This window comes from Pieris brassicae, chromosome 10 (assembly GCF_905147105.1).
Source record: "Pieris brassicae chromosome 10, ilPieBrab1.1, whole genome shotgun sequence".
Lineage (NCBI taxonomy): Eukaryota > Metazoa > Arthropoda > Insecta > Lepidoptera > Pieridae > Pieris > Pieris brassicae.
This window is the reverse complement of record NC_059674.1, coordinates 16,694,298-16,820,795: the sequence shown is the minus strand read 5'-3', so window position 1 is coordinate 16,820,795 and position 126,498 is coordinate 16,694,298. Positions and strand designations below refer to the sequence as shown.

General features: G+C 33.6%; 13 protein-coding genes, 1 long non-coding RNA gene and 2 other non-coding genes across 24 annotated transcripts; 8 read left to right on the top strand and 8 right to left on the bottom strand.

The window, feature by feature from the left end:
- The first annotated feature begins 4,817 nt into the window (after positions 1 to 4,817).
- Positions 4,818 to 17,143, top strand: LOC123715221 (nose resistant to fluoxetine protein 6-like). Its single transcript, XM_045670150.1, has 13 exons — positions 4,818 to 4,921; positions 9,948 to 10,084; positions 10,315 to 10,467; positions 10,774 to 10,918; positions 11,056 to 11,173; positions 12,191 to 12,278; positions 12,664 to 12,830; positions 13,228 to 13,413; positions 13,699 to 13,878; positions 14,545 to 14,692; positions 15,188 to 15,371; positions 15,981 to 16,123; positions 16,469 to 17,143. The coding sequence occupies exons 1-13, from the start codon at positions 4,852 to 4,854 to the stop codon at positions 16,649 to 16,651; spliced, it is 1,902 nt and encodes a 633-aa protein (XP_045526106.1). The 5' UTR covers positions 4,818 to 4,851; the 3' UTR covers positions 16,652 to 17,143.
- Positions 17,144 to 19,896: 2,753 nt separating this feature from the next.
- LOC123715515 lies at positions 19,897 to 20,178 on the top strand. The gene is made up of 2 exons (XR_006754437.1): positions 19,897 to 19,979; positions 20,071 to 20,178. It is a non-coding gene; the product is annotated as an uncharacterized LOC123715515 (long non-coding RNA).
- A 1,972-nt stretch (positions 20,179 to 22,150) lies between these two features.
- LOC123715222 (nose resistant to fluoxetine protein 6-like) lies at positions 22,151 to 33,845 on the bottom strand. The gene is made up of 13 exons (XM_045670151.1): positions 33,759 to 33,845; positions 29,989 to 30,125; positions 29,082 to 29,228; positions 28,462 to 28,606; positions 27,933 to 28,050; positions 27,509 to 27,596; positions 26,157 to 26,323; positions 25,439 to 25,624; positions 25,089 to 25,268; positions 24,426 to 24,576; positions 23,787 to 23,970; positions 22,872 to 23,014; positions 22,151 to 22,553 (listed from the first exon to the last, which is right to left on the bottom strand). The coding sequence occupies exons 1-13, from the start codon at positions 33,823 to 33,825 to the stop codon at positions 22,371 to 22,373; spliced, it is 1,896 nt and encodes a 631-aa protein (XP_045526107.1). The 5' UTR covers positions 33,826 to 33,845; the 3' UTR covers positions 22,151 to 22,370.
- Positions 33,846 to 34,607: 762 nt separating this feature from the next.
- On the bottom strand, positions 34,608 to 63,051 carry LOC123715708 (E3 ubiquitin-protein ligase Nedd-4). Of its 7 annotated transcripts, none has more exons than XM_045670944.1 (21): positions 62,783 to 63,051; positions 60,210 to 60,289; positions 59,038 to 59,119; positions 57,932 to 57,970; positions 57,126 to 57,295; positions 54,045 to 54,186; positions 53,299 to 53,373; positions 52,455 to 52,570; positions 51,597 to 51,714; positions 49,490 to 50,179; positions 48,267 to 48,348; positions 47,123 to 47,221; positions 46,571 to 46,699; positions 45,068 to 45,192; positions 43,951 to 44,092; positions 43,266 to 43,475; positions 42,554 to 42,660; positions 41,642 to 41,775; positions 41,098 to 41,326; positions 40,295 to 40,464; positions 34,608 to 38,937 (listed from the first exon to the last, which is right to left on the bottom strand). In XM_045670944.1, the coding sequence occupies exons 1-21, from the start codon at positions 62,921 to 62,923 to the stop codon at positions 38,835 to 38,837; spliced, it is 3,183 nt and encodes a 1,060-aa protein (XP_045526900.1). In that variant the 5' UTR covers positions 62,924 to 63,051; the 3' UTR covers positions 34,608 to 38,834. The 7 variants fall into 7 exon arrangements, with proteins under 7 accessions (XP_045526900.1, XP_045526901.1, XP_045526903.1 ...); XM_045670945.1 differs by having other exon boundaries at positions 57,132 to 57,295; XM_045670947.1 differs by having other exon boundaries at positions 60,210 to 60,305; positions 62,783 to 62,956.
- Positions 63,052 to 64,182: 1,131 nt separating this feature from the next.
- Positions 64,183 to 68,041, top strand: LOC123715471 (CCR4-NOT transcription complex subunit 11). Its single transcript, XM_045670486.1, has 10 exons — positions 64,183 to 64,317; positions 64,390 to 64,481; positions 64,586 to 64,809; positions 65,090 to 65,250; positions 65,485 to 65,635; positions 65,811 to 65,936; positions 66,340 to 66,531; positions 66,735 to 66,874; positions 66,943 to 67,108; positions 67,695 to 68,041. The coding sequence occupies exons 1-10, from the start codon at positions 64,274 to 64,276 to the stop codon at positions 67,809 to 67,811; spliced, it is 1,413 nt and encodes a 470-aa protein (XP_045526442.1). The 5' UTR covers positions 64,183 to 64,273; the 3' UTR covers positions 67,812 to 68,041.
- A 581-nt stretch (positions 68,042 to 68,622) lies between these two features.
- LOC123715464 (acyl-CoA-binding domain-containing protein 6) lies at positions 68,623 to 69,444 on the bottom strand. The gene has a single exon (XM_045670476.1). It carries the CDS (start codon positions 69,442 to 69,444, stop codon positions 68,692 to 68,694), a length of 753 nt encoding a protein of 250 aa, XP_045526432.1. The 3' UTR covers positions 68,623 to 68,691.
- Positions 69,444 to 69,701, bottom strand: LOC123715466 (SRA stem-loop-interacting RNA-binding protein, mitochondrial-like). Its single transcript, XM_045670478.1, has one exon. It carries the CDS (start codon positions 69,699 to 69,701, stop codon positions 69,444 to 69,446), a length of 258 nt encoding a protein of 85 aa, XP_045526434.1.
- Positions 69,702 to 69,704: 3 nt separating this feature from the next.
- Positions 69,705 to 70,400, bottom strand: LOC123715465 (probable methyltransferase-like protein 23). The gene has a single exon (XM_045670477.1). The coding sequence runs from the start codon at positions 70,398 to 70,400 to the stop codon at positions 69,705 to 69,707; it is 696 nt and encodes a 231-aa protein (XP_045526433.1).
- Positions 70,401 to 70,767: 367 nt separating this feature from the next.
- Positions 70,768 to 77,695, top strand: LOC123714933 (3-ketoacyl-CoA thiolase, mitochondrial-like). Its single transcript, XM_045669624.1, has 8 exons — positions 70,768 to 70,915; positions 71,183 to 71,349; positions 71,629 to 71,760; positions 72,714 to 72,978; positions 73,758 to 73,933; positions 74,353 to 74,547; positions 76,064 to 76,218; positions 77,252 to 77,695. Exons 1-8 carry the CDS (start codon positions 70,897 to 70,899, stop codon positions 77,331 to 77,333), a joined length of 1,191 nt encoding a protein of 396 aa, XP_045525580.1. The 5' UTR covers positions 70,768 to 70,896; the 3' UTR covers positions 77,334 to 77,695.
- Positions 77,696 to 78,168: 473 nt separating this feature from the next.
- Positions 78,169 to 83,319, top strand: LOC123714932 (3-ketoacyl-CoA thiolase, mitochondrial-like). The gene is made up of 8 exons (XM_045669623.1): positions 78,169 to 78,256; positions 79,176 to 79,342; positions 79,706 to 79,840; positions 80,507 to 80,771; positions 81,015 to 81,190; positions 81,617 to 81,817; positions 82,627 to 82,781; positions 82,867 to 83,319. Exons 1-8 carry the CDS (start codon positions 78,238 to 78,240, stop codon positions 82,946 to 82,948), a joined length of 1,200 nt encoding a protein of 399 aa, XP_045525579.1. The 5' UTR covers positions 78,169 to 78,237; the 3' UTR covers positions 82,949 to 83,319.
- A 289-nt stretch (positions 83,320 to 83,608) lies between these two features.
- LOC123715610 (3-ketoacyl-CoA thiolase, mitochondrial-like) lies at positions 83,609 to 90,421 on the top strand. Of its 3 annotated transcripts, XM_045670782.1 has the most exons (8): positions 83,609 to 83,797; positions 84,107 to 84,273; positions 84,534 to 84,665; positions 85,998 to 86,262; positions 87,253 to 87,410; positions 88,381 to 88,578; positions 88,973 to 89,127; positions 90,176 to 90,421. In XM_045670782.1, the coding sequence occupies exons 1-8, from the start codon at positions 83,779 to 83,781 to the stop codon at positions 90,255 to 90,257; spliced, it is 1,176 nt and encodes a 391-aa protein (XP_045526738.1). In that variant the 5' UTR covers positions 83,609 to 83,778; the 3' UTR covers positions 90,258 to 90,421. The 3 variants fall into 3 exon arrangements, with proteins under 3 accessions (XP_045526738.1, XP_045526740.1, XP_045526739.1); XM_045670784.1 differs by lacking the exons at positions 83,609 to 83,797; positions 84,107 to 84,273 and adding an exon at positions 85,791 to 85,824 and having other exon boundaries at positions 84,592 to 84,665; positions 90,176 to 90,417; XM_045670783.1 differs by lacking the exons at positions 83,609 to 83,797; positions 84,107 to 84,273; positions 84,534 to 84,665 and adding an exon at positions 85,476 to 85,824 and having other exon boundaries at positions 90,176 to 90,417.
- LOC123715611 (probable protein BRICK1-B) lies at positions 90,358 to 91,998 on the bottom strand. Its single transcript, XM_045670785.1, has 3 exons — positions 91,688 to 91,998; positions 91,291 to 91,373; positions 90,358 to 91,118 (listed from the first exon to the last, which is right to left on the bottom strand). Exons 1-3 carry the CDS (start codon positions 91,806 to 91,808, stop codon positions 91,092 to 91,094), a joined length of 231 nt encoding a protein of 76 aa, XP_045526741.1. The 5' UTR covers positions 91,809 to 91,998; the 3' UTR covers positions 90,358 to 91,091.
- Positions 91,999 to 92,465: 467 nt separating this feature from the next.
- LOC123715477 (focadhesin) lies at positions 92,466 to 116,819 on the top strand. Its single transcript, XM_045670498.1, has 19 exons — positions 92,466 to 92,819; positions 92,999 to 93,202; positions 93,533 to 93,695; positions 94,125 to 94,267; positions 95,395 to 95,546; positions 96,702 to 97,249; positions 97,581 to 97,685; positions 98,230 to 98,348; positions 99,435 to 99,638; positions 101,113 to 101,302; positions 105,575 to 105,668; positions 108,553 to 108,749; positions 109,574 to 109,816; positions 111,307 to 111,552; positions 111,874 to 112,079; positions 112,698 to 112,817; positions 114,390 to 114,582; positions 115,753 to 115,880; positions 116,676 to 116,819. The coding sequence occupies exons 1-19, from the start codon at positions 92,539 to 92,541 to the stop codon at positions 116,716 to 116,718; spliced, it is 3,579 nt and encodes a 1,192-aa protein (XP_045526454.1). The 5' UTR covers positions 92,466 to 92,538; the 3' UTR covers positions 116,719 to 116,819.
- Positions 99,991 to 100,106, bottom strand: LOC123715857. Its single transcript, XR_006754492.1, has one exon. It is a non-coding gene; the product is annotated as a U5 spliceosomal RNA (small nuclear RNA).
- LOC123715856 lies at positions 107,984 to 108,099 on the top strand. The gene has a single exon (XR_006754491.1). It is a non-coding gene; the product is annotated as a U5 spliceosomal RNA (small nuclear RNA).
- A 284-nt stretch (positions 116,820 to 117,103) lies between the features above and the next one.
- On the bottom strand, positions 117,104 to 119,209 carry LOC123715181 (protein C1orf43 homolog). Its single transcript, XM_045670078.1, has 5 exons — positions 118,894 to 119,209; positions 118,641 to 118,794; positions 118,084 to 118,303; positions 117,675 to 117,807; positions 117,104 to 117,530 (listed from the first exon to the last, which is right to left on the bottom strand). Exons 1-5 carry the CDS (start codon positions 119,050 to 119,052, stop codon positions 117,426 to 117,428), a joined length of 771 nt encoding a protein of 256 aa, XP_045526034.1. The 5' UTR covers positions 119,053 to 119,209; the 3' UTR covers positions 117,104 to 117,425.
- Positions 119,210 to 126,498: the final 7,289 nt, after the last annotated feature.

Here is a 126,498-nt window from a genome sequence, read left to right as displayed (position 1 = left end):
ATGTATGTATGAATAAAAAAGCTATTATGTTATTCGAATTAAACGTTTTTGCGCCAAGTACAAAAATATGAAATCTAGTATTAATAATGTACATTACATGGTATTTAAATTATGATTAGATTACAAGAAATATTAATATTAACTAGTTGAGCGGTGTTGGCCTAGTGGCTTCAGCGTGAGTGGGGGTTCCGGTGGCGTCCAAGGTACTTCATGTACCTTGGTCTCGTCTTGGGTGGCCGCTGGAACTTCGAGGCCCACTTTGAAGCTCTCGGAGGGAAGGTTGTCGGGGCGGCGGGGGCGCTTGCAAGGGTACTGCCGAATATTGGGGGCCCTAAGCAGAGTGTGCGGAGGCTGTACTGCGGAATCATACGCAGTATGGCATTGTATGGGGCCCCTGTATGGGACGATAGGCTGGGGGCGAGGAACCGCACCCTACTCAGGAGGCCGCAGCGAGTGATGGCGGTTCGGGCGGCTCGATGCTACCGAACCGTCTCGTTCGAGGCGGCATGCCTGTTGGCGGGGACTCCCCCCTGGGAGTTAGAGGCGTTGGCCCTAGGCGACCTGTATCGTCTCAAGTGTGAGACTTGGGCAGGTGGCCGATGGACTGAACTGGTCGGACCGGCACAGAGGCAAGCCAGGGAGGCCACCTTTAATAGATGGGCCCATGATCTGGCTATGCCTATGGCAGGAGTACGCACCGTGGAGGCGATTCGCCCATGCCTACGGGAATGGGTGAATCGCCCGAGTGGAGCCGTGTCCTTTCGGATGGCGCAGATACTGTCTGGGCATGGGTGCTTTGGGCGGTATGTGCACATGGTGGCGAGGCGGGAAACCCTTCCCATCTGCCACCATTGTGGTGCCCCATAGGACACGGCGGGGCACACCCTGGCCGATTGTGCCACTTGGTCGAGGCAACGCCATGACCTAGTGTCGGTCGTCGGGACGGACCTCTCGCTACCGAGCGTTGTTGCAGCAATGTTTGGTAACCAAGAGGCATGGCATGCGGTAGCCTTCTTCTGTGAGCGTGTTCTGCTGCAGAAGAAGGCTGCCGAGCGTCAGCGGGAGATGCGTGGCGATGGCCGGAGGAGTTGTGCTCGGCGGCGGCGAGGCGGGGGCGCGGGGGCATGACGCGAGTAGCGTTTGCCCAACAGCGTTCCGCTGCGCCGTCGCTGAGCCCGTATGCAGACATAATCGCCTGAGCTCCCTGTGTGTGAGAATGTGTCCGGCATAGCAGGCGATATGGAGGGCTCAGGAGGAAATTTTAGTGGGTCGGGTTTCTCCCCTCTGATTAGCAGAGGGATAAGAGTTAACCATCCCCATAGTCCCCGCGATAGCGACTGCTTGCGCTCGCGGGCCTGCAGTTGTGCATTTTTACCTCCTTCATAAAAAAGTGGCTTCAGCGTGCGACTCTCATCCGTCCTGGGTTCGATCTCCGGCTGTGCAACAATTAAAAATTCAAAGAAGGAAAACATCCTGAGGAACCTACCTTAGACCCAAAAAGTCGACGGCGTGCGCCAGACACAGGAAGCTGATCTCTTACGTGCCTATTAGATTAACAAATGATCATGAAACATACAGAAATCTGAGGAGATCGGACTTAAAAAGGTTCTAGCGCCTCTCTTTTTTTAGTAATATTAACTTCCTAATGTAACATTATTATAACCACGATTGATGAATATTATGAAACAGTCGAATTCGTTAGGAAAATCAATTCAAAAAATGATTATTTACAATATAAATAGTATATATTCAATAAATAACAATTTATATAGGTTTATATATATCATACCTAAAGAGTATAAAATCTGTACATAGCTACATAAATTATTTATTTATTTACAATATAAAAATTGAACATAATTAAATGCAAAGGAGGGCAACTGGCGGCCTTATCGCTTTTGAGCGATCTCTTCCAGGCAACAAACTATTCTATACAAAATTGCAGCGCTAGCAAAGACAATTGTGTTTGGCCATTCAATATTAAGTTTTCATATCGCATAACTACAAACATTATTTTTTTACTGATTGATGATTATAATTATCCAATTTATCTAGAAAATTTTATTTGTTGTTTATAATTTATTTTGAACACTGAAGAGTTTCGTAGTTCAGTATTTCTTCTCCTTCGCGAGTTAATTGTATGTCGCCCTCCTCCTCTTAGGTTACCGTTATCTTCTACGTATCGTATCCTCACGAACTGGTACCCTGGGGTATTTGGCTCCACTTTTCTTCCGTTGATCGATTGTAGTTTTATTTATTTTACCTTTTATCTCAGAAATATTTGCCTTACTAATCTTTTGATTTAATAAGATCATTAATTATTGATATTTGGTTTAGTTTTATACAGTAAGAAGATGAGTTTGTGAACTACCAACCAACCACGTTAGGCATAATTCTAATTTTATTTATCTATTCTGGTTTTGACGAAATAAACACGCTTCGAGCTTTTCAACTGTCAAAGCATAGTAATCAACTAGTATAATAAAAAGCCATTCTTGGTTAACGAAGAGAATATTATGTGATAATGTACGTTATCAGTCACGGTTGGACACAATTTAATTTTATTATCGTAATAAGTAAATTAATAACCTGACGTACAATGCGTTGTTGTGCGATGGCTTCAAGCCATAATTTCTTTACTAAAGGGATAAACATGTTTTTACTAAAAGGCGTCTATTGATTTATCTACTGAAATAATTGAGCAGTGTGATCCTAGTGGCTTCAGCATGCGACTCCCTGAGGTTTAAACCCCAGCTATGTACCATTATATGATATTTCTGTGTATGTGCGTATATTTTCGGAAGGTCCATTGGAGTCTTCAAACTTTGTTGACCCTTGATATTGAGATGAAATAATGTATATATTGATTTATGAAGAAACATAAAATTAACTAACATAAAACATTAATTACAATAAATGCGGAGCAACTTGTAAACCTTGTCCGTCTGGTTTATGAAGTCGATTTAAATTTACCTAATTAGTTGTTACGCTTCCATTCTTTAATATACTGAAACTTTTTTCAAATTTTATAGATAGATTTAGATATTACGATTTAAGTAAATTAATTATTAATATTGATAAGACAATTTAAGTAAATTAATTTTCTTTGATCAGTTTGAAGTGCATCAGTGAAAGTTGGTACCTCTGTACTGGACAATAACAACGTTCTTATATGTTATTAATTAGGAATTGCATTCGTTAATAAATTATCATGAATTTGCATATGTATATATATTTAAGTAAAATAAATATAAAGGAAATTATAAAATTCAGTGGCGGATTTACCAGCAGGCTAAGTAGGCTAGGGCGGCACCTTTTTAGGGCAGCAAATGTGAGAACAATTTTTTTTGTTACCTAATAGAAATCAAAAATATTAATACATTACGGTTTTTTGATGTTTTACACATAGAAGTCAGCAACAAATTTTGCCCAACCCTTCAACCAGTAATCGACCTCTGCGCCTATAGCTCACACTTGTGTTGTATGAGTTAAAATAGCAAAATTGCAGAAAGTGTATTTCCACTGCCCCCTGTCAACCTATACATGTCAGTCCTACTACTGGTTGGACGCTGCGAACTGGATAGTTTGTATATATAACTTAATAAATATTTTACGTGAAAAACGATATTGTTGAATTCTAAAAATAATCTAGGAAATGCCAATTGTAGAGGCAAGGGCGGCAAAAACTTCACAGCATTGTAAATCCGTCACTGATGAAATTCTATGAGTAAGATTGGAGACTTCAAATAATCGAAAAGCCATAGACTAGATATACTAAACTCCGGATACGCCGGAAGTGTTTCTATAATTAAATGTGCAAAACAGCAATGAATTTCAATAATCATAAGTGGACTTTGAAAAAAGATGGAATTTTAAAACAAAAAATTAAACAAAATAAAATTGCATCGGTAATATAATTTTGTATTTGTTTTATATGTGAGCCGTTTCAACAATTATTTTATAAAATGTGAATTTTTTAAAATTTCTTTTAAAATTTTTATATGTTTGGCATAGTCTGTAAAAACATTCAGTAATATTCAGTATCAAACTATTTTAGCTCGGAGGTTTAAAAATTATTATACTTTCTTCTTTTTAAACATTGGTTTAGGCCGTAATCGATAAGTGTGTGTCCCGGCACTTTGGTTAGAGAAAGAAAAAATAAATTTAAAATTTGTCTCGAAATTTGTTTCTTTTTCTTTGGAGAACCCCGAGCCATGGAGTACAAGTGAGCCGCCGGTTTTATTTGGCGACTACACAGTACAGGTCAGAACTAGTACTTTCCTCTCTAAAGGTACAGGTATTGCAATATAGCGAAATGTTACCAGCACTAAAGTTACAGTGCTACAAGGACAAACTTTTTAAATTGATTTAAGTAATTTTTACTTACGTTGATATTCATTTATAAACAAGTAAATATAATATAAATCACTAAATTGTGTTTATAAAATTAATTATTTGCCTCCCGCCTTAATGAAAAATAATATTTTTTTTTATGTTTCATTATCGGGAAGGAAACTCTGCCTACATCCAACTTAAGCTAAAACAATAAATAAATAGTAAAATTAATTGTTTTGAATCATTGACTATAATGATTTGTACGAAAGGAATACAACAATTTTACCTATAATATAATAATAACTTTAAATAATTATCTACAATATTAGGAGGGACTCTGTACCTTTCGAAAAATTCAATTGTAGGAAATATTTTTTTCGATAACTCATGATTTCGTATTAAATATTATGGTCATGAGATTTTAAAAAAAATGAATGGAATGAATGATGTTGAAATAATTGAGCATTTGTGTGCCGGTGGACGAGTTTTGTAGACGTCTTGTGAAGTGAGGATAAAATGCAGTGTAGTTTATTTTTTATTTTGGCTGTGTGCGTTGGAAGTTTTGCTAGCAAAACTGAATTGAATGGTAATCTAATTTTTGTATATTAGAATACATTTATAAATAGCTTCCTTGCATCTAGATTGCTATCTATAACACATACGAAACTTATTAATATATACATTGATGCATATATATCTTACTAATAATTGTAATACATATTATTTCTTTAGAACTATTTAATACATAGTAGACGCTAGTTTTTAAAACTGATAAAAGTAAGTTTGTTAAATTCTACGTGCGTACTTAATATAACAGTTATAATACATAAATTGTGTAACTTCATCTTTTTATTTAAAACAGAACATTAACATGTGTGTGACAATTCAATCTGAAAATTTTCTTAATTCATAGAAACAGTTTAAAGACTAACAGTTAACACATAGCAAGCGAGCTTTACCTTAAGCTTTAGTATAACAAGCATTATATGTTAGTTTAAAAAACGTAGGCATATGAATTATTCATCCTATTATGTCAAGTTATTAAAGATTAATAAAAAATAGAAGTAATGGTTCTCTCGTGCCTCAGAGATATCTTGGTTACTATGGTTTTCTGACGATTAATAAAATGTGTGCTATTAATATAAAAAATCTTAAAATTACGATGAAGAATAACAAAAAGTCAAATTCATTATCAAACTTAAATGGACGATTGACATTATTTTGATTTATATCCGATATTCAAATATAAAGCATTTACAATATTCTTAACCAACATAGTAATAATAATAATTAATAATAAAAATAAAACTAATTTAAAAGTTTGGTTCCTGTGGCAGTGTGCCTTCAATTCTGGCGTTTCGTCGTTGTATTGCGATATTTTTGATCTAATAATTTATTACATTGTGTAGAATTATTTTCAATTTAAAATAAAAAAATATCTATCTAGAGGCTTTTCGCTTTTCGAGGCATGCATACACATGTGATAGACTCAAAAACTAAGTTTATAGATATATTCAAAGGTGCGTTGCGACATTTTCTAAACATGTTCCTACTAATATGTCCCAAACCCCACAAAGGTTAAGACTACTATAAAAATATTAAGTCAATAACTTAATGTAATCGTGTTGAAATGACCACTTGGTGTTGTGTAGTGATGCAACTTGACCCACACTTGTGCCCTTGGACGTTCAAAAATGTAATTAAGTAATACAGATTTTAGTAAATATGTAAATTATAAAATTATATTTGTTTTACTGAGCATCCTTGTGTGCAATTTAAGAATATAGAAGATAGATAGAAATCTATCTCTGAAGAAAGTACAAAAAAAATATGTGTAGTAGTAGTATAGAACCTACAAAATTTAAACTGGCATAAAGTTTAAACTATTGCCATTATAGAAAAAAAAACTACAAAACCTTCCAAAGGTGAATGACATTTTGATATCATTTATACTATTATTTGAGAATTTTATCCATGGTCGGTAAATTGAATTTGCAAATCACGGCTGTAATTAAATTTAATATATATAAATATATATAGTTATATGTTAGTAACACTCAACATACCTTCTAAAAGAGTCCGGTTTGTTTGTTAAATAACCTCCAGAATATTAGAATGGCATAAATATAAACAAATTAAAAGATACAAGACAGATAAATTGTACGTTATAATATAATGATGCCTTGTAAATGTAATTCTTGATAAATTAAACACCTCTAGAAATGAATTATACTAATTGACAAAAAATACATTCATTTATTTAGAATACAGCTATACGACGACAGTGTAAAACTTTTGTAAGAATTGTATTGGTCTAAAGGCAGCAATCGCATTTTGGTTCATCCAAAAAGGAATTCAGACACGAGACTTCTGACTTATGTCAAGATCAATGCATTTTTGACGTAAGTCAGTTTTCGCGCCAAGTCTCGTATCTAAATCATACCCTTAGACTCCTTATGTATTTTGACTAGAATTCAGACAATATGAATTAAACTTATAAGTAGTATTAAAAGTAAAATCTCTATCAATTTTTATACTATGTCAATTAAACTTAAAATCATCGCTTTGAAATCTATTTATGTTGTATATATTATGAAGAAATTATTAGTTAATAATTATAATTATGGCTTAAAGGATAGGAACAAATATTACGTTTTTGTTTTCCTTAAATTATCTTTAAATATTATCAAATGTAGGCGTAAGAAAGTTTTTTGGTTAAAATTTTACACATTATTTATTTATTTCCGTAATTTTACGACATTTCTAAATTTCATGTAAAAAAAATAGTAAATGCATAATAAACATTAAATTATATTTTTTAATATTCCTATAATTTGCTATTTGTATCATTTCAGCTATAAAAAACTAGTGTTACGTGGTCCATAATTTTTTTTTCTCGTAAGCTCGCAGCCGGTTATAACGTTTGACAACTTTTACCAAGCTATACAAATATCTATTTATGAGTACGAATATAAAATAACCATATTTGTTGAAACAAAAACATTTTATTACACTCGTACGGTGAAGGAAAATATCGTGAGGAAACCGGCAAGTCTCAAATCCAAAAATCGACGTCATGAGTTAGACAGAAGGCTGATCACCTACACGTCTATGAAATAAAAATGATCAAAGACAAGGATGTTGTGTGAAAAATTTCGTCGAAATACTTACATATATAAGATCAAGTCACAACATATAATTACACAATATAACAAATATTCATGGTTAAGACATAAACTTGTTAGAATTATATTGCCATTACTATCAATATCGATAAGCACTACATTAATTTATGGCAAATATATAGGCTATAACTATAATGTATGTTAATATCAAGACTAATTTACATAGTATTTTTAAATATATTAAAGGTATGTAACGAATGAGTACTAATCAAAACTCATTCATTATTCGTGATTATTATTTAATTCTTAATATAGAAAAAACGCACTAAGCCGGTCTTAAATAATCTTGAAACCTATTATTTGCATATAAAAGTGTTTTTAAACTAGAAACGTTTGCATCAGACCCGGAATAAATATAAAAAAAATTGACAACTTTTTCGGATTGTATGGTATAGGTACAATTTGATGATTTGTATTTGTATTATTGGTTTTGCTAGTATTATAATTAGTTAAATAAAATGTGCGAACACACGAAAGAAGTGAAGAAACTTATTTATGACCTTATTTTTAGAAAAATTGATCTTCTATTAACATTACAGAAATTGGTTAAATAAAAGTTAATTAGGTTTAAAAAAAAGGCTTTTATAATCATAGACATGAATACAAAAATTCATTTGACCTTATTACTACTAAGATTATTACAGAAATTCATTAATTGTAATACAATAATTACTATCATTGTTATCGTTAGTATATATTTTTGTTATGAATGGCTACGAATCTCTTCGAATCAACCGTGGTAGGGAGAGGAAAAATATGGCGCGTAACGGAAAAATGTAACGCTTAACCGAAGAATCTGACAGTAAATTTTTTTCTAACGCCGGTAAAGAAGTATCACTTGAATAATTTAATAAAATACATATTATACATTATAACTACATTTAACTGTGTTATTATCAAATCAACTTTTGGAATAAAATTATAATCTTGAAAGGTGTGGAGTAAAGAAATACATAGTTTTAACAAGAAACACGTTATATGGACTAGTCGTTAGTTTATAGCAAATTAATACACTATTTTAAATTTTAATAGAGACCTTGGAAAAGGCTTACATCAAGCGGAAATTTTAGATATTCTCGTAAAGAGATGCGAGCAGACCTTCGAAAGATTGCTAAACCTAACTATTCATTAAATGTCTTTTCAACATTCTATATTTTACCGGTTTTAATCTGTTCTAAAAACCGGTCTTTTTGCGAAATAGCATGCTCAACTTTTGACCTTCCATAGTCTCTATGTTAAGTGAAATGAGCATTACAAAAAAGATTGAGTCATTCAAGTCAATATTTTTATTAAATAAAGAGGTTAGATTGTATATTTAAACCGAATAAAAATGCTACAAGCTTTTTTTCAAAATAATTTAATAATAAAAAAACTCTGAAGTCATAGGTTCAAGCCCAGGCTGTAAACCAATGGACTTTCTGACCATGTTCGCCTTCAACACTTGAATAAAAACTACAAAATTCTTTAAACCATTGCCTAAGCCTGAAGATACTAATTAATCAATATGGTCAATCATTTTTTTTCTATCTTTGTCTATCTATTTTTTTTTGTCACCGTAACATGAACGTATACCCTATAATCCCATATAAAGTACTATTTCGTATTCGCGACATATTTATGAAACTAATACTCCGCGAATAAAGAGCTTTTACTGTAGTTTAACACCAAATCACACTTATTTCTGTACTAATGTATAAATTGTACAAACAAAAGTGGCTTAGCTGTTCTACTAATTCAGCTAACAGCAAAATAATAATTCGAAAGGGATAATTGCGTCCTCGCCTATTTTGTCACATTAATTAAAAGCTCAAACATGTTACGGCCCTGCAAAACCGTCATCTACCTAAGTTGAACATTAATTTATACAACTATTCGATTATCATTTGAATAAACCTTCACAGACTGGTACTCTGGCCTTTAAAACCTTTTGAAACCAAAAAGTGTTTATAAATTTAATTTGAAATTAGAACTTTTGAACTTTCTATACGCTACGTCAGTATATTCTATCAATAGCGCTGTGAATACAAATACGTTTTATGGCAAATCTGGATCAATTGAACCTCAAACATCTAGATCTTACCGCAGATTAGTGTAGCTTATGAACATATAAAAACAATATCTTGAATTGTATTGTTACTATTCTAATACGTAACACATAAACGAAGAGTTATACGTTGGTTCGTTCTAAGGCTATTTAACCTAAATATTAACCATGAAAGGGTGATAGTGTAGCAACAAATCTGAGGTTTCCTCTTCCTTTATAAGGGAGATCTACACTTTAGTTTACATACATTTGTTACCACCTTATTCTGTGCCTCTTGTTTGTTTGTAATTCATTTATTAAAGCTAAGATTTTGTATGGCAAAGCAAGATGTGTTTTCCTATTTTGTTCATTTAAAGTTAAATAATCATTTGTTTTAATTCCAGCGACACTATTAGAATGGTTTCCACCTTTCTTCAGTTTAGACGACTGGGGGTCATGTCAGCGGCCTATGGACAAATACTGCATTGTCGACGCCGTACTTCACTCTAGCAAACCTTCACCACTTCTTGATGTTTTAGAAGTAATTTTTTCATAATTTTTCATAATCATAATCTTAAAACAAAAGTATACATTCTAAACGAATGACTAAATACTTTACGTTAGTTTGTATAGCAAATGAAAAAGAAAATACTAAAATAAAAAAAAATTGAAAAAGTTGTGCTTTTTATATATGTTAAGCCGTTCTTCTTCAATTATTTTTTGATAATCATTACAACTTTTGTGAATATTAATTTAATGTTTATATTACAGCTATACTCGTCAGAGATGTATAAGCACTATAATAGAACACAAATCCATCGTGGTGTATGCGTATCAAGATGTCCCGGGAAAAATAATACAGAGAATTTAGTTGAAGCTGCCCAGGGCTGCATCGACGAGAATATCAAAGCTTACGATCTCGAGGTATTAGACATTTAACATCTTAACAAATGTTTGTGACAGTGCGAGTCAATTGAGTCAATAATCGAGATTGTTTTCTCCAGTCACACTGTATCCCAATTTTGTCCCACCAACGCTCCGAAAACTTATTTTCTAGATCTACATCTCAGCCTTTGGCCGGCACAATTGATACATAAAAGTTGAAAGAAATATTTGCTAACATTAATGTGAATATACTAAATTTACGAGTAATATGACTAAATATTTAAATAGAATAATTGAATTTATAATTTATTTCTTAATTACTAAAATATTTTATGATGTTTTCAGGCAGAAGTCGTATCGGCGAAATGGTGCAATACGGCCGGCGTTTCGCGTGTGTCGAAGTCAGCTCGGGTCATGGCGGTCATAATGATTACACTTTTGGTAATAATTGTTGCTGCCACCGTGGTCAGTTTTGTGGATCCAAAAATGGGTAGGCGTAATAACATTCTAGTTTAAATTAAATCCATCCAGTAATAGGCCGCGTGAAGCCAAATCACGCCATAAAAGTACTCAAGACAATTACCACATTTTGTTTATCGTGCCGTAATAATAGATCACTAATTTCAGGTAACAGATATTTAATGGCATTTTCTCTCAAGAAGAACTGGGAAATTTTGACACGCTCTAGATCCGATCCAAAAAGCGAATCTCGTCTCAATTGTTTCGCTGGTTTCGACGGAATAAAGTAGGTTTTTTCTTTAATTTTCGACACGTTTAAACTAATAACTTTAATTGTAAATTCAAGGTCCAATCAAGTCTTAGAACAAGTCATACGACCTTTCAATATAACATAGACAACATACAAATTGATAATTTAATCGTTTATTAACACCAATTACTTTATATTCGGAATATATTTAAAACATTGGGTTTTCTTTTGAAATAAAATTATGTTTAAAATAATAATAAAGTTTAATAAAAAGGTTATGTTTATTGAGGATGTCTGCCACTATTTGTGGCTACGGCTATCCATTTATCTTTGCAAGTCTCTATGAGATATAATGTTTAGTCATATGTATTCAATTTCAAACAGAAAACATAACAATTTTAGTCTTAAATAAGGAGTTACGTGCATGAGGCGGCGTCCATGCGTCGGGTTGTTTCTCTCCCTAAAATATGGCGAGGGGGCCAGCTGGCCATGCGTGATACTCGTAAACGGGTGCTACGGGTGACTGATCGAACTTGAATTCGTGTATGCGATGATATTAGTTATTTTTGACTATGTATTTGCGTGTTGTTCCCACGAGAATGTAAGTGCGTGCTCCTATTTCACCATGCCTCCTGCTGATTTCATGTGGAACGTGGTGTGATGGTTGCAGATACTTACAAACGTTGTGTTGTACAAAAAAAAGAGTTAAACGATTAAAAATCGTGGCGGAGAGTTTGTTGCCAGTTCTTCTCTTCCGTTCTACGTACTTGATTTGAGAACTGGCATTAAACATAAAATTAGAAGCATTTAATACATATTTCTTTTTTATTGACGTTCATAAGTGTACATTTTTTTACCTATATGAATAAATGATTTTTGACTTTGAGCTTAGCTGTATACTGTATATCACCGCACCTATATAAATATATAACATCGTAATAGTACCGACCCAAAGTGGGCTATGGCGTCTGAAAATAGAGAGCGGCACCTTCCCGTATCGGCCACTTGGAGCTCACAAAGGTCTCCACGACTTATATATATTATTTATTTCAGAGTATTGGGTATACAGAGTGTGTTTTTCACACATATTATATTGATACACGCGTATGCGTACACCGACAATCCGGAGTTCATAGAAAGGGTTAGTAATTTTATATGTATATTTTCAGCGTCAGCTTATTGAGTATGGCTGGCAACGCACTTGCGAGCCTTCTGGCAATGTGAGTGTCTATGGGCGGCGGTATCACTTAACATCAAGCGAGCCTCTTGACGTTTGTCGTCTATTACATAAAAAAATATTAACACTTCGAGAAGACTAGTATATTTATCTCAAATATCGTTGACAAAGTCAATGGCACAGAAGGCTTATCTGAAAAAAAAATATAAATTCTTAAATATTAACTTTTTAAGATTTTACTAATTATGAACATAATTTTTACAAAACTGAATACCAAGAAAAATAAAAGTAGTTATAAAATCTTCCTCTTTTGTCGTATCGTAAAACCGTTATAATTATTATATTTCAGTTCTACGACCAGTTTGTGTGGAAGGTCCTGATGAATTCGCCTCTCCTCCTCCAAGCTTTCTTCGTGATGACAGGCTTCATGACAGCTTACATGACGTTAATAGTATCTGAAAAACGAAAAATTACTATATTTGGATGCTTTTATTCAATAGCTAACCGTTGGTTCAGGTTAGTACCAAAATCTATTATAGAAATACAAAAGGTAAAATTACCATTCGAATTGAGAACCTTCGGGGCCGGATTCGGTTCGGGTTTAAGTTTTAAGTCCTTTAGAATAAATTGTTATGAAAACTTTGGTAGTAAGAATCTAGAAGGATATGATAGCGCATTTAATTTGCTTATTATTAGTCAAAAGACAAAGTTGGTGGAAGACGCGTCACGCTTCGGAATTGGGATCAGATATCTCTTTTAAGTTTGCAGATGTTAGCGCCTTAATTTTTAAACATAAAAGAACCAAAAACGTAAGGCGCTTGAATTTAACTTTAACAGTAATCAAGACCATCGCATCGCAGAGCATTTTTTTATTTTTTATTCAGTCATATTGTTCAACTGACGTTCGTTCCAGGTTAGCCCCAGTGGTGATATTTGTATTATGGTTCACAATGGCATGGTTCCCATTGATGGGATCGGGACCCCACTGGTCTTGGGTCGTGGAGAAGGAGGCACAAGAGTGCTCAGAAATCTGGTGGTACTATTTGTTCTTCGCACAAAACCTCATCGGAACAGAGCGGTTTTGCTTGAGTCATTTATGGTATGTAATAAAATAAATTATGTAATGTAAATAAATATAGTATTAGATTTAGTAGGACAGATAAGTTTTTAAGCTTGTATGTATGTTTTGAAGTGAAAAGTATCTCTTATAACTAATAAGTAAAACGAAAAAAACATTTTATCTTTACATAACCAAGTAGAAAGTTTGTCAAGGATTAGGTGTTTTCACAATGTATCGCTCTTGCTTTAGTTATGTTTCTTTTCATTTGATTTTGATATAAATAAAATAAATTTGAATTAATCGAGTTTTTTTGTTTAATTTTAGGTATGTAGGTGCTGACATGCAGTTCCACATCGTCGGTATGCTGTTGCTACTCGTTCTGGTTCGCTACCGAAAGATGGCATTACCTATACTACTTCCCTTGTTCATTGCTCCTGGTATAGCATCAGCCGCTACCAATTGGGTCTATGAATATCCTCCCATCATTGTTGGACAGCCTCCAGAGTAAGTGGCAACGACTCTTTGCTCATTATTGTTATTTTTTCTACAGCATGCGTATTAGACACGCTTCTATAGAAATAATGAGTGATATTGTATGAAAAATATATAGAACCTTAGTCACGCTCTTCATGAATTCTGCATCTGTCTTAGCCTACGACTTAGTTATTATGTTCATAATGTGTACAAGTTGAAAATGTAAAAATTTATAGCAATTTCTTAATAAGATATATTTAATCTTAATACTATCTTTGGTAGATAGATTCTTTTGGATATTCGGCCTATTTAAGTGTAGGAGTTAGCGGATAAGAACTCTATTCCTCGTCACCGCTTTAATTCTTATTTACGTGTTTATTTATATTGATCATATGATTGTTTCGTGATCACTTATTAATCTAATAGGCAAGTAGGTGGTCGACTTTCTGGGTTTAAGGCAAGCCGGTTTCGTTACGATGTTTTCCTTCACCGTTCGAGCGAATGTTAAATGCGCACATAGAAAGTCCATTGCTGCACAGCTGGGAATAGAACCTACGACTTCATGGATGACCGAAATGGCCAACACTGCTCATAATTTGATAAACCATACTAACATAAAATCGTAATACTCTAGAAAAAAATTAACCCAACTGAAGTCTAGAAAATATATAAACGAACTTAAAACTTTTTTTTTAGAGTACTTCGGAGACTATTTACAGGATGGCCCCGTATGACAATTATATATTTGGCACCCTGGATGAACCCTGGATTCTTCGCTGGTCTCGCCACAGGTTTTATCCACTACTCCAATGAAGAAAAAGGAATCAAACTGAATGAAAAGAAGGTAAAATATATGTTTGGATAAATATATGTATGTAATATATACAAATAAAACTCTAGTAAGCCACCTCCCGTCCAGGTTTAGAGAAAATCCAGTCAAAATTGCACCGCATCTTTAGGGCCGATTTACATTCTGTAGGATGTAGTTGTCGTGAAGGTTGAATAAAATTTCCACTTCTCTAACGCACAGATTAACAGAGCGATATTTTATAAAATGTTTATATGATCTAATCACATTTAATCACAAATTATTGTTCTTATTGTAATTTTCGTGTGTACCTGTGTGATTTTACTATCATGCCCATTGACAAAATAAATAAATATAGATAAAATTTAATAGTATAAAGCTAGGACAAGGCTTACATCAAATTTTAGCTCATTTTAAAAAAACATCGTACAATTAAAATAAATAAATTCTGATACACTTTACGTGAATTCGAAAGAGTATAAGTATCAAAAACAAAAGTTAATGTATAGTGTTATATCTTTTAATTTTCAGTGGTTCTGCACCCTCAGTCACATTTCCTTACATCTCTGTCTGGTTGTCTCAGTAATAGGAGTCATCTTTATGGGTGATGACTTACCACCATGGTGGGCTACGGCTGTGTACTCCGCCTTGGATAGAAACCTGATTGCTTTATTTATGAGCTTCATGATTTTGGGCTTCGCGAATAACTGTCAATGTAAGTATTAAATATAAGAATCATACAGAATAAATTAAAATTTAAAACAATATAATACATATGGTAAGCTTTTATCAACTTCTTGAAGGAACGCGAATTATTCTATTATTTACGAATATATTTTAAAGAAATAATAAATCAATCAATAGTTTTTTGCATAGAAACTACCACTTCCTAATAGAGTATAAGGATTTTTCATTATCAATCCTTCAGATTGAGTAATCATAAAAATTCGCACGATAGGCCATATAAAAATAAGCATGCAAATGTCATATCAATCATAACAATAAGTTAAGTTATTTATAATTGTCGTCAAACTTATGGTATACTCTCCCACGCTATAATTGTTCCTTGTCTTTAAAAAATCAATCACCTTTCTTTAGATGGTGATTAAATGGTTTGAATGGTGTATAGCTTTCATATTCAGCTACAGACCGCCACGACTCCTATCAACCTAATGGCTCTCATACGTTCCACTTTCGCTGCTCCCCAAGAAGCCTAGAAGCGAAGAAATTTATTTTAACACTTAACACACGCTTGAATGTCTACGTAATCTAACCACTTATCGACATATCACAAACAAGTGTTTTTTATTAACTTATTTTTCAGCTCCACTCTTAAAGATATGCTCGTGGCGAGGTTTTCGAGTACTGGGAAAACTGTCATACTGCGCGTATACTATACACTTTATCGTACTGCGTTTAATTATGGGAAGCAACACAAATCTTGTACACATCTCTATATTTTCCATGGTAAGTTTGTTTCCTGTCTGGTTATTTAGTAATGTGATGGTGTTACGTGCGCAATTATGACGCTCCTGAAGGAACCTCATGATGAAAACAATCCAATCGTTTCGGGCACAGAAAGCTGATCTGTCTAACAATAACCAATAAAACAGTATTGGAAATTTTGGCGTCCTTAGAGACGTCATACACGCACACTATTTTTAATTTTAATTCAGTTCTGTTTATATTAAAAAAGTAACTTCTTAAATAAGTATAGTCACGAATGAGTCGAGAGGTTTGTAAGTCCAAAAATGTTTTTTTACTCCTTTAAATGTGAATTTTTTTTACACATTCCAACTTGTTTTTTTTCAGATCTGTTTCGTCATCCTAACAACGATCCTTACATACTTGGCGTGTGTCCCTGTGTACTTGATCATTGAGTTACCTATGGTCCAATTGTGGAAGGCTATATTTGAGGCCCCAATGCCTTCTCCTCCGGTAGAACCAAGCACAGTGAAAATGGAACCGTCGAACAACGGCAACGCAGAAGTGTAGTTGCAAGCAAAACTGAGTAGAATAATTTATTTATGTAGAATTGTTAAACCAAATAAATGGAGCCCTAAGCCTACTATTTTAATTGTCCGAAAGAATGTTTTGTAACTGCCGATTAGATTACTAGTATTACGGCAAGAGATAATATTACGCAGGCATTGACATTTGAAAATAGAAGACTAGAAGTCAGGCTAGATTAAGAATGACGAGGCCAAAGCGAGAAACATGTAATGTTGTAATGTTTCACAATAGCACTTAAATTCCCAATAAGCTTTATAACTCGAACGAACCTTCGATTGCGGTAAACCTAAGTTTCATATTTGTGCCAATTTTTCTCTTACATTCGTTATACAGGTTATAAAAAAGACAACAGAGTATTTTTAACTAAAATCAAATTATTCATAAAAATGTTTTTATATTTAGTCCTATTTTATTAGTTATGGAAATATTGTATTTTATGCATAATGGTGTTTTGTAAAGATGTCTTGGCCATCTCGTTCAAACATTTTATTTTCAATCTTTTGTATTAAAATAAAAAAATATATATTTTATTTATACTCGCTTAGTATATAATATTAGTAAACTTATATATTTATTAGCTTATTTAGGAGTCAGATATTTTTTAAGTCGCCGTTCATCATTCAAAACAAGTTGCTTCACTTTTGGTAGGAGTATAAATAAAAATGAGCGTTATTTAAATATATTGTAAGCAAGTATCTGTAAGATTACATGTGTTTTTATGGCCTCCTTGAAAAGCCAAAAGCTAAAAGGCGACCTATAACTCCAAGCTGTAGTAGCAATGGGCAGGGTACATTGCCCGAACCATTGCCGCTGGTTGTAATGTGTTCTTAAATAGAGAGTTGTGAAGGACTTGAATAAAGGCTATCATTATATTATTATTTTTTATTTAACTAGATAAAATAAATAAATTATGAGCTGATCCAGTTTTTATTATCTCGACTTGAGGGTGTTCAAATGTTGCAACAATTTTTGAGTGATTTTCATTAACATAAAAAATATAATTAATATACGTCTTATCTAGTTCCATACCCTTGATATTTATTATTTTCTACTACAATAGTTTTTTCAATAAAATAAATAATAAATCTCCTTAAATATGATTAAAAACGTAATTCGTATTCATGTAACTAAACAAAACAATTAAATATAAAGTATTTACAACTTGAACTATATTATAGTAATAATAAATATAATAAAAAGAAACATTAAAACAAATTTAAAGTTTGGTCCGTGTGGCAGTATACCATTAACGCTGGTAGTATACAAAATAAATAATTTATGAATATATATTGAATTTGTGGATTTTCGTCTAACCTCATGTGGCCATTAATATATATAAATGGGGGCACATTTTCACGGTTAATATGGAATACGATTTTAATTCATATAATATAGTCAAACATTTTTGATTGTACCAAAATGTATATCATAGTGTCGGCGGAGGCTGTATAAGCAGTGTTTTCTGGAGCGGTGATGGCCAAAATAAAAAGGACATCATATATTAAAAAATATAAAGCTAATTTTTTATGTATTTGAATATAACTATACTATTTGACATTTCAACGGCATAAGCACAGACTATTGTATGTAATATTAATTTATGGCAATACTTTATATCCACGCATATCGTTCTAGGCTAACGTACTTCGGTACGTCACTTAACTTAATAATATTCAGTATATTTTGAAACATATAAATAAGTTATTACTGAACTTTTATATTAGCACAAAGCAGCTATTGTGTAATTAGTAGTAGTAGTTTTATAGATTCAATTCTTGAAGATATAAAACTAGTAATTAATCCAATCCATGGTACACAGCCACAGCCAATACCTGAATACTTGGCATTGACATATCGAACTACTATCGATGGAGATTTTTCAGAAGAGTTGTTAAAACTATTGACAAGCAACTCGATGCTAGCAATATCTTCTCGGTGGGATATGTGGATGACATAGCTATCGTAGTATCGGGGAACTTTGAAAGCACCTTATGTGATTTTATGAGAAAAGCCTTGGTGATGGTGATGAGCCAGAGAGATGGTGCAATGAGTACGACCAGTCTGTCATCCCATCAAAATCAAACTAATACTAGTTACAAACCGAAAAGTTCCTGAACCTTACAGAGTTCCTGAACTTTTCAACACCGAACTTCAAGGACTAAACTAAAATTCAAGGAGAAAATCAAGTACGTAGGTGTAGGTCTAGACAGAAAACTGCTCTGGAACAAACATGTTGACAACGCAACGATCACCTTCTATTAATGCAAAAGGATGAGGTTTCTATTTGACGCCTAGCATCTTCTTCATCGCCTAAAATAACTTTATGGCATTACACGACCGTAATTAGGCCAATGCTTGCTTATGTAGCAATGATTTGGTGGCCGAGATCGGAACTCCGAACGGCAATCACGAAACTTGGAGGCTCGCCTTTTCCGCAACTAGCGGTTGCATTAACACGCTAGTAACAAAGCGACTTCTAAGCCTGAAGAGAACTAATCTCGAAACAATTACGGGCCACTGTCTCCTTAATAAACATCTTTTTGTCCTAGGCGCGACGGACAGCCCCTTATGCAGAGGCTGTTATCGCGCAGAGGAATCAGTCAGTACTGGAATACGTTGTTGTGTGTGTATGTGTGGCCCAATGTACAGAAATCCTCGTAGCAGTGCGGTCATTCCATAAAGCCTACGAAGGTTCTGTGCTTCTGACAGGAGCTAAGCTCCTTAAGCTAGTACATTACGCACAACTTACCTAATGAGCGTCTAACGCCCAAAATTAATAATGTATCCTCAATCTAAGTCTAAATCTAATCTTGGATTGATTCATATCTAAATATCGATCTCCAATCTGCATGCCAATATAACACATTTGCTACCCGATTGTTTATTCGACAATAGATTGCACGTCATCTTTTGCGTGATCCTTCCCTCTCGACCGCGTTTCGTTAAATGCAATGTTTGTTCAAGCATACTAAAAGGTTGCTGTTTTTGGAATAAAATAAAATAAGTACGACTATGTATCTATAGTAACAAATATTTTTGGTTATAGCTATTGATATAAACGTTTAAGGTCTCTATTTATATTATTAAATATGATAATTTATGTTTTTTGTGGTAATATGATTTTAGTAAGGAGTAACGTTTGTTACGTTTAATTTTTGTGACAACTGACAAATGTCAACCCATGGCTTCGTGAATCTTTGTGCCCGCTATTTTCTAAAATCTAAATATAAGTGCGGTTTGCTTAAGTACAAATTAACATAATATTATTAATTATACAACTATAATCTCTGTCGTAATGGATGTTGAAACCGTAAGTATTTGGTTTATTTTATTTGCATGACGCTGATTTCCCGCCTTTGAGTGTTTTGTCATATTAATGTTATATAAATGTGTTTTATTAGGTAAAAGGTCGACCTCTGTCTCAGGAGCAATGCACGTTTTAACTTAACCTAATACAAGAAAGTAAAACAATTAATAAGAAAGCCACCAACGCCACTAGCTATAAATGAGTGGATTCGCTTGGCGCAGCGACTAAACGCTACCACTTGTCCCAGGATATTGCCGCAGCAACTTCGTCTAAAATGAAAGAATTTAAAGAAGAATGCTCGTAAGAGAAGTAGCAAAGGAAAAAATAATGAAATATAGCAATAGCAGAATATTATATGCCTAAACAAAAATTATAGACTAATTTAATAAATGTAAATTTTAAAAACAAACATTTAATATTAAGAAATAAAGAACTTCGAACTAATGAAAAACTAGTCTTAGAAATGTTTTAATTAAAAATAGAAAAGTTAAGGAAGTAATTGGTTGTAGAGAATATTATTAATTAGCATAGTATTGTTTACTATTTTATAGGTTTTGGTTTACATATTAGTAATATATAAAAATATAATGAAATAAATTTTATATTGTTATGTTTTTATTTATTTTTTACTAATATTTCATTACATTACATGGTTATAATAAATAATAATTTAATTTTATAGGTAGATTAACTACATAACTTATTAAAATTTTAACTGAGTTTCTTCTCTTATTTTATATGTACAAAAGGACATTTAAATACAACATGTTTGTTTCTGCTAGAATTATATTAATTTTCCCAAAATAATAATGAATAAGGCTTGTTCTTTCAGTTATGTCTTTATTTCCTTCATTAACTTCTTGACTTGAAATTGTATCAAATGCTGGAACTAAAACTTCTGCCGGTATATCTACAAATTATAATCCTTACAAATATTTTGCGTAACAGCTGTGGCAATAATAATAGCTTGAACTTTAGCTAGTGGTAAATACAATGTTAAAGCGACATTTCCATGCTCCAAATATTCTGAAAAAGACAAATATTTTAACCTTAAATCATGTTTCATTTGGGTCACATATCTTGCAACTTTTTGACATAGTATAATTATTAATACTCTAAATTATACTTTATATTTCCCTCTCTATAGTATTCCTATTCTTAATGTGTACTTCATCATATCTCTGGTCAGCCAGAGAAATGGTAATAATAAATATGGTATATTTGAGTAAGCACTATTAACAACCATCCAGTGATTTCTCAGTAGACCTGTATGATATTAAGCTATAAACAAATATACCTGTTAATTTAGTTGGCACATTAATCAAGTTCTACCTTCTTATCAATCAATTTGAATTAACTTGTAGAACTGAGTTTACAAAAGTTGTTGCATCATGAGCGGCACCAGGCCATGGGGCACAACATTAATAAATTTTATTTCTGCATCACACACAGCCTGTACATTTAAAGAGATCAATTCTTTTCAATTACGATATTATTCACTAATTTTCATACAGAGGGCAATCTTCAATCTCTGATCGGTCCTCTGAAGGATTGGTTGAAAAAATAGTTTGGTAACTCAATCTATGATATGAATATTGGCATGCTTTTCTGTAGAAATGTATTGAATTGTCGATCTAAGTAGGCTAAAATTGGATTGAGATTGAATATTAGTTTTGGCCGTAAGTGCAGAAACTGAATCCACAAACCATACCATTCTATACAGCTGAGTTTCATCGTCATTCGTCAAAGCAGAATGCGAAATTCCTCCCGTATCACCTCGACATCCGTTGTTCCACAACTCAGCGTTTTTTAAGGCAGTTTATGCCGCGCACCACCAGCATGTGAAACCAGCTGCCCACCATTTTTTTATAAAACAGGGGGATACGGGCCGGAGGTTCGCCTGATGTTAAGTGACACCAATACCAAAAGGCTTTTATATATTAATAAGAAGTTTGTATCAATACTACAAAATTGAAAACCGTTTTATTTTATTTAATGCATATTAAAAATATCCTTATATTTAAGTGTTATTTTTATTTGTTTATTTTAGTATTTTTCTTCTGTTACATTATGTTTCATTTTAGAAAATCTGTCCACTCTTATTTTTTAAACTTCTTATCTCTTAAATAATATACAATATTTTATATTTAGAAAAACTTACGAAAAAACAGGCTTTTTACTAAAAACTTAAATGCATGCAATTTGCTAATAGGGTCAATTTTGAATTATACCGACGACGTCGTACTGAATTTCTTTTAAACATATCAATCATTATGAAATGATTGCGTGATTTTAACTGAAGTGCCTGACCGTTTCGTCAGAGTATTCTATATAGAAGACATGAAGAAACGAATACAATAATTAAAACAGCTTTTTTAAAGTCGATATTCAGTCCTAATCTTCATTCTGACTTTTGACGCCGGATAAATTCCTCTGGTTAGGTGTTTCCTGGATTGATGAGCTCACTATGTTTGACAGTAACGCCTTCCACAACTGCATGATTGGTAATTCGATGAGTAGGCTTACTGGAATACTCACAATGTATGTGAGGACCGTACCCAATATAAGAAGAGATATCTGTGAAAATATAAAATGTGATAGATGAAATCCAAATGGCTATTTTGAATCAAAAAGGTTGGAGATAATTTTGGCTTCTTTTAGTTTAGATGACGCGTTTTTGAACAAAGTATGTATAAAAATTTTGCTGGTATCATTAAGGAATATTAGAAGATAACATTTCTTAGACAAATATAACAAATGTTTAGTACTTCTTAATTTATTTATTCGAAACAATTTTTCAGCTTAGATATCGTTACGATAAATTTATGCCCAAAAAATACATTCGTTTAAGTTCCTTTCTACGTGTGAAAAATTTAGTAATATTATGAAACTTACCATTCCAAATATGGATGTATGTCCGAGTTGAGTGTTATATGCGATGGCCAAACGTAGGATGGTGAAATGTAAAATGTAGGCGCAGTAGGTCAACCTCGCGAGGAAACGGTATCCTCGCCAAGAACATATAGTAAGGAATGGACCTAAAAATATTTACGTTTATAATATAAAATAGGTATTTGTCAATCGATCAACAAACTTATGATTTGCCAATACGCAATGGAAAGGAGTATGAAAAGATGACTAGGTACGACCTCTAAGAAGTGGACTGGGTATGTTACATGTCAGAAAAGAGAAATGGTCCAGTCTGACTCTCTCTCTTTAATCGGCAGCTCATGTCTAAGCGTCCTGGTGAGCAACGAAGCACCCGGAGCGGACTATCTGTTTTCTAACCAGCGTCTCTCTTAGGAGTGTACAGTTTTCAGGACGATGAGTCACTTGATCAGCCACCTGGTTGGTGAATGGCCACGTGATCTTTTGCCTTCTGTGTGACCAACCACGACCAGATTCTCCAAGTTGTCATCGCCTCTGCGCATTGTATGGTAATAAGATACAATTCGCTGTAAGCATCGTCGACAGTCGAGTCCGTATGCGGAGTTGGATCAGGATCGATATATTGATTCGCTCTGCTTTCCACGGTGCTTCAGGCTGACATAAGGTATCAAAAATGTATTCGATTTTGACATACGGGAGTCATAGTGCACACAACACCAAGAATCTACGAATTTTTGGACCTCATACTTATATGCACTATTAATCACTTATTGAATACCATCCTATGAGCGTTGAATCGAACCATGTTATAGTTTTTGTTTGTAATGGATACACTCTAAAATCGATAGGCGCGGTCCACACAACAGAGATTTATATAGAAATAACTTAATGAATAAATGTACAATAACTTCAAATACTCACTTTTGCATTTACTAATAATCCCCAAGAGGAATGTAGAGAACAGTAACGAGAAAATTGTTCGGTCGAACGCAGCGTAGATCACTGAAGCCCACAATGGGGGAGTCTTGTCACCCAGGAATGGGATGCCGACGAAAATCACCACGTTCACCAGGTTCAATGAAACCTGACTGAGGATGCTGAACCACTACAACCAAATAATCCTTTGTACAAATGAACGCAAGGCGCTTTTTCTGTGAAAAGTTTCATTCCGATTTACGTTTTAAAATACAGATAAATTTTCTGTTCATCTTGTCTTATTATTATTTTTTACTTATTTTTATGACTATACCACTATACATTTGGTTATATATCTATATTTATAGTTTAATCAAATCAATTATTATAAATGAAGCTATCATTCCACGCTTGCTCTCACAGCATAATACATAGTTTTCTAGACTCTTCCCCGGAGAGTACGAGGATAATAAAGTATTAATAGGAATGGCATCGTTTATTAAAACCTAAACATTACAATCAAATATACAATATTTACAATTTTCTTAACCTACATAGTAATAATTAAAATATTTAAAAATGAATAAAAAGAAAACTAAAACAAATTTTAAAATTTTTAGTCACTATTAATTAAAATGATCATACCTTCTTTTCATTGAGTTTTACACCGTTTTGCTGATTGTTATAATGAATGAACCCTACCGCGATGCCACATGCGTATCCCGCTAAGTTCATCCACATTGGCAGATATATAAGTTGATGTAACTTCGAATCCTTATATATTGTGCGGAGTACTCTGAGGAATATTTTAGATATTAAAGGAAAATTGTTTCATTGATGCTTGAAACTAATGAGTAATAATAATTAATATTATCTTTAGATCATGCCCCTTTGCATTTAAACTATATTTTATTCAGTAATATTAACAGTAGCTGGACTGTTGATAATCCAACTTTTGCCCAAAGTCTAATTACAACAAATCTAAGAAGATTAAACAAACTCTTTATGATTATCTGTGTAGATATCATTTGATAAAATAGGATAACTTTGCTTGTAACTACTAAAAAGGGTGGTTTTAAGAAATCAAATTAGCTTTATTATTAATAACTATGTAGGTTGTATGTATATTATAGTGTTCGTAAAGTGAAACGAAGTATAAATGAACAATTGCAATTTTCAGAAAATAACGTGATAAAAATGCAATTTAAAAAGTATATAAAATAAAAAAAATAATGTTGAAACATGTATCCATGCTAAAAATGAATAATAGTTCCTTATTATATTTATTTATATGTTAGTTATACTCACTCAGGACTTTGAGCGGCAATTATAGGGAGAAGATTGTAGTAGTAAACGTCGAAAGCAGTCCAGGCCGCTGAAACCACCAATATCGTGGTCAATACTGGGAATACAAGTCGGCGGAATCGAAGGAGCACGAACATAAGCATAATTCCAAAGACATGCAGCTGAAAGTCCGTTGCGATATACCTGCGTGCATGAAAAATAAAATAATTCCATATGAATTATTTATTTTCATTACAATTATAAATTATTTCATTAAACTGTCGTATACAGAATATTCCTTTTAGATAAATCTTCAATTTTTATTATTCCTATGTAAGTGTGTCGACAAAGAAATTGTAAAACACTCCACTTACCAGGTTTGTGCACTACAGAACTTTCCAAGGGGCAAATAATTTTGTATATGGATCAAATGGTACGACCAACGCTCCAAGCAATCTTGGGATTCTCTGTCGACGACCCAGGTCCAATGAGGCCCCGATCCCATGAGCGGGTACCAAGCAATTGAGAACCATATTACAAACATCGATGTCGGTGTCAATCTGCGAAATTAAAACACAAATATTTCGTCAAAAAATAATGATACGCGTCGAAAATCATTTTTTTTTTATTTTATATAAGGAAAAGAGAAGAAGAATCTTTATTATACATATTAAAAAAGGATGTTCAGTTTAAATGAAACTGCATTAGTCCCCACACTATGATTCCCTATGTCGTGGGCTAGTCTCTTCCATTTGACGTATTAACGCTTTTGTTGTGTTAGTATAAGTTGTAAAAATTTAAGTTAGGTTTTTTGCCATCTATTGTATGGCCCCTTTTAGGGCAAAAGCCTCCTCCATATCTTTCCCTTTCTTTTTCTTTTTTCCCCTGATTTTTCTCAATGATTATTCAGATTTAATTGTCTAGTTTTGATGATCTTAGATTCATAGTGCATAATTTTAACTATTGCGACGTGGAGCGCCTTTTTTTTATTTTTATTACTGTCATGTGCTTCGTTTTTTATGGAGGTTCATGGTCGCTTTCCCTACAGGGACCAGACGAATTGGGGATAGTCTAATACAGTCTATATATTACCTCATCCACCTATGTGCAATAGCTAAAATGCAGGTCCAGATTGATAGCTCCCGTTTTTCTGTATAAATGAGTAACGAATACGCCGTGATAAAACCAGTCATCGCGAAAAATGCTTGTAGCCACAGGGGTGAGTTAAATACTAACTTCCAACCAATATTATCGTACATCTGAAAGCATAAAAATTTCATAAAAAATGTATCTGACAAAGATCTTTTGTAGCACTTACAAAAGAATCTGATGAATATAGAAAACTAAATCTTTAAACTTTTTATTAAAGGATATTCTCAGTATTTTATTTTAGGATTATTTTACCTGGGGCACGAGTTTCATTTTCTTGAGAAACAAAATGGCCGATGTTTATGTGAAGCTGTATTAGTTTATTGTATTTATTTAAAAAAATGATTTGTATGATGAATTGTATGAAGCAAACAATGTAAAATTAAGTCTATACAAGTTTTATATATGAAGAAAAAAAAATCATATGAATATGATGTTTTGACCTTAAAATAAAAAGGATGTTTAGATCACTAGCCCCCATAATAAGATTCCCTTTGTCGTGGGCAGCTAGTCTTTCATTTGACATATTAACGCTACGCTTTGTACGTGTGAGAGAGAGTTGTGTCTTAGTTTTATGTATATGTTTTATGTCCTGTTTAAAATAAAATTACATAATATAAGATTATCCCAACCCACCATAATCTCTCGCAAGGGTTATGTGCAACGGAAGTTCAGAGATACTAGTAGGCTTTTAATACCGTTGAAGAGTTTGTGTCGCGAAAGCTTGATACTCTCCGAGTCAATTTTTCCGGAGATTATATAATAGAGAAAGGGGTCTCTGAAGGAGAAGAATCGTTGTCCGTTGGCCGGAATAAAATAATATTTAGTTTGTTCAGTGAGTGGTACACGCTATTATTTTATATGTAATGAAAATGATGTAGTTAAGAGTTAATAAAATAAAAAATTAAGTTATGTCATTTGTTCATAATATAAATTGCACACTTATGAACGTCAATAAAAAATAAATATACATTAAATGCTTCTAATTTTATATTTACTGCCAGTTCTCAAATTAAGGGCGTAGAACGGAAGAGAAGAACTGGCAATAAACTCTCCGCCACTCTTTTTAATCGCCAAGTTTTTTTGTTTACACAATGTTTGTAAGGAGCTGCAACCATTACACCATGTTCCACATGACATCTTAGATTTAATATAATTTATATTTAATTAATAGTTAATTCATGAAAAACTAAGATTTTTCCTCTAGAAGCAGCATGCATGATGAAATAGGAGCACGCACTTACATTCTCGTGGGAACAACACGCAAATACATAGTCGTAATAAATTATTCTTACTCGTTCCACATATTCAGGATTGTCGGTGTAAGTGTAAACGAAACACAGTAGAACATGTGCAAAGATAACACCTTCGACTGCGAGAACTCTGAAATAGGTAAAGAATTATAAAATTTCTCGGATCTATCACATTTTTGATTTGGTTTTACAGGCACGCTACACGTTACTAGTAGATACAGAATACTTTAATAATTGAATATTTAACCTCGGCGGAAGAAAAGCCCGCACCAACTAGATGGACTGACGACATGTTCAAAGAGGTAGGTGTCCAGTGAATGCGTCCAGAGGCTGATGATAACAAAGTTAATGCAAATATAAATTCATCAAATCACTATTATTAAATTTGACAATACGCTAAGACCTGCGTATATGATAACTAAACGAATTTTGTTTCTGGAGAAGGTGTATTCTATGAATCACTCACCTTATCCCGACCAAGCTGTTTAAATCTTTCATACGCTCTTCATTATTTGCCTTAGATCTGTCACCGGTCAAGATCTTCCAATTGTTGATTAAAGAAAATGCCGTCAAATATTTATTGCCTAGAAAAAAAAACACTCTTAGAGTAAAAAGTTGTAAGGCCACAATTAGAGAACAATATATACAAATATATCGTATCAAACTTGGTTTCACACAAATGCAAATACAATCTATTCATGTATATATGTATTGTATGCGTGTGAGTTGTGTCCCGCGATTTCACAAACCAGTCGTAGCGAGATTTTGTTTCCATAAATATACAAAAAGGTTTTTAATTCGAACCAGAATTTTATACATATACTCTCTAGTCCTTATTAAACTGCATCATAATATTTTGTTTAATTTAATTATAAAGTTAAATTTAAAGAGCCGAAAGAGTACTTTAGTTAATGAAATAAAACTAATATAGTTTTTATGAATAAGGGGGTATATATTAATAAATGGGAAGTGTGTGCACTACACTTGAAACTTACCAATTTTAAACTTATAGAATTCCACTACTGTAGCGGCGATTGTAAGTATTATAATCGAGGCCATGACGACGCCCAGCGCACGCGCAGAGCCTGACGCTCGCTTGGAACCTGGCGTAGAACATCTTTGCGGTGAAAGTACTTCAGCCTGAAATGATATAAGCTCAATATACTCATAATAATGAAATTCTATAAAACCTATACTTGGTGGCATTTGATAACGCAAAGAATGTTAATATAACAAAAAACCGAAAAATTATGGCCGAAATCAACAATCAATCAACAGCTGTACATGATATAACTGTTTCCCGCCTCCGTTATTCTTGTCGTAACTATTATTATCACTGGCATAATATTAAATACCTGCATAAAAAACTATAAGCATCCTTTTTAGGTGGTAGCAAAAAAATAAGGGTATTTTGTTTAATTACAGCCGATTCCCGACTTGAAAAATAGGTTAGATCCGCGCTACTTGGAAGTGGAGAGTCACGATCCAGACCCTTTAAGCAAGAATAACTGAGAATTCCACAGGAGGCTGTCGACCCCCCAGACCTCACCCTTCCTGGATCCACCCTTGATTATTAGAAAATATTCTATTCCTCGTCTTCTTCTTTAAAACAAACCTGAAGCTCATATTTTTGAACTTCGTTGTTGATGCAGGCCTGCGCCGCCTCCAGCACATCGGTAGTGTTCACCCCACATCGCGTTATGCAGAGGCCTCTGTGAATTTGGGTTCTATTGAAGTGTTTCAAAGTTTGAGAAGAATACTCCTAGAAAAAAAAGAGATCGAATACACTTCTATTTAGAGTTGTGGTTCATCTTTGTTGTATTGTATTATACGATTTACACTTTACACAATTTTACGCTCATTTTAAGGAAAATATAAAGGTAGCCTGCAGGAGTAATTTTGCCGCCCATGCCAATTTTCCTTTAGTTCGAAGACAATTTAAGCGAGGTAAAAAGAGTAAAGTAACTTTAATTGTCTTTGATAACACGTAACCTAGAAGAGCCGACAATAACAATGCTACAATCAAACTAATAGAGGTGATTGCATGAACATAGAATGCAGTGGCGGATTTAATAATTTTCAAGGTAAGCTGGGCTGTAAAATTTTTGCCTGCACAATTCTCATGTCCTAGATTAGTTTGAGAATCCAAGAATTTCATTGCACGTAAAATAATTTTTGAGCACAAAATTATACCATCCAGTTCGCAGCCTCCCATCGGTAACAAGACTGACATGTATAGGTTGATAGAAGGAAGAGGTAAATACACTTTCTGCAATTTCGCTCTTTTCACTCATACGAAGTGTGAGCTGTGGGCGCAGAGATCGATTACTGGTTGAGAGGTTGGGCAAAATTTGTTGCTGACTTCTATCTGTAAAACATCAGAAAACCGTGATGCAGAATTCTTTTGAGGTGGCAAAAATTGGTTCTCAAAATTGCCGCCCTAAAATTCTACTGCCCTAGGCTCCAGCCAACCTGCTGGTAAATCCACCACTAATAGTATGAATAGGATACATTATACTAACCTTTAAAACATCAAGAAGTGATGAAGGCTTGCTAGAATACAGGGCAGCGTCAACAATGCAATACTTGTCCGTGGGCTTCTGACATAACGCCCAATTATCTAAGCCGTAAAGTGGCGGAAACCATTCCAAAAGCGTTGCTGACAAATAACGTACTTTTTAGTAAATTGTCAAAAGCCTGTACAATATTTATTTGTAAATAAATATTCGTTGTATTATACAAGAACATACATATAAACAAGTAGGTTACATAAGTTATTTCTCAATATTTGTCAATCTAATAGGCAAGTAGGAGATCTGCCTCCTGTACCTGACACACGTCAGCATGTTGTGTCGAGCAGTTTTCACGATGTTTTCCTTCACTATTCGAGGGAATGTTAAATACGCATATAGGAAGAAAGTCCGTTGGTGCACTGCCGGGGATTGAACCTATGACCTATGCGATGAGAATCGCACGCTTAACCCACTACACCAACACAACTCAACATCAAGATAAAAACATAATAAGGGGAACTACGAAATACTTGTGACACAAAAAGCTTTTTGTGACTTCGTACACAGCATTCAAATTCTAGCAATATTAATATAATTACCGATAACGATAGTTTCTACTCATATAATATATGATGATAGATAATGTAAAAAAAGCTTTTTGTGACTTCGTACACAGCATTCAAATTCTAGCAATATTAATATAATTACCGATAACGATAGTTTCTACTCATATAATATATGATGATAGATAATGTAAAAAAAGCTTTTTGTGACTTCGTACACAGCATTCAAATTCTAGCAATATTAATTTAATTACCGATAACGATAGTTTCTACTCATATAATATATGATGATAGATAATGTAAAAAATGCTAGTTTTGACTTCGACGTTAGGTCGACTCTTTCGTGCGCATAATACCTACTTGTTCAAATTATCATAGGTAAGGCAGAGAGCTTTTTACTCAACTATAGCATTATTGTACAATTTATGTAAACCATGAATACTGTAGAACATGAATTTGTCTACGTACTCAACGCTTCGAGACAAACTTTAACCAAAGTAGAACCCGGCTTCTATTCCAAGTTTTTAGGAGGTCTTATAAAAGGAGTAAAAGGACGACTGGTTATGTTTAAAGTTAGATTGTTATAAAACGGGCACCTAAAGAAATTTACCTTCTAGGGTCGATTTCACTTATAAAAATGAAATGCAATTGTCTTATAAATAAAATAAATAAAAATGTGTTTATTCATTTTAAGTACATATGCATTACAGTGTGTAAGATTTGGGAAACCTTTTAAGTAAAAAAATACCTGCGTCAGGGTTCCCAGCTCTTTCTTAACAAACTTAATTATACATTCCTTAAAATATATTTATATATGATTTAATTACATCTTTTATTTTATTTATTTTTGTTTTTGATTTTTCAATTGTTATCAACACGTTTGCTTGCATGAGTGAGTGTGTGAGTGCAAATGTGTGAATGAGTGAGTGAATGAATAAAGTGTGTAACTACATACTAGGTCTCAGAAGAAGCTCTAACACTGCCTAGGGTGTTGTCATAAGCCAGTCCTTTAGTCGTATTTTTAGATTGTAGACAGTGAGATCTACCCGAGATGTTAAGTTGTCTTATGTAGTCTGTACACTTATAATCGTGTAAATTAATGGGAAATGATTTCTGGCAATGGTTTTATTAATTCTTTAAAACCGATGAACATGGCCAAACATAATTAAATAATGTTACAAATTTAAAAACCTATTAACGATTGTGACCTTTTCTTGCTAAAATCACAGAAGCAACCTTCTGTTGAATTGATGATTTTTTTAATAACGTTATGAGGAATACGATCCCACTATTCTGCAATTACCCTTTTTAGCTCCCCCGACGTTTTGTGGAGCAGGTTACGTGGGTGACTGATTCCTTTGCGCTGAAACAGCGATTGCAAGAGGGACTGTCACACGCTAAGGACAATGAGACGTTTATTTAGAAGACAGTGGCCAATGGAGAAATTGTCCCTACCAATACAACTAGATTAGTACTACTCATGATAGAAACGAGAAAACATATAACTTTATAATGAAAGTCCTGCCCGCTCTTGGTTGTTCTACCCTCACGACGTGACAAATTTGATATAAGAGATTACACTTTCGCACCATCACACAGCACAACCGAATTAGGTATTACGTATTAAAGCATTTTTATTGGCTTTTTCTTTTCTTAAATGTCTGTACCTTTTTATATAATTTGGTCCTTACCTTAGGTATCTACTAAAAGGTCTATACTTTTTTTCTTTGATACTCTATTTAAAATGGTAAACATGAAATATCGCGTTATTTACGAGTACGAGTTCCACCGTGGCACTAGTGCTGCAGAAACGGATGGAAGGATTCATGATATGTAAGGCGATGTTAAAGTGTGTTATTGGTTCCAACGTTATCGTTCTAGAAATTTCAACCTACAGGACAAGCCCTCTAGGCCACTGATGCTTCACGACAACGCTAGACCACTGCACAACAGACTTCTTCCATATTAGAGGAGCTTCAATTGAAATGTCTAAGACATCCACCGTACTCCCCAGGCTTTGGTCCAAAAGATTATTTTTTTTTTCGAAGTTTTGATAACATCTTGATAGGTAAGAAATTCAACTCTATTGGGCGGACCAAAAAGGCCTTCAAAGATTTTATTGATTCCCGTCCGCATGGTTTTTTTAGTAAAAGGGATCCATGAACTAACTATAAGATGGCACTAGTGCTTAGATAATAGTGTTACGTATTTTGATTAAACAGATATTAGATATTTTTTTTAATCTACATTTTGTTCCTCCCATACAAAACGCCAATTTCATATTTTTTTAATGAGGTGAAAATGTGCTTACGCAGACCCGCGCCATGGATGTCGAGCTTGACGAAGGGACCGTGGGGCTATACTCAAATCCTGCTATTCAGAGGGGTAGCGAGACTCCACCCACTAAAAACACGCCCTTAGGATGGGCCCTCGGGGTTCGTCAGGCATTCTACCCAATCTAAGAATCTCATATTAGGTTTACCATCTTTGGCTATAACTTTAGTAAATAGCTGTAGGAAGACGATAAAGATGAATAAACTTCCATGTTGTGTAAATTTACTTATAAAGCCAAATTAAACAGTTCGCGGAAATTATACGATTCCTATACTTGCACGATAAGAATCGTTCATAAACATAATTTGCACGATTAAGACATTACACGACATTAAGTGAATTACATAAAATATTTCAAATACGGTATATGTAACATAATATTACAGTTTTTAATAAGATCACTGTCCTTTCATGACAGCATAAATACAATTCGACGGTAATCGATTTTAGAGAAGTTCAGCCAAAACAATGCAACAACACTAATTGAGATTTATAATTAAGGACCTAACTTTTTGGATTTAAGAACCCTTTTGGATCTAAAACAAAACTCAGAGTTACTCTTAGTCTTTTTGATCTTTATGTGAAGAGAAACGTAAGAATTTGGATCAGTTGATTTAGTAAGTTATTTATATAGAACTATAAATTAGAATTATGAGTTCACACTGAGTCGGAACTCACGTGTGACGTAGGCTAAGCCTGAATTAGGATATCTCTATAAGTTTAAAATGACATCAATTTACCAGAACAATTACAAAATAAAAATTCGTTCATTAAATTTAATTTAATACTTTGTATACTTCGTTATAGTACAAATAATTATCCCATTACCGCCAAAACTGAATATATAAAACCTTTTTACGTATGTAAATTAAAAATATTTACCATTCAGTTCCATATTACTACCTATAACACCTCCAACACTCACAAAGAAGAGAAAATAATACAACATTTAATACGAGTTTACCCTGTCCAGCCAATTCTGAATACTATAAAATTATTAATGTATTGTGTTTATATATAAAAAACATGTAGTGGTATGTTATAGTCATAGTCATACTACAAAGCTGTCAAATTTCGACTTGTCAAGTTAAATCTTAACTTCGTTACATTAAATGAAAGACAAATAATTTTTTTATTGCACAATTATGTGAGCACATTGGTAAATTCTTGGCGCAAATTCATTATTTTTATAATTAGTTTTTCGCCTAAAGAGAACGAAACCTTTTGAATTAATAAACCTAGTGTAGTGAATAAAAGTGCAAGTGCGGTATTTCAGACACATGAACAGAGTGTCTAAACATTATAGGACAGAACCTTAGTGTTAACTAACGTTATGTTAACTAACGAACCCTTGAATGGCGTAGGAATGTTAATAAAGCATATTTTTAAGTCAACGGGAATAAACATCTGTCGAAGTAGACATAGGGAGAAATTGGCTATGCTAAAAATGTTTCGAAAAATCTGGAACTGTTTAGGAAAAATATATTTTTTATATGGCAATCAAGGTTTACAATAATTTACCAAAATCATTAAAAGATCTTTCGACTATATTTTTTACAAATCGGCTTAAGATACTACTTTTGAAAAAAAATTATTACTCACTAAATGATTATATAAATAATTTAAGAATTGGCTGATACTCATAATATGAAGTGAAAAATACTACTATATTATTTTGTACCAAATTCTTGCAATAAATAAAAAACAAGATTGTATAATCGATAACTTTTATTTTCGTGAATCTTTCAACATCAATGTTATATTTACACAATTTATATATCTTAGAATTTATAATTGAAAACTCATCTAGCAGTAATTGATTGTTGTTCTAACTTAAAATAATATACAAAATATTCACTCGTATCGCTATACAACGTTTTATCCGTTAAAAATCTATACAGTAACCGTTTCTACAAAGGACAGTACGGATGTCTTTGGACTTGCAAAACTAGGAAATTATTAATCCTGACGTTTAAGGAACTTGGATAATGGACGGATTATTGAGGAATGGAATTAATTATGTGATAAAATCATTACGGTACCAAGACATTGGACAATGGACAATTTATTTATTAGCTCGATTCTATTATGTAATAGTTTTCAATTCAAAATTGTAATTTATGTTAAAAAAACTTATAGTATTTTATCATTATTTCGATTTCTGTATATTTTTCATCATTTTAAACAAGGAAAATAACGTATGTTGACCAAACTACAATTTATTACTTCCATTGCAAAACAATTATTTATCTAAAAGTTTTGGATATATGAACCCGAATTCATAAAAAAAATCATATTTAGATTTTAAAATACCTTTAAGGTTACTGCAATGTCACAGTCCGTTTGTGTACCAAATATTGCTTAAAAGGGCTCCTAGACGGGCCATATTTTCACGAAATGTATAGCTACAAGCGTGTGGCTAGTAGCAACTATGCAATATTTCTAGTATGGCCGAGATATATTTCAAATATTTTTTGTATGTCCTATGAATGTTTAGAGTCCCAGCCGTATGACAATATTTTGCAATCGAAAATACTGCAATATTTCTCAGCCATATTATTGCCACCTCGCTTTACGGTCTAATTGCGTCCCTTTTTCATGCTACGTGATAATAGAAATAGCTTTTCTCAAGTTAGTATCTTTTCTTTGTAGCATTGGTCCAATCTGAATGCGTTCAAAGTCACTCTATGACATTCGTGTTAAGTTTTGAAATAATTGTTCATCGAGTCTTATTTCCAGACTAAAAATATCGAATTTGAAATCGCCTATTGAAATAAGGTCGGATCCACATGTTTCTTAGTTTTTGCGTATGAGTTCTGCTGCAACGCGTATGAGTGTGCCCGCCATTGCAGTCATAGGTACTAGCCAAGCCATATATGTCGACTGTGTAAGGACAAAATAATGCCACATGTGTTTTTTGTAATTTCGGGATATACTCGGCAATTATATAGCCAAATATTTCATTAAAAGTGTAGACCGTATAGAGGCCCCTCTAGAAAGCCAATATTAATACAGATTACGCGTTCCAATATACAATCAAACACTGCAGTACCAAAATTCAGCGATGTTTTTCTATATGAATAATCATAAAATAAAACGTTATATAACAATACGAGTGTAATCGACGTCCATCAATAGTTTCGGTTGGAAAATGTGAAAATTGGATTTTGACATCCTGACGTGGCACTCAATAAGCAATGGTTACATTTGATTCGTCCATTTCATGGTTAACTAGCAATTTTACTTACAACTATATTTATATACAAAAGTATGGAGCCCACTGTAACACTTTCATTACTATTACGTCAAATCTAGAAACTTCTGTCAAGGGCTTCAGACTATAATTTTAAAGCAATTTTGCTATCGAACATTTATTATGACATCAGGTATTTAAAACATCATATTTCACCTTCCAATCATGTCCCCAATCAGGGGCTTAATAGAAACCCGCATGCCTTACGGGTTTGTATGGGATTCTACAGCCGTCTTACAATTGTAGATGAGACGAATTGAGCCGGAAAGACTTGGGGCAAGGTGAAATATGAGGCTCAAGACGGAACACGATGGAGACGCACTGTGGACGCTCTCTGTCCCATCTAGGTTTTAGGACATTGGGTCATATTTCACTTTATTACTCGAAGTTTCATCCATGGGCGGATCTAGCAGCAGAGCGAAAATCGTGAATTATTTTAGCTTAGTTCTAGCTTTGATTGTGACGCAAACGTTAGATCCGCTCTTAGATAGACCAAAGTACTACAAATACGACAAAAAAAAAACCTCGCCACACGTACGTCATTAAAAATTCTGCTCATAATACCTACCTTTTCTCTCATCTATCGATGTCGATAACAAAGATATTTCAAAACAATTATTTAATTCGACGTAAAAAGCAGTCCTTACAACACAAATGTTCGACGGATTTGTAACGATACAATATGTTACGAGTGAGTGTTATTGACGGGACCGGTTCCAGCTGAAAGCCTAGTCAGTTTAAAGCTTTGGAAATGCCTTGACAAGAGACTTAATCACGTGTTCGTACAGATTCAATAGGCGATAATGAAAAACGAAAAAAATCGTGTCGTGTGAAAATACTTCCATCCACCGTCTGATCCCATCACAAATTGTTTTCACACCTGTGTGCCCCTGTGCCTGTCACAGTATTTAAGTCTAGGTATATGCAAAGGCGGTCTAAATTTAGAAGTCTTAGGCACTTATATTGCAAATCTATTCGACAATTTCAGAGAATTTAATTGACGATCACGATAAGTTTTACTAAAGAAAAGCAAAATTTAACCGTATTCTTGAAAGTTAAAGTTCATATTCCTAGCGACTAAAGTGCGTCAAATACGTACATATCACGTCCACGGACTCGTTTCGCATATGGGCGGTATGGAACCTATTAATATTTTATAAATTGTAATAACGCTGATAAGATTCAAGAATCACGCCACTGGGCTATTAGAAAGAACTATATAAACGTGAAAAGGACTAACGTTATTCTTTACGAGAAATTTAGGGTCGGTTCACACATAACGGGGGACGGAAAAACCCTCGACCGATCCTCCGTGATATGTGAACCGACCCTTATAACAAGAAACCTGAACCAGTGGGCTTGCGAAACCATTTCTATAAGACAAAGTAAAAAGGCTATTCTAGATCTCTCTATATTTTGCTTTTGCAGAAAGGCCACTTAAATATAATTAAAGGCTACAGCAAACAAAGCTACTTTGAGTAGCTCCTACATTTCTGACATTCGTATATAAGGTTGTCAAACGGTTATAATACATAACTTAAAAATAATTTAGTCTAACAGTACCACGTACGTACCAAAAATATAATATGAACTTTATGATTTTCTTAGTTTAACTTAAAGTTATGCAGATTAAGTTTAAGCCGAAATTGACTAGAAAATTTGGACGAGTGAGCAGGATTCGAACCTTGTAACACCACTGCGCATACGTCGAAATTTTTCTTTACAATGGACCCATGAAGCACCAGTAAAATATGCCGCAAAACAATTAAAATGAGCAATACTTAACACACGGTACATTACGACTAATGTATCGCGTATACGGCGTAACTTAAGTTTAAAATACCTAGTCTGCATGTAATTAAAATGCTTAAGTTTAATGTGAATGTATTTAAGGAAAATAGAATAACACTACAGAGGTGTGAACAAACTAGGACCACCCAAAAGTATATCTATCTCTTTCGGTATACTCATGTGAGAGCAGGACGACAATAGTTAAAATTTTAGAATCGTATAAAAAATCGACTTTATGTGTGTATCAAATCTTTAACGGATAATTTTCTTTTGCAATTAGGCATAAATTGGCAAATCAATGAATTTTCTTGTTTGCAATTCATATAATTGCGTATATTTAGAACTTATGCGCGAGAACATACAGCCGTCCTTTTCTCATTAGTACCATAGGAACAGGATGGAAACATTTTTGGTGTAGACGAAGTTTGTAAACAAATTGCGTCGCGAGCGAGTTTCTGACACTATTATAATGTATGGCATTAAGAATTAAGATAATTTATTATTGGTTTAAAATATAAATTATATAAGTATATAGTTCCTGAAAACATTACTGAGGGTCTAAATAAATATATTTTTTCTGCATGTATAACAAAAGTCTATTAACGCGATTATTTTTCGGCTTGTATACGAAAACGTAATATTTTCATAAGCATCAGACCTTCGCTCACGAACTTATAAATATTGCAAATCGACTTTAAGAAAGAGACTAGCGCTATCTCTGTCACGCACAAAATTTTGCAGTAAATTATTTTATTTAAAAGCGTATTAATTAAAAAATTAGTTTGAATAATACCTTCAAACATTCTGTCATAACTAAGCCACTTCGAAAGACCAATGTGCAATATTTATCGTATTCCTATCTACATAAGGCGTATAATGTAATATCACCGAATATACGAAATTGAAAAGAGCCATCAGTCGACTCCCGCAAACCCTTGCGAGCCTTCAATTGCCTTGATCAGCTTCTCCCGTAACTGCTGATAGGTCTCATATGGCGGCAGATCGATTCTGTTAAAACTGAAAAAAAAAATCTAGTTAGAAAAACAAAAACATACTGTAGAATAGCGTTGATCCTACGACTTTTTTTTCGTGCTTAACAAAAAATTTTAGTATATTTATTGTGTTTTTATCAAACTTATCATATATTTTAGAAAAGTTGTTACAACCTAACATATACCGTAGATATAGTATGATGTGGTAAATAAATAAACTTAAATAAATAAACGTTCAAAAGAGGCTTAGCGATGAGTGACTGCCGTATGTAAAAAAATGGGTATATCTGTATCACGTACGCGACCGTGTACGTAATACGTGTACGTATTTTTCCAACAGACGATAATTAAAACTTCAACAAACGTAGTAGGTTTTCCGAGACAAAAGTTATATTAATTGTTCATCTCGATACGCAGCAAAATAACTTCAAAATGGTGGAGCTGCCCCGTCAACTGCGCGTGATGCGTCACTGTTTCCGCCTATCATAATGACTTTTTTGAACCTTTAGCTATCCAATGGTTAAAATTTGGATGTAGAGGACAGATTCGAAACTAACTCCCAGCTGTATCGCCCGATTTTGATATTATTAGGTTTTTTACATTGCCCCCTACTGTAGCAAATGTAGGAGTCGATTAATAGTTCGTGTTACTCTTAAACAGTTTTTAAATACCATCAAATTATCAGACCTCCTCGGAACTCAGCACCAACAGAACTTAGTGTGACAGAGAATTATAAAACATACAATTGTAGATATGTAGTTAGGTATAGAAAACTTAAGAAGCACCCCTTGGGCGTATTTTAAACTATACGTTAGCGGGATCGTACATAGTTTGAAACTAATTGTATAGACAATACTCGTGAACCGGTGTTAATTGTGGTGACTGGTCGGATTTGAATTCGTATATGCGATGATTAGTTTTTTCGACTATATATTTGCGTGTTATTCCCATGAGAAGGTAAGTGTGTGCTCCTATTTCACCATGCCAGCTGCTGATTGAGGATAAATCTTTGGTTTTTTAATATTTTTTATTATTAATTTAAGATCCGATACACATGAGATTGCAGCACCTTACAAACATTTTGTAAAACAAAAAACTTGGCGATTAAAAAGAGTGGCGGAGACTATATTCTTCTCTTCCGTTCTACGCCCTTGATTTGAGAACTGGCAGTAAATGTAAGCATTTAGTATTTATTATGTATTTCTTTATTGACGTACATTGTGTTACCTAAATGAAGAATTGATCTAGAATTTGAATACTTTCGAGATGTCAAAAAACTGTAATTACGTATACGCTCTAGTACGTATAATCGCCATTTTCTGTTATCTATTACCTATGTTATTTTCGTTATCTATGTCAGTGTGTGTGTGTATTTCACTTACCACGTATGTGCTCGGGGATAATTCTCGGGCGAGCCCCATTTCTCAATAGTAAATAATTGGGGGCCATTGGAGCCATACAACTCCTTGAATCCGTTCATTGGCACACGAGACGTGCCCGTAACGAATTGGAGGAGGCGCGAGCGCATCTCATTGGAGAATGATAGGACCACCTGCAATATTTTGTAGTTTTAAATGAATGATTTTAAGAATAATTCCAATGCCGTGTTCAACCTATTAGGGAGCGTTCAAGTATTACGTAACGAATTTGGCATTTTTGCACTTTCCAGGACCCTCCACCACATAATGGTAAGTTTTAGGTATAAGGAGTCACTGGGGGTGGTCACGAAACGTTTTACTATTGAATACAGAAAACGTTACGACACGTTTCATGGGGGGGGGGGCAGGAATCTTCAAAAATTGCGTGACGTATTTCAAAAGATGATTATATGTGTTAGAATTTCACGAGGTTTGCATGTTTCTGGGTTATTAATTAAAATATGTCATTTTTTAAAGTGCAATCAGTACAGGTTCCAACTTAGCAGTTTTATCAAGCTCGATTCAGTAGTTCTTGAGTTATATGAATCCACGTCAACGCATTTCTAGAGGACAAAACATTTTACTCGTATTCTTCTGAAATAATTAAACCGATTCATCTTACTTTACCTTAATGTTTACGATCTTTCTGCTTAGACTTGAAAATCATCGTTATATAGCAACCAAAAAAAGAAATCTACAAAACATATTTTTAATTTTAAACAATACAAACGCCAAAATCTCGGGGGTAGAATCTAAAAAAAACTTACCCTCCAAAACCACTGCACGACCAGATGGTTCGCATGATAATCTCCCTTATACAGGGTGTTAGCACGCCAATCCCTCACATCTATGCGCTGTATACCACAGAGTAACAACTCAAGCTCGTTCTCATCGAAGATCTTGAGTAAAGCCGGTGGCACCAGAGCGCCGAAGCCTTCAAGGAACGCGTTCATTTGCTCCTGAACACGACGCACGAAACGCCATTCGATCACAGATCTATACACAAAAAAATAGGTTCATTCCTTCGTATTATTCATACATTATTCATACACTCACATTTCTAGGAAACTTTCAAAAAAGCTATAAAGCTTTTATAAGTTTAAGGCAGTGTTTGCCGCGCACCACCACTATGTGGAACCAGCTGCACAACATTGTATTTCCGAAGAAATTTCATTTGGGGTCTCCCACAAAAAGGGCCTATCAATTCATCAAAAGCCGGCAACGCACTAGCGATCTCTCTAGTTTTATCCATGCTCGGCGGATTTACCTGCTGCCCGTTTGCCTCCTGCTCTACAAAAAAATCGCACTCACTTGATATATTCATCTTTATTGTCGTTCTCAACTGAAATATTGGCACCGTTTGTCTTCAGCTCTCTCTGGTACGTCTTTCCAAATTGCTCTTCATCCACCGCGAACGTTAAATATAATTCCGAGGGATCGTTATCCTGAAATTGTCATTTTTTTTCAATATTACTCTATATTTTTTTTATTGTAATAAAGTTCACAAAAAGTGCGGATTTACTTTACTTTTTAATTATGGCTAATATAACTGTTGACTTAATTTTCTACAATACTAATGAATTAAACTAAGGTAATATTCATTAACACGTCTTAGTGTTCGGTAATGTTTTGACACTATGTTCGTGTGTCCCAGAGACTATACAACGACGCTAAAGCGAAGACACATATTGTGCAGAAGCTTTACATTGTAAAGATAAGACAAACAATTAAAGTGGAATTTCAACGTTTTAGGGAATTAGACGTTAAATCGAGTGACCTTATAACGACTGTACGCTGTATTAACTATAAAAAAATAACAATATAGAATGCGGTTTATGTATTACATTTAGGTAATTTGTTCATTTCATTTGGGAATTATGAAGCGTGGTAAAGTGAAACAAAAGACGATCGCACTCTTCGCTTTATTGTTATTGGTCGACTGTAACTGTATCGCGTACCAGCGTACACGCGTACCAGCGTACACGCGTACACGCGTACACGCGTGCGAAACCCCTATTCAATTATGTTTTTTTAATAGGAAAATAAAGCAGCCGTCCGAGCTTGACACATGTCGATTTTTGTGTCACACATGGGATTATCACGCAGATAAAAAAATTGCGTTAAGGTGAATGTACGACCCTATTGCTGAGAGACACACACACAAGCCAATACTGCTGGTCTAATAAATGATAAAGCATGTGAAAAAGTAGAATGTCTTTTTACCCGTATCCACATAAGCGAGTTATAGTACTCCAAGTCAACAGACTCCATGTCTTGAAGATCAATGGGTTTGCTCAGCATCATCTTGTAGAATGGACGGATAAAGAACGCTGTAAATATTTCATTGAAAAATTAATACACTTAAAACGTAATTACAAATTGGTTTAAAATTTTACGGTTGATACGATATCTCTGTTTCTTCCTGTCTCTCTTCTTTCTTTCTTTCGCTTTTCTTTCGAATGTATTAGAGGATTATCAAAACCGTTTTTCATAACCAGTGGCTCCAATTAGTTTAAAAAAACTCTTATATAGTATTGTCTTTTGTTAACATAGCTTTTACACATTAAGAAAACACTTTTTAAACAATCCGCGAAAATAGAGGACACCGTGAGTCATTTCTGCAAAAACCCGTCATCTTTTAGTCGATACCAACTCCGGGGAAATAAATACAGATAACACAACTTTCTCCACAGCTGTGATACTTTTGACATTCAACACCTTTTGTCTTCAGTCACCGTGACCACGCACGCTGTGAAGCACGCGAAACGTCGCAAATTTTTAAATGTATGTAAATAATTATAAGTTAATAATAGTAACACATATTACATAGCTTAAATCCGTTTAAAAAGTGTTTTCTTAAAACTTTTATATTTTAAATTTTACCATAAATGATACCGCCCCTATAAAATGTATTACTGTTAAAAAAAAAAGTTACCATCGAGTAGTTTCCCATGGTACACAGCCATACCAGCGACACGACCGATAAATTTAAAATAATTGAGATGCTCCTCATTGCAAACTCCACTGTTGGGGTTTATTTGGAGGGTATAGTTATCCATAGCGGAGTACTCAAATAGACCATAATACGGATTGAACATTTCCTTTGACAACAGGAAGAACCATTCACGAGCCAGACCGCCATAATCTGTGGAATACATGAGTGTTTTTTTATAGTCTTTGAGGAGGTTCTATACCTAACAGTTACGCAAACCTTCTTAATTCTTATTTGCTTATTTTATTTACTTTAAAAAAATATATTTGTATTCATATAAAGAAGATTACTGTGGGACGTAAGTGTTGCCAACATAAGAAAAGCCCTAATATAATAAAAAATATACGACGGTTATTTCTGTGCAATCTATGAAGAGGAATGCCTATAGCAGCTACTATGCAAGTTCTATAGATTTAAAAAAACCTTAGTAACTTGTTGAGTGTTTTTAAATTATCCTCAATACATGTCAATAACAAAATTAATTATTACTAAATCAATTTTTTTCCCCTTACTTAATATAATTTATGTGTATTTGCATGTGTATAAAAATTTGTGATGTCATATTTTCTTGTATAATTTTATACAAACACGTTGTTTTAAAAATATTTTAAATAAATAAATCACTCACCCAAGCCGACTTCAGATTCGAACTCGACCCATAGCTTTGTCTTCAGAAGATCGACTCGACTGACAGAACTAATGATGCGATAGGAGTCCTCCAGAATCGAGTTTCGACGGACTTTTATTTCAAACTTGTTTGGTACGTTACTCTGGAAAAACTAATAAATTACTAATACACAGATACTAGCAACCACGAAACCTTAAAAAATATTCTAGATATTGGTGAAAACCGAACAGAGACCCATTTAGTTCCACGACTGAGCGTTTTTCAAGGCAATTTTTGCCGCGCACCACCGCTATGTGGAACCAGCTGCCCACTGAAGTATTTCCGAACCAATTCGACTTAGGGTCAAGAAAAGAGCGTACAAATTTTTAAAAGGCCGGCAACGAACTCGCGAGCGCCCTCTGGCATTGAGAGTGTCCATGGGCGGCGGTATCACTTAACAGCAGGTGAGCCTCCTGCCCGTTCGGCCCCTATTTTATAAAATATAATAAAAAAAACACCAACCTTGTTTTCATCTACACCAATGTTATAAGGAGATAATATTGTAAGGTTAAACGGAATGAACTGATTTTGAAAATTCTTTTACCAATAAAAGGCCACCTTATTTGTCTATGTTATTGACTATATATTTACCCAAAAATATATAAAGACTTAATAGCACCTGTCCGTCAAAGTGAGTGTGAATGCTGCCTTAAGGATATTTAATTTAGTACAGAAAATTGCTAAAGCTTGCTAAGGCCAACAAAATTCAGCGAAAACATACGTTTAATTTTTATAAAATAAATTTAGTTTCATTAAATTACTGCTAAAGTAACTTGGGCGTGAACCCATCACAAGCATAGATTATGCTGAAAGGATCGAACTACTATTTTATTTATTTATCCGTAAAATACAAGTTAATATCTTAAACGAAACTAGCTAATAAGATTTATAATACACATATTTGATTAGATACTAAAAAATATGAAAAACATTGTAGGTAGTAAAAAAATTAGTATCCGTCTTTCACGTTCCACGTACGTTATACGTGCGTTCCACGTACGTTATACGTGCGTTCTATGTACGTTATATTGTTAAAGCGTGTATTTGTATTCATAGTTAAACGTTAAACAAAACTCACCGGCTTACGCAACTGACTCTTGAGGTATTCGTACTTGCGCTTATAGTCACGAGAGTAAGGCACAGCTGGACCAGCAATGTGGGGATTGGAGAGGCGAGGGTCCTCCCATTGCGTGATGCGGGTGTCTATAATTATTTACCAGATCATATTTAAATGTAGACGATAAATCCTTTGCGGTCAACATAAGATTATTTTTATTGCGTAAATTGTAATGTCTTCCACTACATCAGAAAATTGTTGACAGTGAAATGTTTCAGAAAATCTACCACATATTTATTATTCGTAGGTTTTGTTATTTTTTATGCTAAAACAATGAATAATATTGTTACGAAGACGGGTTGACTAAAATGTTTCTCAACTTATCCACAAGTTAGAGACGTTTTCAGTAGGCTGATATTGTGATCCGATTCAGGAGAGGATATCACATTAGAATATTGTAATTTGCAGTCCTGGTTTTCAGGAGGCGACAGACATGTTCTGAAACTGTCTGACAGGTCTGTTTCAGTAAATGTGTTTTGAGGATTAGTTATACCCTTTGATGAAGGAATATTCTCGAACGAATTTTCTAGATGTTAGACAAGAACGGAATGATACACGAGAGAGAGGGAAGATCGGAACTTTTTGAAGCCAGACTGAACACTAGAACGCCGTACGATAAGGACGGAGCAATGTGCGAAAGAGTACGTACGATCTAAAATTGTGCAATCGCTACTCACTGCCAATACTAGATTATTCCCAGAGATATATAAGCAAGCCGAAACGCAAAGAATAAATTCATTTATAGTATAACACCGAAGTGATAAAGTTGCGAATAGTGAAGACAAGTGATAAGTACTGTGTGAAGTGTCCAAGTGACAATATTTTGTGTGCAATAATTAGTGGAAATCACCGTATGATTTGCGGCTTTTTAGTGTAAACAAGTTCCTCCGTGATTTCTTGCTGTGGTCTCTGGCAGAATGACCAGCGCTGTGGAACAACTCTGCTCCTCAGCATAATGCTGAGCCAGGGCCAATTACAACCACAGCACACACGTATTACACAATTAAACCTTTTTCTTTAAAAAAAATTGTTATCTCTCTATTATTATTATTTATTTATTTATTTTTCTTTTAGAGTATTGTTATTTTGGAGACGATAAAGTCTATTTAGCAATTCCTCGTTAAGATCGGAGGAGCAAGAATCGGCGTAGTCCAGTAAAGGCAGGAGGAGAGATTGCGCCAGTGAGGTTTTGGTACTAAAGGGAAGAAAATTACTAAGACGTCGAAGGATACTGGAGGCACCGTATAATTTTCGGCTAACTTCTTTAACATGCTGCTCCCAGGATAAATTTTGATCAAATAATTTTTAAGTAATAACAAATCAAGATGTTATCTTTATCATTGCTGTTTTGTATCATTCTAGCAATTGTAAGTAACAAGAAAGTAAAAAAAAAAAACCAAATAAAAGTCCCGGCGCCAAAATAAAATTTAACGGTTAGTAGGGGCACAAAAATATTCAACTCACTGTGATCAATAAAGAAGATCCGCCCATCTGTATGTACGCGTTCCTCCCATCCCTCAGGCAGCGGACCTAACTCATCCGCTTCCGCTCCCGCGCTCGCTAACGCTGCGCTTGGCAAATTCGATGCACAACCTGTAAAATATTACGCATTCATTATTTAATATAATCAATTTCGATCGGTTATACTTAAATATAAAAAATAAACCAATGGCGCTAAAACCTTTTTTAGGTCTGGGCCTCAGATTTCTGTATATGTGTCATGATCATTTTTTAATCGAATAAATAGGCAAGTAGGTGATCAGCCGCCTGTGCCTGACGCACGCCGGTGACTTTTTGGGTCTGAGGCAAGCCGGTTTGCTCACGATGTTTTCCTTCATCGTTCGAGCTAATGTTAAATGCGCACATAGAAAGAAAATCCATTGGTGCACACCCGGGGATCGAACCTACGACCTCAGGGATGAGAATCGTACGCTGAAGCCACTAGGCCAACACTGCTCCATACTTAAATACATCTGCAAAAAATTAATTAATTTTTGCTAATATTTTATTAGTTACCTGTCCTAGGATCGACCCAAGTAGTTGTCTTATTATTGTGGTCGATGAAGAACACTCTACCATTTGGAGCACGCTGCATACTCCAGCCTGGAGGGAGACCTGCAATAGAATTTAAAATAAAATAAATCAATCAATCAATCGCGCCACAACCTTTGTAGGTCTGGGCCTTAGGATTTCTGTACCTAAAGATAATATATTAAAAATCAAATAAATCTTTCAAATTCTTCGCGATTTCAACGGATGAAACAGTACTTAACCGGAGCTGGATTTATTCGGTAGTGGGCTGATCAATTTTAAAGTAAGCATTTTTAAGCGCCTACTCATACTTAATCCGCTGTTTTAAAAAAATTTCCCCTTGATAAAAATTTGTAGTATTTTTTTTGATTTTTTGTTAAATTTATATTTACCAAAATTGTCATATATTTTAGATAAAATAACTTTTAACATATACCGTAGATATAGTATGTATGATATGGTATACTTCACTACTACATTGTCGAGTTTTAACGAGACAAACGAACGGCAATTCATTTTTATGTATAAAGATAGATGGGTATCAAATGTCTCACTTAGTTTCAAAAACCGATAAACATCTTAAGTTACAGTTTTTCATCGCAATCGTAAACCCACTATTCCCAATTTTATTTTAGACAAACTCTTGTTCTGAAGCCTTAAAGACAGTTGAGTAGAGCTTTCAAAGCAAAGTGTTTCATTTATTTGAACATCCATCCAACAACTCCCGAACTCACTACAATAATTTTGTATACATACTTTTTTGTACGTGTTAAATGTATTTTTTTTTTTGAAGCTAGTTATTTCAATAGCAATCCCAACGATTGTATACAATTTCTCTAGATCTTTTAATATACATAGCGCTGATCGGGCGCTACACAAACATTAAAGACAATAGTTATCGCTATCGGGAGCTTACTATTACCTCAATAAGTTAAAACAACGCGTATACAAACGGTAGTTATAACCATAAAGTTTATTATATATTTCTGAATAAGTATCATTAATTATGTCCGATGAGACGAATTTTAATCCGAGGGCAAAATTTAGAAGAGGTTTTGTCATACGGGAGTGAAAGTTTTCGGACCGTAAATTTATTTATTATATCTATAAATATTTTAACAATACAAACCATCGCTGTTAGGTAAGTTCTGACTCTGGGTGCTGCTGGCACTGCTGCTTCGTGTACTCTCTGAGGAACCGTCCGACTCGTCCTAATAACATTATATTTTTAGCGTCCAATCATTATTAATAAATAAATAATAATATTATTAACTAATAACCAACTATTTATTTGAAATGAACTCCCTTTTTGAATTTAAAATAGAAAAAATTGCGTTTTTGTTGACCACTCAATTAAAGAAAATCATTAACACACAAATATCCAAATCTAGTTGTATTAAAAATTCCATACCTTACTAAATCCATGCAGTACTGTAACTATGCGAAATATTTAAACATGCCATGCGCATGCGATACAAGCTTAGCGAAAGCAAACCTATAGAAAAAGCTTGAATTCTATGAAATTAAACCGGTGCAGAAACCTTACCAAATTAATAATTTTGACCTTGACATGATATATACATCATTAATTTTATTCATGCCAAAATCTCCCTTTACTTTAAAGCTGTTCCTGTGTTCGCGAAAGATTTTAGTACGAGAATTTTATTTACAATGTGCGTGTTAGGACTTCGTGATGTCCAATGTCCTCCATATGAGCGTTTGTTATCGCACTGTGTTAGTTGCAAGCGCAGCCGTGACGTCTTAGGCACATCAACGAGTTGACCAGCTCGGTATTTAGACTCGATGATGTAACCGCGACAACGCCCACAATGTCCTCAACATTGACATATAGAATCACGCCATCATTAAAATAACGTTCAAAGGCAACGAATTCTATACATCGCTGATTATCATAGACAATTGCCCAAGCATAATATAGAGATCGAGCCTTGAGCCGCAAAGTATTCTAGCCGATTCATTCCATTGTGTACTAGAGCTAGCGTTGCACTCGGGTGCTATTAGCGGGACGTAATAAAACCCACAAATGTACATTTACACTCGTAAGCCGAGAACTCACTAATGAGACATGAGAAATAGCAATAAAATCTAATAAACAAGATATAAAACATTAGAAAAAAATATTTCTTGTATATAACGCGCCCCTAAACAACCTCGCCAAGTAGTTATGAAGTATCACCGTGTTACATGTGAAAAATATATGCAAAAAATATTTTCTAACACTTCGTCATACATTTGAAACATCTAGGAGTAGAAAATGTATCAAAAACTAAGGTACTGGTAACAGCTCGCTAGTGAGTACCCGTTCAAAACGTCACTCCCGCACTTTCTTACCTCTGAGCTCATTGAACTGGCCGTTGTTCGTCGTCTACGTCTGTCAGTTGAGGAGCGCCTACCCGTTGCGGAGCGCCGTTCTGGACTAACGCCTCCAGTCGGCGTACTGAAGTGGTTCTCGTCAAACGTCAAAGACTCCGCTGACTCGTCACCCGTTTCTTCATTACGTTCGACGTCCCTTCTTTCCACCTCTTCGTTTTGAACACCGTTAACCCTGTCTATCTCCTCTTGAGTCTCTTCAGGACTAGTTATTATTATCTCTTCAACCGTCGGCCTCAATTCAATCTCTATAGTATCCGTTTCGGACGTATCTTGACTACTTGTTGGTGATAATTTATTTGTAGGCGTTACAGATTCATCGTCATTAACTATGTCGATACTACTAGATGCTTCGGCATTAACGGCTTCAATGATTTCGTTGTGTTCTTGTTCAGTTTGTTCTGTTGTATTTTCAGTCGTTTCATTAGCACATACTACGTCATTTTCTTCGTTTCGTTCGTTAACATTAGTATCACAGTCGTTAGGGTTAGGCGCTGTTTCGGTAGTGTGTTCGATTACAGGCGAAAGGGCAGGCGTAGAGAACGGTGTAGGTTCGTTTGGGTTTTCAGATAATTCATTAGATTCGACTTCATTTTCAGTTCTTGATTCAGTCGAGTCAGCGGAGCTTTCGGCTGGCATATTTGGTTCCTCCTGTTAGAGATTTAGAATTGACACTAACTGTTTGTTACATTTTGTTATGGGGACATTATACAAAGCTTTACAATTACCTTCATACATATAATAGACTTGGAAAAGTTAACTTGATATTTCTATTGTGCCGAAGTATTGTCTATGACATGTGAGGACATCACAGTGAATGTATCGAGATCCAATGATACCAATTCTTTTACACAATGTCTGCATACATTATGATAGTTAAATACCAAATTTGTTTGTTCTGCTGCTAGAGTTTTTTTACAAGGATGAAAGTTGTACTATGCAATTCTTAATTATTTACATTTATAACGTATGAATATATAAAGAATTACATAGTTTTGTATGAGTTAATGAAAAAACAAATAATGAAACACAATTTCAACTTCCCATCTACATTTGCTAAAGCCATGCTGCAGACAGTAACTTAAATCGTAAAAAGATACTTGAAAATGAATGTCTAGTCCAGCTTAGACTTTGCGTACGCGTGCGCATGCAATTCCCCACTTTTTGGCGTAAAGCAACTAAGACCAGTACACTTAATATAAAATTTGTTGAGTGAAGGCTTTTAAGACAGCAAAATAATCCAAAATCCATAAACGTAAAAGCAGGTCATCTAGAATCTTTTGTCACTTTCACTCTCGTATCAGTTTGCAAATAAATGAACGTGACAGAACATTCTGGAACTTGTGGCACACTTACGAATAAGGCCACAAATATTAAACAGGTTTATAAGACACTATTTATCTTTATGCAAGTTGTAAGAGTATACGCAACATGTGTATTTTTAAAATTACGAAACCCGCGATTTCGTGTACATAGAATGCGTTATGTCATCCACATATACGAAATCATTAAAATCTTTTTTGAATAGTGGTAAATTAAAAAAAACTCACTTTAGCAGGAATAGATAGTATTTTACACCCTTATTAACAAAATATTAGTAGTAATTTGCATTTGTATGCAAGCGATTATAAGCGGATTGATTGTTTTGCTAGTTAAAAAGTTAATTTAACTTTGAAATCTGTGACTGATAATAACATTAATTTGACATCTAATACATACGAGAAACAGAACCTAAGCAGACAGTAAGACTTCTAATTATATCAACATTTTTTTAATAACATTCTGTACACAAATTGCGCCCTACTCGTGATTTATCATTACAAACCCCGACGCTTTTAACTTGAAAAACCACAATTTCAATTATTCTCACTATTAAAAAAACCTTAGTCTTAGGCAATCGTTTCAGGCAACGTTTAGTGCTTTAAAACTACAGTATAAATTAAAAGTCTTTAATCAAGAAATCTACCCTCTTTTCCTAACAAAATTTTAACCTCTACCCTCTTAATTAGAAATCTATCTGTGCTTAGATTCTGTTAAGTTTAACCCACACAAATAAAAGAAAACATACATGCGGCTGCGCGTTAGCCTGATTGTGTTCATCATCCGCGGAGATGTGGAATCTGCGTTGGAACTCCGTCGCTGCCGTCTCCATACGCTCCGCTTGAGACTCCGTACTCATATTACGGCTGGTGAAAATCATATACATAAAAAAACCTTTAGGTCTTAGAGGTTTCTGTATCTGATTCGTAATTATTTTCTCAACTGGGAAATAAATTGGCCGTCTGTGCCTAACACATAGATTGCGTCTAAGGCATGCCCGTTTCCGGACGATGTTTTCTTTCACCGTACGAGATAGTATTAAATGCGTACATGCGTACACGTACGCATACACAAAAAGTTCTTTATCGTACAGCCATGACTCGATTCCATGAATTTAGGATTGAGGGTCGACGACGCTGGGCCAACCCGTCTTAAAATTGAAGGTGTATATAATTTTTTATCTTCAGGGAGATAATATAAATAAATAATATAAAAAGAATAAAAAAAATCGCTTTAATTGGTATTAGTTTGTTACTTATGGCTAATTTTTTTTATACAATTCCTAATCGAGAGTTTTTAATTCAATAGAAAACTGAAGATTTTAGGTTGGCTGGAGAAATTATTATTGTTTCGCAAGGCTATGAGTCTATAGAAAAAAAAATCAATGGAAAAGAAACGAACGCTGGCATTACCGAGTTTGGCTCAAACGATAAGGGCAAGAAAATAAATGACATACTTTTTCAAATTTCTCATAGAGTAGTAGACCATCTAAACCCGTATTCAAGAATAAAACTTAAATCTAGTTTCAAGCTCATCATATTCCTATATCAATTCTTAAAACGAGATCTGGCCTTGAAACAATTGGTATACATATTAAAATAATTACGTGAAAGTAGGCCGCTCCCATTGTGTGGACCGAGCCGCGTGATTCACGTAATATGTTCTTCCATTCGCGTCTTGCCTTTCCTCCCAACCAGCGGGGAGTGGATCTCCTCCTATCGCCTGTAAGAACAAAAATACATATTATATGAAATATTCCATACCAGTATAGAAAGCATGACAGAATTTAAATGTTTTTATTCCCATAAATTAAGGAATGTTAGATATTTGAACAGTCGTTTGAGGTTAATGGAATAACATAGCGATAGTGAGTGTCTTGGGTGCATTACATATTTGTCTTTGAATACATGCTTATATTTGCCTTAATATACGTCTTTTCAGAACTTTACCAAATTTTCTACGAGTAACATTCAAAAACGGGATGTAACTCAAACTGTCCCGTATGTCAAAATCGTTTTTGACATTCTGAAGTAACACTATAGTCAGCTACAAGCTACAGCTATAAGTCACGTTTCTGTCACCCCAAGACCAATTTGATTTCAAAGCGTGGACAAATTTGCACGCGTACGCGTAGTATACGCGAACAGAATCATATCTGTCTATATTATCCTATCTACAAAAGAATTATTTATTTAGTAGCGAATTTAAAAAAAAAAGTATATTATACGTTCCTCACGACGTCTGAACGTCGTTTTTATGAGGGGAAATGTCAAATGCCATCCATCTTTAACTGTCAAACGGCGCAACACCAAAACAACACCGGCGGAAGTATCGCCACAAATTAACGTGCATATTTTGCTTTTTTATATGTGCTGTCATGCTTGTGCACCAGCGATTTCCTGGCAAAAGCTTCCTTCACCAAATTCGCCTGATAATTAAAATTAACGTACAAGGGGCAAGGGTGCTGTGTCGATCAGTTCCCAGTCATCTTCCCCGATCAACGTCGGCACTGAACCCGCGAACACCTACACGAAAATTCTACTTTACTTTACTCCTAACCAATAAACCTAGACAGCTCTAACATTATTTGCTATGTAATATAGGCATGTACTTATTGATATGACTGTTTTGAACATAAATTTTCCCTTAAATTTGAGTTATCAAATATTGTCTAGCAAAAGCTGAAGGAGGCCATTACTCGTGAAGGGTACACGTTCCGAACAATTCTAAAGGAAGTTAGGATATTAGAATAACAAGAGAAAATGGATATAACACATCCACTGTATATTCGGAAATGAACTTTATTATTATTTTACATTATTAAGAAAATATTCCGGGCTCTTCTGAAATCTCTGGTAAATCTCAGACATACGTAAAATCTGACCATTAATTATCTTTAATCATTCCATCAGTTCTGGTTTGTAACTTTACAATGTTTATCGTAAATACGCAATACGGGTGAACAGCACAAATTTCTCGATAGTGGACTCTAAGCAGACATTCAAGGAAATAAAATAATGAATAAAAATATATGAAAATGTCTTATTTCTGACGAAAACTTTCGATCAGTCTTATATGCAAATAAGTGAAAATATCATACAATAAACTGTCATAACAGCGCACACGATTGTGCAAAATACTTCCACAAAATGGTCTATCATCCAATAAGAAGACGCATGCCATTGATGAAACTTACCGGCTGAACATTCCCCACTTGCGGTGCAGGTTCCACCATCTCCCAGTCATCTGGTGGACTCGTGGATTCGCCTTCTTCCTGTCCCACGCGGCCCACCAGAGCGTGGTATATCTCGATGTAACCACGGATGCGAGATCTGGCGCTGTTGGTTTTAAAATAATATATATTATCCTGCCAGTATTCTTTGTTTCATGTCCAATCCAAGCTCAGATCTTATTTACTCAGCATATATGTAATCTAATTATTTAATATCCCTTCTTCATATAAAGAAGGCAACTACTTCAAATATCTCGAATACATTATTTACGTATTATTTACTTATGTACCTTTATTATAACGAATTCTTTTAACAGAGGTTTATATAATTTAATAAGAAGATGCCAAAAAAAATACTTTCTGTGTAAACTATCTTAATTTTTCTAAATAATATTGTGTCAGCAAAATTGTTATAAGTTTAACTGTAAGAAAATTGAATAAATCTATAAATAAATATGAATGCGATATAAATTTCAGCCTAAAAGTTACGGTATATGCCAGACTTAAGCCTTACTTATGCCAGACACGAACTAATTAAGTATTGCAAAACCAAATAAACTTTTAACATACGGAAAGCATACATTGGTAATAGGCTTTTTAATAGTATAAAAAATAAAGTGTCATTGAAACTAATCTGCATAGCATGGCTTTAAAACGAGGTAAATTAATGATTATTTAAAATAACTTGTAAATAATCATTAATTTATCAAAAAACCGATAATTTAAAAATTCTATTTTTATCCACCAGTCACGTGACACAAAACAATCACAGATAACTCGATATTGACGATATCGTACTATGTACAATATTACATTACGTAGAGTAATGTTAGTAATGTCTAAGCCTATACTGTGGTGTATGTTATGGCCGTTGGAGACATTTTTTCACGAAAAATAATATGTATGTGTATGTACGAGCCAAGTTTATACACTTTACTCAATCAGGTTCTCTTAGTTATACAAGCGTGGGTATTTCCTCAATTGTCAAATTATAAGCACTACGTTTCATAGCATCTTCTGTTATACGCTAGTGATAATAAATAAATAATGTATACTAAACTTCTAAAACATACTCGGTCGACCCAGTGTCAATTAAGAATGATAATTTATTTATTTAGGAAACAAAACAGAAACATCTCTAAAACTAAAAAACTAAATAAAAAAACATAAAATTAACACATTGAATATATGCACAAAAAGTTTCAGTGATAAAAAAAATAACTTAATACTTAAATACTCCTTGGTAATTGTTTACGAGTAAACACGGTTCATTCTAGTCTGGTTCGAAGCCATCTTGCCTAGGATACGCGTTTTGAAAGTTTCTTGAAATTATCAAGGTTTATTTTGGTTCTATAGTAGTACAAATACATAATCTAAAATGCTATTTTAAAATATTGTCAAATAGCATCATATAGCTTCATACATAGGTATGTATTGAACGCACTTTACATGTATTAAATTAGTTTTGAATAATGGTTCAGTTCAGTTCAATCTGGTTTAGATTACTCTAGATCAGTGTTGTTCCCACGAGAATGTAAGTGCGTGCTCCTATTTCACCATGCCTCCTGCTGATGTCATGTGTAACAGGTGTGATGGTTGCAGCTCCTTACAACCGTTGTGTAATACAAAAAAAAACTTGGCGATTAAAAAGAGTGGCGGAGAGTTTATTGCCAGTTCTTCTCTCCTGTAAAACAGGCAGTGAATGTCCAATTACAATCATTTAATGTATATTTATGTTTTTATTGACGTATAAGTGTATATTGTGTTACCTATATGGATAAATGATTTTTGATATATACCCCATACCCCAATTGGGCAATTTCATTGTTAATTGGCAAACGCAATTTGCTGGACATTATTATGTCAAACGTTGTATTCAACGTGGAGACTTGACACTGAATCTCTGTATAGCAATCAAAAAGTGCAAGGATCTCACAAAATAATTATGGCAATTAAATTCGAACAATGTTCAAGTTTTGCATATTTGACTGATCGAGTTTATTATGTCTACCCACATTTTTGTTACTGTTTTGTTTTGTTATTTTAACACCTACATCTTACATATTGTTTCTCAGTAAGTGAATTATGTATGCAATTCTTATGAGAAATAAAGTAATTTCAACTTATCATTATTTTTCGTTAATAATTTCCTAGTGATTTATTCCTCAAACTTATCATTTACGATTTAAAGTTACCAATTTAATTTTTGATATTAAAAATTATGTATTCAATTACGAGTTTTAGAAAGGCCAGGGGGGGTTTGGTATTGCACAAAAAGGTTAGACAACACTGATCTAGATTATAATTACTCAAATATTGTAACAAAACCAACCGTGAAGATAGTGTAACTAATACATGAAAAAACAAAACAAGCATGTGTCCTACAATTGTACGAAAACATTGACGACAAACAATTTTAACGACATCGCTGGCAAAAGAAACGAATACTGGATTTCGTAATGTGGGAAAATACTGGAGTGCATTTGTAAAGCTTCTATAATACAGAGCCTACGAAAACCTACATAAAATTGAATTGAAAAATTGTTATTATTTGAACTAACACGAACTTAATTATATCATTAACAGAACTCAACGTTACATTTACTTTACGGCAGACTATCAAAGAAATGCCATTAAATTCGAGTTAAAGAAGCTTTACTAAAAAGTATTGGCGTAAACCACAGACTAGAGTATGTTCTATATTCAAACTTATTTTGTCAGACATATTGTTTTAGGAATGGTTTTTAATAAGGAAAATTGTTACTATACCAACAGTTATGGATTGATTTCTAAACTTATCCTGTACTAAGCATTGTATTTGCACCACAAATACAAATTACGATTTCGTATGTGGATAGAAATCACAATCTTTTATCTAGAATGACTAGTCATTATGAATTACCTCAGAAAATAATCAATCCCTTAGGCCATTCAATTCTGAACTGATTTATATTTGTGTTATCCGTATTAAAAGTGCAACCAAAAATCCCGGTAATAACACGGGCTATGCTGAAATAATATAGCCGACAGCATGCATCTACTTACACGGACCTGCGCGGGCGCAGGGGGTACTTAGTGATGGCCGGACGGGCGTTGGCCGCAGATTCGAAGGGCGTGTTCGTGAGTGGCACTTCAGCCATGCCCAAGAAGTCATCCCGAGTAAGACGATTTTCGTCAAACACTTGAATTAGCAGTTTCTGCTCTTGAGGTTTTACCTGAAGGTGAAGGACATAATTTTAATCATTCACATAAAGTGTGAAATAAAAATACTCTCAGGTAAAATCTATATTAAGCAGCAACCGTAATGAAATTCTAAAATATCAGGGGACAGAGAACCATCGTGGGATTTGAGGTGGCAGCAGTGCTAAATTACAGATACCGGCAAACATATTGTACAAATGTCCTTGTCTGCGCAGAAGCAATTTTTAGGTATCACTGGGTGGGGGGGGCGGCGGCGGGAGAGTGACGTGTCGAACGCGTGATTGGTAAATCAGTTGACGTTTGTGTCCCGCGCTGTGTACTATGCGCAAACTTTCCCCCTTGTTTAATACTCAAGAAGTTTGCCGGTATCTGTACTGTTACGTCATCATATTGATACTTAATGTGAAAAAAAATGAATTAACAAAATGATGCGTAGCAAATAACAATTATATTAGTTTCAATAACCGCAACGCTGATTCTCTTTTCCCAGTTAATTCCATAGTCACGAGGAAAAAATACTTGTGAGGGCTTCGCTTAACATAGTTAAACAATTGAAGTTTAATATTTTCAATTTTTTGTTCTATACATTAAAATAAAGCATCTTTAAAGAAGAATAAAAAGCTTAAGCTAGAAATAAACACAGGCCTTACCCGAAATACAAACTCCTGATTCCATATTGGATTGAGGGTCTGAAATTTACAATTATGATTATTAAACTCTCATCGGTATTTGCTAGACCACTCTTCCTGTTAGTTTCTGCATTCACCGCCATAGTGAACATAGGTTATAATATTTTTTTCATGTTAGTAGGCACGGGCTCCAATTTGCCTTAAATATTATCCACGAGAGAGATCAAACTAATGGGCCAAATTCACTTTTGTTTGTGTGCCAGTGTTTACTTTGGCAAAACTTTTGAACGTGTTTGTTGTTCCCGCAACGTAAGTGTATGATGCTGTTTCACCGAGTCTTGCTGAGAGAAATGTTTGGTTTTCTTCTTTATTTATTCATTTAATCACAACAATTAACTACTTTATTATGTAATGAGGAGGACAATGCTGTGGGTGCTTAGTTTACAGACGTTTAAAAAAACTTAAGTGAGTTAAAAGATGTGTAAAGTGTCGAAGAGTTTAATGCAAATTCTTCTTGTCCATTCTACGCCCTTGATTTAAGAACTGACAGTAAATTGTAAATTTAGAACCTCACATTTTTACTGCCTAAACATTAAAACATACATGAACAAATGATATTTTAATTTTATTTCTGATTCCAGTAAGGCAAAGAACTAATTTATGTTCAGTGTTCGAAACTTTGAAATTTATTTAAAACTTCTAACCCAGGTATTAAAATCTCCCTTTAAGTTTACGAAAAATATCAAGTTGAAACAAAAGGCTCTTTCTTAGTCTAATGGAGCATGTATTTATATAACCTAATTTACTTACTTGAGAAATAATCTTTCATAGAGGCCACTTAAGTAGATATTTATTAAACTGTTGTAAACAAATAAAGAAGAACTTACGACAACATTATCGGAGGGACAGGCATTGTTTCATTAAAATCTAATGTCAACGTTTAAACAAAGTAAACAGATTCTTCAAATTGTCATAATGTTGCGTGATAATAAAGAATTTAGACTTTAACAGGGCTGTCCCGCGAAGACTGCGACTATGTTTAATAGTGAGAGATAACAAACTACCGGCTACACGACAACAAACATATAAGTAAATATCTTTTCATATATGGATATAATAAAAATTACCCTTTTCTTTGTTTTAGTCAGGAAAGTCTCAAGTGTGACGTCACAGTCAACCTTTTGCAACTCCACACGAACATACGGGTCACTGAAATGTAGAAACATTATTGAGAGCATTTCAATGATAATCAATTCGTTAAAAAAAAAATGGCGCCACAACCTTTTTAGGTCTGGGCCTCAGATTTCTGTATCTGTTTCATGATCATTTGTTTATCTAATAGTCAAGTCGGTGACCTTCTGTGCCTGACGCACCCGTTGGCTCCTTGGGTATAAGGCAAGCCAGTGTCACAACGATGTTTTCTTTCACCGTTCCAGCGAATGTTAAATGCGCACAGAGAATGAACATTGGTACATGGGGATTGAACATGCGACCTCTGGGATGCTGAAGCCACTAGGCCAACACTGCTAATTTATTTTTAATGCGAATAGATAAAGTACATTAGTTATTGTTCAGAATATAAAAGTTAAAGTTTCTAGAATAAAACCCTAAACAAAATATCTTTATTAAGCATTAGGCATCCTTGATTTCCGATTTACTTTGATTCTACTACTCTTTAGCTTAAAACTGTAAAGTCAAGTGTTCAACCGAATAAAAGGAAATGATTAAATATTTGGAAACATGAATTTGTTACATTGTAAGGGTCAAACTGATTTAACAATCTCTAATTATATAGCAGACGAGACCCAAAGTTGTAAAAGTGGCCCTACTAATGATGTAACTTTAAATTTTATAAGGAACTTATATACATTCACATAGTAAGTAAACAAAATCTTTGAAAAGTTTTTGTTTTGTATAGACCATTACTATCCAACACTTTAATTTACTATATAGTAGAACATTAAAGGCTATATTTGTTGTATAGTATAACAGATAGATTAAAGATCTGTTTATATTCTAATGTAAAACCTTTGCATGGAAAAAATCATTTCAAGCTTTGTTCCATAGATAATTTTTCCTTAATAGTCAAGGTAATCATCTTTTGGATCCTCCAATCTAAAGCAATTATAGTTTCACAAGGGAACCTGTGGGATGTTCATATTATGAATTAGTCACTAACTCATGAAAGCAGTTACAGGTACTGACAATAATAAATACACATAAATAGACAATTATAAGTATTTATCCTTCAAACCTAATCTACTAGTACTGCATACTTTTAGAATTAGTCACAACTTACCTAGCACCAAAAATATCTTTCTTAGCCAAAGAATATGCTCCTATTATCTTCAACCGAAGCAGGAAGCTATTCTCTTCGGTCTGAAAAAATATTGTACTAAAAAATTATTATTACAATAAAATTATAGTAGCCCGTACTATATACATTTGTTTTTAATTAAACATTTAATCTAACTCTAACTCAAGCATCTTTCATTCTAAAAACAATCTGATAACCAAATTTGGAAGTATAATCAACAAATTCAAGGATATTTTTCTCATTAAGTTTTTTTTATAATTTACAGAATAACTAAAATATGTTTAAAGTACTAACAACTGAAAAGTTAAGCTGTTGATATAGTAAAATGAGTCATAGAGAATAGTCAATATATTTGTATAAGTTTCTGATAAGAATATTTTCTGATAAAAAATGCATTGTGTGATAACCACATACAGAATAAAAATTCAATCACACTAATTTACAATTCTTATATAAAAGCCTTAAATAAAAGCCCTTGAAACACAAACACAATATTCAAAGACTCAACTACTTATAAAAGAAATAAGTAATTCCTTCCAATAAGTCTTTACAAATTATAGTATTCAATCAAACACAACACACAGAAATTTTAGTAAAAAATACAAATAATATTAAATAATATGCGCTTATGTAAACAAATTAGTTATACCTATAATACATTTCAAATCAGCATTTCTCATGTTTCAATGATGCATACATTAAAGTGAACAGTATAGTAAATATACAATAAATTACTGAATAACAACTTAACCTTGTAAGAAGATTTAATGTTGTATTAAGTGTCTCATATTCATAAGCAGCTCAAGAATTTAGAACTAAATTATAAGACATACCTTGAGACGCGTTTCTAGCAAAACAGTGACCATTTAAATAGCAAAATCAATGACAAGGACATATTTATGTTAGCATATCAATTGACTAGATATCCTGTTAGAATCACCTAATGTGGAAACTTACACGATTGTCCGACTGCCAAGCCATCACCCATGAGAACCTGTACTTTTGCTATCGAAACGCTAACCAAATCGTTTTCCTTTTTATATAAAACATCGGTTGTATTAACTTAAAAAGTGATGACACGTTTGCTACACAATCGTATTGGCTACTTTTTGAAGACTTGCTCCACTTGTCCATACCACGAGCCACATATATAATGTTATGGAACTATTAATTTAAACACCAGACAATTGTATTCTCTAGAAACATATGAGGACACACAAACTTTAAAAAATATAACAAGGAAAATCTCTTTTACTCGGTAATCGGTAGTGTACACCATCGATGACAACCAGATGACACCTTCTGCCATCTGTGATTGACAATAGTCTGACATACTGTCATTTTTGATTTACCGCATTATAATCAATATACGCAGTACTGTATACTTGTGTGTTGGAAATAAACTTGTTTTTGTAATTTACGCAGTTTAGTTTCATTAAAACCTTTAGAACGTAATATGTTTATTTATTGATTGCTTATTATATTGGGAGTGTTTATTATTAATAATGATATAAATATGAATATTTTGGTATTTGCAATGCTTCTTGAATTAGATTAAAATTCTGCCTGTCAGATTTAGAATGAAATACACGTTTAAAACTTGTTAAACTGAATTTTACCGAAACATAACAATACTATCTGTTTGGTAATACCAACAATTTTAAATTGGTATCCCGCATCCATTTACAAAGAAAATTTAACCAAAATGTTATAACCAATAGTCTAAAGTAGATCACATAGGTACATAAACACATGAATTAATGTTCATTTATGTGTATTTCATGATTGTTGATTGGATCGCAAAAAAATGTAAATGTATTGAAGAACTTATTCTACAAGAAAGCTACTAGAATATTTTTTTTACCAACTTTGTAGTATTTTACGCTTACGCTGTTAAATATAACTTGAGTAATATATATTTACTATTTAATTATTGGATATAATATACCATCTATTTGTCTAATCATCTACAACACAGGAATGACCTTGTGTGGAGACTAGCGTCTATAAAATAATGCAACATTAAAACGAGGTTTAGCTAATAAAGTATATTTATTATTATTATAGGTAAACTGTTATCAACTTGATTTATTACTAAAAGTTCTTGTTACATCTCAAAAGGTAAATAAACTTTTAAAGTAATTAAAAAATATTAGCAAATTAATAAATAAGGATTAAATGTGGCTTCTGGCTAATCTATGGAAAACAAACAAACACTCTTTCGAATTTGTTTCAAATGAGTTCCGCCTTTTTGACGAAAAGAAGTAACAGACATATTTTGTATACTCAATATTTATCAGAAAATGGTACATTTTATCTTAAGATAAATAAATACAATGCGTATCTATTATTTACACAATACGTTTCCGTGATTTGCATATCTTAAATGTTGGCCGCAATAATTTACAGTTAAAATTTTCGGCACAAAAACTCGCTTACTCATTAATATATATCTACTTAAAATTTAATTTTATTGATCCGATCTTGAACTTATTATGGTTTATCTATTGTAAATGTTTACATAAATATGGTAATCCAAGGTTTCATATAATCACCTGATATTGCAAGGAGTATCGCGGTTCCGGTCGTAAATTGGCATATCTCCGCCACGACGACCAAGAAGACGAGCGGCTCCTGTGCGGCGGCGTTATTTCCAAAGGCCTCACGTTATGCATTATTGATGTTCGATCTCTCATAGTTAAACAAAACACTGCACACCATCACGGTCAAACATTAGCTTTTTCGGTCCCAGAAAATGGCGGTCACCATATGATTTTATAATCTTATCTCAAAATGAGCGCGATACGTAGCCGTACAATTAGCGTTCGAGTGATAACTACTAGTAATATTGGACAGTGAGCTTCGAGCGCAAATTAAAGATAACGGTGCTGCCATTGTAGATAGCTGTACAATCTTGGTACATATGAACGAACAGGTAAATCCCTTTTAGAAGCAATTTGGTAATTATGGAGCCGTTTTAAAAATATATATTTTCAACATACAGGTATGATATACTCGCTGGTAACATTGGTGTTATTTACGTATAGGACAAAACTATTTTATAACAACTTAAAATGTAAAGCTCATCAAAATCGATTCAGCGGTTCAAACGTAAAATATTTGCAATCGCACTCATAATCAATAAGATGGTGCAGTAGGACTTCGTAGAAATATTTTTCTGGTAAGCTTAACTTTATCTCATGTTTTAAGTAGTAAGTTAATAACTTATTTATGGGTTTTAAACAATAGAGTAAACACGTTGATTGATCGAAGTTTATATTTTCCATTAGAATAATTGGCCTTCTTCATTAGAAACATGCAAAACTTTCCAAAAAATTGCAATAACAATAAGTATTCGCAGGATGGAAACTCGAAAAGTAATTACACGTAACAATTATTCTTTGAAAAATGTAGATCAAGGAGATCATTACAACGAAATAAGTAGGTTAAACAAATAAAACATTACTGACAATGACGATTGTTCATCTGTAGTACAAATTTTATATAGCTAGAAAATTTCTGAAACTTGATTTAGCTTAAAACAACAATTTTTGCTAAGCTCAAATTCAACCATTTATGCTTGAAGTCCTATAAAAGGTAGAGCTCTCTACGTTTTTGTTACTGCCATCTTTATTTGTCTAATATTAATTTTTTCTGTGTAGATCATCATCATCGTGCAAACAATAATTGTAAATAATCATAATCGATTTAGTTTAAAGAATTAGTCTAGAGTTATATTCCACGTCCTCTATTATGTATCATATGTACATATGAAATATAAGCTGCTTTGCGCCGTTTTATACCATAGCTTATCTGTTGAGTATTGACGCAATGTCAGTTTTTCCAATGTGAAAATCATTTTGAATGTTAACTGTCAGTTGTCACCGTAACCTAAGGATACAAAAAAAATACAAATTGCATCTTGTAAATTTGCATGTTATTTATTTTCTTTACAGTTTTAGTTATTGTTACATATTTTCTAGGATACTAGTCTTTTTTGATAGTTAATCGATTAATTCGTTTAAATTCGTAATTTTCCTTTCACTATGACCCAACAACTAATTAATGAAAATAGTAAATACATATTAGAGTAAGTTTGCTGTCATGGTGTTTTTAAGTAAATTAGTATAAAGTATGAGTTAGTTGTATATTTCTGTTTCAGTCTTTTTTCTGAGCAAACGATTGACTCGCAAAGTTTGGAAGCAATATGCGCGCAGGTTCAAAAAAGGTTCCCAAGAGGGGAATACTTTAACTGTGAGTACAAGGATATTTTATATTTGATATTTTGGTATTAAATAGACTTAGCTTACATATTATGCATGCATATTATAATGCATTACATTATTTTATATTTTCAGTGTCACTTCTGCTATCATCTCTTACAACTGGTGGAGATCTCTCGCTTCCAGGTCAGCGTGTTGTTGCACTGGCACTGATATTTGACTTTTTCAAAGTAGATAATCCATTTAGTTCCTTATTTTTACATTTATTGGAAGGCAAGCCAGGTCTGCTTCCATTGGCACCACAGGAGAGGTTATTTATCGCTCAGCTACATTCATTTGTTCCTTGTAATATTAAAGATGTAAGTAAAATTTTATGTATTCTTTACTTTGGCTACATGGTATTTAATGTTGTTTTATGGACCCTTCAATTGAAAAAAAAAGTTAACACTATTTATACCAAAAGTATGTTTACATGTGAATTATAAAACTTAATGTTTGGAATTAATAAATATAAAGAAAACTTGTCTGTTATATAATAAGAGCAAATATAATAAAATATTTCTACACTATGCCCTATTGTCTAGATTTACCTATAGTTTAGATTAAAACTAGTTTATAAAAACCTGTTATTAATTACAGGTGTTTAAGAAGACTGCAAAACAAGTGATGCTGACAGAAGTGGTGAGCAAAGACCTAGAATTTGACTTTTCATCTCTTCAGTCATTAGTTAATGATAGAATAACTGAAATGAGTGCAATAGCTAAAGTCACAACCTCGGCCCTTGTGCCCCTTGGAGATGGGTAAGAACATATTCATAAGTAAAATAGTTTTGATTTGTTCTTCTAGGGTGTATTGTTCCTAAAAAATGCCCATATATTTTGATTATAAATTGTTCTTTTTTTAATAAACATTATATTATGAGAAATACATAAATTTTTGAAAAATTAAAACATGATTATATTCAGTACTACTTGGTTTTGGCTTTGATCCTGCAACTTAACAGGTATAATAAATTAACTTGAACTATTCAACAGGTCTCCACCCAATCGAATGGCAATGAAGGAGCTCTTAGAAGCCTTAATGTCTAATGACTATATTCCATTACACAAAACATTGAAGCCAATTGGTCCAATACCACCTCCACCTTTCCTGATTGAACCAAATGAAATCCCCTTTGCCAATGAAGTAAGTAATAAAATAATAATGCTATGATCAGGGTGTTCTCTTGTACAGACATTTTTTTATCATGTCTCAGGGTACCTAGGAGCAGAAGACCAAATATAAATCACAACCAAAAAGGAAATGTTTTTTACATTATAACACCTCTTGTATATTATAGTGATACCTAGATATTTTGTAGGGTGTGTGGAAGAATTTACCAAACCGTGGTACATATGTGCCATTATATGATACGGATTTAGATGGACTGTTGGGCCTTAGACCTGAAAAGGTTGAGAAGAAAGTTTCCCAGTCACCTAAGACTAAAGTAAGATAAGAAATATATAATTTTATTCTTATGTTGTTGAAATATTAATTTATTCTAATTGAATTTTTTTTATCAGCCTTCTATTTGAATCTATTATTTTTCACTATGACACATACTTTAGAAGAAAGAAGAAAATTTATTCATAATACTTTCACATAATTCTAAATAAAGGCTTCAAAGTGTAGCAGTAGACATTGATAGCAGTCTTAGCAAATAGTAGCCTTAGTTGGGCTAGTCCTTTTTTACAAAAAAAAGAGAGCTGTTAATTATCATTTTTTATATGCATAAATCTTTTTATATTAAATCACAAAAGATATTGATTTGAATAAATCATATCAACAACAATCTACAATCTATTTATGCAAGTACTACACTCCTACTTTTTAATTCTTTTATACCTCAGGATGAAAAGAAAGAAAAGCAAGAAGAGAAGAAGATAGAAGAAAAAGACCCTGCTAATGTATCGGCAGAAGCAAAAGAGTTAACTCAATTAGCATTAAAGGGGGTACTGAGTGTGCCACACCAACAGAGGCTGTTAGCTATACTAGACCAGAACCCTGACATTGTCTATGAAATCGGTATCACACCTTATCAGGTATTATAAGTTAAATAATAATAAAAATGTTGTTAAAGGCCCATACCTTTCTGTATCTGTACTACTAATGAAAGTTGATCAGCTTCCTATGACTACTAACTCAAAATATTATTTTACCAAACTCCACAAACAATACCTTAACAACTTAGTTCTCTACTTTAAGCAATCAGGTTGCCATGGACATAATATTTTTTATATTTCAGTTACCAGAGTTAGTAGAGAATAATCCAATGGTGGCGATATCTGTACTTCTAAAACTTATCCACTCTCAACATATCACAGAATATTTCTCTGTTCTCGTTAATATGGAGATGTCGCTGCATTCAATGGAAGTTGTTAATAGGTAATATAGTGAAAAATATTTGAGATTTTTTATCTATATAAAATGCTTAATATTGTTTTTTTCCACAGATTAACAACATCAGTAGATCTGCCAGTTGAGTTTGTTCACCTTTATATTAGCAACTGTATATCGACGTGTGAAACTATACGAGACAGATATATGCAAAACCGGCTCGTGAGACTAGTATGCGTTTTCTTACAGTCACTGATTAGGAACAAGATTATAAATGTTAAGGTAAAATCTATTAATAACACTGCGATGATTTTATATAATTTAGTGTTGTTATAATGATGATTATAACAACACTATGCAATATGTAAACTTTTGCGTTGTGTAAAATAAATTCACTCGCACACGATCAAAAAGCCTTAAACAGGCAGCAGTGATGGCCTAGTGGTATGAGCAAGCGCCTCTCAAGTCTGAGGTCGTTCGTTCGAACCACGGAATTATCTTTCTGTGTGCATGGTCAAGTAAACCGGTATGCGTTCCCAAATCGATGGCGTGTGACAAACACGGCGGGCTAATCACTTGAAATCTTCAGCCAAGATATACAGGATTTATGTTGGCGATGACCAACGTAGTAGAAGTCGCGACTGGTTATTTTCTTTCCAAATAAACATGCTTCCATAGTCCTCAAGTCAAAATAAATACATTTACGTCTTTAATCGTAAATTGATTAAAGCAATGAGCTTTAGCTTACCATGTAGTTTAAACATCAACATTTGATAAAATTTTAATTAAATTTTCTTATGCATTATTCATAATGAAATAATTTTTAAAATCAGTACTAAAATATTAAGATATTTTTTTACCTTTTCAGGAATTATTTATAGAAGTAGAAGCATTTTGCGTCGAGTTTAGTAGAATTCGTGAAGCGGCGGCATTGTTTAGATTACTTAAACAATTGGACTCGGGTGAGCATAAAGAAAAAGAATAGCATTTTGCATGTGTATACACCAACAGAAGACTGAAAAAACAAGGCAAATGTCTTACTGTTTTTATTCACACTGGCAGGATCATCTCAGTGTTAAGAGACTTTATGCTGTATTGTCAATTTATTATTAATGTAGTTGTAACTAGACTTAAGTGACAAGCCTGTGGCAAATGACAACATTTTACACCTCATAGAAAAATATCAGTCATGAGAATATTATAGTTTTAAATAGATATTTTACTTTTTTTTATAAATAAAGCCTATACTACTCAGGGTTTCATTCTAATGGTGAAATTATTTTAAAAAAATGAGTTTTCTAGTACTGTTGATCCTATAATATTAGTTTTACATTTGAAAACTCAATGGTACTGGTGTTAATTTAAAATTCTATTGAATCTTCAAATTTAAGAAAATTAGTCACAATTGATGAGTTTCATAGTTTACAGATTAAGTTATTTTCTATGCTAACAAGAGTAAGGCAACAAATTAAAGCAGTCTGAGTCTATTTTCCGAATCTAGCCCTATTTTATATTATTCTTAAGATACTTTAACATTTAAATTTAAGGAAATATGCTATTTTTTATATAAACAATGTAAATTTGAGTACTTGTTCTAATTTATTTTCAACTGTAACATCTCTTGTAATTAACATATAATTATAGTATGGTTTACAGGTTGCACCTTAGTACAAATTTTTTAAATAAATTGTCACTGTAAAAGTTATTATAAGGCTTTTTTATTACATTTTAGTATTCTGAATTCATTGTCTGATAAATTGTATGTGTACAATGAAAGGAAAAAATAAAAGTTTCTCTAATGCAATTTGCTTTTATTAACCACTATCTACAAATATAGAAATAAAACTAAAAATTGGTAAATGCTACTAAGCACATAGAATATTCCTGATTTCCTCATCAGCTGCTAAGTCTAATGGTGAACAGTCATCCTCATCTTTAATTAGTTTTGCTCCTGCATTAATTAAAATTTGTGTGGAATTTACATGCCCACATGATGCTGCATAATGTAATGCTGTTTGCCCAGAATTGTCCATTGCATTTATGTCACAACCTGATTGAATAGCAGCTTCTAATGCTGATGTTGCATTTCTATCAGCTGCCCAGTGCAAAGCAGTAAGACCATCTTTATCTCTTTGAGCCTTGATAGCAGGATTCTTTGAAATTAACTTTGACACTAGTTCTCCCATGTTCTCTCTAGCTGCATCAAGTAGAGATAACTCATCATGTGATTGGTCTGGTTCAGGTGAACGCTGCAAAGATGATACAGCTACCCACTGTTGCTTAGGTCCAGCTTCTTCCACTAGTTCGCATTCTGGATCAAATTTTTGCACCAAGTCAATATATTTTTGCTTTGCTTCATCACTAGGCATATCAACAAGGGATCTCCATGCATCCCATTTTTTGCGGCCCTTACCATCTAACCATCCTGGTCTTGGTATATTGCATTTACCCTCGGTACTCTGCTTATATAAACCATATAATTCTAATAGTTGATTGTTATTTAGTTTAGTAGTAATTTTTCTTACATGATCAGATGCTTTATTAAAGGATATTTCCAAGGGAGACTGATCATCCTCGGAGAAATCAGAGTCAGGATATTCGGGTAGTGCCTCTGCCATTATTCTTTATTATTCTGGACAGTTAAATTAAGACCTTCTAGTGTGTGAACTTGCTTATTTGTTGCATTGGCAGCATCAGCTGAACTCACAAATTCAACAAAACCATAACCTTTGCTCAATCCTGTTGACCGATCAAAAACTACTCTGGCACTTTGCACAGGGCCAAACTGGGAAAAGTATTCTCTTAATTGGCGATGGCCAACTGTCCATGGCAAGTTGCCGATAAATAGGCGTACTGCTCTAGCTGTGCTTGCCATAACCTACACTGCAACAATTTCCAGTAAATGTAATGAACGATCACCAACTAGTGCTCTATAATCTATACCAGAACTTTCACTTAGGGAATCCAAGTCGAGTAATGCGCCTTTTAAGCCCCACTTCTGCAGGAGAGCCTCAATGGACCAGTCTGTGCTCCGCTCCTGGTAAGCACACAAAAATCTAGAGTCAGTACCGTCAAGCAAATAAGCAACGGTAGATAATACCTCTTCGAATTGTGAGGGTTCGTAAAAACAGTCTGAAGCTAATATTAAGTCTACTGGACGTAAGTTGTGCACATCGGATAAAAATAGGCCCCAAGCTAGCCCTAATATTTGAACATCACGACCTGGAATAAGACCATTTGCTTCACAGCAACCTGATAAGTGTTGCAGCGATCGCGGGAGAGCTACGCTATCTGTGAGAGTCACGTGAGCACCGCACTTTGCAGCTAAAATACCGGGCAGTCCAGTTCCGCAACCAAGTTCCAATATTCGTAGTCCACGTAGATTTTTTCGCTGACTCCAAAGGTACCAAGCTAATAACGGAGCAGACGGCCACGTGTAGAACGAATAGCCCGCAGATAACAGTTCGGGTATTACTACTTCCAAATAATCACCTCGAGTGTCCCCGTTGTTTAGGGATTTTCCACGAAATACAAATTTCTTTAGTTGACCACTGACGATAGGACCATCGCTCATTGCATAAGCATTATTTAAACATGGATAGCCTAAAAATATTTTTTTAACTCCAAACGCCAAAAATAAATTACCTTTGGAATTCACTGAAGATTTCGAGAACCGTGACAGATACTGTGATCGCTGTTACGATACGAAGTTAGTTGACATTTGTTGGTTAACTGCGAATTTGTGTTGCCACTTGCCAGCGCAACTTTAGACGGTAGGTTAACGGAATTACTATTCTGTCGGTAAGTTCATTATTAGTCATTTATATAGACATGAAAATATTCAAAAACTATGAAAGCGTTACAAATTCTAATAATATAACGTATTAACAATCATAGCAACATTGAACTATGTATGGATATAAATCTGTGGTTAAACTCTGACGTTTAGTAATTTGGAAAGATTTCTGTAAAATTAAATTTCGAATTCGTGTTCTTCGGAGTGTAGTCGTTGCTTGCCGTACATAATTTTTATAAAGAATTAATCAGTTTAAATATATACTTTCCACAAAATGTCTGTTGCTGCTAAAGGTAAATATTATTTAATTAAATTTAACGTCGACTAATTGAATATATTCATCGTTTATATTGTGTATTGAGGATGGGGTCAAATTCCAATAAACTTTTATCTGTAACTTTTACGAAAACCTTTTTTTGTTAAATTTACTGCATTAATTATATGCAATAAGTAAACTTTTTATTCAATATTATTTTACTTGCTTACTTATTTAAAAAAAATAAAAATTTAACATTAAATAGACTAGATTGATCTAAATGTTTTTACCTTCTTATTTGCAGGAATTTTTATTGTGGGTGCGAAACGTACTCCTTTTGGTACGTTTGGAGGTGTTTTTCGTAATACATCAGCAACTGAACTTCAGACTTTAGCAGTAACGGCGGCCTTGAAAGACGCGGGGGTAGCCCCTGACCAAGTTGATTCAGTTGTCGTGGGTCAGGTTATGAGTGTATGTATCCCTCTTTTTTGTTTTCTGAATTTTTAAGAACATTTTTTGTATATACATTATCAGGGTTTAATCCCACTGTTTTTCTTCTTTTGTTTTTATAAAATTTTATTAAAATTTGTTTAGATTGTTAATATAAATCAACATTCATATTCAGTAACATAAAATCATACATCTTTAAGTTGTATGTAAATAGAAATCCATGAACAAAAACTTAAAATTAAATTTATATTGGCAAATAAATTGATTTTGGAAAAGATTTTCAATCTAAAATGGTTCCAGGCAACACAAGCTGATGGCATCTACACACCAAGGCATGCAGCACTGAAGGCCGGTATTCCCCAAGACCGACCAGCATTGGGTATTAACAGGCTCTGTGGATCTGGTTTCCAATCTATAGTTAATAGTGCGCAGGTACGAAACATTCATACTTATTTTTACAAAACAATTTTAAATTGTACATTTTTTTAATTACTAGTAAAGTTAGTTCTCAAAAGAACTTACCAAAGCTTTATAAATTTTGAATAATAATGTTGAAAAGGTTATTACAGTCAAATTCTGTGATTAGATAAAGTATTAATTACTATAAAAAGCATATTTACATATGGAATTACAAGTTATTTCACTACAAAAATAATTTTAAAAAATCTTGCTGATTATAGATTTGAAAATGTATATATTTTAAATCAATGAATTTTTCAAGTAGACATTCATCACCAACTTTTCTTTAATAAAACATATTGTCTAAAAATAATGTTGTTTAGTAAATACAAATTCATAAAATCATTCAATTTATTTATTAAAAAATAAAAACTGATGTTTAAGCATAGGCAAGATTCAAAAACAAATATGACCATACATAATATATATATATATATCAACTATATATGTGTGTGGTACTTAAAATATTGTATTCATGTGCTTGTCATACTTTTCCTAGCCCTTAGTGCCTCTTTATTACCAATTGTTTAAATATGTACTATATTCGTGAATCATTAACGGGTTTAACTCCTTTGTTACCTTGAAACTTAATAGCAAAACATTAAACTGAAGTATAAAAAAAATATTAACAACTTAAATGGTATTACTGGTCCAATATGCCTCCTCCACATTTTTAATGTAAAAATATAAAAGTATGGCAGGATAATCTTGTCTAGAAAATAAGTTTCTTCCTATTAGAAGAACACGTGCGAACTGACCAAATTACCAACACTAATTTTCTGTATACAAACATAACCTTAAAAATACAGGAATTTAATATGTTCAGAGAGCAGACATAAAACATTTATAAATTTTGTACTTAACCACGCAATCGCGACATGTTTTTACTAAAATTTGCGGGTAAAAATCAAATTCTTGTTTCTTAGGATATCTTAACAGGATCAGCGAATATATCTATCGCTGGTGGCGTCGAAAATATGTCCCAAGCTCCCTTTACTGTGCGTGGGGTTAGATTTGGGACTGTACTTGGGTCGAGCATTGCGTTCGAAGATTCTTTATGGACCGGCTTAACTGACTCATACTGTGGTCTACCCATGGGTATGACAGCGGAGAAATTGGGCGCCCAGTTCGGTATCACCAGGGATGAGGTCGATAACTTCGCATTGAAGTCACAACAGAAGTGGAAGACAGGTCAGAGCTTTATTCAAGTAAACTTTGTAGTTACCAACAGCTGGTTTTGTCCCGAAAATAGTCAAACCCTATAACATATTTAAATCTTACAAAAGTATCTCAAAACGACACGGCTCGTTTTAAACTTAGTCCGAAAGAAAAGTAAGTGTTTTTTTTCCTATTCAACAGTGCGTTCATTTGCTTTTCAAGTTTACCACATCATACATAATACTATATCTACGGTATACAAACTCTTTTATCTAAAACGTATGATAATTTAGGTAAAATAAGTTTTACAATAAAATAAATAAAAATACAATATAACTTTATTAATTTATTTCATACTTTCTTAAAGATTACGACTGAGTATCACGGACAAACCTTGTCGTTTTTGTCGATTTGCCGTATATAGAAAAGATCATTTTAAACTTTTTTTTACCATGTAGGCACAAATTAACTCACTTATTTACTGTTTACTGCCAGGGTCTTATAATATAGACAATTTATTTTTACATAAATTGACTTGGAATATAAATGCTTATATATAAAGGGTCGCTCAAGCTCCTTGGTTGATCGAAGCAAAGTGGGATCCAACAACATTTTGCATTGTAATATACACTTTAATAGCAATCCATAAAAATTCACGAGAAATCGGAAGTATGTGACGATCATAGTGTATTCTCAAGTGTACGTTGTTTTTGACCTGGATTGATATTCGTAAATATTTGTTACAATTAGCCTCGTACACTGCAAAAGAATAAACTTCTAGGCTCTTAGTCACGAAAACTTTTATTCAATAGCTAACGACGCGGGAGTGTTCAAAGCTGAAATAGAACCTGTAACTCTGACGATAAAGAAGAAAGAGGTGAAAGTGGAAGTAGACGAACATCCTCGTCCGCAGACCACTTTGGAGTCACTTAAGAAACTGCCGCCTGTGTTTAAAAAGGAAGGATTAGTCACTGCCGGATCAGCCTCGGTAAGATATAAGGGGTTACTAAACAGGTTTTAGTGGAGTAGAATAAAAAATTCAAAAGTTTTTTTTGCGATAATAGCGTACAATCTCTAAGTTGCTTCTCTTTAAATTTGTGTATTTTTATTTCTATCACATAGGGATTAAATGTCCAGACTTAACCACTTTCAAATTTCAAAATTAATTACCATTTTGGCATATGGTCTCGTTAACTAATTTGTGTATTCTTAATTCTATTACTTGGGGATTCAAAGTCCAGAATTAGCGGGTTTCAAATTTCAAAATTCAATACCATTTTGCTTTATGGGAGTCTTGTTTCGTAATAGAACATGCATTGTGGCCAGATCTTACTGCAATTTTGTTAGCCCTTTTTCAATATCATAAACTTTCAATAGATAAGTTGACACCTTTCATAACAAATTCAGGGTATTAGTGACGGAGCTGGTGCCTTGGTCTTAGCCAGTGAAGGGGCAGCCAAGAACCTCAAACCTCTCGCTAGGCTGGTTGGGTGGTCTTACGTTGGAGTAGACCCTAGTATCATGGGTTTGGGACCCGTTCCCGCTATCGAGAACTTACTTAAGGTCACCAAATTGTCTCTCAATGATGTAGACCTAATTGAGGTAAGAATTTTTTAATTCAAATGTTGACAGTAATCTATGTCTATATCTGTTAACCATGTGTTAACTGTGTTATTTAATTTCTTAGCAATGGAAATTTTGATTTTATTTTTTTTTCTACAACAATGTGTATGTATGTAAAATATAACATCACACACTTAACACACTTATCACAATAATTTAACACTAATCAAAGGAGACAATTAAAACAAACAAACACAATAAAACTAAATAATAAAAAAAATACCTAAACTAAAAGAAAACTTAAAACTTATCAATGTAACTTACTTATAATTTATAAATAATAGGTAATAAGGAGTGATTTGAATCAAATGTCGATTGAATAAAAGATTATTCTCCGGGCTGTATGCTGAGAAATGCGCGGAAATTTTTGAATCTTCAACCAAAATAAATTATATTTATTAATCGGGAAATGGTGTTTTTAGCGCCAGTACAAATGAAATAATACAAATATAAAAATCAAAAATCGTACTGCTAAAATCAGTTTCATTCACCAACGCAGACGTTAATATTAAACCATAGAAAACTATACAGAACATTTTATTACAAAATCGTTAATATTTGCTTACTTCACTAATATTTAACTAAATATTCGGTTTATTATTATCTAATATCATAGATAATTGCCTACTCGTGATTATCGTTAGCAATTACTTTGATAAAAACGATTACCTCCAACGAAATGGACTTTGTACTCCGTGTTTTTCATATATCAAAGAAAAGATAAATAAATAAGTTTTAGTTAATGCGACTTCATATACCTGAGAATTAAAAATAAATAAATAATCAATGATACTTAGTTTCCGGGACATAAATAATAATTATCCAGTGAGGATACAACCGTAAACGGGTCTTGGCCATAGATTGCATCTGTTTCGTTGATAAAAACTTGAAAAGAACAGACAGCCTTGTGTCTGTACTTTTCTATGAAGTCTAGTCGATTTTTAGATTTGAGACATTCATACCTTCGTTTTCCTTCACTGTACGAGCCGGTGTTAGACGCGCACATGGACAGAAATCCATTGGTCACCGGGAAGCGTATTTTTTTTAAATCTATAGTAGATTAATAGGAGGCAAACGGGCAAGAAGCTCACCTAATGTTAAGTGATACCGCCGCCCATGGACACTCACATTGCCAGAAAGCTCGCAAGTGCGTTGCCGGCCTTTGAAGAATTGGTACATTATTTTCTTGAAAGACCCTAAGTCGAATTGGTTCGGAAATACTTCAGTGGGCAGCTGGTTCCACATAGTGGTGGTGCGCGGCAAAAACTGCCTTAGAAAACGCTCAGTTGTGGAACGACGGACGTCGAGGTGATACGGATGGTATTTAAAACTTACTACCTTAGGTATAAGTGTCGTACGCGAAACCCACGTGGACGGCTTCCGAGACATACAAACTTGCTAAATATAGCACAAGAACTTAGATGTAGCATACCAAGTCAAACATAACTTTTGAAGGTTTATTATAGTTACCTAGAGTAAGTTTTGAATTGTCCAGATCAATGAAGCGTTCGTTGCCCAAATCCTATCATGTGCCAAAGCTCTGAAGTTGGACTTTGAGAAGCTGAACGTGAATGGAGGCGCTACTGCCCTTGGACATCCTCTTGGCGCATCTGGATCGAGAATTACAGCACATTTAGTTCACGAACTTAGGTAAGATTGTCTCGTGTTACAGCTAAATCTTATTTGCTACCAAAAAACCAGTAGCGCTGCAACTTTTTTAAGACTGGCCAAAAATTTGTGTCTCTTTGGGTCGGTACGGTATGACGGTCTCCTCACGATATTTGCCATCACCGTACGAGTGAGTGTTAAAACCGCGATAGTCTATAAGGCCATTAGTGGACAGCGGAGGTTGGAACCTTCAGGGGTGTGAGTCGCTCGCTGAAACCACTAGACCCCACTATTAATTCGTACGCAGTTTTATTAACAGAAATTTTATTATAACCGCATTGTTCATAACAACTGATGAAGCAATAAATATAATTTGTATAAAGTCGCTGTAATCGATATTATACATGGGAATAAATTACAAGTATTATATTAGGTTTTTATCGTACCTTTAAACGAGCTCGTTTATCGTTTTCTATATACATATATTATCATTAACTGACAACAACGTGATAAAACAAAAACTAATAAGGCTTGTTTCCAGCCTAATAAATTGATCAAAGGCTCTAAAAAGATCTATAAAATCATACGCAGGAAAGAAAAATATCCCATCATAGAGAGTGTGTCCAGAACATTCAATAGATATAGAACATATAGAAATATATAGAACAGTCTATCTTAATTGCAACGTCTCTGTCGTTTTGAAATAGTTTCTATAGTTTAGATCCAAATCATATTAATCTTGTCTTATCAAACACTGTTATGTTATAAATTCATTTATCAGTTTTGCTTTTTAAGGATTTTAAAGGTCGAATATTTGTTGTTGTGACATAGATAATGATAAAAAGTTTTTAAAACCCATTTTCCACATCCTTCGTCCACCTGGTCAGCTGGTAACCAAAAAAACAGTTGTCCACTGAGATACGCAATATCTGTGTGCTGTTAATAATCCAATAGGGCCTAGAATTCAATTTTTTTTATTACGTGGGAACGCGTGACTTAATCGGCTAAAAACTATCTATATATATATTGGACGTTACACTACTTAAACATAGATAATATTTCCATTTGTTTGTAGACGTCGCGGTCTGAAGCGTGGTATTGGATCTGCATGCATCGGGGGAGGACAAGGAATTGCCGTTATGGTTGAAACTGTATAAATGTGCTCATGGTTGTCAAACCCTATATCAGATTTTAAGTAAAAATGTAATTAACAAAGCAGGAGGAAATAATTTTAAACATATCAACGTGTAACAACTTAAATACCGGCCACATTAAAAAAAAAAATATTTTTAATTTATTTATTCTGTCAAATTTAAATTAAGAATATTAAATTGTCTCTGAATATGGTTAAGAGGTGTCACTTGCTTGTCATAGTTTTTTTTTAAATGGTTTAAATGACAATAATTAAGGCCCTATAAGTTATTTATATACATGTGTTTAACGCACAATAAAAACAGTGTAATATATGTTTATTTTAAGAATCAACTATATATTTTTTAAATTATATGATAATAGTCGATATAAAAAATATTGTTATATATTAAATTTGTAATATTATACATTTTATAGCGTTATCGTCCAACGAACTTTTAAAAAAATGTAATCACCTTTACTATTTTTAATTAAAAACTTAAAAACAATTTGGTTTTTTTTCCTTTATCTTCCTAATATACCGAGAATATTTTTAGGTATTTATTGGAACTTATTTAAGTTTATTTTGATAGCTTAACATCAGTTGTGCCGTTATGATTTTCATGATAATATGTGGAAAGTTCTTTGCTATTTCCAATGTTACGCTTTTACGCTCGATGACAGTAAAAAATAATACGTTTATCTAATTAAATATACACTAAAAACCCAACAAAATAAAATTTTAAAAGGCTTAATAGTTTTTTGTTGTGTCGGGAACCTTAGACGTAAAGCCTATATACCTTAAAACCATAAACATTCTCGCTGCGGCTTTGGAGTTGGATAATTGAAGTATTTTTGTTTGTATTCTTATCAACCAATTTCCAGTCTTACACCGGTTTTCTGCCGATTCACACGTATTCAAGTGTCAATATGACAGCAGTCAATAAAGGTAAGTAGTAACCTAGCTTTATAATATTATTGTATTGTAAATATTCCAGTAGAACTTTACTTGAAATGAAATTTCTTTGCCTCCAAAAGCAACGGACTACATTTTGATATGCTATATGTTTACGAGTTCGCTTCGGGGTCAATGTCCACTCTGGTATGATCATTGGTTTATATGCGAATGACGAATTCTGTGTATTTTGATAAACTAAACTTTAAATGCTGTATTTATGTAATATTGGTGTTCATTATTAGGAAAAAAGTAGGTTATGAAATATTAGTTTGAGAAGAACTATGATTGGTGGACTCCATTACCGCAATTGGACTCATAATCGGTCCGTTGTTCGTATTTGAGAATTATTTCAGTAGTAAATATTTACAAACACGCGTATATGTTATAATTTTTCTATTCTAGTCTTTAGTATGCCTACCTAATTCCAAGTTTCTTAATATTTAGAAACTGGTTATACCGGCCATTTTCTAAAGTTAATTAACAAAACAGCCATGCGTTTTTATTTTAATCAAAATTTAAATTTAATCTTTTAGTCACCATAATTCAGCTCAAGGTTAAATGTTCTTGCTGTGTTTTCAGAGCCTGTCTATTGTATATTGGAATTATCATTTCTCTTATAATAATAACATGTAAATTTTAATAAAACTTGTGTTGTTGTCAAAGGTCGTTGGATGCGCAGGATTCGTTATTTCCGTCCTTTGGCTTCTCCTTTTACCCTACCCTGTAACTATCTGTCACGTACGAACACCAATATATCACCTGATTATATATTGATTTTTTACTTTCAATTGTCACTGTGTTTAGTTAAAATCTACCTCCGTTTTGATCATTCATTTTTATAACTGCATTATTGGAAAACAGTTTCGTTAATACACGAAACGAAACTACTACTACGTTTTATCGTTCTTAGGTGTATTTATTGTTGCGGCAAAACGCACGCCTTTTGGTAAATATGGTGGGGCTCTCCGGAATACACATCCAGCTGATCTTCTTGCTGTAGCCGCCAAAGAAGCCTTCAAAGCTGGCAGTGTCAACCCCACCGCTATAGACACTGTTAACGTTGGACAAGTAAACACAGTACGTATTATCACATGGTTGCAATATTTATTTATTTATTGACAAAAGCTTTTCAACGCTCGAAACACCGATACATTGGTAATTAAGACAAATAAACTGCAAGATTAAAAGTGAAAAACATAACAAACACAAATCGAAAAAAATAATTAATTATAAAAACTAAAGGAAAAACTGGATATCCAGCTCGTTTATCAGACTGTTCAATCTGGATATTGATGGGTTTTGGCCTAAACGCGTTCTTTTGAGAGGATCACTGGACTAACTGGTAGCTGAAAGTATTTCAAAGCTTTGCTACTTCTCATAAAATGTACATCGATAAATGTAAAACTATCAAAGTGCATCAGATGTATAAAACCTTTTCAGATAAGTGGATCTGGGGATGGGGCTCTAGCTGCGAGACATGGAGCCTTGAAGGCTGGTATTCCACAGGAAAAACCAGCTTTGGGAGTGAACAGATTGTGTGGATCCGGATTTCAAGCAATTATCAACAGTGCTCAGGTGAGTACATCATTTTGTTATGTAAGATTTTCAATCACTTAAATGGCGGTATCGAAGTCAGGCTGTCTATTTCAATCGTAATAAGAAATATCGTGAAGTTTTCTCACGTAATGACCTCGATCTTAAAGTATTTGCTATTCATAAATTGATATTGAAACAGACGAACGTTTGTCAAGTTAAATTTTATCATTTAGGTAAATACAAACTAAAACAAATCTTATTTCAACACAAACAATCCTGAAACTTTTTCTTTTGTGATTTTAATAATGTTATTGTAATCATACTTCCAGCTTCTTTACATCCTGGTAGATAAATGAGAATGAAGAAAGTGAATTTGTTATGACATTCTACAACCCAACTAACTCTGCGTTCCCTAAACACTCTTTTATAATGCTTACAGTGATAAGTAGACTTCAAATTCCTCGTAACATAACAAAAAAGATTGAGACTCCCATTGTTTATGTTCTAGTAAAGTATTTTGTTCTTATAAACGGGCAGCAGGTTCGTCCAAGGACACTCACAATACCAGAAGGCTCGCAAAAGCCAGCCTTATAAGAATTGATATGCTCTTTTCTTCAAGCGCTCTAAGTCGAATATAATTATTTATTATATGTTACAAATTGGATGCTTAATCCACGTAAATTAGTTAAATATCTTTATTTTCAGGATATATTAACAGGAGCAGCAAACGTGTCCCTTGCTGGAGGTACTGAAAGTATGTCAACCGTCCCGTTCGTCGTAAGAAATGTTCGCTTCGGGCTATCATTGGGAGTCAGCACACCATTCGAAGATGCTCTAACCGCATCTTCTCTGGATACATTCTGCAAGTTCACAATGCCACAGACAGCGGAAAATCTAGCGGAGAAGTATGGTCTTCAAAGAGGAGAGGTTGATGAGTTCGCGTTGCAATCCCAGAAGAAGTGGAAGGCTGGTGAGGATTTTACGAAATTCATATATTACCTTAATAATAGTCATATACTCTATCTAATATTGTCGACACAAATAAAGGAATATTATTTTATTAAATGTTAACTGAATTGACATTTAACCGATTAGAAGTGCCGCTCTAAGAACTTGAAATTAGCTCTTGTAATAAATGACAAAGGAATTTCTTTTATTTAAAATTTATCTTTAATTAAAATACTATAACCTTGTAATATTTATCTTCTTTCAGCTTATGATAGCGGAGTTTTCAAAGCCGAAATCGCTCCGGTACCAATTAAAGTGAAAAAGCAAGAAGTATTAATAGAGATGGATGAGCATCCGAGACCAGAAACAACTGCAGAGGGTTTACACAAGTTGCCAGTGTTGTTCCGGAAGGGTGGTGTTGTTACCGCTGGAAATTCTTCAGTAAGACCATAATTTTCATAGCTTCAATAGCATCTAAGTAGCTAAAAAATAGTCCCAATTATAACGTATCAAAGAAGATCACGTAATTAAGGGCATTACTTTTCTTTTTTTAAGTCTCTTCATTAATGATTTGCACTAGTCCGATGTGTCATCTGTCAAAGTCTCCGCCATGTTTCCTTCTCGATTCAAACAGCTTCGCGCGTTAGTAACTAAAGAGAGAGATAAATTATGTATTTTCTTTTAATGGCGTAAGTAACAAAAACACTACACAAGCACAGATTGTCTTCCCTTGTAGTGTTATAGGACTCTTTCCTATTAAGTAGGCTAGTTAGCATTACTTTTTAGCCTTTAATTAGGCTAGATCGCAATGTTTTTGTGCAGAGACAATTTAAAAAAAACTTTTATATTTCGAATATTATACTTTAGGGGATCAATGACGGAGCAGGTGCCCTTATTTTGTCCAACGAGGACGGTCTTAAACAAAATAACTTAAAGCCACTGGCAAGGCTTTTGGGATGGTCATTCGTAGGAGTTGAGCCAGGAATAATGGGTATCGGGCCAGTACCGGCTATACAGAAGTTACTCGCTGCTACTCAGCTCACATTGGATGATATCGATTTAGTCGAGGTATTTTTTTTTCGTTTATCAATTGTTATTTGTAAGTGCACGTTAGTCCAAAGTGCACAGTGAGGGAATCCCTTTAGGGTTATCCCTTTAATAGGGACGTGGTGTTATTGGACACTTCCTTATGTTAAAAATCCTTATTAGTAAATAAGGTTAGACGTAAATTACTTATTAGTCATAATTTAGGCTAGATCCCAATGTTTCATGATGTCTTATTAAAGACACACGTATTAAAAAAATATAAAATAATAAAACAGGTAAAATATTAATTACCTACTAACGAATAAAAATGCATCATTTACAGATGCATTGACACCTTCATAAAATAAAACACTTTTTTAACCGGATTAAAGCTGTGTGTATTATTATACACTTATAATTATTTACATAATTTTAAATTTAAATTTTTCCAACGTTTCGCGTGCTTCACAGCGTGCGCGGTCACGGTGACTGAAGACAAAAGGTTTTTAATGTCAAAAGTATCACAGCTGTAGAGAAAGTTGGGGAAAAAAATACTATCTGTATTTATTTCCCCGGAGTTTATTAATACAAATAGCTTTAATCCGGTTAAAAAAGTGTTTTCTTTCAATGTATAAAAGCTATGTTACCAAAGACAATACTACCTTGATAAAATTTTATAACGTAATAGAAACAAATCAGGGAGTTGAGGAGTGAATCACTGTTTCACTCCTCAACTCCCTCCTAATATAGTGAATATAAAAATATATTTTGTCATTTAATGCTATTAAAAATTGGATTTAATATTACCTATACATAAAAATAACATTAAGCACCAATGTTAATAACGACAGATCAATGAAGCGTTCGCTGCACAAACTTTGGCGTGTGTGTCAGAGCTGAAGCTGGAGCACAGTAAATTAAATGTAAATGGTGGAGCCATAGCTATGGGACATCCGGTCGGTGCTTCTGGAGCCAGAATTACGGCGCATCTAGTACATGAACTGAGGTAACTACAAAAAGCTATAAGCTTGTTGATATTACAAATTGAAAAAAATATACCAACTATTTGTTTATATAAAAATACTTTTCAGACGCCGTGGTCTTAAACGAGGCATTGGATCAGCGTGCATCGGTGGCGGACAAGGCATTGCCTTACTAGTGGAAACTGTATAAAAATAAAAGAAATCTAAACTCTAAATCTGTGTATACTATGTGTACCATTCAATTGTATTTTACTTGGATGTACTGTGATGAATTTATTGTTTTTGAGTCTATTTTATAATGCACCGTAAGTAATGTATCAGATATATTTAGAGGCGCTAGTGGGTGCTAGTCATGGTTATTGAGCTAATATGTATATTTGGAGTCATCACAATATTATAACGTTAGTAATATTTGAAATGTATGAAAAACAAATTTTCACTTGCATTGTCGCTTATTGACTTACTTTTTATATATATTTTTATACTTATAATGTTCCTGTCAATTTGAATATAGCCTTTATAATGCAAGTGATTATTTTAATATGTTGACAATTGTTTACTTTTTATAAATTTTGAATAAAGTCGTCTTTGTTTTGATTGTGTTTTAATCTATAAAAACCTCTACTGTGAAGTCACCGACTGTAGTGTAAACTGTAACAAAACTATTTCACAGACTACACACTATATATGAAAAAATTCACTCAGCATATAACGAAACATATTTTAATATTGTTTAAGAAAACCATTATGAGCTGTGGTTATAATATAATTTATTTATTATTTTTTGGGAAAATATACCTTTTCCACCTTGCATGTTAAATAAAATCCATAAGATGTTTGTAATATTACTTTAGAGGAAACTTACTCAAGCAAACTTAATATTAATGACTTAGTAAATAAATAAAAAGATTGTAAACATCATAACTCCACACTGATAATTTAGTTATCTCATTTCATGACACAAAACAACAGTGTAATCAGTCACATTGATAATAATATTTTTATTATATTGAACTGCAAATGTTACTCAAGAGCAAAGGTACGTGTCTTTAAGGTTATTCACATCATAGGCACTCTAATAAACACTCCGTTACTGCACAACCATTACACACCTTATCTAAAAAAATACTTATTAAAAATTCATATGATATACTCTATACGATTTATTTTCGGTCCAGGTTCCAACTTTTTTAAACATTTGTGTGAACTTTATTAAAGAAATAGTGGATGAAAATTACTGAGCTAAATTACTTATAATAGCTTTTAGTTTATTACTCTTGCCAACTTAGATCCAAAAGTCATGATTTTTAAATATTTGTTGTGTTAAAAAATAAAGATGGCATTTTAGGAATTTTTGTTATTGGCGCCAAAAGGACGCCATTTTGTAAATATGGTGGATCACTACGAGAGTTGCCAGCATCGCATGCATTTGCCGCGGCTGCAAAAGATGCCATACAGTCAGCTAAAGTCGATCCAAACTTAATTGATTGCACGATCATTGGAAATATTAATTTTGTAAGTATATAAAGTTGCACTGAGTTCTACTGAGACTACAACATTAAGATACATTAGTTTTATCAGATCAATTATCGATTAGTTGAAACCTTTACAGCATTCAGGTACGATATCCTAAAATAAACTTTGATATAGCTAATTATAATATAAAAATATAGATTATCAAAATAAACGATACGATATCCTTTACTAAAGTAAACACTCCTACGCGTTGGCAACTTCTTATAAAAATCGTATACAAGTTGATTCTTTTATTATAGCTAAGCCAGTGTGATGGAGGAAAGACTCCTAGATATTGCGGCATCTACTCTGGTGTTCCTATTGAGAAACCTGCACTTGGTGTTAACAGAACGTGTGCAACGGGCATTCAAGCTGTGATAAGTGGTGGAATGGTAAAAATCGTTACATAGGAATGGCAGAAATAACAACATTATGACAATTTCACTAAATATTTAACAGAATACTAATTACCACTCGCTGCAAACTAATGCGCAACTTTTGGTATATACCAAGGTAACAGTGAAAATGTTTAGAAAATGAAACGGCTTAATGTAGAAACTTACCAATACTTTTATTGTTTTTCGAAGTAATCCCATTCCACTCTACACATCGTCGCATTCGATGGAACCACTGAGAAAAGCAGTGGCCCCATTCTTCCTTACGCTTTCACCGCATCTTCAGGGCTCGTAAAGCGAATACCTCGAATTTTATCTTTAGTTCTTGGGTATAAATGAAAGTCGCAGGCCGCCAGGTCAGGACTGTATGGCGGATGACTCATTATCTCGACACCTGCCATAGTCAAATATTTACCAGTCCATGCGAAGGTGTTTCTGTTTGGCGGTTAAAGTATGGGAAATCTATATGATATAAAGCTTCATGACGCCTAAATGTTCGTGTAATATTTTTTGAACTTGAGTCATACCAATGCCTAGGCTATCTACTGATAGGTCACTCTCTTATCTTCCTTTATCATGCATCGCACATCACTGATGTTATGTTCAGTAGTCGCTGTTAAAGGAGGTCTCTCACGCGGATCAAGATTGAGATTGCTACGTACACGCTTAAACTCGTTAAACCAATTGTAATTATAGGTACGAGATGGGGCTTCATTAAGAAATCCTAAAAGCAGCCAATCATAGCTTTGTTGTTGAGTAAGCCCACAACGAAAGTCGTAATATTCATATTTATTGACCGAAAATTTTCTCGCGTTAGGTGCATTTTCACGTCTAACAAGTGTTTTAGATTTACTGCTAATTCATAAAAACAAGTGACAAATGATTGCAATATACTACATTAGGTTACCAAAGAGTTCTAAAATTTAAATAAAAAAAAGTTTTCTAACTGGCCAGTTCTAAACATTTTCAGTGTTACCCACGTATCACCTTATAAATTTGCTAGTGAGCAACACTTAATCCAAAAATCCTGATCCTCTTAAGAGCCCTACCTTAACTCATTTAGTTTTGATGGTCGTCTCTAATCTTAATTGGATGGGTTATAATATAATTTCACAATTTTAGAGAAAATGTAGAAAGCTCCGCACGAGTCGAAGACGTAAGTTTTGTTAGAGATTTTGGAAACTAATTAATTTATAACGATTTTAAGAGTAATTGAATTCTAGAGAATAATTTGGAATATAAGTACTTTGAGTAATAAAACCAATTTACCTTTACCTCCTAGTACTATTATTTGTTTTGTTTAAAATTAATTTCATAAGCCGTTTTCAGGAAATATTAACAAATTCAGCGAATCTGTGCCTCACAGGTGGCACAGACATAATGTCATCTCTACCGATGTTAGTACGAAATGTTAGATTCGGAACGAGTTTTGGTACACCGTATCTAATGGAGGATCACATCAAAACAGGTTTTCTTGATACATACACAGGGATAACACTACAAAAAAATGCCGAAAATATAGCAAAACTCTATGGTATGAGTAGAAAAGACGTTGATGAGTTTACTATTAAAAGCCATTTAAAGTGGAAAAAGGGTAAGGATTGATAAACTAGCGACTATTGTCCTTCAAATATTCTTTAAAAAAAATGGCAAGTTTTTTTATTCCAATAACGTGGTAGTGCCTATGGAAGGTAAGTTTATATTGTGTCTCAATCGTAAAATTGATTGTCTTGAATAGTTTGGGTTCACTGAAAATCAGCGTTGCTCGCGACGGCAACTTATTGCTGAGTTGGGGCAATTTTTTTATTAAAGCGATTTTTTTTTTTTTTTTTGAGAATGGAATCTCGCTGTTGGCCTTAAGGGCCTTTACAGCTCAGCTCGGGCTGTTTTGGCGAGCGTAGCTCGGCCAGATATTAAAGCGAATGTGTTTGTATTTCTTTTATATATAAATGTGCTTTAACCAACTATAATCGACCATTACATTAAGTAGTTTTATAAAGTATAAGCCTTTATTCGATTTTTTTATAAATGTCAATTGTCTTCTACACGCGCAAACTCACTTAAGCAGCGCAGCGATTAATAGACCTCGTTGCGGTGCGTGGTCAACTTGCAGTTCCCGCGCTAACGGCTCTCCGTACCCGAACTCACGTCTCTTCGTCCACCTAAGCCTAGCTGTAGCCGAGTTGACGTACAGCAGCTGCTGATACGCTTTGGTTACGTCCCTTTCCGAGTTGATATATTGTGTGCTTTAACTTAATCGAATCAAGTAAATTAACAGAATAGCTAGATAATCAAAATCAAGCATTAATTATATGGCGTACAGATTAAATGTATAACTGTTTTGTATATTTAATGTTAAATTAGTTAGTTATTATATTATTAAAAGTTTTGAATGAGGATTAAATCCATCACAAACAATGGATAATTAAATTTTGATTATTGTGAATAGTCGATAACAGTCAATCAGCCAGTTAGTCAATCTCTGTCTTGATCTTTAAATCTTTTGAGATTTAGGAAATTGTATTAAATATATTTAATAAAAAAAATTATGAATTCTGGTCATAAATGCATAATTATCTTGCAGCTCAAGACTCAAATACCTTTGAAGACGAGATAACAAAGCTTAAAACTGAGAAAAATAAGAAGGAACGTTACGTCATGAAAGACGAATTAACAAACCCAGAAATTAAACTTGAGGACTTGACCGCATCACCCCCTATCAGTAACTTTAACAATTCTGCTGTAAGTTACTGTTGAAGAAGGCTTAATTACGCATCTTGGGTTACAAATTCAGAGAGATGTATTTCGTCTCTTTCCGTCAAATTGTGTTTACTGCTGCTATAGATACCCGCAAACATCTTGAACAAATGTCTTTGCCTGTGCAGAAGCGATTTTGAGTTATCACTAGGAGGCGGGGAGTGTCCCGCGTTGTGCGATGCGCAAACTTTCCCCCACTCCCTTGTTTAATGCTCAAGAAGTTGGCCGGTATCTGTAACTGCTGAGACGGTTGGGATGGATTTTAGTAAAAATGTTTAGGGTGTAAACGTATTTTTAAAAAATATTGCTTTATAATTTACTGAGTAAACACTGCAGCTACAAGTTTTAGCGCTTCAGACACATTGACTATATCTTTTCATAATTCAATAATCAGGAATACACATAGCAGACTTATGTAGATTTTTAAAAAGTAAATTATGTCTACGGTATACATGTTTGTTTTGATGACTTATGATAATTAATGTTTAATGGTTTTGTTGAATGTTTCAAATTTTGAGGGGATTGAACTTTACAACACTTTCTTCATGTTCAATATATATATTAGTAACATTACACACTTTTACATATTCACAATAATTTAGGTTTAAATATCACTAAGTTGTTTCACTGTCCGCGTCAAATAGAGAAGTACTAACAATTAACAGAAAACAAACTTTTTATATAAAATTAAAACAGGTATTCTAATGTTCTAAACTAAAACTTTTTCTTCACATGTGACAAGCGTTGCCTGCCATTATTTAGGTACATATTCAAACTCCAACAGGTATTAGTTTTCTTCTGAAAATTATAACATTATAACTACTATCTTACTTTATTTACACACGCTCATGCCTACAATCTACATCGAATGTAACGGCGGTTACGTAATTATTTTAAATGTATACAATTTTGAGCGCCAAATCAACCAAAAATATTGGTACCTTATTTATTTCAGGCTCCAGCAGACGGTGCAGCCGCAATATTGCTAGCTAGTGAAGAAATTGTTAAAATGCATAATTTAAATCCTTTGGCGCGGGTAACTGGCTGGTCGTGTGTTGGGAGTGATCCGTACGAAGGCCTTGGAGCAGTTGCCGCAATTAAAAAGTTAACAAAAACGGTAGATTTGAGGATGCATGATATTGATTTATTTGAGGTTTGTACTGAAAACGAATAACATACACATTATCTTTTGTGCATTCACCTCCACTGGCAATTAAAGATATTTTTGGCTTGATTGATCCCTATTTTTTCCACTATTGTGTGTAACACTGACGAAAATTTATCGACTTAAAACCAGCGGAATGTCTCTTCTAAGATATGTTCTCTCAGTCTTTACGGCGGCTGATTGAGACTGGTTTCTATTTAGTCTTTACTCCATTTTAAGAAATATTGTTTTGTCATTAAAACTCGCTAAATACCAATGTGGCAGTTTAAATTCTAGACTAAATGCCGAATCCAAGGAGAAGCAATGTCAATTTACAATATCTAATAAAATGGTTTACATGAAATCAATGTTTATAAGAATAAATAATAAATATTTTTTACAGATAAATGAAACCTTTGCATCACAATCCCTTGCTGTCATAAAGGAACTCGATTTAGATGAGACCAAAGTAAACGTAAATGGTGGCTCCCTCGCTATGGGACATCCTGTATCAGCCACTGGAGCAAGAATGATCACTCATATTGTACATCAATTGAGGTACCAAATGGACATGTATAAAATCATAATCATTGCATCCTGTTAATTTAAAAAAAAAAAACGCGAATTTATTTATTTACATACGTTCAAATGCAGTCCAGCAATCGCGATTAATATTAATTAAAGGCTTATTTAATTGTGTTCTTCCCAAAACCTACGTAAATTTAACTTTTCTATAATAAATTACTACGGAGCTTACAGATTTTTTTCTGGCGACGTGGCCAGCGACGCCAACTAGTTGTTATTGAGAAGTATGCCGGCTAACTTTTTTTTTATAAAACAGGGGGCAAACGGGCAGGAGGCTCACCTGATGTTAAGTGATACCGCCGGCCATGGATAATGCCAGAGGTATCGCGAGTGCGTTGCCGGCCTTTTAAGCATTGGTACGCTCTTTTCTTAAAGGACCCTAAGTCGAATTGGTTCGGAAATACTTCAGTGGGCAGCTGGTTCCACATAGCTGTGGTGCGCGGCAAAAATTGCCTTGAAAAACGCTCAGTCGTGGAACGGCGGACGTCGAGGTGATAAGGGTGGAATTTTGTATTCTGCCTCGACGTCCGATGATGAAGCTCAGCTGCAGGTATTAATCCGAACAACTCCTCTGAACACTCTCCATGGTAAATGCGGTAGAAGATGTAGAGTGACCCCACATCGCTACTCACTCACTCACTTGGAGACCGACTGGCGACACCACGAAGTAGCCAATCGCCGCATGAGGAGCGGTCGACTCGCTACCTTCTACTACCTGGCGACGTCTTTTACATTTTTATTTTACATACGTTTTTTACACGTGTTTGTGTGCTCCGTCATCCACTCAGTCGCCAACCGGTTGCTGCATTGCCGACATAAATTCAATATTTCATAAAATGATGTTAGTGACATCCTCAGATAATTGAACATAGTGCAGTCATTTCTGACTGTCGAGAACTGAATGCATTGGCGACGCAAGGACGCCATGGTACCGTCGTAAACCAGGGTATGGGTTTAAGGACCAGCCAATTGTAAAACTCTTAAATCAAAACAATGAATATCCTTGTTTTTTTGTTTTCAGATTACACAACTTTAAGACAGCTGTAGCCGCTTCATCATGTGGTGGAGGACAAGGTGTTGCAGTAATGTTAGAAACCATTTAAATGTGGACCATGAACAAACCTACTAGCAGTGTGTGTCAATGAGCTACGGTATCACATAACATCAGGTGAGGAGGCCTATGCAAATGGAAATGATATGATATACAAGACAAGAATCATCTTTATTTATAATTTACATAAGATAAGAGACATTTTAAATATAAATGTACAAACTTAACATAACTAATTAAATAATATTTATTACACTCAAAGTTGTTCATTTAGGACTAACCTTTGAAACTTGTAGTTTACACTAGGTCTCAGCCCAGAAAATTAACAACGGTATTAAATTTGATAGTTGCAGTTTTACATTTTTAACATACTAGTTTGGTCATTACAGATTGTATACTGTATGTTAAATTATACAATGGCAAGTAAAAATACAGCTCTATGCATATTGCAGCATAAAACAAAAGCAAAAACTATTTATGATGATATTAAGATGTATCAGAAAAAAAATATTGTCATATATGATTTTTTATTGATGACATGGTTACACCAGTCAATTTTTATTGAAAGCTTAGTAAGACTGTACTATTCAGCAATAAATTGCTTAAAAGTCAGTAATAAGAATTCATAACTACAAACCACTCTCTCATATATCTCAGGTGGATTTCTAGAAATTAAGGCTATGCAGTCATATCATTGAAATTAAATTGTAGAGCTTAAATCTTGAAAATAAAATAAGAAATCATTTAATGAAGCTAAGTTTCAATAAAATCAAAGATTTAAATTACTTCAGTTAAATAATAAATTATGTAAGCTTCAGCATTATCAATCTATTAATGCTGAATTCAGCTACTTCATGACTTTTTCAATCTTTTCACTATGTGGCACTTATGTCAAAGTTTCTCCTTTGGTCACCTGTAATAATTATTTTGTGATTACCTTAATTTATAGATATAAATAATTTTAAAGACCAATGATAAATACTTATTTAAATAAAAACTAGTAGTATGTTGGAAGAAGTTGAGGGACTCAGTTTTAGTATATTACAAAATTACACTCTTTAGTTTACTATTTATCATATACTCACACATGCTTCTAAATAATCAATCTTCCTCTCTAATGATGTTAATTTTTCATTTAAAGTAGCAAGCCGAGACCTACATGACATATCTGCAAAGAAACATTGAATATGTGGAGAACAGTAAACAATATTTACACTTATATGATTACAAAATGTATTACAAGTGGCTTCATTGTTACGGTTATTACTCAAATAATTATGGGCGTTATTGTGCTCCATTTCTGAAAAGACCTTACCCAAATAGTTAAGTAGGCGTTTTTCAGCAGGTCATGCAGGGTGTGAATATAATGAGTAATGGTACTCTATATACTTTAAGGCCAAAGGCCTTTTAAAACAAGTTCCCTGTTTACGAAGTGTTGACTACAAAGCTGAATATTAGTATTAATAACACCAATTATGTTACCAAACGAGTTGAGGAAATCCGTGATTTTCTTGATGCTTCCTGTAATAACTTCAATATATTCCCTATTCGCCCAGTCCTGCTGTATTTGCTTTTGAATAGTTTCTCGAGGTGGAGTTGACATTTTAATGAGTCTTATGTTTCACAGCCGGAATTTTAAAGTTTGATAATTATTAAATAGTTGAAGTTGAACTCTTTAATTATACACAAAACACAGGGCACAGACACGCAGATTTATAAATTATACATATACATTATACATATAAGATGAAATAAAGAAGGCACTCTACTCGCGCTCTCGAAACCCAATTAAAATTTTAAATGTCAAATTTGATGTCACGCCCTCTTTAAGTCAACCCCAGATTTAGAACGCCAATCAAACTATAATGACAATAACATTAATCTTCATTGTTAAATTCATTTGTATATGTAACCTGACAAACACAAGAATAAACTTTAAAAGAATACTTTACTACTTTATGCTAACCTACGTAAAATAAAAGAAAATAAATATTATTTTATAAGAGAATTAAGAATTACCACGTTTGAACATGAAAATTTAATATATTTCTTCGTTTGCCATTTTAGTGTATATTTATGCTTTAGTTCTTGTTCTCCGAAGAGAATAATAAATATTTATTTGAATTTTTTGTTAAAGAACACAAGCATATTACTTTATATTTGATTTAAAATGGATACTCTGTGGAATTATATGTATCCAATCATGTTAACTATCAGTCAAATGTCATTAATACGCACGTATTCTTAGACGAAATCTTCAAAATTCAAATTAGTATTTTAAAGCATCGCGGACTAGTTTATTTTTTACTATTTTTCTTTAATAGATCAATAAAATGGATGAAATTGAATATAAACTGAAAACGAATACTAGTGTTCTCATAGTAAATGCTGTAGATAAGTTGATATCTACGATAAAATCCAAGTATAAGCCGGCTGAGAGACCGAAATTTGTTTTAGAGAATGAAGAATTAAAGTTTTTGAGAGAGAAATGTTCTTCTCCGGATCCTGTAGTGAGCCTCACTGCATGCCAAGGCTTACTTGCCCTGGTGGAATTGAATGTGCTGGAAATAGGCCATACAATGTCGACTGTTGTATCACTTTTGCCAACAGCACAGTAAGTGAAAAACAACTGGTGCATTTTTACCAGCTACCATATTTATTAAAGTATATTTATGAAAGCCCTTAATTTTGCCCTTTTAAGCCCTTAATTGATTTAAAAGCAGTATATGAAGTATGTCAAAAATGAAATAATAAAATATTTTTGTGATATAATTGTTCTTACTCTAATTTCAGTAACTTCTCTGCAATAATCTCAACAATGGCTGGTCTTTTAGTATTAGATCTGAAGTCACGTCTCATTCCTGGGCAACCATATAAGTGCCAGTTCTCTTTACGCTCACCGCAGCATCCTTTTATCACTATACTAGAGAAGAATAAAGATATAGAGGACAATGTTCTGGCTCAAATGCATGCATTATGCACAAGTCATGAATATTTGTAAGTTGTGAACATATTATTCTATAATAAAAATAGTAATTGTCTTAGAAAATATAAAAATAACTATTGTGAAATATAAAAATACAAATTTATCAATTAAAACAATGTAGTATATGTGGTTATTGTTATTTCAACAATATTGGAAGTGATTTGACTTGATTTGTCCTACGACAGTAGTAGGGGTCATAGTCTGGGCAGAGGCCCTATAAGTTATTATCTATCACACGTAGTCTAGAGCCTCATATCTTATCTGGAACGACTTGGAGTGAGTTCCAAATGTAATAAGGCTCTATTTATATAAAACATACCTAACTTTTTTTATGTTTGAAGGGTGTCATCAAACAGCCTTGAGCTGCTAAGGCCAGTATTTCTCTGGTTGACTAGCAATCCACAAAGATCTAGAAGCAGCTCTAGAGTTTGGCAATTATTGCTAAGCCTTCCACAGTCTGACTCCCAGTCATCCTTGCTTCTTGCATGTCTCAGTAGCCAGCAGGTATTATTAAGACATAAATTATAAAATAATGTTATTTTTTCATTTGTGTAGAGTGGTGTAGTATTTTGAGCTGTATTGGGCTATATATGTTGCTACTAAGTTTTAACATTAGCTAATGAAGAACTTTTACTCTTATTGGAAATGGAGTCAACATATTTATGTATCCTTGCTTTTATGAGAAAGCATTATATTTAAGTTATTATTTATCAAAAGTCTATTTTTTATTATGGAATTATTTACGTATTTTTTTGTATACAAAAACATATATATGTACTTATGAAGGGTTTTAAATTAATATGTAAGTATCTTAAAAATAAGCATCTATACTATAGATAATTTTAGCAATAAATTATCTTTGTTTTATTTGTAAGATTTCATGGGAATCAATCTTATATGGAATACTAACTAACTATTTAACTATATTTTCAGATATGTAATCCAAAGTTATTAGAAAGTTCCGTATCGGCTTACTCGGCTGTAACTGAAGCGGCTATATATCAACAAAGAAGGGAGTATATAGTGGCCTTAGTCCCTATGCTGGCAACAATATGCAGTCAACTACTTAAACATGGGTAAGAAATACAATTTACAGAAATTATCGTACTTGCACAATCTTGGTGAAACTGATAAATAATTTTGATTTTCATAGTTTTAATAATTTGAACTTCAAAAAATATTAATATTTTATTATATTATTAAGTTGACAGAAAACTATTTGATATCAGAGCCTTTTGAAATGTACATATTAACACATTGTATAGTGTCAAAGTTGATTCTTGCTATATTTTGCTGGATGACAAAATTGACTAATTGTGGCCTCTTATTTTTCGTATATCAAATTATTGAGTTATGGAAATCTATTTGCATTGATTAATGCAATGTTATTTAAACACCGGCATAAACCCAAATATTTAAAAAAAACTTACTCACTTACTACTAGGTATTGGGATTCAGATTTATGTACCTGTTTCGAGATGTTTTTTTTCTATTTGGCTGATCAACTATCAGTCTGTGCCTGATTTTTGGGTTCTAACGCATGCGGGGTCTAGCGAATGATATATAAAACAAAAAAAAAAAATACTCTCACTCAAGCCATTAGGCCACTTTTGTTTGAAAGCAAAGACAATGCTAAGTAATGATATCTTTAGAAGTAGTGAATGTAGTGACACAAACTCCTACATCAAAGTTGTCGAATATATTTTCCTGATTGGTCAATTACTCACTATTAAACTTAAACATTCAAAATTGTATAATAATTCTATTTTTAAACTTTTCAACAGTCAACTGTTTAAGGGAGCGTTCAAGTATTACGTAACGAATTTGGGGGGGGGGGGGTCCTCTTGGAAAACGTTACTGACGTACGTCAAACGTACCTAAAAGATTTTAGTAAAAATTCGTTAATTGTTTTCTTTGTACCAGTTAGCCTGTATATAAATATTTTAATTTCTACAAATCCACCTAATTATTAAGTTATATGTGATATTTTTTATTGGGCTAAAAAGTTGTTTATATTTAGTACATTCTTCTTAAAATCATAATACGAATAATAAGCCAATAATGATCCATATGGATATGGATCTTATACATTTAACTAAAATAGATAGAAATAAAAATAATCTACTTTCAAGACGCGGTCCCGGTCCCCCCAACTTGTGTCATCTTAATAAATAAATTTAAAAAAAATACAATTTGTTTTCAGTCGCGATCCCCGGCCGTGCTACATTTTAATAGATCGATGTTTTTCTATGGACGTGCCGGAGCTGAAATGTGTGTCCGGACTTACATTGATAATACTCGCGGACAATTTGACAGAGACCGCTGCCCTGTATTTACACGAACTGTTCAACTTGTGTGAGTATTAAAATATTGTAAAAGATAAATATCGTTTTTAAATAATTTTTATAGTGACTGATGTTTAAATCAGTAACGCTATTAGCAAGACTAATTAATACTTGAAATTGTAAGCCTAGTGGTAGCTGAGGTCGTAGGTTTTCTTTCTATCTGCGCATTTAACATTCGCTCGAACGGTGAAGGAGAACATTGTGAGGAAACCGACAAGTCTTTGACCCAAAAAGTCGGAGTGTATCGGGCACAGGAGGCTGATCACCTACTGAAAAATGATCATGAATCAGATAAAGAAATCTGAGGCCCAGACCTAAAGATTTTTATTTTATTTTTAATTAATAATTGAAATATATTTTTTCGATGCACTTACTGAATGCTCTCTCCGACACTATCTTGCAGTAGGGATATTGTGTATCTTATATATATTTTTTTTCGACATTATTACATTGGCATTGGTATTGTGTATGTTTTTTTGTGAATAAATATTTATTATATCAGAAACGATTTTCGGCACCGTGGTTCGTCTAATTCAGACTACAGCAAAGTTCTTTAAAAATCGTACGAAGTTAATTTTTTTATTTAATATCCGTCCAGGTACTATATAAAATCAATGTATATTTTTAATTGTTTTGTTCTATTCTTTATGTCTATGAGTTGTACAACATCGTACAGCATCTTAAGTACTCTTTCACTTCTTGCATACACCTAACCCTACAGTGTTTGTCTAAAAGAGTTCGCTCAATAGCGATAAGTTGCCGTTGCCTTCCTTATTATTTAATTATTCTAATTGTGACTTCGTGCAAAATAATAAAAATAAAAAAATTGCTTTTTTTTAGTACTACACTATTATGTTTTATAGTAGTACTCGACTACCGACGGAGTGAAGGCCTCCTCCAAATTCTTCAACTTGTCACTCTTACTGGGGACAATTTTCCAATTCTGCCCCGCTTTCCCATATATTCCACTGTCCCAAGTTTCTGTTGGGCATCCTGTCTTATTTCTTCCCATTGGGCCATTCCAAGGAAGGGTCATCTTGACCCTTTTGCCATCACAAATGTGGGCAATGTGATAGGATTACACATAGGAGTCATACTTAGTGTTAGAAATACGGTCCTTAAAATTAATTCGATTATGTTAATGTAAATATTTTTATTTTTCCAGGTCTAAACATAATAAGCAAATACGATTACTCAACAGTATGCCTCAACTCTTTTGTAGGCCTTTCCCTACAGTGGCTCCATCTACCATCGTATCTAACAACTAACGCGCTCAACACGGCCTCAAAAATCTTAGACATACAACAACAGGAGAGAACAGACAATTTCCTTTATATAGCTAATTTAAAATCCAACAAAACATTCCAAAATTTGGTCCAAACAGAACGGCATTTACATATATATTTCAAGTTATTGGAAACATGGGAACGTTTGGATAATCCGGATAAATTGAAATCTTGGTTTGATGTGTTGTGTAGTACTAATGATGACTTAAAAGTGGAGTTACTTCCGTTTTTGGTTGGATTGTGTTTAAATAAAACTTTGGATGAGGAGGTAGTGGTGAAAGTGATACAGTGTATAGTGCAAATAGTGAGGATTAAGAAGGAGGTATCTGTGACAATTTTGCCGGTTTTGGTGCACAAGTTGGCTGATAAACGGCCTTATGTCAAATTGGCCTGTTTGAAGGGATTGCCCATCATGGCTTCAACAAAGGTAAGATTTATACTAAAGTCAAAGTAAAAAATCATTTATTCATATAGGTTCTCAAATCAAGGGCGTAGAACGGAAGAGAAGAACTGGCAATAATCACTGCGTCACTCTTTTTAATCGCCAAGTTTTTTGTTTTACACAACGTTTGTAAGGAGCTGCAACGATTACACCATGTTCCACATGACATCTTACATCTATCTTAATATTGTAGAACTGGCAGTAAATGTAAAATTAGAAGCATTTAATGTATAGTTCTTTTTTTGACGTTTATAAGTGTACATTGTGTTACCTATATGAATAAATGATTTTTGACTTTTTGATATATTTTTTTCAGGAAAATGTTCCAACATTAGTTGCGGTATTAAATAAGTTGAAGGCCAATAAAGGCGTACCTACGTCACTACTTATTGAGCTGTATACGAGTTTAGCTGAAACGCAGGTAATTAAAAAATATTTTTTATTAATTATTATTTTTTACTTGGCGTACAGGTACCGGCAAACTTCTTGAGCATTAAACAAGGGAGTGGAGGAAAGTTTGCGATCAATACACAGCGCGGGACACAAACGTCAACTGATTTACCAATAACGCGATGCCCTCCCAGTGAAACCTAAAAATCGCTTCTGCGGAGGCAAGGATACATTTGTTCAAGATGTTTGCTGGTATCTATAACCTTAAATATTTTGTGATGTTTATAATGAAACTACTAAACGGTTGGACCGATTTTGATGATATATTTTGTGGGTATACGGCTTTGGGATTCGTTCATTTACAATTACAAATAATGTTTTTCTGAGACATTACTTTTTTAAGTTTATTTTTTTATTTAAGACTTGAGTACATGACGTCTTTCGGTTTCGTATTATATAATAAAGGCAAGTCCATGTATAAATAATTATTTCATCGAGAATCGAACCCAATACGGGAAGTTACACGAGCGGTAACTATTTGCTATGATGTTCTTAATGAAGGTTAAAAATTACAGGTTAGATGTTTTCCATATCTTCAAGAGTTATTAGTTGATACCGCAATGAAACCAGACGACCTCAAATGGGAAATTGACCTCGCCAAATCACTTGCTGTTAAACGGATTTGTGAGGCGCGGTATGTATTCAAATTTAAACAATAGGGATGTTACAAACTTCGTTAGAAAAAAATCGTCACGTTTTTGGGTTACGCGTCACATTTTCCCGTTACGTGGCATCTTTTTTTGATCCTGGTTGATTCGAAGCTATTAATAACAAACATATATAATAACGATAACAATGATAGTAACAGATCTATTACAATTAATGAAACTCTGTAATAATCTTAGTAGTGATAAGGTAAAATTAAATAATTGTATTATTTGTATTCATGTCTATGACAATAAAAGCCTTTTGTTAAACTTTATCTAATTTCACTTTATTTAACCAATTTCTGTAAAGTTGCATATAGTAGATCATTTTTCGAAAAATAAGGTCATAAAGAAGTTTCACTTCTTACGTGTGTGCACTATTACACGCACACATTTGTTGATTTAGCTCTCACGAAAGTGATCAAAGGCCAAAGCCAGGCCAAGGCTAGGGGTCCTTTCTAATCATTCCGAAATTTAACTGTGGGGTTTATTCGCAAACTTCAATGACAATTGTCAATTAATTTCGTATTAAAATTGCTAAGGGGGAAAAATTTTCACACTATTAAACATAAAATTAAAAAAAAAATGTAATGAGAAATATAAACATATGTGCTTCATGAATAGGTAATACAATGTATAAAAATAGGTTGGAAAAAGTTGAAGGCCTATCTATCGGTTTTACGACCAAATATGGGTAGTCGTTCGTCGTTCAAGTATTACGTCACGCAACTTTTGGACATTCTTGGACCACCCCTCCCATGAAACGCGCCGTAACGTTTCTGTATCCTATTGTAAAACGTTTCGTGACCAACCCCAGTGACTCTTTATACCTAAAACTTATTATGTGGTGTAAAGTACTGGAAAGTGGAAAATATTAGTAACAATAACGCGTAATTCAATCCCCACCCCGCATCGTAACGGACAAGAGGACCCTCCCCCCCCCAAAATTCGTTACGTAATACTTGAACGATCCCTACATATATAAATAAAATATGGATACATAAAGTGTTACTATTATTATACTACTATGAAGATGAATCTGTCACAATATAACCTATTTATTCGTCGCATAGCGCCTCATCACACGGGCTAGAGCTGGTCTCGGTGATATCATCTCTTCTCAACCGCTGTACGGATAAGTCAGGCGGTGTGGCAACATCGCTCGCGTTAGCAGCACTTGCAGCGCTATGGCGAGGTGCGGCCGTGGCCCCACCTGGAACTTGGCGCGCTCTGGAACCCAGACTTGGGAGGGACACGAGACCTGCTGTGCAAGTTAGGTATGGTAGTGGCTTCAAGTCGACATTTTTCTGCGACTTTAAGTTATATTTTGATTATTGAGTCGACTGCCTTGCCTATGAATTGAGACTTAGATAATAATAAATTGATATAATAAGATATATATAGAAGATAAGTTTATAAATAAAAATAGAGGTCCACAATTTGGCTTAGTTTTTAGCCGAAACGACGTATATACAAATAGTAAATTAATGACGTGCCTTCAGATAAAACATAACTATATTTATATACTAACGAGTTTAAAATGGTTTTTATGCTTCAAATTTTTTTTTGTAAATTAAACTAATTAGCTAATAAAATTTGCATTATTTTATTGTCTTTATATTGTTTATTAGCTCTACCGAAGTAGAGCGTCAAAAATTGAGTTAGACTCATTTGAGTGTCCCCCTCCACGGAAATCTTTAGTAAAAGGCGAAAGATTTATACGTTTTGAAGGGAAACCAGAGTAAAGAAAATATATTTGCACTGAGATATTATACCACTCGTTCGAGCTAAACGATATCGCGTTTTAATAAACTTCTTAGCACTACAGCGCCATCTAGCGGTCCAAGCATGTAATTTATGAGCACAATAAAGGCAAATGTTATTTTTTATACATGTTATATTATTCAAGTGAAGGTATCATTACAGTTAAATTTTTAAATGATCTTTGGTTTGCACTAAATTTGTTTCAGCATACAATAATTCTTCTAATTATGTCTAAGTCGAAATGTTTGTTTTCTATTTTAGAAGTCTCATTAGACCCCTGTAATCCTAAGTAAGGTAATCAAATAAAACTATCTTGTGGTATATTTGTCGCGGTTAAGTAGTTAAATCAAAGAGTTAATTGAATCTCTAGACAGTTAATTAAAAATCGATATTCAATAAATTCGCTAAAATTCCGTCAGAAAAGTGAGTGAACGAAACGTTTAACGAGTTTCCTAAACGTTCCTAGGCAACAAGACTTACCTAACCTAATACAATTTACAAATTTACGCCATTGACAATAAAGCAAAACACGGAATTACCAAGATCTCAGTTCTTCACGATCAAACCGAAATAACAATAACAAATGAAATAATCATGGCGGAGTCTTATTTTACATTGTTAATCAACACGCTGGCTTTCAGTCAAACAGTTAAACGTTTTCGACGCTGCTTTATTTAAATCAAAATGCTATATGCTAGACTTGATTGAATATCGACATTTAATTAAATGTCTAGAGATTCAATTAACTCTCTGATTTAACTCCTTTACTGCGACATATACAATTCATTATTGTTGTAAAAAGTAAAAAAATAGTGTAACATTTATATTCTATCGCACAATAGATGATTTTAACTTTGCAACATTTCAATAGAATCCGATCATATTATAGTTATCTGTCGATTACGAATCTATTCTAAACATCGTGAAAATATCACATATTAACTTTTATCTGTACAAAAAGGTTTTATTTATCTTCATTATTTTCAGCCTGTGCAAGCTTCTAGCCGAAATTCCCGCCTTACGTGTTCCTACGCCGGAATACGATAAGTTAGTGAGTGATGCTGCTAAGCGATTATGGGTGTATCTTGCTGAAGGCATCTCGCCCGTATGCGAAGCCGCTTGCCATGCCCTAGCCAACTATAAAATTGAAGATTTTAAATTAAAGGATATTCCTGAGGTAAGATTTTTACTTAAAAATATTTTTCAAATGTTATAATAAAATAAATAGTTTTTTTTTTAATTTATTTGTATTTTCTAACACAACGTATATGACGTATGTATAAAAATATGACTTCACAAATTTTACACACATACACATCAATTATATTACAACATATGCAAGCTAGCAATACAAGCACGCACAAAATAAATAAAAACAAAACATAACAATAACTAAAACTAAATTGAAACTTAAACTTAAACCCCATCAAACCCATACTGTTCTGACATAAGTATGTGTAGTGTTCCTGGTTCACCGGGATGCTTGAAATAATAAGGCATATAAGGTTTAGGCATATGACCGAAATAATGAAATGTTAATTGCTATGTAACGAATGAATGCAAAAGCAGTTGAAGAGAGTGCCTGCGTCTGGCAAGAACTAAGAAATCCTGGGGGAGCAAAATCACAGCCTTGGCTCGTACAGTATGGCTTTATTAAAACTGTACATTTATTGTATTTGATGCGTTCAAATATGTTTAGAAAAAGTGTTTAAAATCTAACCTAACCTAACGCATGCATTTTATTTGCCTCCGGATTTATGTACTGGTATTACATGTGCCTTTTTCTATACATGGGAAAAGATATCCAATGTAAACAATAATAATTATATGAGAATATTGTAACACGATGTTTCGCTGTGTGACGGAATTCACACATCTGGGAAAGTCCTTTATTTGGATTTAACGATTTTAGAATATTAATAGCAATAAGTTATAATTTTTTGAAGTGAAACGTCTCTAGGCGTGTGAGGGTAAACTTTTGACGGAAACTTCAGGAAGATGTGCAGCGTTTTTGTCGAAGAAAAGGAAGCTATTGAGACCGATTGAGAGAGAGAGTGAGAAACGGAGATCTAGAAAAATACACACTATTGGTTGTTGTATTCGAACGATATTAGAACTTTAGATGGCAATTCTGTGGCATAACGTCTTGTGCAGTAAACGCAGATTTTTTATTGATTAATATTATCATTAGCACGTATACACTATACAGTGTGTAAACAGTTTGATTATAGATATACAAATACATGGAGTGATCATGTACTGGCACATGACTCAAACTCAAAATATCTTTATTGATATAGGTGAACTTACTTATGAACGTCAAAGGGCGTATGGTGTAGAGCGGGTAAGAAGCTTTCCGCCACTCTTTTTAATCGCCAAGTTCAATTACTTTTATCACTTATACATACTTTATTATTGCAAGAGTGGAGCTCTGTTGTCTTATTATCTAATTTAAATAAATATTATTTGGAATTTCTCCCAAAGTCTTATAATCTAATGCTTGCTCAATAGAAGCAAGGGGTCTAGCCAAATTCTTGGCTGTCTTGTTAATAGAGATATTAAATATGATAGCGAAACAGCTATCTGTCTTTTTAAGAAAGCAGGTAGGTAATAATATCTACCCTTTGTGATAAAAACTTTTTAATATACCTATTGGTATCTATGACACAAAATTTATCGTTATACAGTGCCAATGTATGCAATGTTTGTTTAAGAATATATCTTGTGTCATTTTCTTTCTTAGGAAAGCTTTGGCTATAGTGAAATGTAAACATAATGCTCTTCTAAGAGTCTTAACAACATAGTTTTTCATATAATACTAAAAGATCATGTTTCTTTACACTTCCCCTATTCCCTATAAATTTTATTATATTATTACAATTATTATTGTTTTTAAAAATATGATTTTTCACAATGTTTTTGAAAGTGGCATTGTGGTAGCAGCTGTTTATAAATGTTTGTCCTTCATTTAATTGTTAAATAGTACTCATGTCTTGGCCCATTTCATCTGAATACATTACATTCCTTAATTTGGCTTAATTTTTTCCTTTAACTGAGTGTATGTTGTGGTGTATGTGAATCTGTTAGTATGCCTGTGGCAATTGGAGACTTTTATAAATGCAACGATAAGTTTTATTCTGTAATTAGAAATTTGAAGCAGATCTTCCATCGCAGAAGTATATTTTTCTACAATACATTGTGATTCTTCAAATTTAGAAGTGAGACTGTTTGTAAGTTCTTCTAATTTTAATATTTATGTTTTTAAATCTAAAGTGTCATATTTTAATTTAACACTGTCGATTTCAATTAAATACAATTCAAGTTAATTTTGAAGTTGTGTGTTCTGAACTTTTAAATCCACACAGTTTACATTTATATATTGTTTTTACCTAAACTATTAACATTATGAGTTGGTGTAGAATCTGAATCCCGAATTAATGTATTATATGAAACATTTGTTTGTGTTTCTTTTACACTTTGTGAGACAAGATTCCAGGTTATTAATATATTTTTAAGCCTCCAATAGCTTGAATTGTCTTGAAAAACTCAAGACATCTTATGCGCTGCAGAGCAACTTCACTGATCATCTACTGGGGCTTTTACCTAAGTAATAATTAATTTACAAAAAAAAAGTTTCACTTCTGACATGTGTATTTTGTACGCACACACTTTTTTATGATTTGTATTTGTTGCATATTCTTGGACCATTTTTATCCATATCATTTGTATAAGAAATAAGTTGCAAGATTTAAAAGCGCGGTTTTACTTCTACGAGCAATTTTATTTAACCCAGATAACTGAAAAAGTACTATTATCGAAAATATCGTCATTAATGTAAGCTGTTAATGACAAAGTAAAAGCCGCATGTTCGCATGCTCTTCATGCTGGTCTGTGCTTTTCTGTGCTCTTCAATTGATTACACGGGTCAACATGAAATTTGACTTTGATTGCAAAGCATTAAATTTCGGTAGTTTAGGTCGTAATAAGACGGAAAAAAAAAATATATGGCATGAAAAACTTTGCTTTTGTGCTTAGAAGACTGATTGACCAAAATTTTAAAAATCTCGGATTTTAATTTTTGATTGAAAATAAAACTATTGAAATAAAAATGTTTATTATTTTTATTAAGTTTTACTATCAAATTAGATTACAGAAATATGGAAAATAACTTAAAAGTGCACACTTTTACTTTTTCTTTTATGTTCATAGCTACTTTCTCTCAATAAACCCCAAATATAGTCGGCCATCATGTTTTCATTGTATTGGCCTTGATAGCGTTGTTCATTGTTTATTATAACTATCACAAAATCAAACTTTATACCAAAAAAGGTATTTTCTTTTCGTTTTTGTGCATAACTAACTGGAAAATAATAGTATAAACTTTAGGACAAAGAACGAATTTTTTTTTGTAGAGTCGTGTTATTAGGACAGTGACTATGAAACCCAGAGGCATTGGGATAATTGTATGCAATATTTGTAATTTCCGAAGTACTTATGCTATGTGTATCGTGAATTGTCTTATAAATACATTTGGCCAAATCGTTTCTACTATTTCCTAGGAATTGTTTCTGTAAAGTTTTGATTATATTAAATCTACTATTATGGGATATTATACAATAAAACAAAATGAGTACAGGATTATATAGTAGTACAGTATTATATACTTCAATACAATAACTGAAATGAAATACACTATTAAAATTAACTTGAATAAATAACCTTTATTTATTAAAGCCAGAAGGATTTTTGGTTTATCTTATCAATCCCGTTTAATGTGGCCATTTTTACCCTATAATTGAATATGGAACATTGGATGGAAATGTTATTTGAGGGTATTTACCAAAGTTAAAAAAAATAACTAAACCCTAAATTATATTTAAAAAAATATGGTAGTGCAATTTAAACTTCCCATATTCTGCCATACATAATGGAGTGTAAATTTGGCTTACATAATTAAGAGATGGAATTATACATAGCAATTACATATTACATTAAAGTAAAATAAATCTGTGATTTTTGTATCTGTTTCATGATCACCTTACTGTGCCTGACACACACCGTCGACTTTGGTTTCCTCAGGATGTTTTCCTTCACCGTTCGAGCGAATGTTAAATGCGCACATAGAAAGAAAGTCTTTGGTGTACAGCCTCCCTGGCTGCGACCTCAGGAATCAGAGTCGCACGCTAATGCCACTGGGACAACACTGCTCTAGATATTACATAATGATTTAACCAAATACTTAATACTATTTTAAAAAATCTTTTAAATGTTTTGGGTAAATTATTATAATTGATTTGCCTTGATTGCCATACAATTTTTATGATACTCATGATGACTCAAGAACGTCCAATATGCGGCAATTACCGTCCGTGTACATCTTCTACTAAACATATATACTTGGCCATAATTTGAATTGAGAGAAAATGTTTAAAACTATTTTTGTTTCTAGATTTACATACGAACTGTCAAACTGCCACCGTCGTACTGCAAGACCCCCGCAGATGCAATGCGCAGGCCCGAGGATGTTCTTGACTACATACCTTGTAAGTAATGTGTTTATAAATGATTATCTTTAGTAATTAATTGGAATTTTAAATGTTATCGCTTGTTATTAAATAGGTATAACAACACTGAGCTACTTAAAAAACAAAATATTTTTTTTAAATTTTAGCACTTCTACAAACAATTTATAAAAGAAAAAAGGTATATTTTATATTAAAAATTGAAATATATTAATCTAAAGTATAAATAGTAAATAGAGTGAACTGTTGTGTACTTTGCGTCCTGTTTAATTAAATTCGATTATCTAGAAACAACTTGTCTAGCCATACGTGACTACAAATGACAATACTTTTTTTTTCTTCAACTTTTTAATTTATTTTGAATTTGGAACACGTTTTTTTTATAATCTTCTTTTTATTTTGCGCCATTTCACATATTTTTCCGTATCTATCTTCTATAATATAAAAATGAATCGTAAAATGTTTTGGTAAGCGCATAACTCTACAACGCCTGGACCAATTGTACCAATTCTTTTATTAAAATGTTCGTTAAAGTCTAAGGATGGTTTTTACGGCGAAACCGGGAAAACCCTAAAAGCAGCAGCCTTTTTCTTTTTCCCACACAAACGCTTTGTAAATAATGTAGAGTAAATTTGAACTTTATTGCTATGCAATAAAGTTCATATTAAATTACAAGCACTCACTGTTGTTTAAGCAATGTCGCGTTCATAATATCGCGAACACGACCAAATTAAATAGTCAAAAAATGTGAGAGCTATATAGATCATTAGTACTGATTTTTAATTTGGTTGGCTTCGCGATATTATTTTTTTTGTTTTAGTTTCGGAGCGCGACATAAAATGCATCAGTTTTCACGTCATTACATCTGTCAAACAAACCGCGTTAAAAAAAGTGGTTACCTAATAATTATTGGATGTAACACAATTTATTTATATTTGTTATGCCTCCTTTAAGACGAAGTTGCTTAGGTTGAAAAACCCGAAATGCTTCAAACCAAACTAAATAATAATAATATCTACTTTTTAAATATTTGCCACCTTTAGGTTCCCACTGTCCCTTTATAATCATATAATCTTATAATATAAAAGATAATCTATATTCCAATCAGGTTTGAACCTTAAGTTCGCCTCTTAGTTTGAAGCCCTCTAGCAGACATCCCAGTCGGGGTTTTTTAGTGGGTCACAGAAGAGTGGCCAAAGTTCGTGGAAGCGAAGATACTTTCGTCAACCGAGCTGACTCTCACACACTGCCCTATCATCAGGGTGACGGTTCTGTTCAGGAGATTTTTTGCGCTAACTATAAAATAGGTAGGAACAATAAACTGCCACATTCCAAATCTATTTGACAGAACAAAGTCTGTCGGGTCAGCTAGTTCATTAGGTTCATTCAATAGGATCGCCTTGCACAAATGGATGGGCATAAAACGCCTTGGGTATGGAGCCGTCGTCAGTCATATTCCAGACACTTCAAAAGCTTGGTATGCCGTTTTTTCGTATATCATATTGTGAACAGATACAACAACACTTCGTCTGTCGAAGACCAGAAAAAAGACCAGGAGAAATAAGATATTCCCGCTATGACTCTGTCGCGTATTATGAAACAAGACCTAAGGTGCTTCTATCTATCGTCGATAAGCACCGACTATGAACATGCCCTTAATATATATTCACGCCTTTAGTCGCGATACTCAGGTGAAAAGCACAGGAATATCGTCTTTACCGATTAAAAAATGAACGCACACAGTTCTAAAGAAACTGCTCAAGTGGTCGCAAAGGTACAACATGGTCATCACGGTCTGTGATGGTTTCGTGGGGCGTGTCTAATCTAGTCTAAAATCTAGTCACAAAATAAAATTTTTGTGAAAAAGGAGTGAAAAATTCAGCCAAAGTTTATCAAGATGCAGTCTTGGATCATGTTGAGAAACCTCTCAGCAATACTTAAAAATATATATACCGCGGACTTTTCAGCGGTTTCCTTTTTAATCAATATGTAGTTAAATATTTTAATAATATTACATTACTTCATTAAAAAAATGCATTTTCATTTGTAACAGATCTTACGACTGGACTAGGTATATATAACACTATATCGTATGTATTCGAACAAATAATTGATCGTAACAGTCGGGTGACGCTTGTCGGGGTATATATATACATTACATTGAAGGTAATATTACCTCATTATTATTATCTATATCAAAAATTTGCCTTTGTGTTTATGAATTAGATTTTTTAATAGTACCACTAGATGGCGCTGTGGTGCTAAAAAGTTTATTAAAACGCGATATCGTTTAGCTCGAACGAGTGGTATAATATCTCAGTGCAAATATATTTTCTTTACTCTGGTTTCCCTTCAAAACGTACAAATCTTTCGCCTTTTACTAAAGATTTCCGTGGAGGGGGACACTCAAATGAGTCTAACTCAATTTTTGACGCTCTACTTCGGTAGAGCTTATAAATTATAATAGGTTTATACATTCTACAGATTAAAAAATCTCTTTTTCCATCTTCGTCTTCCTTAGCGGTGAGTTGTACAGTGTACTCAGTAAAAGACAGACCTAGTCTAGGAATACAAGTATGTAATTAAAAAAAACTAGATACAAAGACTAGTTCCAACTTCCAAGAGTATAATAAATGACAATATGTCGACATCTGAGTCACCAAAATATTCTCTACACTAATTTCGTCTATCACGTTAAAATTTAAAGCTATAGTTAATATTTACCCTTAATGTATATGTACTTATATTCCATGTTTTTAATCATTTTAATTGGATAATTTATTTGTTTATTATAACGTTATTATGAAAAGAATAAATATTTTTTTCAACCTTGACCCTTTTTTATAAAGTAAAAACTAAATTAATTATTTAATCAAAAATCATTTTTTAACACTGCTTTTATTAGGTGAGGTGTGGCCCGAGTTATTTAAATCAAACTCCTCCCTAACTGGAGTGGAATATTTCGTGGGGAAACTAATAGAAAGAGAAATCAAGGGATTCCGAAGTGGAGTCTACATGATTGAAGGACGGGAACCACTAGGTTTAACTAACCTGCCACCGCATAGCGTGTTAAGGGCAATGACCGACTGTGTCAGAAAACAGGTAAGTAATGTGCTCCTGTGAATTATATGTTAAATATAATGTTTGTAAAAAATACTACTGTAGTAAATAGTTAGATTATTTTCTTTGTTCGACATGAAGTATGTAAATATATGAATAATGCGAGTAAGAATAAGAATCTGATTTTTTTTTCTCCAAAAGGAATTTTTAATTTTGTCACTTATTTTCGAAAAGTTACGTTATGCGAGAACGGTTTTTTTTTAAATTTCACTATAGACTTAAGCCGGGATGCCTTCCAGCCCGATCGACTTATGGAAGTCCAAGCAAGATAATGCTTTGTGGACAGCACATTGCCAGAATATGATTTCTGGAATCACTGCGAAATGGTCGGTGGTGATCTACCGTCTGTCATCCAAAGTCGAGTTAGACGCGAAAAGACAGCCCAGCGAGTCATCCTCCTGTGTCCTGTGTCCTCCTGAGTCCTGTGCAGTGGTGGAATGGAGGTTAACAAAAATTAGACAGCTTTGGCGAGAGACCAGATGGTTCGAGTCCCAGAAGGGAGCCAATTCCTCGCCGCCAAATCTGGCAATGTGGTCTGCCTTAGCGATTTCCCGTTTGAAGGACCTGGAGGCGGAGTCATATACTTTTTTATGTTCGCATTCGCGACCCCTCTGGCATCACATAAGATCAGATCAGTCTCGTGCTAGTTTGCCCCCTGTCAAAAAACCTATTGTTATTCAGGGATCATGAAACAGTTTTTGATTTTATTCGTTACGAACATTGCGAGCTACGTACGTCCGCTACAGTATAGATGAAGCTATAGACAATTCAATTTTAACAATTGTGCTGAACTGTGTCTATTTCAGATATTATCACCGACCTATGACATCCAAGAGTCCGTCCTGCTGTCAATGGTGTCGTCCCTTTCTCGCGAATACGCTCGACCGCTGCCCCCATTCGACCTCTCTTTCTTGCATGACGTGTGGCATCGGGGAACATTGTGGCGCTCCAAAAGTGTTGAGTTAGCCGCGAGACAGGCGTTAACCGTACCCTCAGCCAAGAGGCTGTTGGATAACTGGCTGGCGGGAATACAGCCTGGAAGTAGTGAGGTGAGGTTTAACATATATCTAGATTTAAGGATGCTTAAACAGGATCAGCGTTGGCCTTAAAGGCTTCAGCGACTTTCATCCCTGAGTTCCCCGAGTGTGTGCTGTGCATCAATGGAATTTATTTCTATGTGCGCATTTGACATTCGCTGGAACGCTGGCGAAGGCCGACATCGTGAGAAAACCTTGCCTCGGACCCAAAAAGTCGACGTCATGTGTCAGGCACAGGAAGCTCAAATGATCATGCAACAGATACATTCTAGCGCCACTGATTTTTTTTATAATTTAAAACAATAGATTCAAGGGTCGATTCCAGGTGAAATAAAATACAAACACACTTTAGGTCGTTTGTATCTCAAGCGTGAATGTCATAGACGAAATGATTTAATTTTGATTGACGTTCTAGAATTGTGTCATTGATGTTTGACAATATTTCAATATTGACATATTTAAGTAACAACTCAATGTCCTAGATATTAATAAGTTTTCTATGTTTGTTATATAATTTTTAATAATAATAATATATTTTGTCCAATGCCGAAAAAATCTCAAAACAGTTACACGAATCTGTAAAATTTTTAGACCACCCAAAATTCATTTATAATAATACAGCAAAATCACCGGCAAATTTCTACCCATAAATGTGTTCACTTGGTGTAGGCCTGTGTGTCGATCGATGAATCGATTCTGAGCTAAACCATACATAAAAACTTTCTTCATGATAGAAATATACTACAAATTACAAATATGGTTACAGAAATATTATCTGTAAAAGAATATTATGTTTTTATTTTAAAAATAATTTTAAGCTTAAGCCTATAAGCCTTGAAATAAGGCTTTAAGCTATTACCATACGCTACAACACTTGGTCTTGGGCTCATAGTTTATATCTGTTTCGAAAAACAAGTAGTTGATCAGAGTATTGTCTTTAGTTAACATAGCTTTTTACACATTGAAAGAAAACACTTTTTAACCGGATTGAAGCTATGTATTATTATAAATTTATAATTATTTTACATAATTAAAAAAAAATCGTTTCGCGTGCTTTACAGCGTGCGTGTTCACGGTGACTGAAGACAAAAGGTGTTGAATATCAAAAGAATCACAGCTGTAGGGAAAGTTGTGTTATCTGTATTTATTTCCCCGGAGTTGCTATCGACTCGAAAAGATGACGGGTTTTTGCAGAAATGAAACATGTAAAATAATTATACATTTATAATAATACATAGCTTCAATCCGGTTAAAAAGTGTTTTCTTTCAAGTAGTTGATCGTCAGGTCGGCCCGTCCGGTTTTTGGTCTACGGCATGTCGATTTTCCTTCACCGTACGAGCGTATGTTACAAGCGCATATAAAAAGAAAAGTTCATTCGTGCGTCGTGATTCCAATCCTTCAGGGTTGAGAGTCGTCAGGAGGAGTCAGGCCAACAATGATCGTTCCACATCCAACTTCACGCGGCTCTCAACTCGATTCTGATATATATTCGTTTTTCTAGGAAACAGATATAATGCTAATCTTTGAATACCTCCCGATACTGGCACGTACAATGCCACCGAACAATCTTCGGTATCCAGTCGAGAACTGCTTGGCTGAAGCCTTTTCTCATAAGTCAGAATGCTTCGTAAATCAACTGCGACTGGTCAGAGATTGTTTGGAATGTGAGAGGATCCACGAAGCGAATAGAACTTGGTTGTGTCAAGCTGTCGAAGGATATTTCTCGCTGATTAATGAGGATAGCCCGGTAAGGTTTTATACTTACGAAAATAAAACAAATCAGAACTGAGATTATTAAAAAAAAAACAATATTTATAAGTGTTCTGTTTTCTTGATAAGAAATAATAAAGTATTTTACAGAAAATAAAGTAACTTATTTTAAGTGATATTGCCAGACACTAACAAAATGCTTGCGAGTGTGCCGATGGTTTTTTGAGAAGTTCTTATGTTACAAATATTTGTATAAGGAGCTTATAATATTTTTCCTGTTGAATTTACCATTCTAAATTAATTTATCCACAACGGTGTTAAGCGAGATTTATATAATGATTGAAATATATTTTTTTAGCTATGGCCAGAATACGTAGAATGCAGTCTTTCCTTATCCACAAAGTATTTGGAGAGAATGACATCCCCTAGTGGGTGGTGGGAGGTGTCAAGCGATCTTTTACGCAAATCTATGCGCACGCGCAGCGCTTTAGCAGCTAGATCTGATACAACTGCCCCACTTGTATGGCTCAACGAATCTATTGATGCGCATGCACAACAAATACTGTAAGTTGGCAATTTTTAAATATTTAATAAATATAAAGATAAAATATATGTCAAAAATGGTTTAAAAAACACTAAATTTTGGTGAGAATTTTCCTAAATTTACCAAAAATAGTTTGACCTATTTGTATTTTAAGTTTTACAAAGGATGTTCATATATTAAATAAATTCAAAGCCCCCGTTGAATGTAAATTAATAAATAAAGATATTTTTTATAAATTTGACGAATACTTAATTGATTCTAATCCTTGGGTTTGATTTGCTTCAGTTCAAAAAATTTGTATGACTCAAACTTAGCGATTAAAAAAGGGGCGAAAAGGCGAACTGGTAGTAAATGTAAATTTACAGTTAATTTAACTTCTTTTCTGACGTTCATGAGTGTAGTAATAAAGTTATTAAAAAATAAATATAAAAAATGAGGGAAATCGAGAAAACATAATTTTTAAAGACATGTGTAAGGTTGTGGTATGTCGGACGCAATCCGTATTTTCAGTCCATTTTAAAATATAAATTACATCGGTTTCGAGCTGTTTTAGTTAATTTTGTATTATTGACGCTATATAACAGTTTGCTCTGTCAAAGGTTATTCCTAAAAATGTTTTTTTTTTATTCTTATTTCAGTGAACAGGATTATTCCCTCCGATGTATCATGGAAGCCCTGAAAGTGGCCAAACAAGATGACCCCTCAACAAAACACTGGTTCTTACAATTGATGGCGCGTACTCAAGTGGCTTTTAATGAGTAAGTTTCAGATATTAGTGTCAAATAACCAAAAGATTTTTCCATCACCAAAATGTACGGGCCCTAGGTCATCGGTCTCTATATTAACCTAATTGCTACATAACGAATGAATGCAATATAACACTTGAAGATAGTGCCTACGTCTAGCCATACTCTCGGGGCGTAACTCCCACTATTTAGTTAATTGCTATTAAACGAAATACTGCAATGTAACTGTTGAAGAGAGTACGTACGTCTAGCTATACTCTCGGGGCGTAACTCCCATTATTTAGTTAATTGCTATTAAACGAAATACTGCAATGTAACTGTTGAAGAGAGTACCTACGTCTAGCTATACTCTCGGGGCGTAACTCCCACTATTTAGTTAATTGCTATTAAACGAAATACTGCAATGTAACTGTTGAAGAGAGTACGTACGTCTAGCTATACTCTCGGGGCGTAACTCCCACTATTTAGTTAATTGCTATTAAACGAAATACTGCAATGTAACTGTTGAAGAGAGTACGTACGTCTAGCTATACTCTCGGGGCGTAACTCCCACTATTTAGTTAATTGCTATTAAACGAAATACTGCAATGTAACCGTTGAAGAGAGTACCTACGTCTAGCTATACTCTCGGGGCGTAACTCCCACTATTTAGTTAATTGCTATTAAACGAAATACTGCAATGTAACTGTTGAAGAGAGTACGTACGTCTAGCTATACTCTCGGGGCGTAACTCCCACTATTTAGTTAATTGCTATTAAACGAAATACTGCAATGTAACTGTTGAAGAGAGTGCCTACGTCTAGCCATACTCTCGGGGCGTAACTCCCACTATTTAGTTAATTGCTATTAAACGAAATACTGCAATGTAACGTCTGAATTAGGAAATCTCCACGCTTTTAAAACTAAGTAAGCCTGTGTGCGCAAAATGTACAGCCTTGGCTATGGCACTAATACTGTTTATTATGTTTTCATCTGATATATCTTTTAATTTAAAAAAAAATCTTGTATCCTATTCATGAAATACTACTAGTCCTTAGCAATATTTTTAGATCGTTGAGAAAATTCGTAGCATATTTCTTAGGTACATTCGTTTAAGATTCAGGGAAATATTCCGAAACAAGACTTAGCGCTAACTGTGACTCCAGGTATCAAAAACCCACAGAGTCGATACTAAAACTTTTTTAAGTGTAATAGTAGGCAAACTCACCTGATTTTAAGTAATACGCCACACATGCTCACTATCATTATTAGAAGCGATGCTGGCTTTTTGATGAATTGGTACGCTCATTTCTTGAAAGACCCTAAGTCTAGTTGGTTCGGAAATACTTCAGTGGACAGCTGGTTCCACATAGTGGTGGTGCTACAACTAGACTGAAAGTGAGGGTTAATTACAAGTGATATCCCGTATTTATATTTACATCAATAATTTATGATGGCTCTAGCCTTATTGTCAATCTCTCAGTTATAATATATATGATTTCAGTGCAGGTTCAGAATATCATCACACCACATATAAATTTATACTCCATTAATTGGTATAAATATTTAAAATAAACCGTAAAAAGCGTGGATTTCAATTTTCAGGATGGAAGATGAATCGTCAAAGCTTTATCTATGCGACGTATTCATGCTTTCGTCGATCATGCTCAGCGGCCTTTGGTCCTTCGAGCCGGAAATTGAAGCTGTGGTATCTAGCCGGGCAAATAGACAAACTTTAATGCCTGCAGCTCTAGCTTCTCTGCTGAATAGAGATGCATGGAAGGATTGCACCCTACAGGTACTTTACGTTATTTACTTTTGCATTATTTAACGCAGCTGCGAAATGCTTTTATTTTTCACGTATAAGGCGGTGGACCTTTCATTAATATTGTTGGTATGAAAAAGAAACTCGTTCGTTATTGTGCTACGCTCTGGCACGTTGTAGATAGTAAACTTTTTTAAATTATTTGTCATTGTTATAATTAATGAGATGTGACAGTTGTTTCAGTTCGTTATAAATATTTTATGAAATATATATGTCGGGATATGCTCGGATTGTCAGGAAATGTTCTTATCAAATCAATTGACAGTTGTTTATTATTGTTACTTATACTTTTGTTAATAATTGAGATTCCTTCTATTATTTTTAAATTCATATTTGTTATTATTTTACTGTTTCATGATTTAGAATCAGTACTTAACGAGTAAAAGATCGATTATTGTTACGACCACCGAGTGGGGCCGAGGGGGCATCTTGACATTGGACAGTCAGGGACCGCAGGGTTCTGATTGAGTATTCAGTGGAACATTGAGGTCATGAGACGTTGGACCGAGTTGGATCTATGTTATTTGTGTGTTGTTTGTAATGTTCAAAGGAATTGATACAAATTGAATACTGACCGATATATATTCGTGTTTCATGACAGCTAGTGACGATGTCCATATCATCACATGGAGTGACGCTATTTCACCGACACACACACATATATATATATATACTTGGCAATTCAAGTTACGGTACTTTTGTCGCTCAACGCCCTGTATTGAGAAGTGGCAGTAAATGTACATTTAGAATATTTTTTTTAATATTCAGAATACACTATATGTTATATTGCGTTATCTTTATTGTTGTTATATATCAGTGGCTTGCTAAAACCTTATTAGGTTTGCGACTCAGATTTATGTATAACATTTGTTTTTTCTAATAGCAAGTAGTTCTATATACGGGATAGCCTTCAGCTTGACACACGCCGTCGGTATTTTGGGTCTAAGGCGACATGCCTTTCTCACGATTTCTGCCGTGTCATCACGATATTTTCCTTCACCGTTCGAGCGAATGTTAAATGCGCTCTTAGAAAGTCCATTGGTACATAATCGAATGAACCTACTATCGAGGACGAGAGACTCGCTGAAGCCACTAGGCCAACACTACTGTGTTAGCTAAATAAATTCATGATTGACATTTCAGATGTTAGAGTGGTTATGTCACACTCGTGATGCAACGAAAGATGAGGGTACTTCGCGCGCCTGTCAACGGACCTTATTAGCTTTGAGGCACTCCGAACTATTTATCACCCATAAGATATGGACCAGACTGTAAGTGTAATTCATTTATAGTAGAATACATAACTAAATATATTGTGTTTTTTTCGTTGTAAAATTATGTCAAACTCCTATACTGGACTGATTTGAATTTATGGAGACCATATAATAAGCACTAACTTGTTTGGTACTGGAAAAATATACTTTATTTATTATATTTAAAATATCTATTTTTTATTGCTTAACAAGGAGAAACATGGAGGCGTTTTAACGGTAATATATAAGCTTTTGTCTATTAATAATAATTGCAATATAACGAACATGAATTCTGATTGAGATAAATTGAAGCTTCTGAATTTACTATGTAATGTTTCAAACTTTATCTCAAACCTAAATCAGTCTAACTGCAATGTTTTTATTATCTATTAAAAATAATATCCAAATCTTTTAAATTCTATGAATAAAGATAGATGAGGGATTTTGTTAACAGATTTGGATTTGTCTTGCAAAGTACCCAAAGAAATTCTCAAATGTGTTAAGAAATAAAAACAATGGTAACAAAATTACTAATGTTTACCCACATTTATATACTAGTTATTGTCTGTGGGGCCATAATAGTCATAATAATCACCGAATAAGGTAATCAAAGTAGCACCCCCCCCCCCCCCTCCATAGTGCCTACGTAATACTTGACCGGCCCCTATGTGATTTTTACTAAACTGTATTTGTTTATTGGCTCAATACTAAAATAAAACACTAATTTTGTGATTTCATAACACTCAAATCGAACTTAGAATTACTATGTTAAGGAGTTTAATATTATATTTCAATTGTGAAATTTTATTACAGAGAACACCACTTTGGAAATTTGATACCCACTCTCGAAGATTAAAATATTTATATACACTCGTTGTTATATTGTATCTAGTCCTATTTGTAAGTGTAATTAAATGTAGAAAATGTAATAAAATTGTTATATGTTCTATATATGTTTATTTATTCAGTCATTGGAACGACAAGGGAACTTGCAAAGAAGGAAATGTTATGTAAGAACATTTTAAAATGGTAAAAATCATCATCTTATCAATATATTTTTTCTAATTAGATTATATTTAAACCTTATAAATACACATACAATGATTCCATATATTAAAAATTAAGTAATTTTTGTTAAATAAAAACAGAGATTGTTTGAATTTTAATACTTAATTCCAATTGAATGTAACATTAACAAACAATTAAAATATAAATTTGTCAATAATTTTGAAATATACACATATTATGTCTTCCATATATTCTTATTTATTGCAGTTAAAAAATAAATAATTACCTCTAAATTTTTATTCTTTACCAAAATAATAGGCAACATAATTAGACCCCATCTGGGGTCTGTGTGGTGGTGTAGTTGTGTAGGTGTTTTCTACCATCTGGTAGAAAACACCTACACAACTACATACATTTTCACTTTTCTAATCACTTGACTAGCAGTCTTGTCTTTTCACCACATCTGTCCCTCTTACACTTTCTGTAATACCTTGCACTATCATATCACTTCACTCACGCCCGCTACAGAGTCTGTACGTTGCGGGCGTTCCGCCCTCAGACAGCGGTCTCATCAGCTGGGGGCTTCACAATGGCCTCAGTGGGACTCTTAATCGGCACATGAATTATTTCCTCTTCTATCTTTGTCTCTACTGGCATATTCTATAATAAAGTTTTTAATTAATTTAATTACAATCTTAATTGAATGTGCCAAGTTAATTCAATATAATAATTGGTTGAATTTTTTTATAAATTTAACTTCCTTTATAACACAAGTGAAATGTAAAAAGTTAAAAAATGGCCTACCTCTAGAGCGGTGTACTGATTGTTATGTGCAAGTGGAGGGCGAAGTCGTGTGGGATCAAGCAGCTTCGCGGGTCGTCTTTGAGGACTTCCCCTAGACCCACTCACACAACCCACACTTTTTAGTAATCGAGCACTGTAATATTTTAAACAAATAAATATATATACACATAAAATAATATATGTTACATTTGTATTCTGACTCTTCAGAGCCGTGATAAACACAATACACAAGGTATTCTTGGTTTACCTAAACATCTTGAAGCATTGGAAATTAATATAAACATATCATAATTATTATAAGTACTAGAAGCTAGAATTACCTATTTACAAGTCAATATCCTTTCTGTTAAATATAATTAACTAGCATACACCATTCCTTTAACATGTATTATTTAATAGACACACTTACGCATCTAATAACTTCAGCAGTAATCTATTATAAGACCTATACTCTTCCTCTCCAAACTCAGCTGGATGATGTCTCGCAGACTCATATGCATCACAGAACTGGTGGATCAGCTTTTGACCTCTGCCATCAAGTGGGGCGGCCAGACATGATAGTAAAAAAGCTCGAAGTGATTCACGGGGGTGTCGTCGCAGATTAGGATCTTGACACACAATTTCTTCTTCTGGAAAATAATACATATTCATTCACAATTATAAATCTGAATGGTTTCAATTTTATTTGAATATGAATTTTATATTATTACATGGTATGGTTCTCCATACAATAATATAAAATTGAACACATGTAAACAACTTATGAACAGTTAAAGAAGTTTTTGTATTACAGCAAAAGTCTTTACCATACAGATCTTAAGTGGTATATATTATTCAACAAAAATTTATTTTATCTTATATTAGACAGATACATATTTTGAGTACACAAACATATTTACATGTTTAATATATTATACTATATTGTTCAAATATGCCATGACTTGTTTAATAAGAACTATTACGTACCTAGATTTTTTACATCATCTACAGCCCTAAATCGGTAGTGATATGGTTGCTGGGGCTCCAAAATATAATGGGAAAGATCTCCACACAATAGTCGAGGCTCAAGCAAAATCCTAGGCACAGCTTCTATTCTTCGCTCTATTTCTTTTTTGAGGCACTAGAAGAGTAAATTAGTTATAAATTAATAAAAATTTAAATGTACAAATGGTTGTGAATAAATGTTATAACTAAGCACAATTTAAAAGAGAGTACTTACTTTCTTAGCATCAGCACCAATAGGAACATGAGGGCCTCGTCTTGAACGAAGAGCAAATCTGGTAATCTGTCTTTTGGCAAAAATAAATAGAATAACAAAGGTTAAAACGCCACCACTTATAATAAATATTATATTTAATATGCTAGTGAAGTCTTGCATGATTGTTCTGATGTTCTCACTTCTAAATAACGCTAAAAAAATTATTTAAATCGTAGTGATGATGGTAATTTAACTAATTAAATTATCAATTAAAGCAAGATAAATAAAAACAATACAATTTTGTGAGAACTTGGCTGGAGGTTTTAGAAATTAGGATCACTTATCTTACAGGTTTGACATCTATCAAATGACACTGACAATAGAGCTAATTATGTCATAGTATACAGATGACAGCGAAATACACATACAAAAACAAAAGACGTGTTAGGTACGAATCCCATTCATTTCTCCCGGGTTCAATTTTAGGTTAAACTTGCATACTAATTTGATCTAGGCAAAGACATCCTTATCGATTAAAAATATCGGTTTTAAGAAATTGCACTAGTACTGTAGTTAAAACGATCTAATTACTTATTCGATTATAAGAATAACGTTAAAGTTTTCCAGATGGATAGAAAATAGTGGAATACATTGAAGGACTTTAACTCGTGCGGAGTCCATAGTAATATAAAAACATTATTTTATTTTTTGTCAATTTCTTGAGTCGTATATGTGTTTATATTTTAATGGAATAAAATAAAGATATATTGTTATTCTCTATGAAAATATTACAAATGCCGTTGTTTTTTATTTTAATATATGATATGCAGTTTATTTTCTAACACTGTTGAATAAAAATAAAATGAAATATTATAGAAAACGCTCTGATTAGGATGTGTAAGTAGCCCGTTAATAATCCAAGATTTATATGATGGTAAGGCTTCTAAAAGTTCTAGAACCGCGAAAGAGCTGCCGTTTGCATATAAAATTGATGCCAGTAAATAAAATATTCATCGTATATCATACGTTGAACATAAATTCCATCATCATGATTCTTTCTATTCATTCGAGGCGTCGCTCTTTGGCGGAAGACGTGATCTGAATGTATACTCTCCAATATGGTGGCGACGGTGACCAATGTCTATCAATAAGGATTCCAATGGTTGATTGTTTGTTGAACAAATGGTTTCGTGGACAAATCGGGACCGTAATATTCATATAGTAGCTCCATACAAATATATCTACTACTTGCTTACCGCATAATAAATTGCGTTTTACTATTGGAAACGGTTGTTTCGTACTTCGTAAATACCATGGGTAGAGACTAGAGAGTAATTGCTTACACAATACTTGCTTCTCAACGGCTAAGTGTAATAAATAACATATATCTAAACTAATTAGCTTTTAGGCATTTATAGACATCACTTAAAAGAGAAAGGTAGATGGAAAACTTAATGTATTGTAGTTTAGTCATAATTAAGTAACTTAGATTAGGACGTTGGACATGTGGTGCATATTTGTAGTATCCATAGGAAGTAAACAAAACAACAATATATTTTCCAGGTAGAAAATAGATAAAATTCCAATCTAACAAATGGCAATATAGGATAAAAATAAATATATAATTTTAACTAAAAATGTCTATGAAACCAAAAGGTTAACCCCGGTTTTTGCTGCTGTAAAAGATATCTTTATGATGCGGCCACCCACAGCACAGCAATTTCAGCATTCATTCGCGCCCATCGCCCACAGACGTGTGAAAAGTAAGTAAATGTCGAGGTTATGGTTAACAAAACAATCTAGGGATAATGTTCCATTGCTTTGACATCAAGTAGCTTCTTAGAATTTCAAGTTTTATTATACCTACGATGATTAGGGCGAAATTCGAATCCAAACGCTAAGTGTGACGGAGTTAGTTTAGATTTTTGAACGGAAGTGTTACTTCCATCCTGTCCCTAAATTTTACCCCTATTTTGATGTCTTGTAGTTCCAACAACCAGTGAAGCAGGCTTGACCATGTAACATTTACCTCAAAAAACGTGAACAACATCTAAATGGTTGTCCAACCCAATTTCGATTTATGTTATAACGTAGTAATAAAAATTTCAAGGCCAGTAATTTTAGCGGGAACACGAAAAAATTACGTCACAGCAGTAACAAGTCACGAGATTAAAGTAATGGTCACTTTAGTTAAAAATAACTACATACACGTTGTATAACATATTCCTCTATTTCTAGCACTTGACGTAAAATTTAATAATTAAGCATAGAATTAGGAAATAAGCAAATCTAATGGAAAATTTTTGATCACATAAATACGCACACATACACACTTAGACCCCCCACACATTGCACAATCCCACACACACCTCAACCAGTATATTATTAGTATTGTCTTAGTATATAATGTTCGTCGTATTTATGGTGTAATACATTTTGTTTATATTATTAATAAATAAATGAATAAACAAATCGTCAAGATTTGTTCCTTGATTTTACTTACTACTACTTAGCCTTTGTTGAGCTAAATTTCGTGAGCTAATTTTCTGAAGCTCGTGGCGAAAACTATTAACATAAGAAAATCAGCATGTCGTAGACTCGAATTGACTTGTGGGAGGCAGACCACGTTGATAGCTGGAAGTCGTCCTGGAAGAGATTGTCTAGTGGAGACTGCACGTTTTCTTTTGCAAACTAGCGAATTTTGGGGTCTACTCCCGTTGGGGGTCTTCTTCGAAGAAACGACCTCCAATTGTTTATAAAAAGCATACTCATCATTCAAAGGCCGGTAAAGCCCCTACTAAAATGGGTATCCAGATGCTGCGATAACTGCGCTTTATGGCTTTATGCCCACCCCCCCATTTACTAAAGAAACGTCTGGGACCAAGATACGCTTGTATATTGGTGATTACATCATTTTTATATTACATGTTTTCGCTCCTTTATTTAATTTAATTTTATAGTAAAAGAAAATATATTCAATACTTAACATGATTTAAATAAGCTATTTAGGTATTTAAAGCGTATCACTGGTGTTGGTCACAAGTTATGTTTAGTCTCCCCTTATTTTCCTCAATATGTAAAAAAATTCAAATCGCGTATAGTTCACTACAATGGCGGCACGCGGAGATATGCGCACGCGACGGTTGGATGTTAACTTAGATGATTTTTTACAACTCGTGTAGTTAGGTAACCGTTTTTATGACTCAGTGGAAAAGAAATTGATTTTTGTGAGATAAAAGCCTGTGTTCTTGGCTTTTATTTTCAGTAAAATCGTAAGGCTCCATTGCCAATTCCAAGCAGCAACATTTACTCGCCGGTTCACAACATGTTGTCTATGACTTATTTAAGATTACACTAAGTTTCTGTTATAAGATGTATTTTAATATTTTGTGACGTAAAAAAACAACATTTAATTAGTTTACTGTCATTACAATTATATATGTATAAATATACAAAGTAGTTCGTGGTTTTTAAATTTTAGATGTTCCTTGTAATTTTATTTTAATTAAGTTATGCACATTTTACTCTACCATTAGCATTCCGCTTATCTTTTCCTTAATAAGGTTGAAAAATACTTAATAGGGCTGCTTAGCAACAAAGTAGCAATAAATGAATTAATATATTTCGACCTTTCAGCATGTAAAGATTGCATGATGTCGGGATTAAATATTTTTAATCTAATTTAAATAATTGTATAACTACAATAATGATAAGCGTTTCAATCCTGACAGTGTTTAATTTTTTAATACCGCCGCCCATGGACACTCACATTGCCAGAAGGCTCGCAAGTGCGTTGCCGGCCTATCAAGAACTAGTATGCTCTTTTCTTGAAGGACCCTAAGTTGCCGACGATTCGAATCGCTCTTCGTTGAATACGGTCAAGTGGAAGGAGCTGATACTGGGGAGCTTCTACCCAGAGGTGAGAACAGTATTCCATGTGGTGCTGAATGTACGCTTTATAGAGTTGTAAGTGGTGGCCCGGAGTTAAGTACCGTCTCACTTTGCTGAGTACACCAAGCTTTTAGGAGGCTTATTTAGCCTTCCCTTCCAAATGACCGCGAAACTGAACGTCATTCGATATGTCAACGCCCCATATTCCGATGTTAGCTGAGGCTTTGAGGAGAGTGCCTTCAAAGAGGGAGTAACGACAAAGGGAGTTTTTTTCGCGCAGACTTGAGTCTTCATGGGGTTAAATTGGACTAGATTTAGTCTACCCCAGTCCGAGACTCCACGTAGAAGAGTTTCGATTTTAGACACAACTTTGTTCCGGTACTCATCGACAACAGTATTTATAATTAATAAAAGGCTTTTATTATCTGTATGTAGGTAAAATGTTCAATTTTGAAGCATAATACACATCAAGACATGCAAAATAATAACATTATTATAAATCTTCACAATAAATATCACATACAAAAATTATCCCTTAAATAAATACCCTAAAAAGTTTCTTTAAGTTTGATAAGCTTATCTAAATGAGCCAATGACTACAGATGGCTGGCGGGCGTGGAATTGTATGAATCAGCTCTTACATAACTCATTCATCTAATAAGCTTGATAGTTACACCCACGTGTTACTACCGCCCTTTCATCTTAAGACCTCCACATGGTGTCTCATCTAGCCTCCAAGAGAAACACTAGAATTTTAATTAATTCTATATCTTAACTAAGATATTATATGATAGAACTCATTGGAGAGTGCTGGGGGAGACCTGCTAAAAGGCTCAAGATACTGGATAGATATTTTATAAACGCATTTACTAAATTAAGCTTCAACCATCTCAAACTTGTAATTCGGATTTTTTCATTATTGTAAGGTTACTTAGTCATGTGAATGCTGAGGTAATCAAACTTCTTGACACAACAGGAATAAGACGCCTAAAGAGAACTAACCCCTTTGAGTTAATAAACCTAGTGTAGTGCAAATAAGTGCTAGTGCACACTCGAACACACGAAGATAGAGTCGAAACATTATATATAGAACATTAAGACTTTTAATGAATATTACCTTACTTTAAGCCATTCACTAGTATTGTAGAAAATATAATCAACGCAATATTACCTATTTGTGAAATTTGATTGAATAGGCTAGATTGTAATTTATGCCGCATGTTTTTTAACCTTTATTGTAGAAAAAAAATTGTATTGTATAACAGTCGACTCTCGATAATTTGATACTCAAGGGATCAGAGATAAATTTCAAATTACCAAGAGTTCAAAATAACAAGCATATAACTAACCACGAAGGCGTGGGCAGATAAGAGTTTGATCAAAATTCGTGATTTATTATTTCTATATTATTTATGTATTGATAATTAAATACAATTATTCACACATTTCAATTTCAAAAAGAAGTCCGGAATCTGTTATTGAGTGAGCGACTTAAATCTATGATTGACCAAAGAACTTTAAAGTGTACTTATTTAAGATAATTACGGGTCGGGTTCTTATCTGGATATTATGGAGAAACTGGGTCTACGGGTACCAAGTAGAAATCTGAGGCTTCCTGAAAAACTTTTGGATGTACCGCGAGCACATTCGAAACTGGGTTACCAAAGCGCCACTCAAGCGAGCAATACGAGTCATCAACAAAATTATCTACTGAGGTAGACGTATTTGTTTGTACACTGGCTGTTCACAAGAGTTGCTTGCTATATTGTTATAAGATTTAGGCATATAAATTAATTTTTTTAATGTTTTTTTGTAGGATAACCGGTGTAGGTATTATTTTGACGTTCTATCGAATTAGTTGTAACTGTTAAGGTAGAATAATGATGTGGAAATAAATAAATAAAAAAATTGTTTTCATTCAATTTATCGAGTATTTTTCATGGGACTAAAAAAAACAAATTATCGAGAGATTCAAATCAACGATAATATGGAGAGTATTATTTCTATGGTATTTTCATGGATTAATTTCATACATACCTATGATGTACGATCGTGAATGGGGTTTATACAATACATTCTTTATACTACTGATTAGCACAAACTGTCAAAATTACTAAAGCAAAGTTCCATATGTTTTTGAAATGCGGGTAGTTATATCTGCTCAGTTTTGCCAGTGGAAACTTGCCCTAAAACCTTTAGAAGTAGCTCGGGTATTGCTTAAGCTCATATTTCAGTTCATGTAATTCCTGGATTCGATTTACAGAGTTTCTCAGCAATTTACTTAGTGCATGCTACTTGCACGTTTCTTTCACATACCTTTTTAAGATAAATTTACGGTGGCCTAAGTGTTCTGAAATCTGACTTTCAATAAAGTAATAAAGTGCCCAGGTGCATGCAAGTTCAAGAGGCTTACAGGTGCATCGTTCGCTGCATAGTAACCGTTAGTTGAAAAATTATTTTGAGTCAAATTTTGCCTAAAAAAGAAATTTTATAGATACCAGCTCTAACAGCCTATATATGTGTAATATAATCTTTATTTGCACGCGCCATTTGATATATTCACAACCATTATATACTTTAAATTTTTCCACGTCAAGTATCAAGAATCATGTATCATGAACAGAAGTTTAAGAACGGGACAGAGTTATCAACATTATTTTTTTATATTTATTGAACAGGGGCAAACGGGCAGGAGGCCCACCTGATGTTAATGTTAGTGATACCACCAAGCATAGACTCTCACATTGCACGAGGGCTTGTAAGTGCGTTTTGTAGTTTTAAAAATTGGAACGCTCTTTTCTTGAACGACCCTAAGTCGAATTGATTCGGAAATATTTCAAACATAATTTAACACAAGGTAATTTAGCACTGATGCGACTTCAAACCCCAAGATTCTCTTTCCGCATAAAATCTACGAAGATTTTTTAAGAAATGTTAAAATGGCTTTTCAGTACAAGGTACCCATTGAAGCTTGAATACATGTTTCAAAAATAGAATACGGAAATGTTGCAACTTAAATTTGACTCACGCATTTCCGTGAACCAAAACTTCACCGGAAACTAACCAGGATGTCCCGAGTTTATTGTCGCTGTCTCTTGCATCCAGGTAGACATTTTTATATATGGCAACCCTCTTCGTAGTACATACGCGTCCGACATTTCCTGCGTGGAAAGGAGCGCTACCAACCCATTGTTCAAGGGATGTGTGCGCTTTGCATACAAAGCGGTCCATCGAATTATATTGGGTGCTTATGCTGTGTCAAACAGGTTGCCTCATACTGATACTGGTAACTTCATATTCGTATAGTGAACTGAAAAATATAGGGGAAAATTGTAATATAGTATAAAATTGTACCATTCTTTAAATCACATGAGACTTTACCTACTACTATTTACCTTAATGTAAAACATGTAAGTGGTCCGTTCGAACCCCAAAATTTATTTTTATTGTTTGCAAAAGTTAATTCATAAATGAAATCAGTATCTTTTAGAAGTTAGACCCTAAAAAGATGTAAGACATGGAAGGCTGATTGCCTGCTTGCCTATAATAAAAGGTTATAGGAATGAACATGTAATGAAATATTTCCCTTACTCGACTTCATACATAAAAAAGGTTGCCTCATTGATCAACAACTTTGGATAATAAACTTCTTATTAGAAACTGTATACTTTCGTTAATTAAAAATAATAAATTCAAGGCTGAGATATTGTTTATTTTCGACAGCATTTTAGGATG

Excerpts from the sequence above, each read along its gene's own strand:
- LOC123715221 (XM_045670150.1), top strand. The coding sequence starts at position 4,852 with ATGCAGTGTAGTTTATTTTTTATTTTGGCTGTGTGCGTTGGAAGTTTT. Across the intron at positions 4,922-9,947 it reads TAGCAAAACTGAATTGAATG|CGACACTATTAGAATGGTTT; the intron begins GTAATCTAATTT and ends TTTTAATTCCAG. Across the intron at positions 13,414-13,698 it reads TTTTGCTTGAGTCATTTATG|GTATGTAGGTGCTGACATGC; the intron begins GTATGTAATAAA and ends GTTTAATTTTAG.
- LOC123715222 (XM_045670151.1), bottom strand. The coding sequence starts at position 33,825 with ATGTTGTATTATTTTCTCTTCTTTGTGAGTGTTGGAGGTGTTATAGGT. Across the intron at positions 28,607-29,081 it reads TTCAAAAATATGAGCTTCAG|GCTGAAGTACTTTCACCGCA; the intron begins GTTTGTTTTAAA and ends ATATCATTTCAG. Across the intron at positions 26,324-27,508 it reads ATCCTGAATATGTGGAACGA|ATGTACGATAATATTGGTTG; the intron begins GTAAGAATAATT and ends TTATGCTTTCAG.
- LOC123715708 (XM_045670944.1), bottom strand. The coding sequence starts at position 62,923 with ATGAGAGATCGAACATCAATAATGCATAACGTGAGGCCTTTGGAAATA. Across the intron at positions 48,349-49,489 it reads CCAGTTCAATGAGCTCAGAG|GACGAGTCGGACGGTTCCTC; the intron begins GTAAGAAAGTGC and ends TAATGTTATTAG. Across the intron at positions 46,700-47,122 it reads TTGGGTCGATCCTAGGACAG|GTTGTGCATCGAATTTGCCA; the intron begins GTAACTAATAAA and ends AATATTTTACAG.
- LOC123715471 (XM_045670486.1), top strand. The coding sequence starts at position 64,274 with ATGACCCAACAACTAATTAATGAAAATAGTAAATACATATTAGA. Across the intron at positions 64,482-64,585 it reads AAGAGGGGAATACTTTAACT|TGTCACTTCTGCTATCATCT; the intron begins GTGAGTACAAGG and ends TTATATTTTCAG. Across the intron at positions 65,937-66,339 it reads CCCAGTCACCTAAGACTAAA|GATGAAAAGAAAGAAAAGCA; the intron begins GTAAGATAAGAA and ends TTTATACCTCAG.
- LOC123715464 (XM_045670476.1), bottom strand. The coding sequence starts at position 69,444 with ATGGCAGAGGCACTACCCGAATATCCTGACTCTGATTTCTCCGAGGAT.
- LOC123715466 (XM_045670478.1), bottom strand. The coding sequence starts at position 69,701 with ATGGCAAGCACAGCTAGAGCAGTACGCCTATTTATCGGCAACTTGCCA.
- LOC123715465 (XM_045670477.1), bottom strand. The coding sequence starts at position 70,400 with ATGAGCGATGGTCCTATCGTCAGTGGTCAACTAAAGAAATTTGTATTT.
- LOC123714933 (XM_045669624.1), top strand. Across the intron at positions 71,761-72,713 it reads CTATAGTTAATAGTGCGCAG|GATATCTTAACAGGATCAGC; the intron begins GTACGAAACATT and ends CTTGTTTCTTAG. Across the intron at positions 73,934-74,352 it reads TCACTGCCGGATCAGCCTCG|GGTATTAGTGACGGAGCTGG; the intron begins GTAAGATATAAG and ends TAACAAATTCAG.
- LOC123714932 (XM_045669623.1), top strand. Across the intron at positions 79,841-80,506 it reads CAATTATCAACAGTGCTCAG|GATATATTAACAGGAGCAGC; the intron begins GTGAGTACATCA and ends CTTTATTTTCAG. Across the intron at positions 80,772-81,014 it reads CCAGAAGAAGTGGAAGGCTG|CTTATGATAGCGGAGTTTTC; the intron begins GTGAGGATTTTA and ends ATCTTCTTTCAG.
- LOC123715610 (XM_045670782.1), top strand. Across the intron at positions 87,411-88,380 it reads GTAACTTTAACAATTCTGCT|GCTCCAGCAGACGGTGCAGC; the intron begins GTAAGTTACTGT and ends TATTTATTTCAG. Across the intron at positions 89,128-90,175 it reads CATATTGTACATCAATTGAG|ATTACACAACTTTAAGACAG; the intron begins GTACCAAATGGA and ends TTTTGTTTTCAG.
- LOC123715611 (XM_045670785.1), bottom strand. The coding sequence starts at position 91,808 with ATGTCAACTCCACCTCGAGAAACTATTCAAAAGCAAATACAGCAGGAC. Across the intron at positions 91,374-91,687 it reads GGATTTCCTCAACTCGTTTG|ATATGTCATGTAGGTCTCGG; the intron begins GTAACATAATTG and ends GTTTCTTTGCAG. Across the intron at positions 91,119-91,290 it reads TTGATTATTTAGAAGCATGT|GTGACCAAAGGAGAAACTTT; the intron begins GTGAGTATATGA and ends TAATTATTACAG.
- LOC123715477 (XM_045670498.1), top strand. The coding sequence starts at position 92,539 with ATGGATGAAATTGAATATAAACTGAAAACGAATACTAGTGTTCTCATA. Across the intron at positions 109,817-111,306 it reads TACAGCCTGGAAGTAGTGAG|GAAACAGATATAATGCTAAT; the intron begins GTGAGGTTTAAC and ends TCGTTTTTCTAG. Across the intron at positions 115,881-116,675 it reads CATAAGATATGGACCAGACT|AGAACACCACTTTGGAAATT; the intron begins GTAAGTGTAATT and ends ATTTTATTACAG.
- LOC123715181 (XM_045670078.1), bottom strand. The coding sequence starts at position 119,052 with ATGCAAGACTTCACTAGCATATTAAATATAATATTTATTATAAGTGGT. Across the intron at positions 118,304-118,640 it reads AGATGATGTAAAAAATCTAG|AAGAAGAAATTGTGTGTCAA; the intron begins GTACGTAATAGT and ends ATTATTTTCCAG. Across the intron at positions 117,808-118,083 it reads CTGCTGAAGTTATTAGATGC|TGCTCGATTACTAAAAAGTG; the intron begins GTAAGTGTGTCT and ends AAAATATTACAG.